Genomic DNA, 120,877 nt, shown 5'->3' on the forward strand with positions numbered 1-120,877 from the left:
AAAATTCGACCTGAACCCCCGGCACCTAAAAAATCTATGGGCTAGCACACATGAAAAACTGGCAAAAACGCCTAATTCCTATTGCGTCGCCAATAAAATGCTCCTAAACCCTTCTAAAGCGCTGCCGGGGCTACTGGAGTTGTTACCTAGGTCGTTATGGATGCTACTATGGAAGATTTCAAGAAAATTCGACCCAGACCCCCGGCAGCTAAAAAATCCGTGGGTTATCACACATGAAAAACTGGCAAAATCGCCTAATTCCTATTGCGTCGCCAATAAAATGCTCCTAAACCCTTCTAAAGCGCCGTCGGGGCTACTGAGGTCGTTCCCTAGGTCGTTACGGATGCTACTATGGGAGAATCCAAGAAAATTCGACTTGGACCCCCGACACCTAAAAAATCAGTGGGTTAACACAGACGAAAAATTGGCGAAATTGCCTAATTCCTATTGCGTCGACAATAAAATGCTTCTAAACCCCTCTAAAGTGCCGTCGGGGCTACTGGAGTCATTCCCTAGGTCGTTTTGGATGCTGATGTGGAAAAATCCAAGAAAATTTGACACAGACCCCCGGCACCTAAAAAATCTGTGGGCTAACACACACGAAAAGCTTGCACAATTGCCTAATTCCTATTTAATTGCCAATAAAATGATCCTAAACCCATCTAAAGCACCACCGGGGCTATCAGAGTCGTTCCCTAGGTCGTTACGGACGCTACTGTGAAAGAATCTAAGAAAATCCGACCTAGACCCCCGGCACCTAAAAAAGCCGTAGGCTAACACAGACGAAAAACTGGCAAAATCACATAATTCCTATTTCATTGAAAATAAAATACTCCTAAACCCCTCTAAAGCGCCTCTGGGGCTACTGAAGTCATTCCCCAGATCATTACGGATGCTACTATGGAAAAATCCAAGAAAATTCGACCCAGACCCCGAGCACCTAAAAAATCTGTGGGCTAACACACACGAAAATCTGGCAAAATCGCATAATTCATATTGTGTCGCCAATAAAATGCTCTTAGACCCTGTAAATCCCGTCGGGGCTACTAGAGTCATTCCCTAGGTCGTTACAGACGTTACTATGGAAGAATCCAAGAAAATTCTACCTAGACCCCCGATACCTATAAAATCCGTGGGTTAACACACATGAAAAACTGGCAAAATCGCCTAATTGCTATTGCGTCGCCAATAAAATTCTCCAAACCCCTCTAAAGCACCATAGGGGCTACTAGATTTATTTCCTAGGTCGTTACGGATGCTACTATGGATTAATCCAAGAAAATTCGACCCGAACCCCTGACACCTAAAAATTCTGTTGGCTAACACATACGAAAAACTGGCAAAATGGCCTAATTCCTATTGCATTGCCAATAAGATGCTCCTAAACCCCTCTAAAGCACCAATGCAGCTACTGGAGTCATTTTCTAGGTCGTTATGGACGCTACTATAGAGGAATTCAAGAAAATTTGACCCGGACCCCTGGCACCTAAAAACTCTGTGGGCTAACACACATGAAAAACTGGCAAAATCGCCTAATACATATTTCATCGCCAATAAAATGCTCCTAGTCCCTTCTAAAGCGTCTTCGGGGTTACTGGAGTCGTTCCCCAGGTTGATACGGATGCTACTATGGAAGGATCCAAGAAAATTCGACCCGGACCCCCGGTACCTAAAAAATCAGTGGGTTAACACACACGAAAAACTGGTAAAATTGCCTAATTTCTATTGCGTCGCCAATAAAATGCTCCTACACCCCTCTAAAGCACCGCCGAGCCTACTGGAGTCGGTCCCTAAGTCGTTATAGAGACTACTATGGAAGGATCTAAGAAAATTTGACACAGACCCCCGGCACCTAAAAAAACTTTGGGCCAACACATACAAAAAACTCGCAAAATTGCCTAATTCTTATTGCGTCGCCAATAAAATGCTCTTAAACACTTCTAAAGCGCCATTAGGGCTACTAGAGTCATTCACTAGGTCATTACGGACGCTCTAAGGAATAATCTAAAAAAATTCGACCCGCACCCCCGGTACCTAAAAAATCTGTGGGCTAACACACACAAAAAAATGGCAAAATCGCCTAATTCCTATTAAGTCGCTAATAAAATGCTTCTAGAACCCTCTAAAGCGCTGTCGGGGCTACTGCGGAAGAATCCCAGAAAATTCGACCCGGACCCCCGGCACCTAAAATATCCGTGGGCTAACACACATGAAAAACTGGCAAAATCGCCTAATTCCTATTGCGTCGCCAATAAAATGCTCCTAAACCCTTCTAAAGCACCGCCGGGGCTACTGAGTTCGTTCCCTAGGTTGTTACGGATGCTACTATGAAAGAATCTAAGAAACTTTGACCCGGACCCCCGACACCTAAAAAATTTGTGGGTTAACACAGATAAAAAACTAGCAAAATTGCCTAATTCCTATTGCGTCGATAATAAAATGCTTCTAAACCCCTCTAAAGTGCCGCCGGTGCTACTAGAGTTGTTCCTTAGGTCGTTATGGATGCTAAAATGGAAGAATCCAAGAAAATTCAAACCATACCCCCGACACCTAAAAATTCATGGGTTAACACACATGACAAACTGGCTAAATCGCCTAATTCCTATTGCGATGCCAATAAAATGCTCCTAAACCCCTTTAAAGCATCGTCGTGGCTACTCAAGTCGTTCCCTAGGTCATTTCGGACGCTACTGTAGAAGAATCCAAGAAAATTTGACCCGTCGCCAATAAAATGCTCCTAAACCCTTCTAAAGCGCCGCCGGGGCTACCGGAGTCATTTCCTAGGTCGTTACGGACGCTACTGTGAAAGAATCCAAGAAAATTCAACCCGGACCCTCGGCACCTAAAAAATCTGTGGGCTAACACACGAAAAACTGGCAAAATCACATAATTCCTATTTCATTGCCAATAAAATGCTCCTAAACCCCTCTAAAGCGCCTCCGGGGCTACTGAAGTCGTTCCCCAGGTTGTTACAGATGCTACTATGGAAGAATCAAAGAAAATTTGACCTGGACTCCGGGTACCTAAAAAATCTGTGGGCTAAAACACGAAAAACTGGCAAAATCGCATATTTCCTATTGTGTCGCTAATAAATTGCTCCTAGACACCTTTAAACGCCGTCGGGGCTACTGGAGTCATTCCCTAGGTCGTTATGGACATTACTATGGATGAATCCAAGAAAATTCGACCCATACCCCGGTACCTAAAAAATCCATGGGTTATCACACACGAAAAACTGGCAAAATTGCATAATTCCTATTATGTCGCTAATAAATTGCTCCTAGACCTCTCTAAACGCCGTCAGGGCTACTGGAGTCGTTCCCTAAGTAGTTACGGACGTTACTATGGATGAATCCAAGAAAATTCGACCCAGACCCCGGTACCTAAAAAATCTGTGGGTTATCACACACGAAAAACTGGCAAAATTGCCTAATTCCTATTGTGTTGCCAATAAAATGCTCCAAGACCCCTCTAAAGCGCCGCCGGGGCTACTAAAGTCGTTTCCTAGATCGTTAAGGATGCTACTATGGAAGAATCCAAGGAAATTTCGACCCGGACCCCCGGCACATAAAACATCCATGGGTTATTACACACAAAAACTGGCAAAATTGCCTAATTTCTATTGCATCGCATATAAAATGCTCTTAAGCCCCTGTAAAGCGCCGTCGGAGCTACTGGAGTCATTCCCTAGGTTTTTATGGATGCTAATATAGAAGAATCTAAGAAAATTTCGACCCGGACACTTGACACATAAAAAATCTGTGGGTTAACACACACAAAAAACTGGCAAAATTGCCTAATTTCTATTGAGTCGCCAATAAAATGCTACTAAGTCCCTCTAAAGCGTCGTCGGGGCTACATGAGTCGTTCCCTAGGTCATTACGGATGCTACTATGGAAGATTCCAAGAAAATTCTACCCGGGCCCCCAGCACCTAAAAATTCTGTGGGCTAACACACACGAAAAATTGGCAAAATCGGCTAATTTCTATTGCGTCGCCAATAAAATGCTCCTAGACCCCTCTAAAGCATCACCGGGGCTACTAGAGTCATTCCTCTGGTCGTCACGGATGCTACTATGGAAGAATCCAAGAAAACTCGACCCGGACCCCCGACACCTAAAATATCTGTGGGCTAACACACACGAAAAACTGGCAAAATCGCCTAATTCCTATTGCGTCGCCAATAAAATACTCCTAAACCCTTCTAAAGTGCCGCCGAGGCTACTGAGGTCGTTCCCTAGGTTATTAGGGATGCTACTATTGAAGAATCCACGAAAAACTGGTAAAATCGGCTAATTTCTATTACGTCGCCAATAAGATGCTCCTTGACACCTCTAAAGCACCGTCAGGGCTACTGAAGTCATTCCCTAGGTCATTACAGATGTTACTATGGAAGAATCCAAGAAAATCCAATCCGGACCACCAGCACCAAAAAAATCCGTGGGTTAGCACACACGAAAAACTTGCAAAATCGCCTAATTCCTATTGCGTTGCCAATAAAATGCTCATACACCCCTCTAAAGTGCCGTCGGGGCTACTAGAGTCATTCCTTAGGTCATTACAGACGCTACTATGGAAGAATCTAAGAAAATTCAACCCGGACCCTCGGCACCTAAAAATTTTGTGGGCTAACACACAGGAAAAATTGGCAAAATCGCCTAATTCCTATTGCGTCATTAATAAAATTCTCCTAAACCCTTCTAAAGTGCCGCTGGGGCTACTAGAGTCATTTGCTAGATCGTTACGAATGCTACTATGGAAGAATCCAAGAAAATTCGACTAGGACCCCCCGTCACCTAAACAATCTGTGGGCTAACATACACGAAAAACTGCCAAAATTGCCTAATTCCTATTTTATTACAAATAAAATGCTCCTAAACCTCTCTAAAGCGCATCCGGGGCTACTAGATTCGTTCTCCAAGTCGTTACGGACGCTACTATGGAAATATCCAAGAATATTCGGCCCAGACCCCCGGCACCTAAAAACTCTGTAGGCTAATACACACAAAAAACCAGCAAAATCGCCTAATTCCTATTGCGTCGCCAATAAAATGTTCCTAAACCCTTCTAAAGCGTTGCCGGGACTACTGGAGTTGTTCCCTAGGTCATTACGGATGCTACTATGGAAGAATCCAAGAAAATTCGACCCGGACCCCCGATATCTAAAAAATCAATGGGCTAACACAAACGAAAAACTAGCAAAATTGTCTAATTCTTATTGCATCGCCAATAAAATGCTCCTAAACCCCTCTAAAGTGCTTTCGGGGCTACTAGATTCGTTCTCCAGTTCGTTACGGACGCTACTATGAAAAAATCCAAGAATATTCGGCCCAAAACCCTGGCACCTAAAAAATTTGTAGGCTAACATACACGAAAAACTGGTAAAATCGCCTAATTCTTATTGCATCACCAATAATATGCTCCTAAACCCTTCTAAAGCGCCGCTGGGGCTACTAAAGTCATTTCCTAGGTGTTACGGATGCTACTATGGAAGAATACTAGAAAATTCAACTCGTACCCCCGATACCTAAAATATCTGTGGGCTAACACACAAAAAACTGGTAAAATCGCCTAATTCTTATTGTGTCGCCAATAAAATGCTCCTACACCCTTCTAAAGCGCCGTCAGGGCTACTGGAGTCATTCCCTAGGTTGATACGGACGCTTCTATAGAATAATCCATGAAAATTCAACCCGGACCCCCGGCACCTAAAAAATCTATGAGCTAACACACTCGAAAAATGGCAAAATCACCTAAATCCTATTGCGTCGCTGATAAAATGCTCCTAAGCCCTTCTAAATGCCGCTGGGAATTGTGAGGTCGTTCCCTAAGTCGTTACAGATTCTACTATGGAAGAATCTAATAAAATTCTACCCGAACCCCCGGCACCTAAAAAATCTGTGGGCTAACACACACGAAAAACTGACAAAAGTGTCTAATTCCTATTGCATCGCCAATAAAATGATCCTAAACCCCTCTAAAGCGTCGTCATGGCTACTGAAGTCATTCCCTAGGTCGTTAGGGATGCTACTATGGAAGAATCTAAGAAAATTCGACCTGGACACCCGGCACCTAAAAAATCTGTGGGCTAACAGACACAAAACACTCGTAAAATTGTCTAATTCCTATTACGTCGCCAATAATATGCTCCTAAACACCTTTAAAGTTCCTCTGGGGTATAAGAATCATTTCCCAGGTCGTTACTGACGCTACTATAGAAAAATCAAAGAAAATTCAACCCGGACAACTCGCACCTAAAAAATCTATTGTCTAACACACACGAAAAACTGACAAAATCGCCTAATTCCTATTGCGTCGCCAATAAAATGCTCCTAATCCCTTCTAAAGCGCCATCGGAGCTACTGAAGTTGTTCCCTAGGTCGTTACGGATGCTACTATAGAAGAATCCAAGAAATTTCGACTCGGACCCCCGGCACCTAAAATATCTGTGGGCTAACATACACAAAAAACTGGCAAAATTGCCTAATTCCTATTGCATCGCCAATAAAATGCTCCTAAACCCCTCTAAAGCGCCTCTAGGGCTACTGAAGTCGTTCCCTAGGTCATTATGGATGTTACTAAGGAAGAATCCAAGAAAATTTGACCCGGACCCCTGGCACCTAAAAAATTCGTGGGTTAACACACACGAAAAACTGGTAAAATCGCCTAATTCCTATTGCATTACCAATAAAATGCTCCTAAACACCTCAAAAGCGCCGTCGGGGATACTAGAGTCGTTCCCTAGGTCGTTACGGATGCTACTATCGAAAAATCCAAGAAAATTCAATCTGGACCCCCGGCACCTAAAAAATCTGTGTGCTAACATACACGAAAGAACTGGCAAAATTGCCTAATTCCTATTGCATTGCTAATAAATACTACTAAACCCTTCTAAAGCGCCGCCGATGCTACTGGAGTGGTTTCCTAGGTCGTTATGAATGCTGCTATGGAAGAATCCAACAAACTTCGACCTGAACCCCCGGCATCTAAAAAATCTATGGGCTAACACAAATGAAAAACTGGCAAAATTGCCTAATTCCTATTGCGTCGCCAATAAAATGCTCCTTAACCCCTCTAAAGCGCCGTCGGGGCTACTAGAATCGTTTCCTAGGTCGTTACGGATGATACTATGGAAGAATGCAAGAAATTTCGACCCGGAACTCCGGCACCTAAAATATCTGTGGGCTAACACACACGAAAAACTGGCAAAATTCCCTAATTTCTATTGCATCGCCAATAAAATGCTCCTAAACCCCTCTAAAGTGCCGCCGGGGCTACTAGAGTCGTTCCCTAGATCGTTACGGATGCTATATGGAAGAATACAAGAAAATTCAACCCGGACCCCCAACACTTAAAAAATCTGTGGGCTAACACACAAAAAACTGGCAAAATCGCCTAATTCTTATTGTGTCGCCAACAAAATGCTCCTAAACCCTTCTAAAGCGCCGTCAGGGCTACTGGAGTCATTCCCTAGGTCGATACGGACGCTTCTATAGAATAATCCACGAAAATTCGACCCGGACCCCCGGCACCTAAAAAATCCGCTAACACACACAAAAAATGGCAAAATCACCTAAATCCTATTGCGTCTCTGATAAAATGCTCATAAAACCCTCTAAAGCGCCATCGGGGCTACTGGAGTCGGTCCTTAGGTCCTTACGGATTTTACAATGGAAGAATCCAAGAAAATTCAACCCGTACCCCCGACATCTAAAAACCCTGTGGGATAACACACACGAAAAACTGGCAAAATCGCCTAATTCCTATTGTGTCGTGAATAAAATGCTCGTAAACCCTTCTCAAGCGCCGCTTGGGCAACTAGAGTCGTTTTCTAGGTCGTTACGGACGCTACTATGGAAGAATCAAAGAACATTCGACTCGGACCCCCGGCACCTAAAAAATCTGTGGGCTAACACAAATGAAAAACTGGCAAAATCGCTTAATTCCTATTTCGTTGCACATAAAATGCTCCTAGATCCTTCTAAAGCACTGCCAGGGTTACTGAAGTCATTCACTAGGTCGTTACGGACGTTACTATGGAACAATCCAAGAAAATTCGACCCGGACCCCTGACACCTAAAAAATCAGTGGGTTAATACACACAAAATTGACAAAATTGCTTAATTCCTATTGCGTTGCCAGCAAAATGCTCCTAAACACCTCTAAAGCGTTGTCGGGGCTACTGGAGTCGTTTCCTAGGTCGTTACGGATGCTACAATGTAGTAATTCAAGAAAATTCAACCCAGACCCCCGACACCTAAAATATCTGTGGGCTAACACACACGAAAAACTGGCAAAATTGCCTAATTCCTATTGCGTCACCAATAAAATGCTCCTAAACCCCTCTAAAGCGCTGCTGGGGCTACTGAAGTCGTTCCCTAAGTCGTTACAGATGTTACTATGGAAGAATCCAAGAAAATTCGACCTGGACCCCTAGCACCTAAAAAATTCGTGTGTTAACACACACGAAAAACTGGTAAAATTGCCTAATTCCTATTGCGTTGCCAATAAAATGCTCCTAAACCCCTCTAAAGCACCGTCAGGGCTACTGGAGTCGTTCCCTAGGTCGTTACGGATGCTAATATCGAAAAGTCCAAGAAAATTCAATCCGGACCTCCGGCACCTAAAAACTCTGTTGGCTAACACACACGAAAAACTGACAAAATCGCCTAATTCCTATTGCATCACCAATAAAATATTCCTAAACGCTTCTAAAGTGCTTTCGGGGCTAGTAGAGTCGTTCCTTAGGTCGTTACGGATGCTACTATGGAAGATTCCCAAAAAATTCAACTTGGACCCCCGGCACCTAAAATATCTGTGGGCTAACACATACGAAAAACTGGAAAAATTGCCCAATTTCTATTGTGTCGCTAATAAATTGCTCCTAAACCGCTCTAAAGCACTTCTGGGGCTACTGGAGTCATTTCCTAGGTTGTTACGGATGCTACTATCAAACAATCCAAGAAACTTCAACTCGGACACCGGCACCTAAAAAATCTGTGGGCTAACACATGCGAAAAATTGGCAAAATTACCTAATTCTTATTGCGTCGCTAATAAAATGCTCCTAAACCCTTCTAAAGCACCGTCGGGGCTTCTAGAGTCATTTCCTAGGTCGTTATGGACGCTACTATGGAAGAATCTAAGAAACTTCAACCCGGACCCCCGGCAACTAAAAAATCTGTAGGCACACACGAAAAACTAGCAAAAATTGCCTAATTCCTATTTCATTGCCAAGAAAATGCTCCTTGCCACATCTAAAGCACCGTCAGGGCTACTGAAGTCGTTCCCTAGGTCGTTACGGACGTTATTATGGAAGAATCCAAAAAAATCCGACCCGTACCATCAGCACCAAAAAAATCCGTGGGTTAGCACAAACAAAAAACTGGTAAAATTGCATAATTCGTATTGTGTTGCCAATAAAATGCTCATAAACCCCTCTAAAGTGCCATCGGGGCTACTGGAGTCATTCCCTAGGTCGTTACGGACGCTACTACGGAAGAATCCAAGAACATTCAACCCGGACCCTCGGCACCTAAAAATTCTGTGGGTTAACACACACGAAAAATTGGCAAACTCGCCTAATTCCTATTGCGTCATTAATAAAATTCTCCTAAACCCTTCTAAAGCACCGTTGGGGCTACTAGAGTCATTTTCTAGGTCATTACGAATGCTACTATGGAAGAATCCAAGAAAATTCGACACAGACCCCCAGCACCTAAAAAATCTATGGGCTAACATACACGAAAAACTGGCAAAATTGCCTAATTCCTATTTTATTACAAATAAAATGCTCCTAAACCCCTCTAAAGTGCCTTCGGGGCTACTAGATTCTTTCTCTAGGTCGTTACGGACGCTACTATGGAAAAATCAAAGAATATTCAGCTCGAAACCCCAGCACCTAAAAATCTATGGGCTAATACACATAAAAAACTGGCAAAATCGCCTAATTCCTATTGCATCGCCAATAAAATGTTCCTAAATCCTTCTAAAGCGCTACCGGGGCTACTAGAGTTGTTACCTAGGTCATTATGGATGCTACTATGGAAGATTCCAAGAAAATTCAACCCGGACCCCCGACACCTAAAAAATCCATAGGCTAACACACAAAAAAAACTGACAAAATTGTCTAATTCTTATTGCATCGCCAATAAAATGCTCCTAAACCCCTCTAAAGCGCCGCCGGGGCTACTAGAGTCGTTCCCTAGGTCGTTACGGATGATACTATGGAAGAATCCAAGAAAATTTGACCCGGAACCCCGGCACCTAAAATATCTGTGGGCTAACACACACGAAAAACTATATTTTTCAGCGTCTTAAGTTATACATGAGTATTCATAGAACTCCTTTCCTCGCTCGCTTCCTCGACTAGTTCTTTAGTTAGCTAGAAAGTAAACGGAAATCGGGCAGCACCTCCCCTATAACATGCCCTATCCGTATTTCAAATTACATACCTAAGCAATACAACCAACCAACCAACAACAACATATATACAAGAAATTCACTTCAACATTACATAATACAAACTCCAAGCGACTCGCTCAAAGATACGATATTCAACCAGCAGCTTCCCCACCTATTTTAGAACACTTTTAGGCCCTGCAACACATCACCACGCACCTGCGGCCACACACCACAAGCACAACACCTTATTTTGACTACAATTTAACTATAACAACTCCAATTTGGTTTGTTTCGAACGTCAAGTATATCTATGGAATTTACCTATTTCCAGCCACTTACACAATATCTAATACACTTCATAACCACACCATAAACTCCAAATTGGAAGGAAAACCCTTACCTTAACCTAAACTCATCAAAATTATCAAAACGTGAATTCTGGACAGCCTACTGACTTGTATTGTCGGTTAGTTTCGAAGGGGTAATTGAGGGAAACGGGATTTGTGTCCTCAATCAAAGTTATATACATGTGTCTTAGGGTCGCATAAAATTTCTAATTAACCCTACATCAATTTTTTACAAAACGATATGCCCAAAATACCAACAGCAGTCCTTGTAGAATTTCTAAAACAAAATCTGGGCAGCAGCTCCCCCATGATTCACCACCCTTTTTCGAGCAGATAAAAGAAAAACTGGGTTTTAGAGTCTAAATGAAAGTTATAGCCCTATGAAATATATTTCCAAAACATCTTGAACCACTTGAAACAAAGCCTTACACAAGGAGTTATACTCATTTTACTAACAGCAGTATCATTCAAAAACAGATCTATTAACAAGAACAAAAACCTCCTCTTTTCCCTAACGATAATTTTTATGTTGTTAAACACCTTCATATCACCGTAGGATACCTTAAACAATTAATTCACGGAAAGAAATTGGGGAACTTACCTTTATTTTTCTTGGCAAACCCGTAGGTCTCTCTCTTGTTCTCTCAAGCTTTCCTTCAATTTTTCCAAGTGAAGGATGTTGAAAATGTGATGAATTAGTCATCACTTAACATATATATATCCCTTTTTGGAAGGTGACATGTGTCATCCTCTAAAGGTGACATGTGTCACAACCTTAGGCAGCCGTGTCACCTCATGCAACCAATCACATGCTGCCACGTGGCGATGTGGGACCTACCTTAACTAGGTGTGTCACCTACTTGGTCCAAGTAGGTGCATCACCTACTTAGTCAAAGTAGGTGCATCACCTACTTAGTCAAAGTAGGTGCATCACCTGCTTGCTTCCGAGTAGGTTCTATGCCTCCTTTCGCCTCTCCCATGAGTTCATAATCTCATCTTACTTTAGGAGCCTATGTAATTCGTGCTATGTAAGCTCAACATGTACTCCAGTGGCTTTGTTATGTAAGTCATCCAATTTGGTAGCTTACGTAGGTAAGTCGAGTCCTACGACTTGTTATTTTGGCCTCCAACTCATTTCAAATCCTTATAGACCTATTTCCAACCTTCACTCTTACGGGGCATCACTTCCTCCCTTCCTTAGAGTTATTTAATCATGTTATAGATAATCTGGGTCACGGGACAACTTTTAAGAATCTTAAGAAGATGTTCTGAAGCATAAAGGTATGGGGTATAACAATTCAACCCAGACCCCTGGTACCTAAAAAATCTGTGGGCTAACACACACAAACAATTGGCAAACTCGCTTAATTTCTATTGCGTCGCCAATAAAATGCTCCTAAACCCCTCTAAAGCATTGTCGGGGCTATTGGAGTCATTCCCTAGGTCGTTACGGACGCTACTATGGAAGAATCCAAGAAAATTCGACCCAGACCTCCGGCACCTAAAAAATCCGAGGGCTAACACACACGAAAAACTAGCAAAATCGCCTAATTCCTATTGCATCGCCAATAAAATATTCCTAGACCCTTCTAAAGCGCTGTCGGGGCTACTAGACTCGTTTCCCAGGTCGTTACGAACGCTACTATGAAGAAATCTAAGAATATTCGACCTATACCCCCGGCACCTAAAAAATCTATTGGCTAACACACACGAAAAAATAGCAAAATTGCCTAATTCCTATTGCGTCGCCAATACAATGCTCCTAAACCCTTCTAAAGCGCCACCGGGGCTACTGAAGTCTTTTGCTAGGTCGTTACGGAGCTACTATGGAATAATCCAAGAAAATTCAACCCGGACACCCGGCACCTAAAAAATCCGTGGGTTAACACACACGAAAAACTAGCAAAATCGCCTAATTCCTATTTTATTGCTAATAAAATGCTCCTAAACCCCTCTAAAGCGCCTCCAGGGCTACTAAATTCTTTCTCCAGGTCGTTACGGATGCTATAATAGAAGAATCCAAGAAAATTCAACTCGAACCCCCGGCACCTAAAACATTCGTGGGCTAACACACACGAAAAACTAGCAAAATTGCCTAATTCCTATTGCATCGCTAATAAAATACTCCTAGACCTCTCTAAAGCGCCGTCGGGGCTACTAGAGTCGTTCCCTAGGTCGTTACGGACTCTACTATGGAAGAATCCAATAAAATTTGACCTGGACCCCCGGCACCTAAAAAATCTATGGGATAACACACGAAACACTGGCAAAATCGCCTAATTCCTATTGAGTCGCTAATAAAATGTTCTTAAATCCTTCTAAAGCACCGTCGGGGCTACTGGGGTCGTTTCCTAGGTCATTATGGATGCTACTATGGAAGAATCTAAGAAAATTTGACCCGGACCCCTGACACCTAAAAAATTTGTGTGCTAACACACATGAAAAACTGGCAAAATCGCCTAATTCCTATTGTGTCGCCAATAAAATGCTCCTAAACCCTTCTAAACCACCGTCGGGGTAACTGGAGTCGTTCCCTAGGTCATTATGGATGATTCTATAGAAGAATCCAAGAAAATTTGACCCGGACCCCCGGCACCTAAAAAATCATGGGCTAACACACACGAAAAACAGGCAAAATCGCCTAATTCCTATTGCATCGCTAATAAAATGCTCCTAAACTCCTCTAAGGCATCGCCGGGGCTACTGAAGTTGTTCCCTAGGTCTTTACGGATGTTACTATAGAAGAATCCAAGAAAATTTAACCTGGACCCCCAGCACCTATAAAATTTGTGGGTTAACACATATGAAAAACTAGCAAAATCGCTTAATTCTTATTCTGTCGCCAAGAAAATGCTCCTTGTCCCTTCTAAAGCCCCGTCGGGGATATTGGAGTCGTTACCTAACACCTTACGATTTCTACTATAGAAGAATCCAAGAAAATTTGACTCGGACTCCCGACACCTAAAAAATCTGTGTGCCAACACACACGAAATACTGACAAAATTGCCTAATTCCTATTGCATCGCCAATAAAATGCTTCTGAACCCCTCTAAAGCGTCGCCGGGGTTACTGAAGTCATTCCTAGGTCTTTACGGACGTTACTATGGAAGAATTCAAGAAAATTCAACCCGGAACCCAACACCTATAAAATCCGTGGGTTAACACACACGAAAAATTGTCAGAATTGCCTAATTCCTATTGCATTGCCAATAAAATACTTCTAAACCCCTCAAAAATGCCTCTGCACTACTAGATTCATTCCCTAGGTCTTTACGGACGTTACAATGGAAGAATCTAAGAAATTTCAACCCGTACACCTAGCACCTAAAAAATCTGTGGGTTAACACACAAGAAAAACTAAAAAATTGCCTAATTCCTATTGCGTCGCCAATAAAATGCTCCTAAACCCCTCTAAAGCACCGTCGGGGCTACTAAAGTCATTCCCTAGGTCTTTATGAATGTTACTATGGAAAAATCCAAGAAAATTCAACTCGGACCCCAGCACCTAAAAAATCCGTGGGTTAACACACATGAAAAACTGGCAAAATTGCCTAATTCGTATTACATTGCCAATAAAATACTTCTAAACCCCTCAAAATTGTCTCCGGGGCTACTAGATTCGTTCCCTAGGTCTTTAAGGACGTTACTTTGGAAGAATCTAAGAAATTTCAACCCGTACCCCTGGCACCTAAAAAATCTATGGGTTAACAGACACGAAAAACTGGAAAAATTGCCTAATTCCTATTGCGTCGCCAATAAAATGCTCTTAAACCCCTCTAAAACGTCGCTGGGGCTATTGAAGTCGTTCCCTAGGTCTTTACGAACGTTACTATGGAAGAATCCAAGAAAATTCAACCCGGTCCCCCGACACCTAAAATATCTGTGGGCTTACACACACGAAAAACTGGAAAAATCGCCTAATTCCTATTGCATTTCCAATAAAATACTTCTAAACCCCTCAAAAGCTCCTCTGGGGTGACTAGATTCGTTCCCTAGGTCAATACGGATGCTACTATGGAAGAGTCTGAGAAATTTAGACCCGGACCCCTCGCACCTAAAAAATCTATGGGCTAACACACAAAAAAACTAGCAAAATCCCCTAATTCCTATTGCGTCGCCAATAAAATATTCCTAAACCCTTCTAAAGTACTGTCGGGGCTACTGGAGTCATTCCCTAGGTCTTTATGGATGCTACTATGGAATATTCCAAGAAAATCAAACCCGAAACCCCGACACCTAAAAAATCCATGGGTTAAAACACAGGAAAAATCGACAAAATTGCCTGATTCATATTGCGTCGCCAATAAAATGCTCCTTAACCCCTCTAAAGCACCTCCAGAGCTACTAGAGTCATTCCCCAGGTCGTGACGGATGCTAATATGGAAGAATCCAAGAAAATTCAACCCGTACCCATGACACCTAAAAAATCCATGGGTTAACACACACAAAAAACTGGCAAATCGCCTAATTCCTATTGCGTCGCCAATAAAATGCTCCTAATCACTTCTAAAGAACTGTCGGGGCTACTGGAGTCATTCCCTAGGTCGTTACAGATAATACTATAGAAGAATCCAAGAAAATTTGACCCGAACCCCCGGTACCTAAAATATTTGTGGGCTAACACACACGAAAAACTGGCAAAATTGCCTAATTCCTATTGCGTCACCAATTAAATGCTCCAAAACCCCGCTAAACGCCACCGGGGATACTAAAGTCGTTCCCTAGGTCTTTGCGGATGTTACTATGGAAAAATCTAAGAAAATTCAACTTGGACCCCCAGCACCTATAAAATTTGTGGGTTACCACATAAGAAAAACTGGCAAAATCGCCTAATTCCTATTCCGTTGCCAATAAAATGTTCCTTATCCCTTCTAAAGCACCGCGGGGGATACTGGAGTCATTAACTAGCTCCTTACGGTTGCTACTATAAAAGAATCAAAGAAAATTTGACTCGGACTTCTGGCACCTAAAAAATCTATGGGCTAACACACACGAAAAACTGATAAAATTGCCTAATTCCTATTGCATTGCCAATAAAATGCTTCTAAACCTCTCTAAAGCGCCGCCGGGGTTACTGAAGTCATTCCTAGGTCTTTCCGGATGTTACTATGGAAGAATTCAAGAAAATTCAACCTGGACCCCAGAACTTAAAAAATCTGTGGGTTAACACACACGAAAAACTGGCAAAATTGCCTAATTCCTATTGCATTGCCAATAAAATACTTCTAAACCCCTCAAAAGCACCTCTAGGCTACTAGATTCATTTCCTAGGTCTTTACGGACGTTACTATGAAAGGATCTAAGAAATTTCAACCCGGACCCCTGACACCTAAAAAATCTGTGGGTTAACACACACGAAAAACTGGCAAAATTGCCTAATTCCTATTGCGTCGCCAATAAAATGCTCCTAAACCTCTCCAAAGCGCCACCGGAGCTACTGAAGTCGTTCCCTAGGTCTTTACGAATGTTACTATGGAAGAATTCAAGAAAATTCAACCCGGACTCCAGCACCTAAAAAATCTGTGGGTTAACACACACGAAAAACTGGCAAAATTGCCTAATTCCTATTGCGTCGCCAATAAAATGCTCCTAAACCTCTCCAAAGCGCCACCGGAGCTAATGAAGTCGTTCCCTAGGTCTTTACGAATGTTACTATGGAAGAATTCAAGAAAATTCAACCCGGACTCCAGCACCTAAAAAATCTGTGGGTTAACACACACGAAAAACTGGCAAAATTGCCTAATTCCTATTGCATTGCCAATAAAATACTTCTAAACCCCTCAAAATTACATCAGGGGCTACAAGATTCGTTCCCTAGGTCTTTACAGACGTTACTTTAGAAGAATCTAAGAAATTTCAACCCGGACCGTTGACACCTAAAAAATCCATGGGTTAACACACACGAAAAACTGGCAAAATTGCCTAATTTCTATTGCGTCGCCAATAAAATGCTCTTAAACCCCTCTAAAGTGTCGTCAAGGCTACTGAAGTCGTTCCCTAGGTCTTTACGAACGTTACAATGGAAGAATCCAAGAAAATTCAACCTGAACCCCCAGCACCTAAAAAATCGGTAGGATAACACACACAAAAAACTGGCAAAATCGCCTAATTCCTATTGCATTGCCAATAAAATACTTCTTAACTCCTCAAAAGCGCCTCTGGGGCGACTAGATTCATTCTCTCAGTCGTTACGGATGCTACTATGGAAGAATCTAAGAAATTTGGGCCGGACCCCCGACACCTTAAAATTGGTGGGCTAACACACACAAAAAACTGGCAAAATCCCCTAATTCCTATTACATCGCCAATAAAATATTCCTAAACCCTTCTAAAGTGTTGTCGGGGCTACTGGAGTCATTCCCTAGGTCTTTATGGATGCTACTATGGAAGATTCCAAGAAAATCAAACTCGGAACCCCGACACCTAAAAAATCCATGGGTTAACACACAGGAAAAATCGACAAAATCGCCTAATTCCTATTGTGTCGCCAATAAAATGCTCATTAACCCCTCTAAAGCACTTCCGAAGCTACTAGAGTCATTCCCCAGGTCGTGACGGACGCTAATATTGAAAAATCCAAGAAAATTCAACCCGTACCCCTGACACCTAAAAAATCCATGGGTTAACACACACAAAAAACTGGCAAATCGCCTAATTCCTATTGCGTCGCCAATAAAATGCTCCTAAGCCCCTCTAAAGCACCTCCAAAGCTACTAGAGTTGTTCCCCAAATCGTTATGGACGCTATTATGGAAGAATCCAAGAAAATTAGGCCCTAACCCCTGGCACCTAAAAAATCTTTGGGCAAACACACACAAAAAACTGGCAAAATCACCTAATTCCTATTACGTCGCTAATAAAATATTCCTAAACCCTTCCAAAGCACCGCTGGAGCTACTGAAGTCATTTCATATGTCGTTACGGATTATACTATGGAAGAATCTAAGAAAATTTGACTCGGACCCCCAGCACCTAAAATATTTGTGGGCTAACAAACACAAAAAACTGGCAAAATCAACTAATTCCTATTGCGTCGCCAATAAAATACTTCTAAACCCTTCTAAAGCGCCGTCGGGGCTACTAGAGTTGTTTCCTAGGTCATTACGGATGCTACTATGGAAGAATCCAAGAAAATTCAACCCGAACCACCAGCACCTAAAAAATCTGTGGGCTTACACACACGAAAAACTGGAAAAATTGCCTAATTCCTATTTCATTGCCAATAAAATGCTTCTAAACCCCTCTAAAGTGCCTCCGGGGCAACTAGAGTTGTTCCCCAAGTTGTTGCGGACACTACTATGGAACAATCTAAGAAAATTCGACACGGACCCTTGGCACCTAAAAAATCTGTGGGCTAACACATATGAAAAACTGGCAAAATCGCATAATTCCTATTTTATTGCTAATAAAATGCTCCTAAACCCCTCTAAAGCTCCTCCAGGGCTACTAGATTCGTTCTCCATGTCGTTACGGACGCTACTATGAAAGAATCCAAGAAACTTTGGCCCAGACCCCTGACACCTTAAAAATCTGTGGGCTAACAAACATAAAAAAACTGGCAAAATTGCCTAATCCCTATTGCGTCGCCAATAAAATGCTCCTAAACTCCTCTAAAGTGCTGCTGGGGCTACTAAAGTCGTTCCCTAGGTCATTACGGACGTTACTATGGAAGAATCCAAAAAAATTCAACCCGAACCTCCAGCACCTAAAAAATCTGTGGGTTAACACACACGAAAAACTGGCAAAATCGCCTAATTCCTATTGCGTTGCCAATAAAATCTTCCTAAACCCCTCTAAAGCGTCACTGGGGCTACTGGAGTCGTTCCCTAGGTCGTTATGGATGCTACTACGGAAGAATCTAAGAAAATTCAACCCGGACCCCCAGCACCTAAAAATTCTGTGGGCTAACACATGTGAAAAATTGGCAAAATCGGCTAATTTCTATTGCGTCGCCAATAAAATGCTCCTAAACCCTTCTAAAGCAACGTCGGGGCTACTAGAGTCGTTTCCTAGGTCGTTATGGATGCTACTATGGTGGATTCCAAGAAAATTCGACCCAGACCCCCAGCATCTAAAAAATCCGTGAGCTAACACACACGAAAAACTAGAAAATTGCCTAATTTCTATTGCATTGCTAATAAAATGCTCCTAAACTCCTCTAAAGCACCACCGGGGCTACTAAAGTCGTTCCCTAGGGTTACGGATGCTACTATGGAAGAATACAAGAAATTCGACCCAGACCCCCAACAGCCAAAAAATTTGTGGGCTACATACACGAAAAACTGACAAAATCGCCTAATTTTTATTGCGTCGCCAATAAAATGCTCCTAAACCCTTCTAAAGCACCGTATGGGTTACTGGAGTAATTCCTTAGGTCGTTACGGATGCTACTATGGAAGAATCCAAGAAAATTTAACTCGGACCCCCGGCACCTAAAAAATCTGTGGGCTAACACACATGAAAAACTGACAAAATTGCCTAATTCCTATTGCGTCGCCAATAAAATGCTCCTAAATACCTCTAAAGCCCCGCTGGGGCTACTGAAGTCGTTACCTAGGTCGTTACAGACGTTACTATGGAAAAATCTAAGAAAATTCAACCCGGACCTCTGGCACCTAAAACATTTGTGGGTTAACACACACGAAAAACTGGCAAAATCGCCTAATTCCTATTGCGTTGCCAATAAAATGCTCCTAAACCCCTCTAAGGCGCCGCCGGGGCTACTGGAGTCATTCCCTAGGTCGTTACAGATGCTAATATTGAAGAATCTAAGAAAATTTGACCCGTGACCCCAGCACCTAAAAATACTTGTGCTAATATAAACGAAAAACTGGCAAAACCGCCTAATTTCTATTGCGTCACTAATAAAATGCTCCTAAATCCCTCTAAAGCACTGCCGGGGCTACTGGAGTCATTCCATAGGTCATTACGGATGCTACTATGGAAGAAATCAAGAAAATTCATCCAAAACCCCGGCACCTAAAAAATATGTGGGCTAACACACATGAAAAACTGGCAAAATCGTCTAATTCCTATTGTGTCGCAAATAAAATGCTTCTAAACCCCTCTAGCTCCTCCAGGGCTACTAGATTCGTTCTCGAGGTCTTTACGGACTCTACTATGGAAGAATCCAAGAAACATTGACCTAGACCTCAAGCACCTAAAAAATCTGTGGGCTAATAGACACAATAAAATAGCAAAATCGCCTAATTCCTATTGCGTCGCCAATAAAATGTTTGTAAACCCTTTTAAAGCGCTGTCAGGGCTACTGGAGTCATTATCTAGGTCATTACGGATGCTACTATGGAATAATCCAAGAAAATTCGACCCGAAACCCCGGTACCTAAAAAATCTGTGGGTTAAAACACACAAAAAACTGGGAAAATTACCTAATTCCTATTGCGTCACCAATAAAATGCTTCTAAACCCATCTAAAGAGCCACCGGGGCTACTAAAGTCATTCCCTAGATCGTTACGGATGCTACTATGGAAGAATCTAAGAAAATTCAACCCGGACCTCCGGCCCCTAAAAAATATGTGGGCTAACACACAAAATACTGGCAAAATTGCCTAATTCCTATTGCATCGCCAATAAAATGCTCCTAAACCCCTCTAAAGCGCTGCCGGGGCTACTGAAGTTGTTCACTAGGTCGTTACAGACGTTACTATCGAAGAATCCAAAAAAATTCGACCTGGACCCCCGGCACCTAAAAAATTCGTAGGCTAACAGACACAAAAAACTGGAAAAATTATGTAATTCCTATTGCATCGCTAATAAAATGCTCTTAAACCCCTCTAAAGCGCCGTCGGGGATACTAAAGTCGTTTTCTAGATCGTTACGAATGCTACTATGGAAGAATCCAAGAAAATTTTGACCTGGACCCCCGATACCTAAAAAATCCATGGGTTACCACACATGAAAAACTGGCAAAATCGCCTAATTTCTATTCCGTCGCTAATAAAATGCTCTTAAACCCCTCTTAAGCACTGTCGGGACTACTGGAGTTGTTCCCTAGGTCGTTACGGATGCTACTATGGAATAATCTAAGAAAAATCAACCCAGACCCCTGGCACCTAAAAACTCTATGGGCTAACATACACGAAAAATAGACAAAATCGCTTAATTCTTATTTCGTCGCCAATAAAATGCTCCTAAAAAATCCGTGGGCTAATACACGAAAAACTGGCAAAATCGCCTAATTCATATTTCATTGCCAATAAAATGCCCATAAACCCCTCTAAAGTGCCTCCGGGGCAACTAGAGTCGTTCCCTAGGTCGTTACAGATACTACTATACAAAAATCCAAGAAAATTCAACCCGGACCTCCGATACCTAAAAAATCTGTTGGTTAACACACACGAAAAATTGGCAAAATTACCTAATTTCTATTGCGTCGCCAATAAAATGCTCCTAAACCCCTCTAAAGCACCGTCGGTCCAACTAGAGTCATTTCCTAGGTCGTTACGGATGCTACTATGGAAGAAAACAAGAAAATTCAACCTGAACCCCCGGCACCTAAAAAATCCGTGGGCTAACACACACGAAAAACTGGCAAAATCGCCTAATTCTTAATGCGTCGCTAATAAAATACTCATAAACCCTTCTAAAGCACCATAGGGGCTACTGTAGTCATTCCCTAGGTCATTAAGGACGTTACAATGGAAGAATCCAAGAAAATTCAACCCAGACCCCCGGCACCTAAAATATCTGTGGGCTAACACACACGAAAAATTGGCAAAATCACGTAATTTCTATTGCGTCGCAAATAAAATGCTCCTAAACTCCTCTAAAGCATCATCGGGGCTACTGTAGTCGTGCCCTAGGTCGTTACGGATTCTACAATGGAAGAATCCAAGAAAATTCAACCCGGACCCCCGGCACCTAAAAAATTCGTGGGCTAACACACATATAAAACTGGCAAAATTGTCTAATTCCTATTGCATCGCCAATAAATTACTCCTAAACCCTCTAAAGCACCATCGGGGCTACTGAAGTCTTTCCCTAAGTCGTTACGGATGCTACTATGGAAGAATTTAGGAAAATTCGACCCGAACCCCCGGCACCTAAAAAGTCTGTGGGCTAACACAAACAAAAAACTGGCAAAATTGCCTAATACATATTGCGTCGTCAATAAAATGCTCCTAAATCCTTCTAAAGCGCCGCCGGGGCTACTGGATTTGTTCTCTAGGTCGTTACGGATGCTACTTTGGAAGAATCCAAGAAAATTCAACTGAGACCTCCGGCACCTAAAAACTCCATGGGCTGACTCACATGAAAAACTGGCAAGATTGCCTAATTTCTATTGCGTCGCCAATAAAATGCTCCTAAACCATTCTAAAGCATCGCTGGGGCTACTAGAGTCGTTCCCTAGGTCGCTACGGACGCTACTATGGAAGAATCCAATAATATTCCACCCGAACCCCCGACACCTAAAAAATCTGTGGGCTAACACATACAAAAAACTTGCAAAATTGACTAATTCCTATTGCGTCGCCAATAAAATGCTCTTAAACCCCTCTAAAGCATAGCCGGGCTACTAGAGTCGTTCCCAAGGTCGTTACAGATGCTACTATAGAAGAATACAAGAAAATTCAACCCGGACCCTCGACACCTAAAAAATCTATGTGCTAACACATACAAAAAACTAGCAAAATCGCCTAATTCCTATTGCATCGCCAATGAAATATTCCTAAACCCTTCTAAAGCGCTACCAGGGCTACTGAAGTCGTTCCCTAGGTTGTTACGGATGCTACTATGGAAGAATCCAAGAAAATTTTGACCTGAACCCCCGGCACCTAACAAATCCGTTGACTAACACACACGAAAAACTGGCAAAATTGCCTAATTCATATTCCATCGCCAATAAAATGCTCATAAACACATCTAAAGCGTCGCCGGGCTACTGAAGTCATTCCCTAGGTCGTTATGGATGTTACTATAGAAGAATCCAAGAAAATTCGACCCGGACCCCAGCACCTAAGAAATCCGTGGGTTAACACACACTAAAAACTGGCAAAATCGCCTAATTTCTATTGCGTCGCTAATAAAATGCTCCTAAATCCTTCTAAAGCACCACCGGGTCTACTGGAGTTGTTCCCTACGTAGTTACGGATGCTACTATGGAAGAATCCAAGAAAATACGACCCGGACCCACAGTACCTATAAAATCTATGGGCTAACTCACACGAAAAACTGGCAAAATTGCCTAATACGTACTTCATTGCCAATAAAATGCTCCTAAACCCCTCTAAAGCACCTTCGGGGCAACTAGAGTAGCTCCCCAGGTCGTTACGGATGCTACTATAGAAGAATACAAGAAAATTCTACTCGTACCCCAGCACCTAAAAAAAATCTGTGGGCTAACACACACAAAAAACTAGCAAAATCGCTTAATTTATATTGCGTCGCCAATAAAATGCTCCTAAACCCTTCTAAAGCACCGCCGGGGCTACTAAAGTCATTCAATAGGTCGTTACGGATGCTACTATGGAAGAATCCAAGAAAATTTGACCCGTACCCCCGTCACCTAAAAAATCCGTGGGCTAACACACACAAAAAACTGGCCAAATTACCTAATTCGTATTTCATTGCCAATAAAATGCTCTTAAACCCTTTCTAAAGCACCGCCGAGGCTACTGGAGTCGTTCCGTAGGTCGTTACAATTGCTACTATTGAAGATTCTAAGAAAATTCGCCCCGGACCCACGGCACCTAAAAATTCCGTGGGCTAAAACACACGAAAAACTGGCAAAATTGCGTAATTACTATTGCGTCGCCAATAAAATGCTCCTAAACCCCTCTAAAGCGCTGCTAGAGCTACTGAAGTCATTCCCTAGGTCGTTACGGATGATACTATGGAATATTCCAAGAAAATTTGACCCGGACCCCCGGCACCTAAAAAATCCATGGGCTAACACAGACAAAAAAGTGGAAAAATTGCCTAATTCCTAATGCGTCGCAATAAAATGCTCATAAACCCCTCTAAAGTGCCACCGAGGCTACTAAAGTCATTTCCTAGGTTGTTATGGATGCTATTATAAAATAATCTAAGAAAACTCAACCCGGACCCTCGGCACCTAAAAAATCTGTGGGCTAACACACATGAAAAACTGGCAAAATTGCCTAATTTCTATTGCGTCGCCAATAAAATGCTCTTAATCCCTTCTAAAGCGCCGCCGGGGCTACTAGAGTCTTTACCTAGGTCGTTACGGATGCTACTATGAAAGAATCCAAGAAATTTCGACCCGGACCCCCGGCACCTAAAATATCAGTGGGCTAACACACATTAAAAATTGGCAAAATTGTCTAATTCCTATTGCGTCGCTAATAAAATGCTCCTAAACCCTTCTAAAGCGCTTTCGGGGCTACTGAGGTAGTTCCCTAGGTCTTTATGGACGTTACTATAGAAGAATCCAAGAAAATTCAACCTGGAACCCCAGCACCTAAAAAATCTGTGGGTTAACACAGACGAAAACCTTTCAAAATCGCCTAATTCCGATTGTGTTGTCAAGAAAATTTTACTAAACCCCTCTAAAGCGCCTCTGGGCTATTGGAGTCGTTCCCTAGGTTGTTACTGATGCTACTATGGAAGAATCCAAAAAACTTCAACCTGGACCCCCGGTACCTAAAATATTTGTGGGCTAACACACAAAAAACTGGCAAAATTGCCTAATTCTTATTTTATTGCCAATAAAATGCTCCTAAACCCCTCCAAAGAGCCTCCGAGGCTACTAGATTCGTTCTCCTAGTCTTTATGGATGCTACAATGGAAGAATCCAAGAAAATTCGGCCCGGACCTCCGGCACCTAAAAAGTCTGTGGGCTAACACACACGAAACACTGGCAAACTTGCCTAATTCCTAATGCGTCGCCAATAAAATGCTCCTAAACCCTTCTAAAGCTCCACCGGGGCTACTGACGTCGTTTACTAGGTCGTTATGGAAGCTACTATGGAAGAATCTAAGAAAATTTGACCCGGACCCTCGGCACCTAAAAGATTTGTGGGCTAACACACATGAAAAACTGGCAAAATTGCCTAATTTCTATTGCGTCGCCAATAAAATGCTCCTAATCCCTTCCAAAGCACTATCGGGGCTACGAGAGTCGTTACCTAGGCTGTTACGGATGCCACTATGGAAGAATCCACGAAAATTTGACCCGGACCTCCGGCACCTAAAAAATCCATTGGGCTAACACACATGAAAAAACTAGCAAAATTGCCTAATTTCTATTGCGTCGCCAATAAAATGCTCCTAAACCCTCTAAAGCGCTGCCGGGGCTACTGAAGTAGTTCCCTAGGTCTTTACGGACGTTAGTATGGAAGAATCCAAAAAAATTCAACCCGGACCCCCGGCACCTAAAATATCTGTGGGTTAACACACACACGAAAACCTTTCAAAATTGCCTAATTCCTATTGCGTTGCCAATAAAATATTACTAAACCCCTCTAAAATGCCTCCGGGGCTATTGAAGTCATTCCCTAGGTAGTTATGGATCCTACTATGTTAGAATCCAAGAAACTTCAACCCGGACCCCCGTTACCTAAAAAAATTGTGGGCTAACACACACGAAAAACTAGCAAAATCACCTAATTCCTATTTTATTGCCAATAAAATGCTCCTAAACCCCTTTAAAGAGCCTCCCGGGCTACTAGATTCGTTCTCCTGGTCGTTACGGATGCTACAATGGAAGAATCCAAGAAAATTCGGCCTGGACCTCCGACACCTAAAAAATCTTTGTGTTAACACACACGAAAAACTGGTAAAATAGCTTAATTCCTATTGTGTTGCTAATAAAATGCTTCTAAGCCCCTTTAAAGTGTTGTCAGGGCTATAAGAGTTATTTCCTAGGTCGTTACGGATGCTACTATGGAAAAATCCAAGAAAAATCAACTCATACCCCCGACACCTAAAAAATCTGTGGGCTAACACACACGAAAAACTTGCAAAATTGCCTAATTCCTATTGCGTCGTTATAAAATTCTTCTAAACCCTTCTAAAGCGTCGTCGGGGCTACTAATGTCGTTCCCTAATTCGTTACGGATGATACTATGGAAGAATCCAAGAAATTTCGGCCCGAACCTCCAGCACCTAAAAAATCTATGGGCTAATATACATGAAAAACTGGCAAAATTGCCTAATTTCTATTGCATCGCCAATAAAATATTCCTAAACCCTTCTAAAGCGTTGTCAGGGCTACTAGAGTCGTTACCTACGTCGTTACGGATGTTACTATGGAAGAATCCAAGAGATTCGACCCAAACCACCGAAACCTAAAAAATCTGTGGGCTAACACACATGAAAAACTGGCAAAATTGCCTAATCCTATTGCGTCGCCAATAAAATGCTCCTAAACCCCTCTAAAGCGCCGTCGGGGCTACTGAAGTAGTTCCCTAGGTCGTTACGGACGTTACTATGAAAGAATCCAAGAATATTCGACCCGGACCCCCGGCACTTAAAATATCTATGGGATAACACACGCGAAAACCTTTCAAAATTGCCTAATTCCTATTGCGTTGCCAATAAAATGCTACTAAACCCCTTTAAAGCGCCTCTGGGGCTACAGGAGTTGTTCCCTAGGTCGTTACGGATGCTACTATGGAAGAATCCAAGAAAATTCAACCCGGACCCCCGGTACCTAAAATATCTGTGGGCTAATACACACGAAAAACTCACAAAATCATCTAATTTCTATTGCGTCGCCAATAAAATATTCCTAAACCCTTCTAAAGCGTTGTTGGGGCTACTGAAGTAGTTCTCTAGGTCGTTACGGACGTTACTATGAAAGAATCCAAGAAAATTCGACCCAGACCCCCGGCATCTAAAAAATCCATGGGATAACACACGAAAACCTTTCAAAATCGCCTAATTCCTATTGTGTTGCCAATAAAATGCTACTAAACCACTCTAAAGCACCTCCGGGGCTACAGGAGTCGTTCCCTAGGTTTTTACGGATGCTACTATGGAAGAATCCAAGAAAATTCAACCCGGACCCCCGGCACCTAAAAAATCTGTAGGCTAACATACACGAAAAACTAGCAAAATCTCCTATTTTCTATTGTGTCGCCAATAAAATGCTCCTAAACCTTTCTAAAGCGCCGTCGGGGCTACTTGAGTCATTCCCTAGGTCGTTATGGATACTATAATGGAAGAATCCAAGAAAATTCAACCTGGACCCCCGGCACCTAAAAAATTTGTGGGCTAACACACACGAAAAACTGGCAAAATCGCCTAATTCCTATTTTATTACATATAAAATATTCTTAAACTCCTCTAAAGCGCCTCCGGGGCTATTAGATTCATTCTACTAGTCCTTACGGACGCTACAATGGAAGAATCCAAGAAAATTCAGCCCGGACCTCCGGCACCTAAAATATCTGTGGGCTAACACACACGAAAAACTGGCAAAATCGCTTAATTCATATTTCATTGCACATAAAATGCTCCTAGACCTCTCTAAAGCACCGTCGGGGCTACTAAAGTCGTTCCCTAGGTCGTTACGGACATTACTATGGAAGAATCGAAGAAAATTCGACCCAGACCCCCGACACTTAAAAAATCTGTGGGTTAACACACAAAAAAAACTGGCAAAATTGCCTGATTCCTATTGCATTACTACTAAAATGCCTCTAAGCTCTTCTAAAGTACCGTTAAGGCTACTGGAGTCGTTCCCTAGGTTGTTACGGATACTACTATCGAAAAATCCAAGAAAATTCAATCCGGACCCCCGGCACCTAGAAAATCAGTGGGCTAACACACACGAAAAACTGGCAAAATGGCCTAATTCCTATTGTGTCGCTAATAAAATGCTCTTAAACCCTTCTAAAGAGCCGCCGGGACTACTAGAATCATTTCCTAGGTCGTTATGGATGCTACTATGGAAGAATCCAAGAAACTTTGACCCGGACCCCCGACACCTAAATAATCTGTGGGCTAACACACACGAAAAACTGGCAAAATCGCCTAATTCTTATTTTATTGCTAATAAAATGCTCCTTGACCCCTCTAAAGCACCATCGAGGCTACTAAAGTCGTTCCTTAGGTCGTTACGGACGTTACTATGGAAGAATCCAAGAAAATTCAACCCAGACCCCAACACCTAAAAAATCTGTGGGTTAGCACACACAAAAAACTGGCAAAATCGCCTAATTCTTATTTTGTTGCCAATAAAATGCTCCTAAACCCCTCTAAAGCGTCGTCAGGGCTATTGTAGTTGTTCCTTAGGTTGTTACGGATGCTACAATGGAAGAATCCAAGAAAATTCAAGCCGGACTCCCGGCACCTAAAAAACCTGTGGGCTAACACACATGAAAAACTGACAAAATCGCTTAATTCCTATTTTATTGCCTATAAAATATTCTTAAACCCCTCTAAAGCGCCTCCGGGGCTACTAGATTCATTCTCCTGGTATTTACGGACACTACAATGGAAGAATCCAAGAAAATTCGGCCTGGACCTCTGGCATCTAAAATATCCATGGGCTAACACACACGAAAAATTGGCAAAATCGCTTAATTCATATTTCATTGCACATAAAATGCTCCTAGACCTCTCTAAAGCACCGTCGGGATACTAAAGTCATTCCCTAGGTCATTACGGACATTACTATGGAAGAATCGAAGAAAATTCGACCCGGACCACCGACACCTAAAAAATCTGTGGGTTAACACACACGAAAAACTGGCAAAATCGCCTGATTCCTATTGCGTTGCTACTAAAATACTTCTGAGCCCCTCTTAAGTACCGCCAGGGCTACTGGAGTCGTTCCCTAGGTTGTTATGGATACTACTATTGAAAAATCAAAGAAAATTCAATCCAGACCCCAGCACCTAGAAAATCAGTGGGCTAACACACACGAAAAAATGGCAAAATGGCCTAATTCCTATTGTGTCGCTAATAAAATGTTCTTAAACCCTTCTAAAGCGCCGTCGGGACTAATAGAATCATTTCCTAGGTCGTTACGGATGCTACTATGGAAGAATCTAAGAAAATTCGACCCAGACCCCCGGCAGCTTAAAAAATCTGTGGGCTAACACACACGAAAAACTGGCAAAATTGCCTAATTCCTATTGTGTCGCCAATAAAATGCTCCTAAACCCCTCTAAAGCGCCACCGGGGCTACTGAAGTCGTTCCCTAGATTGCTACAGATGCTACTATAGAAGAATCAAAGAAAATTCGACGCGGACCCCCAGCACCTAAAAAATCCGTGGGTTAGCACACACGAAAAACTGACAAAATTGTCTAATTCCTATTGTGTTGCCAATAAAATGCTCCTAAACCCCTCTAAAGCGTCGTCGGGGCTACCGGAGTCATTCCCTAGGTCGTTACGGACGTTACTATGGAAGAATCCAAGAAAATTCGACCTGGACCCCCGGTACCTAAAAAATCTGTGGGTTAACACACACGAAAAAATGGCAAAATCGTCTAATTCCTATTTTATTGCAAATAAAATGCTCATAAACCCCTCTAAAGCGCCTCCGGGGCTACTAGATTCATTCTCCAGGTCATTACGGATGCTTCTATTGAAGAATACAAGAATATTCGACCCGGACCCCCAGCACCTAAAAAATCCATGGGTTAGCACACACGAAAAAATGACAAAATCGTCTAATTCCTATTGCGTTGCCAATAAAATATTCCTAAACCCTTCTAAAGCGCCATCGGGGCTTCTAGAGTCATTCCCTAGGTCGTTACGGACGTTACAATGGAATAATCCAAGAAATTTTGACCCGGACCCCTGGCACCTAAAAATCCATGGGTTAACACACACGAAAAACTGGCAAAATCGCCTAATTCCTATTGTGTTGCCAATAAAATGCTTCTAAACCCCTCTAAAGCGCCATTGGGTCTACTGGAGTGGTTCTATAAGTCGTTACAGATGCTACTATGGAAGAATCCAAGAAAATTCAACCCGTACCCCCGACACTTAAAAAATCCATGGGATAACAAACATGAAAAATTGGCAAAATAGCCTAATTCCTATTTTATTGCAAATAAAATGCTTCTAAACCCCTCTAAAGCGCCTCCGGGGCTATAGATTCATTCTTCAGGTCATTACGGACGCTTTTATGGAAGAATCCAAGAATATTCGGTCCGAACCCCCGGCACCTAATTCTTATTGCGCCGCCAATAAAATGCTCCTAAACCCCTTTAAAGCGCCACTGGACAACTGAAGTTGTTCCCTAGGTCGTTACAGATGCTACAATGGAAGAATCCAAGAAAATTCAACCCGAACCCCAAGCACCTATAAAATCTGTGGGTTAGCACTCACGAAAAACTGGCAAAATTGCCTAATTCTTATTGTGTTGCCAATAAAATGCTCCTAAACCCCTCTAAAGCACCGTTGGGGCTACTGGAGTCATTTCCTAGGTCGTTACGGACGCTACTATGGAGAAATCCAAGAAAATTCGACCCGTACCCCTGGCACCTAAAAAATCCGTGGGCTAACACACACGAAAAACGGGCAAAATCGCCTAATTCATATTTCATTGCCAATAAAATGCTCTTAGACCCCTCTAAAATGCCTCCGGGGCTACTGGAGTAGTTCCCTAGGTCGTTATGGATATTACTATGTAAGAATACAAGAAACTTCAACCCGGACCACCGGCCCCTAAAAAATCTATGGGCTAACACATACGAAAAACTGACAAAATTGCCTAATTCCTATTTTATTGCTAATAAAATGCATCTTAACCCTACAAAGAGCCTCCGGGGCTACTAGATTCGTTGTCCTGGTCATTTCGGATGCTACAATGGAAGAATCCAAGAAAATTTGGCCCGGACCTCCGGCACCTAAAAAATCTGTGGGCTAACACACACGAAAAACTGGCAAAATCGCCTAATTCCTATTGCGTCGCCAATAAAATATTCCTAAACCCTACTAAAGCGCCTATCAGGGCTACTGGAGTCATTCCCTAGGTGGTTATGGATGCTACTATGGAGAATTCCAAGAAAATTTGATTCTTACCCCGGCAGCTAAAAAATCTGTGGGCTAACACATACGAAAAACTGGCAAAATTGCCTAATTCCTTTTGTGTCGCCAATAAAATGCTCCTAAACCTCTCTAAAGCACCACCAGGGTTACTGAAGTCGTTCACTAGGTCGTTACGGATGCTACTATGGATGAATCAAAGAAAATTCGACCCGGACCCCCGACAGCTAAAAAATCTGTGGGCTAACACACTCGAAAAACTGGCAAAATTGCCTAATTCTTCTTGCATTGCCAATAAAACGCTCCTAAACCCCTATAAAGCGCCGTCGGGGCTACTGGAGTCATTCCCTAGGTCGTTACGGACGCTACTACAAAGGAATCCAAGAAAATTCGACCCGGACCCCTGGCACCTAAAAAATCCGTGGGCTAACACACACGAAAAACTAGCAAAATCGCCTAATTCATATTTCATTGCCAATAAAATATTCCTAGACCCCTCTAAAGCGCCTCCGAGGCTACTGAAGTCATTCCCTAGGTCGTTATGGATGATACTATGTTAGAATCCAAGAAACTTCAACCCGGACCCCCGGCACCTACAAAGTCTGTGGGCTAACACACACGAAAAACTAACAAAATCGCCTAATTCCCATTTTATTGCCAATAAAATGCTCCTTAACCCTACAAAGAGCCTCCGGGGCTACTAGATTCATTCTCCTGGTCGTTACGGACGTTAAAATGGAATAATCCATGAAATTTTGGCCCGGACCTCCGGCAACTAATATGTTGGCTAACACACACGAAAAACTAGCAAAATCGCCTAATTCCTATTGCGTCGCCAATAAAATATTCATAAATCCTTCTAAAGCGCATGTCGGGCCAACTGGAGTCGTTCCCTAGGTGGTTATGAATGCTACTATGGAGGATTCCAACAAAATTCAATTCGGACCCCCAGCACCTAAAAAATCTGTGGGCTAACACACACGAAAAACTGGCAAAATTGCCTAATTCCTTTTGTGTCTCCAATAAAATGCTCCTAAACCTCTCTAAAGCGCCACCGGGGCTACTGAAGTCATTCACTAGGTCGTTACGGATGCTACTATAGATGAATCAAAGAAAATTCAACCTGGACCCCCGACACCTAAAAAATTTGTGGGCTAACACACACGAAAAACTGGCAAAATTGCCTAATTCTTATTGCGTTGCTAATAAAATGCTCCTAAACCCCTCTAAAGCGTCATCGGGGCTACTAGAGTCATTCCCTAGGTCGTTACGGACGCTACTATTAAGGAATCAAGAAAATTTGACCCGGATCCGTGGCACCTAAAAAATCTGTGGGTTAACACACACGAAAAACTGGAAAAAATTGCCTAATTCATATTTCATTGCCAATAAAATGCTCCTAGACCCCTCTAAAGTACCTCCGGGGCTACTAGAGTCTTTCCCCAGGTCATTACGGATGCTACTATGGAAGAATCTAAGAAATTATGACCCATACCCCCGGCACCTAAAAAATCTGTGGGCTAACGCACACGAAAAACTAGCAAAATTGCCTAATTCCTATTGCGTCGCCAATAAAATGCTCCTAAACCCCTCTAAAGCACCGCTGAGCTACTGAAGTTATTCCCTAGGTTGTTACGGATATTACTATGGAAGAATCCAAGAAAATTTGACCCAGACCCCGTCACCTAAAAAATCCGTAAGCTAACACACACGGAAAACAGGGAAAAATTGCTTAATTTTTATTGCGTTTCCAAAAAAAATGCTCCTAGACCCCTCTAAAGCACCTCCGGGGCTACTAGAGTCATTCTCCAGGTCGTTATTAACGCTACTATGGAAGAATATACGAAAATTCGACCTGAACCCCCGGCACCTAAAAAATCTGTAGGCTAACACACACGAAAAATTGGCAAAATCGCCTAATTCTTATTGCGTCGCCAATAAAATACTCATAAACCCTTCTAAAGCACTGTGGGGAATACTGTAGTCATTCCCTAGGTCGTTACGGTCGCTACTATGGAAGAATCCAAGAAAATTCGACTCAGACCCCCGGCACCTAAAACATCTGTGGGCTAAAACACACGAAAAATTAGCAAAATTGCCTAATTCCTATAGCGTCGCCAATAAAATACACTTAAACTCCTCTAAAGCGCCGCCGGGTCTACTGAAGTCATTTCCTAGGTCATTACGGATTCTAATATGAAAGAATCCAAGAAAATTCGACCCGGACCCCCGGCACCTAAAAAAAATCCATGAGCTAACACACATGAAAAACTGGCAAAATCGCCTAATTCTAATTTTATTGCCCATAAAATGCTCCTAGACCCCTGTAAAGCACCTCCGGGGCAACTGAAGTCATTCCCTAGGTCGTTACAAATTCTACTATGAAAAAATCCAAAAAAATTCGACCCGGACCCCCGGCACCTATAAAATCTGTGGTCTAACACACATGAAAAACTGGCAAAATTGCCTAATTTCTATTGCGTCGATAATAAAATGCTCTTAAACCCTTCTAAAGCGCCGTCGGAGCTACTGAGGTCATTCCCTAGGTCATTACTGATGCTACTATGGAAGAATCCAAGAAAATTCAACTAAAACCCCCGGCACCTAAAAAATCCGTGGGCTAACACACACGAAAAACTGGCAAAATTGCCGAATTCCTATTGTGTTGCCAATAAAATGCTCTTAAACCCCTCTAAAGCGCTGCCGGGGCTATTAGATTCGTTCCCTAGGTCATTACGGATGTTACTATGGAATAATCCAAGAAAATTCGACCTGAACCCCCGCCACCTAAAAAATCTGTGGGATAAGACACACGAAAAGCTGGAAAAATTACCTAATTCGTATAGTGTCACCAATAAAATGCTCTCAAACCAATCTAAAGCACCGCCGGGGCTACTGAAGTCGTTTCCTAGGTCATTACGGACGCTACTATGGAAGAATCTAAGAAATTTTTGACCCGAACCTCCGACACCTAAAATATTCGTAGGTTAACACACATGAAAAATTGGCAAAAGTGCCTAATTTCTATCGCGTCGCCAATAAAATACACTTAAATCCCACTAAAGCACCGCCGAGGCTACTGGAGTAGTTTCCAATGGATCCTACTATGGAAAAATCTAAGAAATTTCAACCCGGACCCCCGGCACCTAAAATTTCTATGGGTTAACACACACGAAAAACTGGCAAAATCACTTAATTCCTATTGCGTCGCCAATAAAATGCTCATAAACCCTTCTAAAGCGTCGTCGCGGCTACTGAAGTCATTCCCTAGGTCGTTGCGGATAGTAATATGGAAGAATCCAAGAAAATTCAACTCGAACCTCCATCACCTAAAACATCTGTGGCTAACACACATGAAAAACTGGCAAAATCGCCTAATTCCTATTTCATTGCCAATATAATGCTCCTAGACCCCTCTAAAGCACCTCTGGACTACTAGAGTCATTCCCCTAGTCGTTACGGATGCTACTATTAAAGAATCCAAGAAAATTTGACCCGGACCCCCGCCACCTAAAAATTATGTAGGCTTACACAAACAAAAAACTAGAAAAATTGCTTAATTTCTATTGCGTCGCCAATAAAAGGCTCTTAAACATCTCTAAAGCACTGCCGGGGCTACTGAAGTCGTTCCCTAGGTCGTTACGGATGCTACTATTGATTAATCCAACAAAATTTGAAACCGGACCCCCGACACCTAAAATATCTGTGGGTTAACAAACACGAAAAATTGGAAAAATCGCCTAATTTCTATGGCGTCGCCAATAAAATGCTCCTAAACCCCTCTAAAGTGCCGCTGGGGCTACTGGAGTCGTTCCCTAGGTCGTTACGGATGCTACTATGGAAGAATCCAAGAAAATTCAACCCGTACCCCCGACACCTAAAAATATCTGTGGGCTATAACACACATGAAAAACTGGAAAAATTGCCTAATTCCTATTGCGTCGCCAATAAAATGTTCTTAAACCTCTCTAAAGCGTCGTCGGGGCTACTGAAGTCGTTTCCTAGGTCGTTACGGATGCTACTATGGAAGAATCTAAGAAAATTTTGACTCAGACCCCCAGCACCTAAAATATCCATGGGTTAACACACATGAAAAACTGATAAAATCGCCTAATTCCTATTGCATCGCCAATAAAATGCTCCTAAACCCCTCTAAAGCGCCGCTGGGGCTACTAAAGTCGTTCCCTAGGTCGTTACAGATGCTAATACGAAAGAATCTAATAAAATTCATTTCCTAGGGCGTTATGGATGTTACTATGGAATAATCTAAGAAACTTTTGACCCAGACCCCCAGCACCTAAAAAATTTGTGGGCTAACACACATGAAAAACTGGCAAAATCGCGTAATTCCTATTTTATTGTCAATAAAATACTCCTAGACCCCTCTAAAGTGCCTCCGGGGCTACTAGAGTCGTTCCCCAGGTCGTTACGGATGCTACTTTGGAAGAATTAAAAAAATTTGACCAGGACCCCCGGCACCTAAAAAATTCGTGGGCTAACACACACAAAAAACTGGCAAAATTGCCTAATCCTATTGTATTGCCAATAAAATACTTCTAAACCCTCTAAAGTACCGCCGAGGCTGCTGGAGTCGTTCCCTAGGACGTTACGGATGATACTATAGAGGAATCCAAGAAAATTCGAACCAGCCCCCGGCACCTAAAAAATCTGTGGGCTAACACATATGAAAAACTGGCAAAATTGCCTAATTCTTATTACATCGCCAATAAAATACTCCTAAACCCCTCTAAAGTGCTACCAGGTCTAATGAAATCATTCCCTATCTCGTTACGGATGCTACTATGGAAGAATCTAAGAAAATTTTGACACGGACCCCTGACACCTAAAAAATCCGTAGGTTAACACACACAAAAAACTGGCAAAATCGCCTAATTTCTATTGTGTCGCTAATAAAATACTCCTAAACCCTTCTAAAGCACTGTCGGTGTTATTGGAATCATTCCCTAGGTTGTTACGGATGCTACTATGGAAGAATCAAAGAAACTTCGACCCGGACCCCCGTCACCTAAAAAATCTGTGGGCTAACACACATGAAAAACTGGCAAAATTGCTTAATTCCTATTTCATTGCCAATAAAATGCTCCTAGACCCATCTATAGCGCCTTCGGGGCTACTAGAGTCATTCCCCAGGTCGTTACGGATGCTACTATTGAAGAATCCAAGAAAATTTGACCCAAACCCCCGGCACCAAAAAATTCTATGGGCTAACACACACGAAAAATTGGCAAAATCGCCTAATTCCTATTGCGTTGCCAATAAAATGATCTTAAACCCTTCTAAAGCGCCACTGGGGCTACTGAGGTCGTTCCCTAGGTCATTACGGATGCTACTATGGAAGAATCTAAGAAAATTCGACCCGTACCCCCGGCACCTAGAAAATCTGTGGGCTAACACAAACGAAAAACTGGCAAAATCGCCTAATTCCTATTTTACTGCCAATAAAATGCTACTAAACCCATCTAAAGCGCCTCCAGGACTACTAGAGTCGTTCCCCAGGTCGTTACGGACGCTACTATTGAAGAATCAAAGAAAATTCGACCCGGACCCCGGCACCTAAAAAATCTATGGGCTAACACACACGAAAAATTGGCAAAATCGCCTAGTTCCTATTGCGTTGCCAATAAAATGCTCCTAAACCCCTCTAAAGCATCGCCGGGGTAACTAAAGTCATTCTCTAGGTCATTATAGACGCTACTATGGAAGAATCCATGAAAATTCAACCAGTACCCCCGGCACCTAAAAACTCTGTGGGCTAACACACACGAAAACTAGCAAAATTGCCCAATTCCTATTACGTCGCCAATAAAATAATCCTAAATCCCTCTAAAGCACCGCCAGAGCTACTGGAGTCGTTTTCTAGGTCGTTACAGACTCTACGATAGAAGAATCCAAAAAAATTCAACTCGTACCCCCGGCACCTAAAAACTCTATGGGTTAACACACAAGAAAATCTGGCAAAATCGCCTAATTACTATTGCATCGCCAATAAAATACTACGAAACCCCTATAAAGTGTCGTCGGGGCTACTTGAGTCATTCCCTAGGTCGTTACAGACGCTACTATAGAAGAATCCAAGAAAATTTGACCCGTACCCCCGGCACCTAAAAAATCCATGGGTTAACACACAAGAAAATATGGCAAAATAGCCTAATTACTATTGCGTCGCCAATAAAATACTACGAGACCCCTATAAAGTGCCACCGGAGCTACTAGAGTCTTCCCTAGGTCATTACGGATGCTAAAATAAAAGATTCCAAATAAATTCAACCCGTACCCCCGGCACCTAAAAAATATATGGACTAACACACACAAAAAACTAGCAAAATCGCATAATTTCTATTGTATCGCCAATAAAATACTCCTAAACCCTTCTAAAGCGTCGCCGGGTCTACTAGAGTCATTCCCTAGATCGTTACGGACGCTACTATGGAAGAATCAAAGAAACTTTGACCCGGACCCCGGCACCTAAAAAATCAGTGGGCTAACATATACGAAAAACTGGCAAAATCGCCTAATTCCTATTGTGTCGCCAATAAAATGCTCCTAAACCCTTCTAAAGCACCGCCGGAGCAACTGAAGTCGTTCCCTAAGTCTTTATGAATGCTACTATGGAAGAATCCAAGAAAATTCGACCCGGACCCCCGACATCTAAAAAATCCGCGGGCTAACACACACGAAAAACTGGCAAAATTGCCTATTTCTTATTGCGTCGCCTATAAAATGCTCTTAAACCCCTCTAAAGCACCGTCGGAGCTACTGAAGTCATTCCTTAGGTCTTTACGGATGTTTCTATGGAAGAATCCAAGAAACTTCAACCCGGACCCTCGGCACCTATAAAATCTGTGGGCTAACACACGAAAAACTGGCAAAATTGCCTAATTCCTATTGCATTGCCAATAAAATGCTCTTAAACCCTTCTAAAGCATCGATGGGGCTACTGAAGTCATTTCCTAGGTCGTTACGGATGCTACTATGGAAGATCTAAGAACATTCAACTCGTACCCCCGGCACCTAAAAAATCTATGGGCTAACACACACGAAAATCTGGAAAGAAATTGCCTAATTCCTATTTTATTGCCAATAAAATGCTCCCAAACCCCTCAAAGCATTGTCGGAATGACTAGAGTCATTCCTCAGGTCGTTACGGACGCTAATATGGAAGAATCTAAGAAAATTTAATCCGGACCCCCGGCACCTACAAAATATATAGGCTAATACACACGAAAAACTGGCAAAATCGCCTAATTCATATTGCGTCGCTAATAAAATGCTCTTAAACCCCTCTAAAGCATCGTAGGAGCTACTAGAGTCATTCCCTAGGTTATTACGGATGCTACTATGGAAGAATCCAAGAAAATTCAACCCGAACCCCCGACACCTAAAAACTCTATGGGCTACACACACGAAAACTGGCAAAATCGCCCCATTCCTATTGCGTCGCCAATAAAATGCTCCTAAACCCCTCTAAAGGGCCGCCGAAGCTACTAGAGTCATTCCCTAGGTCGTTACAGATGCTACTATGGAAGAATCCAAGAAAATTCGACCCAAACCCCCGGCACCTAAAAAATCAATGGGTTAACACACAAGAAAAATTGGCAAAATCGCTTAATTACTATTGCGTCGCCAATAAAATGCTCCTAAACCCCTCTAAAGTGTCGTCGGAGCTACTGAAGTCATTCCCTAGGTTGTTACGGATGCTACTATGGAAGAATCAAAGAAAATTCGACCCGTACCCCCGGCACCTAAAAAATCTGTGGGCTAACACACACGAAAAACAGGCAAAATCGCCTAATTCCTATTTCATTGCCAATAAAATGCTCCTAGACCCATCTAAACCGCCTTCGGGGCTACTAGAGTGGTTCCCCAGGTAGTTTGTGATGCTATTATAGAAGAATCTAAGAAAATTTGATCTGAACACCAAGCACCTAAAAAATCTATGGGCTAAAACACACGAAAAATTGGCAAAATTGCCTAATTCCTATTGCATTGCCAATAAAATGCTCTTAAACCCTTCTAAAGCGTCGATGGGGCTACTGAGATCGTTCCCTAGGTCGTTACGGATGCTACTATGGAAGAATCTAAGAACATTCAACTCGTACCCCCGTCACCTAAAAAATCTATGGGCTAACACACACGAAAAACTGGCAAAATTGCCTAATTCCTATTTTATTGCCAATAAAATGCTCCTAAACCACTCTAAAGCATTGTCGGAGTGACTAGAGTCATTCCTCAGGTCGTTACGGACGCTAATATGGAAGAATCTAAGAAAATTTAATCCGGACCCCCGGCACCTACAAAATATATAGGCTAATACACACGAAAAACTGGCAAAATCGCCTAATTCCTATTGCGTCGCTAATAAAATGTTCTTAAACCCCTCTAAAGCGTCGTAGGAGCTACTAGAGTCATTCCCTATGTCATTACGGATGCTACTATGGAAGAATCCAAGAAAATTCAATCTGGACCCCCGACACCTAAAAACTCTATGGGCTACACACACAAAAACTGGCAAAATCGCCCAATTCCTATTGCGTCACCAATAAAATGCTCCTAAACCCCTCTAAAGGGCCATCGGAGCTACTAGAGTCATTCCCTAGGTCGTTACAGATTCTACTATGGAAGAATCCAAGAAAATTTGACCCAAACTCCCGGCACCTAAAAAATCAATGGGTTAACACACAAGAAAAACTGGCAAAATCGCTTAATTACTATTGCGTCGCCAATAAAATGCTCCTAAATTTTCTATTTTATTGCTAATAAAATGCTTCTAGACCCCTCTAAAGCGCCTCCGGGGCTACTAGAATTGTTCTCCAGGTCGTTACGGACGCTATTATAGAAGAATCAGAGAAAATTCAACCCGTACCCCCAGCACCTAAAAAATCTATGAGCTAAGACACACGAAAAGCTGGCAAAATCAACTAAAATCCTATTGCGTCACCAATAAAATGCTCCTAAATCCTTCAAAAGTGCCGTCGGAGCTACTGAGGTCGTTTCCTAGGTCGTAACGGATTCTACTATGGAATATTCGATGAAAATTCGACCCAAACCCCCGACACCTAAAAAATCCATAGGCTAACACACACGAAAAACTGGCAAAATCGCCTAATTTCTAATGCATCGCCAATAAAATGATCCTAAACCCATCTAAAGCGCCGCTGGGGCTGCTAGAGTCGTTTCCTAGGTCATTAAGGATGCTACAATAGAAAAAGGCAAGAAAAAACAACCTGGACCCCCGGTACCTAAAATATCTGTGGGCTAACACATATGAAAAACTGGCAAAATTACATAATTCCTATTTTATTGCCAATAAAATGCTCCAAAACCCCTCTAAAGCGCCTCCGGGGCTACTAGAGTCGTTCCACTGGTTGTTACAGATGCTACTATGGAAGAATACAAGAAAATTCGACCTGAACCCCCGGCACATAAAAAATCTGTGGGCTAACACACACGAAAAACTTGCAAAATCGCCTAATTCCTATTGTGTCACCAATAAAATATTCATAAACCCTTCTAAATCGCTGCAGGGGCTACTGAAGCCGTTACCTAGGTCGTTACGGATACTACTATGGAAGAATCTAGGAAAATTCAACCCAGACCCCCAACACCTAAAAAATCAGTGGGCTAACACACGAAAAACTGGTAAAATTACCTAATTCATATTGCGTCGCTAATAAAATGTTTCTAAACCCCTCTAAAGCACCGCCGGGGCTACTGAAGTCTTTGACTAGGTCATTACGGATGCTATTATGGAAGAATACAAGAAAATTTGACCCAGATCCCCGGCACCTAAAAAATCTATGGGCTTACACACACAAAAAACTGGCAAAATTGCCTAATTCCTATTCCATCGCCAATAAAATGCTCCTAAACCCCTTTAAAGCGCTGCTAGGGCTACTGAAGTTGTTCCCGAGGTCATTACGGACGTTACTATGGAAGAATCCAAGAAAATTCGACCCGAACCCTCGGCACCTAAAAAATCTGTGGGCTAACAAACACGAAAAACTAGAAAAATTGCCTAATTCCTATTATGTCGCCAAAACAATATTGTTAAACCCCTCTAAAGCGTCGCCGGGTCTACTAGAGTCATTCCCTAGATCGTTACGGACGCTACTATGGAAGAATCAAAGAAACTTTGACCCGGACCCCGGCACCTAAAAAATCAGTGGGCTAACATATACGAAAAACTAGCAAAATCGCCTAATTCCTATTGTGTCGCCAATAAAATGCTCCTAAACCCTTCTAAAGCACCGCCGGAGCAACTGAAGTCGTTCCCTAAGTCTTTATGAATGCTACTATGGAAGAATCCAAGAAAATTCGACCCGGACCCCCGACATCTAAAAAATCCGCGGGCTAACACACACGAAAAACTGGCAAAATCGCCTAATTTCTATTGAGTAGCCAATAAAATGCTATTAAGCCCTTATAAAGCACCGCCGAGGCTACTGGAGTGGTTCCCTAAGTTGTTACGGATGCTACTATGGAAGATCTAACAAATTCAACCCGGACCTCCGGCACCTAAAAAATCTGTGGGCTAACACACATGAAAAACTAGCAAAATTGCCTAATTCCTATTGGGTCGCCAATAAAATACTCTTAAACCCCTCTAAAGTGCCTTTGGGGCTACTGGAGTCATTCCCTAGGTCGTTACAGACGCTACTATAAAAAAAGCCCAAGAAAATTCGACACGGACCCCCGGCACCTAAAAAATCCGTGGGATAACACACACGAAAACTAGAAAAATTGCCTAATTCCTATTGCGTCGCCAATAAATTGCTCCTAAACCCCTCTAAAGCGCCGCCGGGGCTACTAAAGTTGTTCACTAGGTTATTATGGACGTTACTATAGAAAAATCCAAGAAAATTCAACCCAGACCCCGGCACCTAAAAAATTTGTGCGCTAACACACACGAAAAACAGGAAAAATTGCCTAATTCCTATTTCGTCGCCATAAAAATACTCTTAAACCCCTCTAAAGAACTATTGGGGCTACTAGAGTCGTTCCCCAGGTCATTACGGACGCTACTACGGAAGATATCAAGAAATTTGTGGACTAACACACATGAAAAACTGGCAAAATTGCCTAATTCCTATTGCGTCGCCAATAAAATGCTCCTAAACCCCTCTAAATCTCCACTGGGGATACTGAAGTCGTTCCCTAGATCTGTACGGATGCTACTATGGAAGAATCCAAGAAAATTCGACCTGAACCCCCGACACCTAAAAAATCTGTGGGTTACCACACACGAAAAACTGGCAAAATCGCCTAATTTCTATTGCGTCGCCAATAAAATGCTATTAAGCTCCTCTATAGCACCGCCGAGGCTACTGAAGTCATTCCCTAGGTCATTATAGATTCTACTATGAAAGAATTCAAGAAAATTCAACCCGGACCCCCGGCACCTAAAATATTTGTGGGCTAACACACACGAAAAACTGGCAAAATTGCCTAATTCCCATTGGGTCGCCAATGATATGTTTCTAAACCCCTCTAAAGTACCGTCGGGGCTACTGGAGTAATTCCTTAGGTCGTTACGGACGCTACTATGGAAGAATCCAAGAAAATTCAAAACGGACCCCCGGCACCTAAAAAATCTTTGGGCTAACACACACGAAAAACTGACAAAATCACCTAATTTCTATTTCATTGCCATTAAAATTCTCCTAGACCCATCTAAAGCACCTTCGGGGCAACTAGAGTCGTTACTCAAGTTGTTACGGATGCTACTATGGAAGAATACAAGAAAATTCGACCCGAACCCCCTCCACCTAAAAAATCCGTGGGCTAACATACACAAAAAACTGGCAAAATCACCTAATTCCTATTGCATCGCCAATAAAATGCTCCTAAACCCCTCTAAAGTGTCGTTGGGGCTACTGGATTCATTCCCTAGGTCATTACGGATGCTACTAGGGAAGAATCCAAGAAACTTCGACCCAGACCCCTGACACCTAAAATATTTGTAGGTTAACACACAAAAAAAACTAGAAAAATTGCCTAATTTCTATTGTATCGCCAATAAAATGCTCCTAAACCCCTCTAAAGCGCCGCCGGAGCTACTGAAATCGCTCCCTAGGTCGTTACAGATGCTACAATGGAAGAATCCAAGAAAATTCAACCCGGACCCCCGGCACCTAAAAAATCTGTGGGCTAACATACACGAAAAAGTGGCAAAATCGCCTAATTCCTATTGCGTCGCCAATAAAATGCTCCTAAACCCCTCTAAAGCGCCGCTGGGGCTACTGGATTCGTTCCCTAGGTCATTACGGATGCTACTATTGAAGAATCCAAGAAAATTCGACCCAAACCCCCGAGACCTAAAAAATCTGTGGCTAACACACACAAAAAACTAGCAAAATTGCCTAATTCCTATTTCATTTCCAATAAAAAGCTCCTAAACCCCTCTAAAGCGCCTCCGGGGATACTAGAGTCGTTCCCTAGGTCGTTTCGGATGCTAATATGGAAGAATCCAAAAATAATTCAACCCGGACCCCCGACACCTAAAAAATCTGTTGGCTAACACATATAAAAAACTGGCAAAATTGCGTAATTCCTATTTGTCGCCAATAAAATGCTCTTAAACCCTTCTAAAGCGCCGTCGAGGCTTCTGGAGCTGTTCCCTAGGTTGTTATGGATGCTACAATGGAGGAATCCAAGAAAATTCGACCCGTACCCCCAGCACCTAAAAAATCTGTGGGCTAACACAAAAAAAACTAGCAAAATTGCATAATTCATATTTCATTGCCAATAAAATGCCCTTAGACCCCTCTAAAGTGCCTCTGGCTACTAGAGTCATTCCCCAGGTCGTTACGGACGCAACTATTGAAGAATCCAAGAAAATTCGACCCGGACCCCTGGCACCTAAAAAATCCGTGGGTTAACACACATGAAAAACTGGGAAAAATTGCCTAATTTCTATTGCGTTACCAATAAAATATTTCTAAACCCCTCTAAAGCGCCGCCGGGGCTATTGGTGTCAATCCCTAGGTCGTTACGGACGTTACTATGGAAGAATCCAAGAAAATTCTTCCTGGACCCTCGGTACCTAAAAATTCTGTGGGCTAACACACACAAAAAACTGGCAAAATCGCCTAATTTCTATTGTGTCCCAAATAAAATATTCCTAAACCCTTCTAAAGCACCGCTAGGTCTAATGGAGTTATTCCCTAGGTCGTTTGGATGCTACTATAGAAGAATCCAAGAAAATTTGACCCGGACCCCCTCCACCTAAAAAATCCGTGGGCTAACATACACGAAAAACTGGCAAAATCACCTAATTCCTATTGCATCGCTAATAAAATGCTCCTAAACCCTTCTAAAGCGTCGTCGGGGCTACTGGTGTCGTTCCCAAGGTCGTTACGGACGCTACTATGGAAGAATCCAAGAAAATTCGATACGTACCCCTGACACCTAAAATATCAGTGGGCTAACACACACGAAAAACTGGCAAAATTGGCTAATTACTATTGCGTCGCCAATAAAATGCTCTTAAACCCCTCTAAAGCGCCGCCGGCGCTACTGAAGTCATTTCCTAGGTCGTTACGGACGCTACTGTGGAAGAAACCAAGAATATTTGACCCGGACCCCCGGCACCTAAAAAATCCGTTGGTTAACACACACGAAAAACTGGCAAAATCGCCTAATTACTATTGCATCACCAATAAAATGCTCATAAACCCCTCTAAAGCGCTACTCAAGCAAGGAGACCCCTTGTCACCTGCCTTATTCATTATAGGAGCAGAAATACTATCCAGGATGCTGAATAATCTTAACCAACACTACCTATATACTGGATTCCACATGGAAAGAAGGGGCCCCCAAGTGAACCACTTGAGCTTTGCAGATGATGTGATCATCTTCACTGCTACCAACAACTTGTCCATGACACTTATTACCAAGACTTTGAAGGTTTATGAAACAACTTCAGGCCAGCTAATCAACAAGGACAAGAACCAGTTCATGCTTCCTCTTAATACCAATCCAGATGTTATTGATAGGATAAGCAGTATCACAGGCTTCAAGTGGACACATGGTCCCATTACTTACCTGGGCTGTCCACTCTACATTGGAAGGCAGAGAATCATTTACTATAAAAGTATGGTGTCCAAAGTTCTAAGCAAAATCAGAGGATGGCAGACTAAAGTGTTGGGCTATGGAGGCAGAGCAACATTGGTGAAATCAGTGCTGCAATCACTACCAATCCACTTGTTGTCTGCAATCAGACCTACTGCTACCACTATGAATCAGATCAGGGGCCTCATAGCTGACTTTTTCTGGAGGTGGGACAAGGAGAAGAAGAAATATCACTGGGCATCATGGGAGACCCTCAGCTATCCTGTGGAAGAAGGGGGTATTGGTATGAAGAAAATACAAGATGTGTGCTTAGCTTTGCAATACAAACAATGGTGGACCTTCAGGTCTAAGAAGACTTTATGGGGAGAATTTCTGAAGGCTAAGTACTGCCAGAGGGCTCATCCTGTGATAAAAAAATGGCACACAGGTCAGTCTATTATGTGGAAGCACATGATGGCTAATAAAATTGATATTGAGCCACATATACACTGGCACATCAACTCAGGTACAAGTAGTTTCTGGTGGTATGATTGGTTGGGTATTGTCCCCCTAGCTTATCATAACAACCATCTACCTAGACTCAACAATACTAGAGTATCTGAATATATTGAGAATGGAGAGTGGAATGTGCAGAAAATCAAAAAATATGCCCCACCTGAGCTGGTGAAGCAGATACTAGACACTGAGATAGACTATCACCCTAACACAGCTGATCAAGCCTGCTGGAAGTTGACTTCACATGGCAACTTTACTTCTAAATCAGCATGGGAACTAGTTAGAAAGAAAAGAGCCAAGACCCTGACTGATGGGTGCACTTGGCACACTAACATTCCCTTCAAAGTGTCTTTTCTACTATGGAGAGCTCTGAGACAGAAACTCCCTACTAATGATAAACTTGTCCAATTTGGAGTAGTACCAGCAGCATGTTCTTGTTGTTACAGGCCAGGATTGGACAATGTAGATCACATATTTGCTTCAGGAAATTTTGCCAAGCATATTTGGCAACACTTCTCTAGCTCATGGGGGATAATGCAAGGGACCTGCTCACTGAGAAGCATACTAATGAAGTGGTGGACTGCCAAGTCCAGTAATGAGTCTCAGAAGCTCATGTTGCAGGCCACTCCTATCTTTGTATGTTGGCATATATGGAAGAATAGATGTGCAAGTAAGTATGGAGGAAAGAAATCTAGTACTACTAGAGTTAAATTCTCCATAGTCAAGGACCTTTACATGCTGATACACACTGCTTTCCCCTACATTAAGTGGCCACAGAGCTGGAAGGAACTGGTTCCTATGATAGAACAGTGTCAACAAGACATGAGAGTGACCAAAGTTATGTGGATCAGACCTCCATCTTCCATTGTGAAATTGAATACTGATGGGAGTGCATTAGACAACCCTGGGAAAATTGGAGCAGGGGGAATATTAAGAGACCACAATGGTAACTTAATATATGCCTTTGCAACTCCATTGGGAATGGGTACTAATAACCAAGCAGAGGTGCAGGCAGCAATTATTGGCCTCACTTGGTGCATTCAACATGGACATAATAGAGTGATATTGGAAGCTGACTCTGAATTATTGACTAAGTGGCTGAAACAAGACCTTAAGCCACCTTGGAGCATTCACAGATATGTTACAAAGTTACAATCCCTGGTCCAACAATTGGAATTCTTTCAGTGCAAACATATATTCAGAAAAGCAAACCATCCTGCAGATACCTTATCAAAATGCAGCCACAGGTTCAATGATACACAACACTTCTACAACATCCAGCAGCTACCACACGAAATAAAAGGTTACATCAAGATGGACAAGCTAGGAATGGCAAGTTTCAGAAAGAAAACTCTGAAAAGAATCAAACTACACTCTTGACTGATCTCATTCCCAATGTGTAATAGACTATTTACCTGTAATTTGTTTTACTTCTTCTTATTCCACCTAGTTATTTCCTATTGTAAGGGGAGAGTCTCCCTTGTTTATTGCTTCAGTAGAAATAATAACACAATGCTAGAAGTAAAGCAGGGAATGCAGCAGCTACAAACATCATCCACAAGAGGAGTTGCAATCACTTACAGCATCTTGGAGTTCAGAAGATACATCAATAACACTACAACTACAACATCTATATCTAAGCTTCAATAGGGCAGTATGTGCAGGGTGAGTTGCACCATGTGGACCTGTCCAAAGGCCTCCAAACTTTGCAGGATTGCAGAAAATACTATAGGTATAAGGCCCAAGAAGTTTCATCACAAACGGACAATTGGAGACGTTAGGCGAGCGACCTTGAAAAAGTCAGCTGCCTTAAGCCTAAAGAGGGTGCCTTTTTTCCAACTTGTCCAAAAAGCCTCCAAATCTTGCAGAACTAAAGAAAGGGCTGTTTGGGGATATCTCAAGAAGTTTCAACTCAATCGGATAATTGGAGACGTTAGTCGAGCGACGTTGAAAATCCTAACAGACCCCAAAGCACTCTTGGAGATCCTTTCCTTTTTGCTAGCTGGTGCAAGTTCTCTCTTGCCTTTGGTAGTTTGTTGCATTGTTGCAGGTTGCTGGATTGATTCATCAACATGCACTGACAACAACTACATGGAAGACATCACAGATACAACCATCAAATTAAATAGAATCTCCAAGACCCCTGCACAAGACCTAGCCTGGTTTTTCTGTCTGGTTGGCTATTTGTTTTTCTGTGATGTTTTTTGTGCAGGTACAATAACTGATGAGGAACCTTGGCAAATGAAAGGAATCAACATAGAGAATACAGCCTTCCAAGATAGGACTTCAACAATACAGCAGCCCTACAACAAGGACAATTTCTCTTCTGAAATACCTGCAGCAACAAACATGCACCACATGACCCCTGCAGCTCTTTGCTCTTTTATTTGTTATGTGCAGGCACATATTTACTCAAAGGAGCTGATCAATTCTTCTTTGGAAGCAACAAGGAGATGCATACATCAACATCTCCACCATCCTGCAGCACACAAGGAACAGCTACAAGTTACTAGTACTAGTTACAGTAGCTTGCAAATGTGTTTGGTTGTGTGGTTTGTTGGTTTTGTTTGTCTGAGCAGGTATCCCAAGAATTTGACCACCATCCAAATGAGGAATCCCCTACTGCTGTACCTAACAAGCAACAACAAGCAAAGTACCTCTTCATCTGATGGGGCATCCTGGCAAATAAAAGGCATTAACGTAGAGACAGCAATCTTCCAAGCTAGGACTTCATCAAAACATAAACTCTCCACTCAAGCCAATCCATTCACTGCAACACCTGCACCAAATCCATTGAATCTCACAGCTCCTGGAGCTCCTTGCACTTGTTATGTGCAGGCACATAAGGCAACTTCAAAGGAGCTGATCAAGTCTCCTTTGGAGGCACCAAGAGGCTGCTTACAGAGGTGCAGCTCAACACCTGCACCAGTTACTGCAGCAGCAATGCTGCACCCAAGCTGCAACTCCAATAGTACTAGGTACAGTAGCTGGCAAGTTTGTTTTGTATGTTGTTCTGGTTTGGTGTGTCTGTGCAGGTGTCCCAAGGAGACAACTCTCACCACAAAGAGGGCTCTACTCCGGAGTATAGCATACAACCAAAAACAGCTTGTCCATAGATGCAAATGAAGAGGAACTAAAGCATGGCAGGCTAGGACCACATCAGCACCATCCAACACTCCTCACATACTGCAGCAGCCATACTTCAGACAAACTCTTTGGAGACCCTTGTTGGTTTATTTGCTTGAATATAGGCACAAAAGAAGCTCCTCTACTGGATGGGCTGAACAACCACAGCATCAAAGGATCCCTCCTATGTGCAAGGCAGCACCAGTTCAACTCCATAACAGTTGCCACACTCAAAACTGCTGCACTTTCAAGTTGCAGCATGCAACAAATCTCTTCAAGGCCTTCCTCAACAACAACAACAACTCCAAGGCTGCTGGTTGCTACAACTCAATATACTTCATCTCATTTCATCCTCCTTAGCTGATATATACTCGATCCTGAAGTGGATGCACCCTCCATTGGGACTTACTTGGTATGACAAGACTAAAAAGGGCAAAGATGAAAAGAATTTTCCCATCCCATGCGAGATAGAAGTTTCATATACTTGTTCTTCTTCAATATAGCTATGTCTGGTACATAGCATAGTTGAATAGGACTAGTGTAGGCTACTTTTAATTTTTCTCATGGAAGGGGAGATTTTCCCTCATTTATGCTTTCTTAGTCGATTTGTACCGGGAGGAGTCCTCTCATAGGTTTATTGATTTCTAGTTATAGTTAGTCTCTTTTTTGTATCGGGGACGAGTTAGCCGACCTTAATAGGTTAGCCGACTTATGAACCACCATAGGATCGGAGGTAAGGTTTTATGTCCCCCTCCATGTATTTTTACTTTGTTTATTTATGTTAAGGCTTGGGGGTGATGCTCAACCCCTGACTGTGCATGAGAGGTGGGAGCCTCGTGTAGGGTCTGTTCCCTTAAAAAAAAAAAAGGCTACTAGAGTCATTCCCTAGGTCATTACAGATGTTAAAATGGAAGAATCCAAGAAAATTTGACCGGTAGGTCCTGGGTTGCTCAGTTGGTTAAGCACCTCCACCCACGACCGGTAGGTCCTGGGTTCGAGTCACATTGGAGGGGAAGTGTGGAAACACTATAAATCCTCCAAAATGGGGGGTAAATAAAAAAAATAAAAAATAAAAAATTGACCCGGACCCCCGGCATCTTAAAAATTTGTGGGCTAACACACACGAAAAACTAGCAAAATTGCCTAATTTCTATTGTGTCGCTAATAAAATGCTCCTAAACCCTCTAAAGCACCGCCGGCGCTATTGGAGTCGCTCCCTAGGTCATTACGAACGCTATTATGGAAGAATTCAAGAAAATTCGACCTGGACCTCCGGCACCTAAAAAATTTGTGGGCTAACACATACGCAAAATTGGTAAAATTGCCTAATTCCTATTTTATTGCCAATAAAATGCTCCTAAACCCCTCTAAAGCGCCTCCCGGGCTACTAGAGTCTTTCCAAGGTTGTTACGGATGCTACTATTGAAGAATCTAAGAAAATTCGACCCGGAACCCCACACCTAAAATATCTGTGGGCTAACACATACGAAAAACTGGCAAAATCGCCTAATTTCTATTGCGTCGCCAATAAAATGCTCCTAACCCCTGTAAAATGCCGTCGGGGCTACTGGAGTCGTTCCCTAGGTCGTTACGGATGCTACTACGAAAGAATCCAAGAAAATTCAACCCTGACTCCCGATACCTAAAAACTCTGTGGGCAAACACACACGAAAAAGTGGCAAAATTACCTAATTCCTACTGTGTCGCCAATAAAATGCTCCTAAACCCCTCTAAAGCACCGCCGGGGCTACTGGAGTCGTTCCCTAGGTCATTATAGATGCTACAATGGAAGAATCTAGGAAAATTCAACCCGTACCCCCATCCCTTAAAAAATCTGTGGGCTAACACACATGAAAACTGGCAAAATTGCCTAATTCCTATTATGTCACCAATAAAATGCTCCTAAACCCTTCTAAAGCACCGCTGGGGCTACTGGATTCGTTCCCTAGGTCGTTACGGATGTTACTATTAAAGAATCCAAGAAAATTCGACCCGGACCCCTCGCCACCTAAAAATTCTGTAGGCTAACACACACGAAAAACTGGAAAAATTACTTATTCCTATTGCGTCGCCAATAAAATGCTCTTAAACCCCTCTAAAGCATCGTCGGGGCTATTGAAGTCGTTCGCTAGGTCGTTACGGACGCTGCTATGAAAGAATCCAAGCAAATTTTGACCCCGACACCTAAAAAATCCGTGGATTAACACACAAAAAAAACTGGCAAAATTGCCTAATTTCTATTGCGTCGCCAATAAAATGCTTCTAAACCACTCTAAAGTGCCACCGGGGCTACTAAAGTCGTTTCCTAGGTCGTTACGGATGCTAATGTGGAAGAAACCAAGAATATTTGACCCGGACCCCTGGCATCTAAAAAATTCATTGGTTAACACACACGAAAAACTAGCAAAATCGCAAAATTACTATTGTGTCACCAATAAAATGCTCCTAAACCCCTCTAAAGCGCTGCTGGGGCTACTGGAGTCATTTCCTAGGTCGTTACAGATGTTTAAATGGAAGAATCCAAGAAAATTCAACCCGAACGCTCGGCACCTAAAAAATATGTGGGCTAACACACAAAAAACTGACAAAATTGCTTAATTCCTATTGCATCGCCAATAAAATGCTCTTAAACCCCTCTAAAGCGCCGCCGGGGCTACTGAAGTCGTTCCCTAGGTCGTTATGGACACTACTATGGATGAATCCAAGAAAATTCGACCCATACCCCCGGCACCTAAAAAATTCGTGGGTAAACACACACGAAAAACTGGCAAAATCGCCTAATTACTATTGTGTCGCCAATAAAATGGTCCTAAACCCCTCTAAAGCGTTGTCGGGGCTACTGGAGTCATTCCCTAGGTCGTTACGGATGCTAAAATGGAAGAATCCAAGAAAATTCAACCCGGTCCATCCGCACCTAAAAAATCCGTGCGCTAACACATACGAAAAACTAGCAAAATCGCCTAATTTCTATTGCGTCGCAATAAAATGCTTCTAAACCCTTCTAAAGCGTCGTCGGGGCTACTGGAGTCATTCCCTAGGTCGTTACGGACGCTACTATAGGAGAATCCAAGAAAATTTAACTCGGACCCCCGGCCCCTAAAAAATCTGTGGGTTATCACACACGAAAAACTGACAAAATCGCCTAATTCATATTGCGTCGCCAATAAAATGCTCTGAAACCCTTTTAATGCACCGTCGGCGCTACTGGAGTCCTTCCCTAGGTCGTTATGGATGCTACTATGGAAGAATTCAAGAAAATTCAACCCGAACCCCCAACACCAAAAAAATCTGTGGGCTAATACACATAAAAAACAGGCAAAATCATCTAATTCCTATTACGTCGCCAATAAAATACTCTTAAACCCCTCTAAATCACCACCGGGGCTACTGGAGTCGTTCCTAAGGTCATTACGGACGCTACTATGGAAGAATCCAAGAAATGTCGACCCGGACCACCGTCACCTAAAAAATCTGTGGGCTAATATACACGAAAAAATGGCAAAATAGCCTAATTCCTATTGCGTCGCCAATAAAATGCACCTAAAACAGTCTAAAACACCATCGGAGCTACTGGAGTCATTCCCCAGGTCGTTACGGATGCTATTATGGAAGAATCCAAGAAAATTCGACCCGAACCCCCGATACCAAAAAAATCCCTGGGCTAACACAGACGAAAAATTGGCGAAATTGCCTAATTCCTATTGCGTCGCCAATAAAATGCTCCTAAACCCCTCTAATGTGTTATCGGGGCTACTGGAGTCGTTCCCTAGTTTGTTGTGAACGCTACTATGGAAGAATCCAAAACAAATCGACCCGGACCCCCGGCACCAAAAAAATCTGTGGGCTAAAACACACAAAAACTAGTAAAATCGCCTAATTCCAATTGTATCGCCAATAAAATGCTCCTAAACCCCTCTAAAGAGAAGCCGAGGCTACTGGAGTCGTTACCTAGATCGTTACGGATGCTACAATGAAAGAATCCAATAAAATTCGACCCAAACCCCCGGTACCAAAAAATTCGTGGGCTAACACACCCGAAAAACTGGCGAAATTGTCTAATTCCTATTGCGTCGCCAATAAAATGCTCCTAAACTCTTTTATTGTGCCGCTGGGGCTACTGGAGTCATTCTCTAGGTCATTACGAATGCTACTATGGAAGAATCCAAAACAAATCGACCCAGACCTCCGGCACCAAAAAAATCTGTGGGCTAAAACACACAAAAACTGGTAAAATCGCCTAATTCCAATTGTATCGCCAATAAAATGCTCCTAAACCCCTCTAAAGAGAAGCCGAGGCTACTGGAGTCGTTATCTAGATCGTTACGGATGCTACAATGAAAGAATCCAAGAAAATTCGACCCAAACCCCCGGTACCAAAAAATTCGTGGGCTAACACACCCGAAAAACTGGCGAAATTGTCTAATTCCTATTGCGTCGCCAATAAAATGCTCCTAAACTCTTCTATTGTGCCGCTGGGGCTACTGGAGTCATTCTCTAGGTCATTACGAATGCTACTATGGAAGAATCCAAAACAAATCGACCCAGACCTCCGGCACCAAAAAAATCTGTGGGCTAACATACACAAAAACTGGTAAAATCGCCTAATTCCAATTACATCACCAATAAAATGCTCTTAAATCCCTCTAAAGCGTCGCCGGGGCTACTAGAGTCTTTACCTAGGTCTTTATGGACGCTACTATTGAAGAATCCAAGAAAATTCGATCTGTACCCCCGGTACCTAAAAAATTCATGGCTAACACATACGAAAAACTGGCAAAATTACCTAATTATTATTGCGTCGCCAATAAAATGCTCTTAAACCCCTCTAATGTGTTGCCGGGGTACTGGAGTCGTTCTCTAGGTCGTTACGAATGATACTATGGAATAATAAAAAAAATTCAACTCGGACCCCCGACACCAAAACAATCCGTGGCTAACACACAAGAAAAACTAGCAAAATCGCCTAATTCCAATTGTGTCGCCAATAAAATGCTTCTAAACCCCTCTAAAGCGCAGCTGAGGCTACTGAATTCATTCTCCAGGTCGTTACGGACGCTACTATGGAAGAATCTAAGAAAATCTAACCCGTACCCCCGCCACCTAAAAAATCTGTGGGCTAACACATACGAAAAACTAGTAAAATCGCCTAATTTCTGTTGCGTCGCCAATAAAAATGCTCCTAACCCCTTCTAAAGTGCCGTCGAGGCTACTAGAGTCGTTCCCTAGGTCGTTACGGACTCTACTATTGAAGAATCCAAGAAAGTTTGACCCGGACTCCCGGCACCTAAAAATTCGTGGGCTATCACACACGAAAGACGACAAAATCGTCTAATTCTTGTTGCGTCGCCAATAAAATGCTTATAAACCACTCTAATGCGCCACCGGGGCTAATGTAGTTGTTCCCTAGGTTGTTACGGACCCTACTATAGAAGAATCAAAGAAAATTCAACCCGAACCCTCGGCACCTAAAAAATCTGTGGGCTAACACACACGAAAAATTGGCAAAATCGCCTAATTCATGTTGCGTCGCCAATAAAATGCTCATAAACCCCTCTAATGCACCGTCGGGGCTACTGTAGTCGTTTCCTAGGTCGTTATGCACAATACTATGGAGGAATCCAAGAAATTTCGATCCGAACCCCAAGCACCAAAAATATCTATGGGCTAACACACACGAAAAATTGGCAAAATCGCCTAATTCCTATTAGTTCGCCAATAAAAATGCTCCTAACCCCTTCTAAAGCGCCGCCAAGGCTACTAGAGTCGTTCTCTAGGTCGTTACGGACTCTACAATGAAAGAATCCAAGAAAGTTTGATCTGAACCCCCGGCACCTAAAATTCCGTGGGCTATCACACACGAAAAACTGACAAAATCACCTAATTCCTGTTGCATTGCCAATAAAATGCTCCTTAACCCCTCTAATGCGTCGTCGAGGCTACTAGAGTCGTTCCCTAGGTCGTTACGGATGCTTGCCAATATACAAACATGACAAGTGTATACTAATTTTGTATTTACACATTTAGGAATTTTTCAGAACTATGTTTGTATATTTCGCTTGCCAATATACAAACAAGATAAGTATGTAGAAAATATATATTTATACATTTAAGAATTTTTCAGAACTTATACAAATTCAAATGTATCAACAAATGATATACAAACAGAATAATTATACACAAATTCGAAATTCATATCGTTATGAATTTTTCATAACCTATACAAATCAAATCTATCAACAAATCATATACATATAGTTAGGATAAGCATGTACAAATTATGAGTTTATAAAATTGAAAATCGAATTATACAAATAAAAAAATAATTAAACTGTAGCCGCATTTAATAATTAACTGAAGCTATAACTTAAGTATATAATAATCATTAAATGTTTGTCATTTTGCACAACTTTTCCTAAATAGTTTAGATTCACCTGTGGGATTTTGGAATAAGGGAAAATAAGTTGGGTCATTATTCAGTATATGTGTTGTTCAAGCCTAATATTCAGCCCATACACTATAGGCCTCTTTGAGGCCCTGAATAGCCAACTATCTTTTGTACTGAATGATGGCCCAATCTTTAAAACAAAGTGCAGTCTAGAAAAGATGAGTTAACACACACAAATTTTTGGGCAAATTACCTTTTTACACAACTTCCCCTAATATATTTACTTTTACTCCCATATACACCAAAAAATTTCCAAATTCCCTCCTTGTCCTTTCTCTCTCTAAAATCACTGATACATCCGCCCTATCCCTCTTTTCTTGCCTTAATTTGCTCCTTCAAGTGTTAATCAGGTTCCAAATAAGGTAATGTATCAATCTTTCCTTATATGAAACTTTAATTCATCCTCATTCAATATGATTTCTCCTAAAATTTGTATATTTTGATTTCTTCTGAAAATCTTTTGATAAATCTTCTAATTTTTTATCATTTGCTTTCTTCTTTAAATCTATCTATTTGTGTTTCTCATACTTTAGCTTATACATATGGATTCCGTTCATGGTCTCAAACAGTCCACTAAAAATCAACGAATTCTTGTTTCTCCCGGGTCTGATTCGTCTTGGGAAGGTTACGACGAAGTTAGATCAAAACATCGTAACGATCCAGCAGTGATGAATAAGCTACGAGAGAATTTGAAGTCAAAAGCTACAGTTAAACATGCACCCAATGAAGTAGTCAAAAAAATTGAAGGGGTTACAACACGCCCTAATCTCCCAAAGGTATGTGTTCAATTAAGTTTTTTTGTTTTAGAATGCATTTTTTGTGAAGGTTTTAATGTTTCTGATACATATCATTTATGTATCAGATACATAATATCTTTTTAAAAGGAAATCTTTTGGAGGTTTTTTATTTCCGATACATCATGTTTAGGTGTCTGTTGTTTTAATTTTTAATGATTCTGATACATATACATTTATGTATCAGATACATATTATCTTTTTCAAATTTATTTTTTATGGAGATTTTATATTTCTGATACATCATTATTAAGTTTTAGTTTCTGTTGTTTTAATTTTTAATGACTCTGATACATATATATTTATGTATCAGATACATAATGTATTTTTCAAATGTAAATATTTGAGATTTACTATTTCTGATACATCATGTTTTAGTCTCAGTTTATGTTATTTCAAGTTTAATGAATCTGATACATCTACATTTATGTAGATGATACATAATGTATGTTTCATATGAAATTTTTTGAGAATTACTAATTCTGATTCATCATCTTTAAGCCTCAGTATTTGTTATTTCAAGTTTTAATGATTCTGATACATATATATTTATGTATCAGATACATAATGTATTTTTCAAATGCAATTTTTTTTGGGATTTACTATTTCTGATATACCATGTGTAAGTGTCATTTTTTGATGTTTCAAATTTTAATGATTCTGATACATATACATGTATGTATCAGAATATAATATATAATTGTTTCTGATACATCTTCTGTATGTATCAGAATCTCATCTTATGCATCAGATATCTTAATGCATATGATACATCGTATCCATGTATAGAGTTCAAGTTGTATTTAACTATTTTTATGTCAATGCAGGGAATGAAATACGTCATCAAGAAGATCCCGTCACACCCATTGAGATTCGGAACGGCATATAGGGCTAATTTTCTTGATGATTTTGAATCATCAATAGGTGAAGAAGGTATAAAGTTATTTAGACAATCTATATTTGGTCACTACTTAGATATGCCAAACTGCAACTTTCAAGGGCAAATCATCAAATGCCTCTTACTTCTTGAGGTAGACCAAAAAAACAAAGAAGAACTGCACATTCGTCATGTGCAGGGTAATATACTGCGATTTACAATAAATGATTTTGCTATCATTACTGGTTTGCGATGCACCGGTAATATGAATGACTTCAAGTATTCTGATGATCAAGCAAGTAGATTATTGTCTTTATATTTTCCTGGTGCCAAAAATGGGGTCAACAAAGCTCGTTTCGTTGAGCGTTTTCTGGTTGGAGGATGGAAAACAAACGAAGATGCCGTTCAGATGGCCATTCTCTATTTCATCCATACTTTTGTTTTTTCTCAACTAGGTGATGCACCTATATCAGTTGATGATTTCAAGATGGTAGAAGATGGTAGTTATGAGCAATATCCATGGGGGAAATTAGCATATTCAAAATTGATAAAAGGAATGCGTCAGGAGTTTTCAAATGCCAAACAAATGTATCGTCTAGGCGGCATGCCATACGCTCTGAATGTTTGGATATATGAATGTGCATCTCAAGTTCCCTCTGAAATTGCTGTAAGAGTGGGTAATAAAATTCCCAGAATTCTTAACTGGCGTGTTGTCGCCGTGAAGCCAAAATTTGAGACATTCATGTCTACCATCTTCAGTGAGGTACATGCTTTGAATATTATTCGTTTATGCACTGATTCATTATACATAAAATCTAAGATACATTATATATCCATGACCTTGATACAGTATAATTTGATTCATAAAGTGGATGTATCAGCTCATATATTTATGTATCAGGATATAAATGTATCAAGATATAATGTATCTTATACATATACTTTATATAACCTTTCTGATACATATAATGGTATGTATCAGAAAGGTATTTACAGCTCATGAAAACTCATTTATCAGTATTTACAACTCATGAAAACTCTATCTTATGTATCAAATTATAATGTATCTAGAATTACATCTCATGATACATCTGCATGTATGTATCAGATAATGTTGTTTTTCTATCAATTTAGCATGTATGAAGGAGTAATGTTTCTGATACATCATGTCTATGTATCAGAATTAACATGTATCAATTATTCAATTTTTTTGCAGTATCCATGCTCCAACATTGTCCAATCTCAACATGAAATGGAATCTATTGTCGTTCATGACAGCCAACAGAAACCTGAAGATTCAACATCGGCTGCCAAGGTCAATTTCAGAAAACCTCATGAAGTCACTGGATTTGAGGACTTCTCAACAACACCACCCACTGAATTTTTAAAGAGATCCAGGGATGTCGCTGAGACATCTTCTCCACCTTCTTCCAAGAGAATGAAGACTTCCCCTGATAAAAAGCCAATTCAAGTAGAAACAGCCAACATGCACAAGGATTTCATACCACCAAATGAATCAGAAAATCTTGTTTCTCCTGACAATGAACCGGGGGCAAAGTCACCAAAGGAATCAGAAAAGCCTGTTTCTCCTGACAATGTACCAGGGGCAAAGTCAGCTTTAGGAGGTGAATCTTCCGGTCATTCGGATCGAATTATTCATATGCAATTCAAAGCATTGAAGAAGTCCATAAAGAAGTCTCTAAAGAGATACGTAAGTTATTACTTTAAGATGTATCACGTACAATATACTTTTAATTAGGTGATACATTCTGATTTTTCATATACATGTATCAAGGTTGACCGGAAGTTCAAGCGTTTGGAGAACAAAATGGATTCAAATCACATTGATCTTTTGAAAGCCATCGACAGTATGGCGAACCGAATGACTGGCACATCATCTCAAGTTAAAAAAGATGATTTTGATCAATCATTCCATGTGGTTGAACAACAAGAAGCACCTACTGGATTGGAGGTGCACAATTTTGCAAATAAATCTGACCCACCCCAAAAAAATGACAAATCTAATGTCCAGGAAGATATTAAGGTACATACATCATGTAATATTTGATATTTATGCTTTTAAATTTCTGAATAATTTTCATTGTCATGTATCAATTGTAAATGTTATTATGTTTTCAGGGACCTGAACCATCCACCATGATAAATCAGGTGGACAACATATCGGAACAAAGCATTTTAGCAGATGTTCCTGAATTATTTGATCAGCAAGTTTATTCTGATACATTAAAGGTAATGTATCAGAAACAAATTGATGAATAATTTGATTCTGTATATATATTTTGTATAAGCTCTACCTCTTTAAATATATATATATCTAGACATTTAGTACATATATATCATAAGTAAATGTTATTATGTTTCCAGGAAGATGAACCATCCGTCAAGGATGTATCAGCACACCAAATGGAACCACAAAGAGCAGATACTGATCAGCTTATTGCTGATTCTGATACATTACAGGTAATGTATCAGATTCTTTATTGAGATAAAATCAACATTATTAATTTTTTTAATGACTTTATACATTACGTGTAGAACACTGTAAAGAAAGATGGAAGAGTAGCTGATGATAAATCTGCCAAAGTAGAAGAGCAAGTCGAGGAGATTGAAAAAGAAAAAATCAAACCAAGCACATCAGAATCCAATACTTCAGCACCATTTTCGTCAGAAACTCTGGATGTGATAGATGCTCTAATATACGGACTTCCATTACCAGCCATGCCATTGACAGCTGTTAGTCATGAGCAAGTTCAGGATGAATGTCTATTACGCGATAGCCAGCTACCAACCACTCTTCCATCAAAAGCTAATGTATTGTCTGACGATGCGAAGACACCATCTCGAAGAAGCAGGATTCCTTCGAAGATCTTACAATCGCCGTATCTTTCAAACTTTGGGTCGAGTGAAAAGGGAAAGGAAAATTTGTCAGATGTTACGCATCAGACACACCCTTTTGAAGGTTTTGGTATATGCTATCAACCCCCTTCCGAGCTTGTCACAGAATACTCTGAATGGATAGATAAAGGACTTCTAAAATCACATGGCAACAAGTAAGTATGACATATTCAACTTATACCCATACAAGTCGTGTATTATATTTGTTATGTTATTAAACTACAAGTTTCCATTCAGGAATTCGAAGGAGGATCATTACAGATCTAAGTGCTCTTCATTCGGATTTGAAAGAATGGACTTTGTTGTGGCATTTCCTAAAGATAAGAACTGGTTCTACCTAATGTCACAGCCGGACAGATGCTGGAACGATGAGGTAAAAATTTCATCATAAATAATATGATACAACTCATACTAACTACCTGATACATACATATTAATGTATCTGATACATAGATAGATAAATGTATCTGATACATACATAATCTGATATGTGATGCTAGTTGTTATATAACTAATACTTTCTTAAAATGTGCAGCACATCGATGTAATATTTTACTACCTTCGGAAGAAATCGAAGATGCAGTTGAGCAATCAGTATCGATACACAACGACAAATTGCATTTTCAAAAATTACATCGAATATGCACACACACGCTACTATCACCTTCCACCTAACATTTCTACACAAGAAGATATGGCAAGGGCCACTGTTACAGCTCATCAAGAGAGATCCGTGAAGAACATAATAAGAGGTTTCTCAATACCAGCCGGTTTGCCCTGGCATTTGGTAGATGAGGTATACATTCCAGTAAACTGCGACATGGATTTTCATTGGGTTCTTGCGGTAGTTGTGTTGAAAGAGAGGTTGATACGTGTGTATGATTCATCGCCTAGACGAAGAAGTAGCAACCCTTTCCAAGAGATCCAAAAGATAGCAGCAATGCTACCAACATACCTGCAAGACAGTGGTTTCTTTGACAACAACGAACGTACTGATTGGTCGTCTCTTGATTCATACAAGGACAAATCAACCGGTAATATGCTTGAACCACATCACCCATTAGCAGTTGAGTATGTTGAAGGAATTGCGCAACAGGGAAGTGGCAGCTTGTGAGTTTTAACATCGGCTATGTATACCTAAATCATTCATATGTCAATTTTACTTTTTTTAAATTCCTGTATTCCTTTATTTGCAGGGATTGTGGAGTTTTCCTGGCCATGTTTGCTGAATATCTTAGTGATGGAATTTCTATTCCAAGTACCGGACTAAACGCTGAATTCTTCCGTTCAAGATATGCCGCACTCTTATGGAGATATGGTTGTCAGAAGGCCATGGATGGTTATGTTAGCGATAACGACGATCCAAAAAAACCAAGGAGAGACATATCTCCAAACCAAGGAGAACTGATTGATGTTCAATAAATTTTTTTTGATAGTACACATTTTAGGTGATTCTGATTCTTCCAATGTATCTGATACATAAACTGTAATGTATCAGATTTAGTATATTTTAATATTTCCATACCTCAGATTTACTATGTTTTTCTCTGGTATCAAAATGGAATATAAATTCAAAGTTTATGTTTTATACTCTATTGTATCAAACTTGTATCGAGTATAATATTCATAAGTGTCACATTTTGTGAATTCTGATACATGAATCAAGTTTTTTTTATTATGATACATCATGCACATGTATCAGATTCTCATTTCTCAATATTTAATGATTCTGATACATTAATTTTTTTGCATAAGAATTCTGTCTCAAGATTTAAAGTATATGATACATCTTGCTTATGTATCAGATTTGCATTTATCAAGATTTACTGCATATGATAATCTACAACCTATATCAAATAGGATCTTATGTATCACCAACAACTTTTGTGTAATTATGGTTGTCGAAAAGACAAGAATGTTTATGTTTGGGAAAATAACGATCCAAAAAATAAACCATGTGAGATTTGTCATTAATCCAAGTCATGGCGAACCGATGGAAGTCCTGTATTTTATTTTAAAAAAATTGTAGCAATAAAATGTTCTAATCTTGATACATAAATAAATTGTCACTAAAAGATTTTTATATTTATGTCACGTGTCAAATTCAAATATAAAATATAATAATAGATGTTATTTTATGATTCAATTAGAATGTACACCGAGATACCACAAACATCATATCTATTTAGGAATGAAATTACAAGTCTTTCTGTTGTGGCCTTCGTGGCCACAACGTCCACAAGAATTTGTGCTACTTGTTATTTTCTCATTAGCAAACTTTTTTCTCCCTTTCTTTGGTCTTCCTGGCATCCTTTTGTATATTGGCGGCAAGACAATTTCTTCCAAAATTTCCTTCGGAGCAGTCCAGTCTTTCTTATCTGGCATTGGAACCATTGGTAATTCATAAGTATTTGCCAACGCCTCTGGTTTGTAGTAATCAGAACAATATGGGTGCAGGTCAGTAATGTTCTTGCTCTTCAACACTGCAATTGCATGTGGACATGGTATCTCGTCTAGTTGAAATCTACCACAAGTGCATGTTTTTCTCTCTAGACACACAATGTATCTTATACCTAATTCGTAAACAGAATAAAGATACTCTGATGAAGCAACAACCTGCAGGAATTATATTTCAAATTTATGTATCAGTATTGCTTCCTCACATACACAACTATGTATCAGAACTGATGTTAAAGGGTAATAATTATCACAGGATATACATATCAGGTGAATCAACAATCAGCAAGAAATAAATTTCACATATATGTATCAGAAAGTACGTATCAATTACAGAAATGATGTATCAGAACTGATGTATCAGTATGTATTTTAAACATGTTATGTTTATATGTGTCAGTACTTATGTATCAACTACACATTTTGATGTATCTGAATTGATATATCAGTGTATAATGAACACAGGCTTTACTGGAATGACGAAGCAACAAACTGATATAAATAAACTTCACATATATCTAATAGTACTTATGTATCATCTACACTAATAATGTATCTACACTGATGTATCAGTATATATTTAGAACAATTTATGCATAACTGATTAATCATCAGCCTGAAGGAAAATAATCTTTACATATATGTATCAGAACTTATGTATCAAATATAGAACTTATGTATCATAATTGAAGTTTCATTATTTAATTAGCACATGTTATACATAACTGATGAATCATCAGCCACCAAGAAATAAATAACACATATATGTATCATAAAGTATGATTCAATTACAGAAATGATGTATTAGAACGGATGTATCAATATATATGTATCAGAAAGTATGTATCAGAAAGTATCTATCATGTATCTACACTGATGTATCAGTATATATGCGTCAGAAAGTATGTATCGTGTACCTTCATTCTCGAACACTTGATCGTGTTTGAAACTAGGATATCTTCGAATTTTCTACCCAAAGTATGTTTTGTATAAGATGCTATTTCTCTATTTTTGCAGTTCCAAGAACCAAATAACATTCTCGTTTGCTCCAAAAAGTCAATTATAGGCAGCTCTCGTGCTTCAACAAGACATCCATTGATACATTCTGCGATGTTAGAAGTCATCATTCTACCCCTGTTGACAGTGGCATGAACCCTTGACCACTTTTCGTATCCTGCATTTTTTAAATATTGTGCCACCCGTTGATCGATTCTTTCAACTTTGGCCATTAATTTATCGACTTCATCTTTTCGGTATGCCTTGGCCATTGAATAGAAGATGTCACTTAGTACAGCTTTGCTCCTTCTGTATTTAGTACACACATTTTTCCATATATGCCATATGCATGCAAAATGAGGAACATTGGGAAATACCATGCTTACACTCTTGATTATGCTTTCGTTCCTATCTGATACAACACACATATTGTCCCTCTCTCCAAATGCATTCTTGAAATTCTGAAAAAACCACGTCCATGATGAATCATTTTCCGTATCAACAATACCATACGCCAACGGCAATATGCAACCTAATAAATCAATAATAGCGATACAATAGTTATTAGAATTCATCAGAATCACAACAAACGTGAAAAATGAGATGACACACTATTATTCAATAAGACACAGTATAAGAAAGTAATACCTGCCCCATCAAGTGTGCTAGCTGATACAAACGTCCCTTTATAAGGTCCATCAAGATGTGCACCGTCAACAACAACTACTGGTCGACAAAACTGAAACCCCCTCATCAAGGGCCTTAACGCTATGAACAAATACATGAATTCATCAGTTGATGACTTGTGCATACTTATGTACGAATTTGGATATACGGTTTTTAGAATATGTATATATACAGGCAGCTGTCTATATCCATCAGCAGGTTTTCCCCTTAACATCTGCAAAGCATGCTCTTTTGAACGCCATGCCTGTTGATAGGTAATATCAATTCCATACGCTGATTTAATATCCTCTCGTATATCATTAGGGGTGACAATTCTCTTATGATTAACCAATTTAGGGGCTGTGAATGCACTAACAAAAGCCTTTGTAGCATGAACTTTGTTGAAAATCCTATCTCTTAGTGCACATGAATGTTCACTATTGAAATATCTAACTTTGAATATATCCGTTTTTTTCCAACATGAAGCTTTCATTCTCCAACAACATCCTTCTGAAAGGCATACTATCACATAACTGCATTTGTATTAAAAAAATGACATGTATCATATCAATATTTTTTCATTTATAATATGAACAAATACAGTGACATACTGATAGGAAGTGTGTCAACCCATGTACTTTATACATGCTTCTTTGTATGTATTGTTAAAAAAACATCTGATACATAGAGTATTATGAACCTGATACATACTGACAGCATTATTATCATTTTTTAACTGAGTTACAGGAATGTAGTTTTGATGTATCATGACATGAAAAATTATTTTATTTTAAGAATGTATCAGATACATACAGTAATATGTATCTGATACATACTGTTGGATACTATCCAACATCAAAATTTCCAAATGCAGAAATGGAGTTTTGATGTATCATGACATGAAAAATTATTTTACTTTAAGAATGTATCAGATACACACAGTAATATGTATCTGATACATACTGTTGGATACTATCCAACATCAAAATTTCCAGATGCAGAAATGGAGTTTTGATGTATCATGACATGAAAAATTATTTTACTTTAAGAATGTATCAGATACACACAGTAATATGTATCTGATACATACTGTTGGATACTATCCAACATCAAAATTTCCAGATGCAGAAATGTAGTTTTGATGTATCATGACATGAAAAATCATTTTACTTTAAGAATGTATCAGATACACACAGTAATATGTACCTGATACATACTGTTGGATACTATCCAACATCAAAATTTCCAGATGCAGAAATGTAGTTTTGATGTATCATGACATGAAAAATCATTTTACTTTAAGAATGTATCAGGTACACACAGTAATATGTATCTGATACATACTGTTGGATACTATCCAACATCAAAATTTCCAGATGCAGAAATGTAGTTTTGATGTATCATGACATGAAAAATCATTTTACTTTAAGAATGTATCAGATACACACAGTAATATGTATCTGATACATAATGTTGGATACTAAACAACATCAAAATTTTCAAATGCAGAATATGCGCATACCTTTTACTGTCGGATCTTTTAACCTTGAAATTAAATTCATTATTGATTTTGTATTTGGCCATTACATCAACTAGAGTTGCTTTATCCTTATAGAATTGATTCTCCTTCACTTCCGCACCATTTGTATCATCTATGTAGTTCGTCAACTCCGATTCTGCTATATAACAACTTGCAACTTTACCAGATTCTTCTAAACCAAAATTATGGAACTCATTCGCATTTGATTCGGCACAAACGATTGCTCCAGATGTACTGTCGAATGATTTTATCTCACATCTTTTTATATCAAAGCTTGATATGCAAAGGGGATAATTCACGAAACCAGGCTCTTTCTTCTTCAACTCTACGTAAAGATTAACACCCATATCATTACGAATATATATTGGCGACGAGTTACCTTCAACTATGTATCGGATTTCAATTTCTTTCTCTGATTCATCCACACTCAATTCAGCAGCGATTGCTGCTTTTAAATTTGAGTAAGATACATTGTCACCGACAACGATTCCATCACTTTTGTATTGTTCATAAGTAATATCGGATTGCCAAACTCCAGAATGTCTCAGTAGTATCGGGATATTCATATCGATTAATTGATGAAACGCGAAGTTTGCTTTGAATTGATGCTCTGTTGTTTTTCTTGTACTCGATGCTCTGACTTTTGACTTCAAAATTCATCTACATAACTGTCGCCTTCTTTAATAGATCAGTAATTGATATAAAGAGCCAATCTTTTATCCATAAATAGCTGATGTGCATTAACTATTATATAGCTAAAGTTATGTATCAGATACATAACCTATGTATCAGCAAAAGTTGAAAAATAAATGAAATCAACTTCGGTATGAATTGATGCTCTGTTTTTTCCATTCGAGACGACGCTGTGTTTTTTGGCTTGAATCTTCATGGACATAACAATTGTTTTTTTTAACAATTGATGTATCATATACATAACTGATCTATCAGATACATAACCCAAACTGGAAAAAAAATGGAAACGAAATTGGTTTGTTTTTATGCTCTTTTTTTTTTGGCTTAAATCTTCAACTGCACAACCGTTCTTTTTTGGGCCAAATTAATCCCATTAATTAGATCACTAATTGATTTGATACCAATCATCCCTTATATTAAGATAATATCCATAAATAGATGATCTTCATTAATTACTGATTGGATAATTGATGTATCAGATACAAATCTAATGTATCAGAAAAGTTGAAAAAAAGGGGATATCGGGTAATTTTGATACAATGTGGGATGTATAGTAATTAAACTTTTCCATTATGGGATTTAGGTAAAGTTTACCAAATTTTTTCTATTGTATCAGTAAAATTACAAAAAAAAAAATTGTGAGCATATATTCATAAACTATATATCAGTTTTCCATTTGTATGAGTTTGTTTACATTATCGGTTCCAAATCGAATAAATGAGGAAGGATGTTGAGGATCAATCGAAACCACCTCTCTACCCCATAAAGGTAAAGATAAGATTATGTATATTTTACCCTTTTCAGACTCCGCTTATAAGATTATACTGAAATTTATTGTTGTAGTATATTATATTAATCTCTCAAAAAATACAATCATATTTTGCCTAGTAAGCAATATAGACACAATTTCAAATTATACGCAAACAGGTAGAGAGAATTTCATATGCACACATAATTAAATGCTACGTAACATCACGAGTGGAGTCTAGAGTCTGGGGAGGTTTGTGTGTACGCAGATCTTACAACTATCTTGTGAAGGTAAAGATATGTTTTCTAATAAGACCCTCAGATCAAGAAGATCATTTTAAAGCAAATATGAAAAGAGAATACAGTGAACAAGTAACCACACAAATAATATGATAACCGCAACAAATTAGAAAACAACAATTAAGCTAATATAGTATATATAATTGATACATAGTAATATTTTCCTTTTGGATTGTTTCTATCAACTATGGTTTATTAGTGTTTTTGTTGTTATTTTTGTTGATAATCCCTTCTTCAGTCTGAGTTGAAGGCTTGTAATATCCAGTGACAGGGTCTGGTACCCATGATGACTCTGAAGAAACAGAATTTACCCTCTGATCTTTCATTATTTTTTGTTGATGAACCCTATTTATTGACCCTTCTTCTGCTTGTTTTGCACAATACCCTCTCCTACAATATTTTCTTATTTGTCAACAACAATAATAACAACATATTCAGTATAATTCAACAATTGAGGTCTGAAAGGATGGGGTATATTATGTATGCAGACTTTGCCCCTACCTTTGTGGGGTGTAGATTTTTTTTTTTACAAGAGGCATGCTTTGTCTTAAATTCAAAACAAAATTAATGAATAGGTACAAAAAGACTAACTCACCTGGTAACAAGATTCAAAGGAATGATACAATCAACAAGACTATAAGAAGACTTGAATTTGGAGATGATTCTTGTCATATTGCCAGCCATTTTGAGTCTAAAAGAGAACTCCAAAGAGTTGAAAAATAATATTACAAAGTCTTTGGTAAATGACTTTACCAAGTTTAGAGACACAAACCAAAGTTGCATTTATGTTTTATAAGAAATGGATAGTCAAAAAGTGGAACAATTTGGTAGGCCACCTGTATAATTGAAGCTACTTGGTCATTATGACTTAGTACCTGGAAACTTCCCTTCAATAAGAAGAACCACCTACGTAGCATCATCCTATAATATAAAAAGAAGTTTCCAAAGAGGAAGACGTTATATGTACGGACAATATAAAGTATATTCGAATAATCAAGTCAAACATGAATAATTACATATAAGTTCCTATGACAAGCATTAGTTAATTATCTAAATAAAATGATAATTTGACATGTTATTACAAATTAAATTCACAGAGTACGAAAAAATATATATTGCTAGTGTATGTAACTTAGACTTTGTGTGAATAGTGGGTGGCCTCTAGGCACGAGAAAGGCTACCTCTTTTGGCCTTTCATGTAATCACGACCTACTTGTGTAAAAAAAGAACATAAATTATAGAAAAATTCTAAATGCAAATTTCACCATATGAATCAAATCCCACATGAAAAGACAATAATAGTATGTATCTCTAATAATTTAAACTTTTAGATGAAGACAGATATTATCAGAACAGATAAAAATTCTAAATGCAAATCTCACCATATGAATCGAGTCCCACATGAAAAGACAATAAAAGTATGTCATCTTTGATAGTTTAAGCTTTTAGATGAACATGTGCCGCAACCTCAATGTTTTTGATGAACTCATAGGAATAATATCCACCCTTAACAACTAATGAATTACAAGGTACAACCACTAGACAAGCAGGAAACTAAGAGAAAACAAAAAGGGAAAAGAAGTCGTTAATAAGAAAAAGGAAACATTGCAAATTACAGAGTATTCGAAATTTCAGCTACTCTTTTATAGTTCCTAACAATTGTCTGCCTTTCCACATCTAAATGTCAAAATCGGGTTTGTGTAGTTCGCTCAGATTGGGCAAGGTGGAACCTCAAGGGTGATACCAGCTTGGATTTGGCCCCAGCCGATGAGACGCCAATGCTTCTCAATTCTCCGGCTAAGAGCGATTTTCTCACCTTTGCTGGTACACACAGGTGATGTCAATTGCAGTTTTGCAAAGACATTCTTAACAGCGACAACACGAGCCCCAGTTGACATAGATCCTATGTTTAACATGAGAATCTCTCCCTTGGCTAACTTTGAGACTTTACCCTGCTTTTCCGAATCCTTTGTTCTCACTCCCAGAAGACGGCGGAGCAAGAAGAAATTTACCTGCATTACAAAGTGATGTGATTTGGAAGAAGAAGAATAGTGATATTCATTTTGTTCTAAAAGTGTCGGAAAGTGATGTCTAAGTGATCTACCTCAAGTTCGACAAACACTTCAGGAAGTGACCCAACCTCTCCAAGAACCTGTCCCACCAGTCGATCAGCACGAGTCAATGTTGGATCCATTGTTGTTCCAACTCCAATTAGGCCTCCAGGCACAGCAAATTGTAGCTCATTTTGTTCAGCAAACAATGACACTATTCTTGAATATATTGGGGTACACTTAATGTTGCCACTCTCATCCTTGACAGTAATACCAGGACGAACCTCGATGAGTTGATTTACCTTAAGGACACCCTGCAGAAAACCATTTACTTGCTCATTTGACTTGGTCCATTTTCCAATCAGATTTTCATTCACTATGTGACGGTTAGCATAAGCATCAGGTATAACGAAAGGACGTCTGTCGCATTAGAAATTTGTGCCCTTGGTCAATCAAGGAAATCATGAAGGAAAAGAAGGTATGAGTTGTAGCATTTGTTTGCTTTACAGAATATAAGAACATACCTTCAGTATACTGCCACCAGCGACACCGCCTCTGATATCATCAATTTCAAAACCAGGTTTATTAACATCAAATGATCGGATGACTATCATGTTTGGTGGTGAAATGAAATTCCTCTCAGGAATGGGAATTTTCTTCACAATATATTCAGCAACAACATCGATGTTGTACTTCAATTGCGCCGAGATTGGTACAACTGGGGCACCATCAGCAACAGTTCCCTGAACAAGGTATTGAAATAAGGTTACAGCCTTAAGATCAAGCACAGACACAGTAAAGAGGTAAACCAATTACACTAACCTGAATAAATCTCTGAATTGCCTCATGCTGGTTAATGGCAACATTTTCCTGAACTAGATCAACCTTATTTTGGAGAATTATTATGTGTTGGAGCCGCATTATTTCCACAGCAGCTAAATGTTCAGAAGTCTGAGGTTGGGGACAGCTCTCATTAGCAGCAATTAGAAGTAATGCTCCATCCATAATTGCAGCTCCATTAAGCATTGTAGCCATGAGAATATCATGACCCTGCAGTAAATTTTACAATACAAAAGCATTCTATATCAGGAAATTAAATGTCTTACTGACAGCGAAAAATCAGACAATGAACCTAGGTGCTTCGCAAAAGACTAGATGTAGGGGGAAGTGTTTACAGATTGACACATTGCAAAAGAATAATGCAGAGACCAGCAATGAACAAGAGTGGATAACGTATGTGCTATCTTCTTGAGTTTTAACAAAGGTAAAGGATCAAAAAGAATCCTACAGATTAGACCAATAGACAAAAGTTTCTATAAATGACAGGATGGCATGTCAGACCATCAGTTTGCCGAGATCATTTTGACTACTGTCGATATGTGACCATATGTGCTCAACTTTGTTATGATAACTTTAAAAGTATTCTTCCCCCTTGCGGTCTAAAAAGGGGTATAATATCAGGTGTTTGTAGCATATGTCGTAAGGGTTCCAAACCTGTTAAAAGGGAGCTGTAATGCAGCCAATAACAGTTCTAAAACAAAGAGCTCTGTCCCATTATAGACTCTAGAAAGGGGCAATCTGGGTTTTGGCGCCTATGCTGTATTGTGTAAGGGTTCTGTACCTTCCAAAAGTGAGCTGCAATGCAGACAATGGAAGTTTACAAGACAAAAAAGTTCCACTTAGCATTGAAAAGTATCTAACAATTCAAAAACCATACGAAAAGAATCCATCTACATAAATGAATGAGGTTAAAAGAATCTCGCCACATAAAGTAACCTACTGCATGCTCACGGGCTTAAATATCCAAAACCTGAGATCATAAAAACAACATCTACAGATTCTCACAGCAGCAACAGATGCAGATATGAGATTCACCAACTGTGAAGATGCCTGATGAATGGAGATGGAATACTATGGTTCCATTGTACAAGAACAAGGGTGATATCCAAAATTGTAATAATTACAGGGGTATCAAACTACTAAGCCACACTATGAAGATTTGGGAGAGAGTGGTGGAGATGAGGGTGAGGAGAGGAGTATCAATCTCAGAAAACCAGTTCGGATTCATGTCGGAGCAGTCGACTACTGAAGCAATCCATCTTATACGGAGACTGGTGGAGAAATTCAGAGAAAGAAAAAGGGATCTCCATATGGTCTTCATTGACCTTGAAAAGGCTTATGACAGTTCCGAGGGATGTTCTCTGAAGGTGTCGCTCGATGGTGTATATTAGGGCGATAAATGACATGTAAGTTGGAGCCCAGAATCGGGTTAGGGCGATGGGAGGTGACTCAGAGCACTTTCCTGTTGAGGTGGGAATACATCAGGGATCCGTGTTGAGCCCTTTTCTTTTTGCCTTGGTGATGGATGAGCTGACACGGTCTATTCAGGAGCAAGTTTCATGGTGTATGCTATTTGCGGACGACATAGTTTTGATTGATGAGACTCGGGACGGAGTTAATGATAAGTTGGAGGTTTGGAAACAAACGCTGGAGTCCAAAGGATTCAGATTGAACAGGAACAAAACAGAATACTTGGAGTGCAAATTTAGTGTTGCGATGGATGAAGAGGGCAGGGAAATAAGGCTTGCCACCCAACCTATCCCCAAGACAGAAAGCTTTAAATATCTTAGATCCATCATCCAGAGTAGTGGGGACATCAATGATGATGTCACGCACCACATTGGGGCAGCATGGTTGAAATGGAGGCTAACCTCTAGAGTCCTGCGTGATAAGAATGTACATCTAAACTTAAAGGTAAGTTCTACAGAATGGTGATTAGACCAGCATTGTTATATGGAGTGGAGTGCTAGCCAGTAAAGAACTCTCATGTTCAGAAGTTGCATGTTGCGGAGATGAGAATGCTGAGATGGATGTGTGGACACACTAGAAGTGATAAGATCAGGAATGAGGTTATTCGGGAGAAGGTGGGAGTGGCATCTGTGGTTGACAAGATGAGAGAAGCGAGACTGAGATGGTTTGGGCATGTGCACAGGAGGGGTGTCGACGCCTCAATTAGGAGGTGTGAGCGGTTGGATTTGGGGGTTATGCGGAGGGGTAGGGGTAGACCAAAAGAGTATTGGAAAGAGGTGATTAGACAAGATATGGTACTACTCCATATCACTGAGGACATGACCTTAGATAAAAAAGAATAGAGGTCGCAGATTAGGGTAGAAGGCTAGTAGGGATAGAATGGTGTCTTGTCGTGTGTCAATAGAATGATGTCTTGCCGTGTGTCAGCTTAAGGTGGTCATAGGTCTAGGCATGCCTTTATAGTTGTGTTGCTATGGCCTTTGATTATCACAGTACTTTGCTATAGTTATTGTTCTTGTCTTGTAAATTTTGCATTGCATTTTATTTTATTTTATTTTATCTATTTATTTAGTTATTTAATTTATTTTATTTTTTTCTTTATGCTATATAAATTGTTTTTCTCTCGTACTTGGAACTGGGACTTTTTGAGCCGAGGGTCTTTCGGAAACAGCTTCTCTTCCTCCATGAGGTAGTGGTAAGGTCTTCTTACATCCTACCCTCCCCAGACCCCATTTGTGGGATTTCACTGGGTATGTTGTTGTGTTGTTCTTTAGATAGAGACCAACATAACTGAACTTGCTTCTTCCTAGAGAAGGCATGATGCTTCTGAAGACGGCAAAAACAGGAGGCAGAAACTTTTTCCTTTTTTTATATAACCGAGAAAACATCGAGGACCAGTATGCATAGTTTACAACTCGGTGGATAATAGGCCAACCCCTCTACCCTTCTCCAATTAGATACTAGTGATGTGTGCCTAGCCCACACGTCGTGCAATGCGCTCTTACCAATAGACTAGAGTCCTAGGGGAAACTAGGAGCCAAAAACTAAAGGGGAAACTGGGAGCCAAAAACTAAGGAAAACAAAAATTCCTAGTCTTTTATCAAATCCAAGACAGCTAATTGGAACCACGAGTAGCATGAACATTAAAGATGTTAACAGAACATAGAGAACTTTATCAAAAGAAAAAGAAGAGAAATGATCCATTCAAAGATTATCTTGATACCTTCATGTTGATGTATTTCCTGAATTATGACAGCTTAAGATTTTCATTAGAGTATCCATATTTGCACGAGATCAGACAACAAAGAATTATAATCTTTCTGTCGCGTCCCAATACTCAAGTAAAATGGCAGTAACATATACTGTAAATGGTAGGTGAGAAGCTTACGGGGCAATCTACGAAAGATACATGTCTCAGCAATTTCATCCTACAGGTCTCAAAACCAGGGACATCACACATGGGACTGTCTTCTTTTCCACTTCCATATGCCCTGAAAAGGTTATTGTTACAGCATAAAAGTGACCCACATGAGCAAAGAACACTTCCATTCAAATTCAAGTACTTACTTGTAGCACATGGGTCTAGGGCAGCGGTCTTCTTCACATTTATATATCTTAGCATTAGCATATCCAAGCTTAATTGTGATGTTTCTTTCTAGCTCATTTTTAAAACGAACAGTCTGCATAAATAAGGCAAGGCAGATAATTAGTTTCCTTCTAGAGGACAATAGAATCTGAGGTTGCCCCAATCAGCATGTGCTTAGCTTTTAAAATTTTTGTAGCATGAGTTCAACATGACAAATGCAGTATGATCAAAGTAGGTAGACATAACCAGACAAACTATCTTGGTGGTCAACTTATCAAGGCAATCAATTCATAATGAGCTAAAAACACATGCAAATCATTAATGATCTCAAAGGCTGATAACTCCAGCTAACTTTCCCATAATAATGAGGTTACATCTCACGCCATAATATATGCTGCGCAGAACTCTTCGGCACCATAGAGTAACTATATTCCATCATAACTCAAAAAAAGAGGAAAAACCTTGAAATACTTAGTCATTTCTTATAACCAACCTCAAAATACTTTTAGTAAGAATGTGCAAACACACAAATAGTAGTAAACTGGGCCTAGACATTTAATACATGCTCAAATGGTTTATCCATGAATTCAAAAGTAATATAAGGCATGTATTTACAGTTACAATGATCAATGTATTGGTATTATTTTTTATAAGAAAAGATCATGTATTATTTGTTTTATAACTAAAAAGAAACAGATAAAAATGAAGACATACATAAGTGAAGGTTCAGATTCCAAAACAAAGGCGTACCTGCACTCCAGATATAGCTTTTACAACTGTTGACTTTCCATGAGCCACATGGCCAATGGTACCTGGATAATGAACCTAAATTCAGTCTGATGCCAGTAATGTATAAAAGAGTTTCTCAAAGAATACCAAGAAACCAAATTGCAGTGCATATATAAAATAATAGAAATACATGTTCACTAGTGATCAGTTTACCAATATTAATCGTAGCCTGACGAGAAATAACCTCTGGTGAAAGTGGATGCAGCTTTGTTACATCCAACTTACTCAGGTCCTGCTCCATCAATCCTTTCCGAGACATTTTTTAGCTGCTCTTTGATACTTCTTCAGATGTCGATAATTTTTTTAAAGTCTGAAACTGGAAAGAAATCAAGAAATCATGCTCAAAACAGTGACTTTAGACAGACAGTTGAGCAATGTCTCACGGCATAGGTATTTACAGACAGTAGTTCAATCACTAAACTTTTTTAACTTATTTTTTATCAAGTAAACAATTTCATTAATCACAAGGCCATAATCGGCCTTATCAAGAAGTATACCAAAAAGTAAGAACCTACAAAAAGATATATTTCTCTACAAAAGATACTGAATCCTCTATGCAGCCCGGAACTACATGGGTACACCAAAAATAAATAAGGGATCGGAGATTACTCCTCAACTGCCCAAAACTCAATTCTACCCCTTAGAAAGCCCTCCTGTTTCTCGCTAAAAGTTTAATTTAGATTGAACTATTAGACACCTCGTTATTATTTTGTCCTTTTCTCTTGAGATCTTATTTTTGCTTAAAGAATTGCTTCTTTATTTATTATTAAAGGTGGAATAGAAAAGATGCTCGTAAGTACAATTTGCAAAGTCTAACTAAAACATTTCAAAGTAAGACGGAACAGAAAGTATTTGAAGTTACAATAATGTGCACTTATTTTGTTTCGAAATACAATGTAACTATAATAACCTTCTCCTCCTCTTCCGCGAAGTCTAACTAAAACATTTCAAAAGAAGCATTAAAGGATGAAAGTAGAAGAAGGAGGAGGAGCACCTCCTCCCCTCCTCTTAAGTATGGATGATGATGCATCCTTTTGTGCTTCTTCCTCCTCCTCCTCCCCCTCTTCCCCAATTACTAGTCCATTGTTTGTTCGTGTAAGGATAAGTACGAGATTAAGAGACCTCTAACTTCAGAGAACCGTAATTTGCCTCATAAGATAAATTATTTAGTAAGAACTTCAGAGAACCCGTGATTTTCCTTATAAGGTAAACTATTTAGTATGAGAATGAAATGGGCCCGAATAAAATGGAACGAATACATAGGATTCATATAGCCAATAAACAAAATTCCATTATATCAACAAATAAAATACTTCATTCATCTCTATTTATGTGACATAGTTGAAATTTGAGGTCAACCAAGTTTTTCTTTGACCCCATTTCTTTATATTTAAATTTTATTTCAAAAAAACTTAAAGCTTCTATGTCCAAAGTCATGATCAAAGTTTAAAGGTTCGAATCTCGGAATTCCAACTATGCCACATATATTGGGACACATGTAGTACTATAACTAAAACACAATAGGATCTAAGGCCTAATCAATTGATAAACCATCCACTAGAGCTTCTTCACTTTCCAAATATCCTTACACAATCTCATAGATGCTTCAATTACTTACCAAATTGCAAGCCAAAAACAAAGAGACTCACAAATAATATTTCTACATATTAGTCCTAAAACCCTAATTCCTAAAACTGAAATCACCAGATATGTTAGCTCCGACAGAGTCAAACTTATCACGATTCATAACATAAATAAGAAAAAACTAAATGTAGATTAAAAAAATATATCAGATAGAATTTAACAAATTCACAACTAAAAAAATCATAAAACATTGAAGATTTTATACTATGAGCGAAATATGAGAAAGAGGTATAGATGTAAATCGTAATGGAGGTGGTCTCCGGCGGCGGAGGGGAAGATGACTCACCGGAGGGGAGTGAAACGGCGGCGTCGCAGCTGCACTCGAGAGAGAAAGTAAAACGAGAAATATGAGTGATTTTGGCTTAGTGGAGTAGAAGATGATATATTTACGTTCGAGACCCACAATTATATTTAACTATATAAAGACCCCTCAGTTTTTGTTTTTGTTGTTTTAACACCTTTGGCTTAGCACTAGGGGTAGGATTGTACAGGGCAAACCGATAAACCGCACCAAATCGAACCAAACCGGAAAAAAACCCGACTAGTGATTTGGTTTGACTTGGTTTGGTGTTTGGAAAAAAAACCCGATCATTATAGGGTTGGTTTGATTTTAACTAAAAAAAATCAAACTGAACCCAAACCGATCCGATTATAGATATACTACTTTTAAATTATGTTATACATAAAAATATTTATTAAAATGTAATTTATAAATTTTTCATATTTTTTTTTTCTTTCTTACATTTAGATTTGGACTTGAGAAGCACATCTAAATAATATACAAATAAAGTTCATCTTATAAAGTTATATTATAAAGTTAAAACTTCAAATAGTGTTCTGCCTTCATCTTATATGTTGATATTTTATACTAGAACTCTTTTTAAGAAGCACTGCTTTGTTCTTTTTATTAGATATTATGAAAAACCCGAGAAACCCGAAAAAACTCGAAAAACCCAAAAAAACCCCGAAAAACTCGAAAAATCCGAGAAAAATTGATATTGAAAAACCCGAATTTTATTGGTTTGGTTTGGTTTATAGATTTAATAATCCGACACAAATGGTTTGGTTTGGTTTGTAAAAAATCTAAACCAATCCGGTCCATGTACACCCCTAATAGGGGTGAAACAAAAAAAATTGAAAAATCAAATCGAACCGAAAACCAAACTAAATCGATTACAAATATCGACAAGTATTTTGAGTTGGTTTGGTTCGATCTTCAATTCAAAATTTGACAGTTGGTTTTATATTAGAAAGAAGGGTCAAATCAAATCGACTATATATATATATATATATATATATATATATACACATTATTGGTACTCATATAATAGATTTTTAACACATATAAAAAATCTGAGATTAAGTTTTATGAATTCAGACGAATGAACTAGTTATCTATTACGCTATATCCTCTTTTGTCAACTATATAAATTCTATCTAACTATGTGCATTTAATTAAGCCCATCTCAAGTACTTTCAATCCCAAGTCTCCAACACCACTTGTCGACTAAACTAATTATCACCGATCATATTTCTCTATTCAAACACCATTTGAAAAGAAAAAAAAGTAGCAAAAAGAGGAAATGCTAATAGTATTTTTATAGATTCGCATCACATAAAACTCATTAAAGAACAAGTGTTTTCTAATTAATATTTTTCATTTTTATAACTTGAATTCAAGACCTCAAATCAAATATTAATAAATCTTATTCATCGCACCATACCGCCCTAATCCATATATCACTATTTACTAATATAAGCTCGAAAATTTTCAAATATTTTATTTTCTAGCTATAGAAAAGAAGGTATAGAAGATATTACTAGAATATTAGAAATTTGGAGGCAAAATAATTACACTTGGAATAGCTTAAATTGCTAAAATGCAAAGTGAAGAAAGCCACTAGTCTTCAAAATTCATGCAAATCCCTCCACTTTTTTTTCTTCTTATGACCTCAAATTCTAAATTAGATCTCACCCCAAAAAAATAAAAATATAGAACAAGAAAAAAAATTAACATAATTTTTTCTAATTTTCATCATGAGATCTGATGATAATCATGAGGTGATTCATAAAAATTACATTAAAAAACACAGCATGATGAAGAGATTTTCATTTAGAAATTCAATTCAATATGTGCTTGAAAAACAAAGATTTGTGTGTCTTTTAATTGGAATTGCTATGTCCATTGCCATTTTCTCAGTGTTTTCTATTTCTTCTCCAATATTAAATTCCGATTTCGAGACAATTAATATTCAAGATACGTTCATATCAAGTAATCCGATTCCTCGAAGAATTGCGTACGAGTTGGTTGATGAAACCGATCATGTTAATGCAGGTATTTTTAGTGTGATTTTACATTGCATTTTGAAATTGTGAATTTAGAATTTAATTTGTTTAAGTTTTAGCAAATTATATATATACTTGTCATCGGAATAGAAATGTGTTGACGTAGGTTCACCTCCTTCAATGTCGTAAGATTTAGCACGATAATAAGGGAAAATGAATTGGCGTTGCGTCTATTCTAATTAATTTTTAGCCTTTTCCTATCTCATTTGAAAATTAATGAGTTCAATTGAACTTATATTCTATCTGACTCTACTAGTAGGAACAAATATATGAGATTCAAGAGAATTTCTAGTTTAAAGAGTCTTTAGAAGGACAAGTTCTCAAGTAATATTAAAATAAAATCAACTCAAATAACATGGAAATGTACACATGCATATAAGAAAAATGTAAATTGTCGATCTTTAAATATTTTAATTTGGAATTAAAACGTAGTTGATTGACCAATATATAAGAAACAATACTCGTCGAAAATCGATATTTTCGACATATTTTTCGTCCAAAATTTCAAATTTTGGATGACATTTCGATTGAAATACCCTAAAGAAATTGTGTACATTCTGACAAGACTTGAATATACAATGTCGTTTAATAGATGTAGTCGTCTTTTATAACAATATTTCACTATAATAGTCAGAGTTTTCTTTGAAATTGATTTTTTAAGTTACATTAATAATCAAAAAATATTCTGATAAACAACGTTGTTACAAAAAGATCTAACTGATATTTGTTGTTGTTGTAGGTGGAAAGGTTCCATTGGGATTGAAGGGGAAGAGTAAGAGAATATTAGTGACAGGAGGAGCAGGATTTGTTGGGAGCCATTTGGTGGATAGATTAATGGCAAGAGGAGATAGTGTTATTGTTGTTGATAATTTTTTTACAGGTAATAAAGAGAATTTGTTGCACCATTTCAAGAACCCAAGATTTGAACTCATTCGACACGACGTCGTTGAGCCAATTTTGTTAGAAGTTGATCAGATTTATCATCTAGCTTGCCCTGCTTCTCCTGTTCATTACAAGTTTAATCCAATCAAAACCATCATATCCTTAATTTCACATTCTTTAAATCAAGTACATAATATCATTGCACTACTATCCTCTTGACAATAGCTGTGAACTACATAAATATATATATAGTTCAAGTCGAAAATAGTAATGATACACAATGATTTTTCATGTGATCATGTTTGTTTTTTGGAGTTTTTTCTTTTCCCTTGACTTTAAAATGGAAAGATATCACAAAACAAATGTGATGGGAACAATGAACATGTTGGGATTAGCAAAAAGAGTGGGAGCTAGATTTCTTATTACTAGCACAAGTGAAGTTTATGGTGATCCATTGCAACATCCTCAGGCTGAGACTTATTGGGGCAATGTTAATCCCATTGGTAAGTCAATTCATTTTACTCGTTAACTTTGATTGTGAAGGTACATCGTCACTCTAAATAATTTTATATTTATCGATATCATATTTTAACATGTGATGGTAGATTCGTTGTTATTTGTATCATATACGAACCCTCAAACGACCTAGGACCCTTCCACTCTTCTACAAGCTGATACAATTATGAAAATTTATATGTAATTACCTAATAAGCAATGACGGAGCCACATATGGCAAATGGGGTTTACTGAAAATTTGTACTATGTAAAGTAGCTTTAATCAAAATCATGTATTTATCTTCAGAATTTCGTTGAAGATATACAAAATACTAATTTAGAACACAATAACTTAAAAGACTACTAGATTTTTGAACCCATTAGTTACAAATCACTGTTCCACCTTTGACTATTTATATATGTGATTTTTTTGTGTGTGTATGTCAATTGTTAGTTGAATCCCCTAGACACAAAAGAACATTGTTTCTTGATCCCCTTGATGAAATTTCTCCCTCGATCCATTACTAATACGTAACCTGATTATGTACATAATTTTTATATTGCCAGTGCATAGAACTTAAACTCGACTTTTTTTTTTGAGAAAACTTGTGAGCAGGTGTCAGGAGTTGTTATGATGAAGGAAAACGTACAGCTGAAACATTGACCATGGACTACCATAGAGGACTTAACATTGAGGTTCATTTTCTACTTGAAAATCTAATTTTAACACAAAAAAATTGAGAAATGTGAACATATTGACCTCTTGAAGAAATCGAACACGTTGAGTTGACTTATTTTACGATAGAGTTTTGTTACCTAACAAAGGCAAATACGAGACGATTTGCTAAGAAAAACTTTTTTTTTGGTAGGTTAGGATTGCTAGGATTTTCAACACATATGGACCACGTATGTGTATAGATGATGGTCGTGTTGTTAGCAATTTTGTTGCACAGGTTTGTGTTAAATTGATAAAATTATTTAAAAATTGATTAAATATATACTTTTTAAATTATATTTGAATATTATAAATTTATAGGCTTTAAGAAAGGAGCCAATGACAGTTTATGGAGATGGAAAACAAACCAGGAGCTTCCAATTTGTCTCTGATTTGGTAAATTTTTATTTCCACTTCACTTATTTAAAAATAGAGTATTTATATGTCGAGACAGGTCTATTGGAAATTGCTGTTATAAATAAATAACTAAGAAATCTTTAATTTTATTTATTAGATTTTTTTGTGTGTGTGATTGTTGTAATTAATTAATAGGTTGAAGGTTTGATGAGGTTGATGGAAGGAGATCATGTAGGTCCTTTCAATCTTGGGAATCCTGGTGAATTCACCATGCTTGAACTAGCTAAGGTATGCATGTCTTTTTTTCATCTGATATTCGATATATGTTATGTGATTCGATCAATTCGAATTTATGTCGAGAAGTCTTAATATGAAGCTAAGCTCTTCCTATTAAAGACGATTCTATACAGAGGATATATCTTGAGTTATAGTTGAAGATTTAAAAGTAAACATAAAAAGGGTACTAAGGAGTTATTGAATCCTTTAGCATGTATATATGATCATCAAACCAAAGGATGTATGATTAAGCGGTAAATGTTCCTCCATTAAAACGAGGTTTAAAGTTTGAGTTTTGAGAATCAAAGTTATCTTAGATAAGGAACGCTAAAACTTTCATTATGAGCTTTATATATCGCAAATTCAAACTAGTCAAACTAATTATAGACAGTAGTGAAGCAATATATGATGAAAGGGGTCAATTAAATTGTCGTACGGCATATATAGGTAAAAGATCTATATATACAACTTGTTGAATACAATTTATATAAAGGACACTTTTACTATAGTGTTACATTTTTTATTCCCGTCTCTTATTAGAATTTTTGGCTCAGCTACTATCGGTAAGTTTTGAATTCCCCGAACACCGACGGAATGCAAAACAAAAAGTTCAAGGAATAGGCATCCCATGTAGGACTTAGTATTCTTATTTTATATAAAATTCACTGATTCGACTAATTCTAATAATGTATCACTCATTTAAGAGAGATCAAAAAAACTACATACAAAGTATTTCATCATTTCTTAAACTCAAGACGATCCTCAGATCAGAGATGAAGTTGAGAGTCAACTGTGAATGGTGCTAGAGGAGAGTATGTTAAGACGCGTCCAAGCCAAACTATTACTTTCTCCAGTCGATGGTACTATTGAATATCCTTGTACGAGTCCACAATGACTACACGAGATGAACCTTGGTTTGGTGAATTGAAGTTGGCCACGTATGATTAATGCTGAATAAATCACATCCATATCACCATAACCCTCAATAATATTTGCAGGTGGTGCAAGAAACAATAGATCCAAATGCAAAAATAGAATTTAGGCCAAACACAGAAGATGATCCACACAAGAGAAAGCCAGACATTACAAAAGCAAAACAACTTCTAGGATGGGAGCCAGCAGTTTCCCTCCGGCAAGGACTTCCGATGATGGTTGACGACTTCCGGCAACGTATTTTCGGCGACGACAAGCAAGATTCCGGCAACCTATTAACCATATAATAGTTATATATAGAATTTTAAAAAAAAATCTCCATGAAAATGGTTAAATGGAGAAAATGAAAATGAATAATAAGAAGGGTAGGAGGTTGTTTAATTACAGTTTTTATTACTTATATTAAACTTCTTCCAAAATAAGATCCTTTATTGAAAGAGGATTAAATAGAATGCAAAGGTGTATTAAATTTTCTTTAATTTTACTTGGATATAATGAAAAGTTCGAAAAGATCGTAATCGAAATCTGATCTCGTGCCTTTGATAAAAGGAATGATTAATTTCACATATGATAAATAAACTTTACATATTATTATAATAACGTAGTAAAAATAATGTATTTTTATCGGATTAAAACAATTAAACTTTACATGTTATAATAATAAACTCACAAAATTATTTCTTGTCATATTTGAATAATTGAACAATTTATGAATCGCTTGAAAATTACAAGTATCTGAAAGGTCAAATTTTCGTGTCAAAAAATACAAATGACAGAAAATAGATAAACCTCATAAGAATTTTAACTATCCATATACAAAAAGACAATTAAGGATTGTTCAAATTTCCACTTAGGCTCACAAGTTTTACTTTTAATCAGAGGCGGATCCAGAATTTTGAATTTTTAGGTGTCACATTACTTTAAATAGTAATTTATGGCAAAAACTCTAGTGTAGAGTAAGATAATACTTAATATTTATTAGCAAATTTGCATACAAAATTTAAACTTATTCTGTTGGTTTAATTAAGATTTTTCTTATAAGAAGTCTAAAGTTCTAATCTCCTTATTCACAATTTTTTTTACAATAAATTTAAGTTTAACCAATGACACCACAAGACTCATTATTTCTAAAGGTGCCACATTTAATATTTATACTTTCTTTATAAATATATATACACACACATACATATATATATATATATATATATATATATATATATATATATATATGCATAGATTTTCAATCGAAACTAGCCCCTCCGAGCTATGTAAATTCGCCCCTTCTTATAACATAGTTAATAGTGAAAATGTTGAACCAACTCTTTTTCTTTTTTTTTTTGTGGTTTTTCACTTGGTATCTGATATTCATACTAGAGCCCCAATTCAAAATATGAACACCAAAGCAGACATATATAGCTCCACAAGTCCATGTAAAAGATTATAGTAGTCAGTGATAGTCATGTTCTAAAGGGAACAATCGATAGTTAAAGTGTATTTTGATAAATAGTTAGTGATAGTTCATTTAAGAAACTCGCATACGTGATAATTTAAATATGAAACTCAAAAAACTAAATACTTTAATGTGTTTTTAACCCCTCACTCTACATATAAGGAACCAATGCTAAGATAATAAGTATTGTTCTCATGAATATATAGTTAACAACCATTAATCATCATAAAAGAATTCATAAACTTAAAATATATTAAGTCATATGGCAACAATAACATATTCAGTGATCTAAATCATTTAATAACCAAAAAATTAAAATATAAGAATTATGAGATATAGTTAGTCTGTTATTAAACAAGACGATGTTATTCTCCATTCTTGTAAGAAATGCAGTTAGCCTGTTATTATTGACTTAGTTGATCGTTCGACTCATACAATTAAAACAAGAAATAATTGTCACGAAAAATAGAACTTTGAAATACAAGAATATGAGACGCAATTAAATCAAGGGCTACCCCTCCGTTTATTTCTCAGAATCGAGAAGCATCCAGAATTAGAATCGACCTATACAACACTTTCGTAGTTGCGCGAACCCATATAAGTAAAAAAACAAAACAAGAAAATGAGGGGTCTTGAATGTAATTAAATATAGTAGTGGGTCTCAAAAGTAAATATCATCTTCTTCATTCCTTGGTAAAAATCACTTTTTTTTTATTTGTTTTACTTTCTCTCTTGCTGCTTTTGGAAGCTCCGGCGCCGCCGTATTTTCTTTCCTCCGGTGAGTCCTCCGCCCTCCATCGTCGGCGGCATAATCTCCACCATGATTTTCATCTGTATCTCTTTCTTATATTTTGTTTATAAGAAAAAAACTTCAAAAAGTTTACATTGTATAATGTTTTTTTTTGTGAATTCCTAATTCCATCTGATTATATTTGGTTTATCGAATTTAGTTTTGGGTTTTTTTCGTTGTGGATCGTGACAAAACTAATTCTATCGGAGCTGAAATATTTGGTGAAGTGAGATTTAGGAATTAGGTTTTTTTTGTTCCGTATGTGATGGAAATTATCTGAATTTTAAGCTCTTGAAACCTGTTAATTAGCATATTGAAGCATGTGGTTATAGTTTATCTGTGTGTGAGTAATTGCAGCATCCTTGAACTGGGTATGTTGTTGTTGCAAAGGATTCGTTATAAGAAGAAGCACTAATGAATTACTATGAATTAATCATATTCTGTTTTACTCGTAGCATTTTCGGTTAATATTTATCATGAAATCTGTGTATCAATTCCATTTTATTTGGGTTTGTTTTTTCATTCTCATACTATATGATTTATCTATTAAGGCAAAAGTTCACGATTCTATAAAGTTAGAGGTTTTCTGAATCTCGCACTTATCCTTACACGAACCAATGGATGACCGATCAAAAAAAGAAGGAAGAAGAAGAAAGAAGCACAAAAGGATGAAGCATCATCCATTTTTCTTGCTTTGTTAATTGTAATTACATTTGTATTTCTGAAGAATAAAAGTAACTGCAGTTTCTTTTTCTTCTGAAAAAAGTTTAGTTAAGACTTTGTGAATATGTAAACTGGCATCTATGTAACCACCCAGGGCTTTGGACTAGTGGTAAGAGCACAATGCGTGATCTGTACGTTTGGTATACATCATCGTTTTGAAGCTTGCCACAGATAAAAACATCATGTGTCACTGAGCCATATTTGGTCATAAAAGAAAAAGATAGACGCTTTGGACTAGTGGTAAGACCACAATGTGTGATGTATGGGCTTGGTATACATATGGTTTTGAAGCTTGCCGCAGATAAAAGTATGGTATTTAAGTGGAGAAGGATAGAGGGGTAGGCACATTACCCACCGAGTTTTGAATCATGTGTCACTGAGCCTCGGGAATTATTCAGTCACTAAAAACAGATAAGACGCTTAGTATGTATTATTTGTGACTTACTGCTGTACCACAAACAGAGTCTCAGTTTGAAAATATGACATATGGTCTGCGCATTAAGCTTATCAATTCCCAGAAGTGTGCTTCCTCACAGTTCTTGTTATTCTGGCCAAAGCTCAATGTTTTTTGACTTCCTGACAGAAATGTCTGCCTATGATAATGTGGTTGGCGGGAAGTTGAAACTAAAGGGAAAGGCATTGGATGTAAAAGCTGCTGGAATGAAGAAAAAGAAAAAGAAAGAAAAGAAGGATTATGATCAAATCTCCCAGGTTACAGAAAACGAGCTTTCAACTGGTGAGTAGTGATATCTTGAAGTGCATAAATTTTGTACTTTTATTATTACTATGCCTATTTATTGATTCCTCTCACCCTCCCTCTGCATTCAAGTTGTAGTACAATGAAACCAATAGATGAAACGATGATAGCTAGTCCATAATGGATTGAACAGTTTATTGTTGTGATTCAAACTGATGGTCTTAAAATCCCAATTTTCATTCATCTAATGGAAATAAGATCATACATGGTAGTTTTTAGGGATATGATCAGTAGGGCTAAAAGTTATGATTTAACAACTGTTCACCAGATTAAGCCTTCTCGGACATTGGGTAACTGAAGCTTTTGACACATTCTATCAGCTTGATTTTCATTTAATGGCTTATATGTCGCTCATAATTTCCAAACAGTATTGGATGAGTAACCGAGGTGTATTCCACTTTCAGCCTAAAGATAAAAGAGAAAAAACATTTCAATCTTTTGTGCTTCTGAGAGATGATATACGTTTTTTCTTGTTTACCTGCTTCACTAACATGTTTCTGACTGAATGTAGATGGTGGTAGTGGATCCATAGATGATTCTACCAAGGAAGAGACCACAGATGCAACTAAATCTGTTGGTGAAGAAAATGCCGGTCGCTGGGATGATAATCTAACCCCTGCAGAGAGGCGCTACATAGAACAAAGAGAGAGGATCGACATGCATAAGATGGCCAAGACTGCTAATAAATCACATCGCGACCGAATCGAAGATTTCAATCAGTACTTGGCAAACATGAGTGAGCACTATGACATTCCTAAAGTTGGCCCAGGCTGATTAAGAATAAGAAATTTTCTGTTGCATCTCGAGATACACGGTTGTTTCTCTTTAGTATCTTTAGTAGCTACTATTTTGCATTTCGTATTCTGTAATTTAGCAGTTTCCTTGGATCGAGGGTCTCTGCATGTTCATCTTCCTTCTGAGGTTAAACCTCACAATGATGTTGTTCTAATGGATGTAAATTTACAGATTGTAATGTACTTAAAATGGAAGGTTTCTACCAATTTCGTTTAAGTGAAACATTTTAGAAGTTGGAGAATTTTCCTCAAATGCCTGGTCTTTGTTTCCGAGGGTCTACTGGAAAACACCTCTCTACCCCACCAAGGTAGGGGTAAGGTATGAGTACTGTGGGGTTACACTGGGTATGTTGTTGTTACCTGTCTTTGTTTTTGCTAGTTATGCTTGTGGATTAAATGACTATTTTTCAGTGTTCCTGTCCTATTTATGAAGATTGTGAAACAATATTCATGAAGGGTGCTAGATTTTTTATTTTTCTTGAGAGTTATGTTCTTTGCATTTGATAGTGTAATTTGTTGTATACTATCAAAGTTAAAGTTGATTCACAGCAAGTCTAATATGATAATGTGAAATATAGAGTGATAACCTACTATAACCAGTTAAATTGTAGTAATAGTGAAATAATTTATTCATCATGAATTCGAGCTGTGAAATGAGCCACTAATGTTTATGTCATGTAGATTATATCTACCTCTTAGGGCGTTGCCTTTCTTCTGATCCTATGTGAATGTGCAATGCTTTGTGCATCAATTATCGCCCCTATTACTTTAATTTTTAATTAAATAAATCTCGACAATACCTCCCCCAACCCAATACCCACTCCACAATATCTCTCTCTCACACGCAAATGAAGACTGATTTTCCCATATTTGTAATAGATGAGTCATTCTTAAATGTGAACATGTCCTCTCTAAGAAAGAAAATAGAGTTTCTTAAGAGAAAACAAAAGTGGATTAGTAAGGGAAGCAATTTCTATATATATATTCAAGGGTTAGAAAGTTCTTTTGTATGCATATTATTCAAACAAACGCGTAAGTGGTCCATTTTCTTTTGTTTCCGTCTGATGTCCGGTTTATACTGATTAATTCGAATTAGCATACTCATTAAAAGAGAAATCGTTTTTTATCAAGAATTTTTTCATATCTAAAATTAAAATCCGAGATCTCTGATTAGGAAGAGAGAAATCCTATCCATCCCAACATAGCTCTCGAAATGCACATACAAAAACATCTCTCTCAAAATGCACTAGTTGATATTATAAGACCAAATTAAAAGGTCCCATATAGTGTACTCATATTCCTCAAACAAAAAGAAAATACAAGGCAGCCAGAAAAAGGCAAGAAAGCTCATCTCCAACTTCCTAGAAATCACAAGATGAGAAACAAATAAAGAATAAGTTTTAATGAATTTTATTATATCACTCGTACTATATATATTGTACATCTTACTTTCGATAAAAAGTAAAATCGGTAACATAGGAAATTAAGCAAGTTATATGTATGCTCCCATTAGGGATTCAGTCGAATTTAATAATTTTGATTCATATTTTTATTCCTATTGAAAAATTTATTGAATATATACAAATCATTAATTTAAAACTCAGTAATTTTATATAACTTGAATCTCAGACTTATAAAGTTCAAAATCATGACTTCATTACATATATACTACAATATGTTAAATACACCGAATTTTTTAAAAAAAAATAATTACATCATCAAAATATATAACTTAAATTCGAACTCCGTCTATATTCGACCAGTTGATCTAATAGCCAGGTAGGTTTATACCATTATGCTCACGAGCAGAATCTTAGTTTAAGCCCTCAATTACGGTCTTTATTTGATCAATCCATCTCACAGTCAGACATGCTTGTATAATTATACTCACAAGCAGAATCTTAACATGAACCCCAACCCAACCCCACCCCAACCCAACCCCTGTCGTTGTTTAACCAGTCTCATCGTCAGGCTAATTTATATTATTACACTCATAAGCAGAATCTTAGCTTGAGCCCCCTCCCCCACCCCGTCTCTACTTGATCATTCGGTCTCACAGCCAAGCAGACTTATACCATTACACTCACGGCCAACCCCCAGCCCACCCGACCCCAAACCAACCCACCCACCACCTACACCCACACCCCACATACACTAAAACGCGTGACTCAATAATGTTTTAAGACCAAAAAGTCCCACACATCTACTCATTTCCCTCTTTACCAAACCCAAAAAAAGAAAAAGAAAAACAGAGCACCAACAAACTCTCTTCAAATTCACTCACATTTCTGTCAATATGAACATGATCGACGATCAACACCGTGGACCACCACACGCGGCCTTATTAGCGGTGGTGGTGATAGCAGTGATGATCGTTCCGTCATTAATCGGTGAAAATGGCGAAGCGATAACTGAATTCATCTCAGAACTTCTTACCCCAATTGGATTGCTCCTTTTGCCTATAATTTTACTTCTCACAATTCAATTTCTCTCATCTGACAGTGGCTCATTCGTTTCTAGTATTTTTTCGAGTGGTGAGCCAAATTCTATTCATCGTGCTAGTGGTTCCCCTGTTGGTGTTGCTCTTGTTCTTCTCCTTGTTCTGTTTCTTCTGTATAATCCATTTTCGATCTTTGGTGGTGGTGGTGATGATGAAGATTGAAGTTACCGAAATGACTGAGACGGATTTAGAATTTAAACTCTCAATCACGAGACATTTGATTTATACGATTTGAGATCTATTATTTTATGTTGTTTTTTTTAAAATACATATTTAAGGTTCAGGAAATTTGAACTAATAGGTTTAATATTTTAAGATTTTTAGTATTGAACTCATTGTATATCTGAAATTATTAGATGAAATTTTACGTATTTATTGAAATTTTAGTTATTTTTTGCATTTAGTATTGCATTAAGTAATTGTTGCTACGTCCAAGTTGTGATAGGTTGTATGGATATTTCATGGCAATTGAATCTCAATGTTTTGTTTATAGATCTACAAGATCTTTCACTAAGGTTTGTTAAAAAAATTGTTTTGAAGGTTTTTTATGTTTTTTTGGTTAAGCGTATACGTAATTAGGCCTCTTACTTGCTTAATTGTAATTATTATTATCATAAGAAAGTCATTTCTACCTTTAAAAGGATTTTATGCATTCCACAATTTTCTTATATTATACGATTTTGAAGATTGAATTTAACTGTCAACTGTAATCAGTAATTGGTAAGCTCACTCTAAATCAGGCTCAAAGCAAACGGTAGAATGTAGTATCTCTTGTTATTTCAATTTATCACTTTTGTTATAAAAGAATTCAGCAAAAACAACAAAAAAATCATTTTAAGATAATTTCACTTCTAAGTTCGTAATTAAATTTTCAAATTTAATCGATTCATCCTAAACCAAAGAGCGAGGCTAAGTGAAGGACATAAATTGGATCACTTAAAATTAACTATAGGTAAATATCATTTTCAACCAATTAAAGAAAACGGAATAACAACAATTAGTCCTTTTCAACACTTTCAACTAATTTGTAAAAAATAAACACAAATGACATCAGATGCACTCTACATTTCAAAATGCTTGTACATTTGTCCCACTCTATGTGATAAAGTCAAATAAAACAATTTAAACATTGATAGGTTATTATTTAAAAATAAAATAAAATAACATACTAGCCCAACATAGAGACTCCACTCTGGGAAATATTGTCTTGCTTGCACACTTGGTGAGACTTTTTTATTTTAAGTTGCTTAAAAAGATACCTAGTCTCTTTTTCGAGCCATTGATTTATCAGAAACAACCTTTTTATTTTATAATAGTAAGGATAAAATTTGCATATATCCTATCTTTTCGATCTCACTTATAAAACTATACTAGATATATTATTGTTATACTTAAAGACCTTCATTTTCTTTTTTCGTTCAAGAATTGATTTTTCAGATGATTATTCAACTAAAAGTTACCATTTCACAAATGTGACTTTTTTCTTAGTTTCAACAAAAATAAGTGACTTTTTAATATTGTGACTATTAATTCAGTCACCATGTCGTATAACAAGAATCATATGATATCAAGAGTGTCATAAACAAGGGGCTTGGAAAAAATCACATGGTCATTATTCCAATAGAATATACTACTATCTCTAAATAATAATAAGACTTGGTGTCAAACACAAAGACTCCAAAGATATCAATCTTTTTTTATAATTATGATGTTTGCATTAATTTGCGCATACCTCAATTAATTCTACGAAGTATCAAAAAATACCTTTTGGGGGCTAAAAAATAAAATTGCAATGAAACAAAATAAATATGCATGTAGTCTAGTTATATTAGAGTCGTCTTTCATAAGGAGCATTTACGTGAAACGATAAAAGAAAGGGTTTTTATTACAAATTCGAATTAATCAAGACCAATAATGAATATCGATCACCAAATAAAAAAACAAAAAGGGGCCTTATTTGTGTTAATATGCATAGCAAATAGGAAACAATAACATACTTATTAATCTAACAAGTAGGGTCAAAAAACGTACTTTTATCCTTACCTTATAAAGGTAGAGAAAATGTTTGTCTAGTACATTAAACTCCCACTCAAAGTAAAGTTCCAAAAAAATTCAAACCATATGAATTTACCGTATGTTAAGGAGCTGTAGCATAGTCAAAAACAGTGGACAGTCATTAATAATTGTTAAGGAGACAATTAGTGTGAAATTTTCAATTTTTCTGACAGGTCTCAAGATTCTAATTTCTAAAGTTAATTCATCAGATCCATAGACGACACACCATGTGATCAGATCCCAATTGCATCAACCAATATATTACTTAGAATAAGAGATCACATACAATAATTAACCCCGTATTTCTCTTATTTAATCAAGGTCATGATTCATCTGACCTTTATTTACCGTGACAATAATAATATGAGTTGAACTTAAATAAAAAACTGAATTCATTGGTGGCTCCCAAAATAAAACAATAAGAATTCATATAATAAATTTCAACTTTATTGGTACACATGGTGATGGTGACGCTAGGACCTCATCATAGTAATTACATCTTTTTTCAAAAAATATATGATTTGATTTGAATGGAACACAAAATTTCAAAAAGAAATGATTGGACTTCAAAAGGCTGTCTTAAATATATTATAGCCTTCGTATGACTATACAACTTGAACAACACAGTAGAATGTACACAACCTTATCCCTATCTCAACTTCATAAGACCCTCAGCTCAAGACTCAAATTCAACAGCAAATCAGAGCATTTGTTTGGCTATAAAACATTTGAAACTCACGTTCTTAAATATGGATATAAAAACTTCTCATTTAGAGCAAAATGAAAGTATAACGTTAAAATGTTGTCAAAAAATTATAAATGTTTTTATTAACAAACGTATAAGGAAATAGTGTCCTATAAATCAAAATGGAGGGAGTAGTATCTAATATACTGCACAGTTCATCGGGTAATAAAGTGCATGTTGGGCATACAAACTTGGAGAGGCATTGGTTAGCTTCTGAGACAAATAAGTAAATCAGAAAGTTCTGCGTATTTCACTCACCATACAGTTTAACAGTCTGAAATATGCATAACTATAGTATACAAGATTACAAGGTTTCTAATCTCAGAAGCAAGGTGGTATTATAAAGCACTGGAAAAATATGTTACGCTTATTTCATCATATTTGCATTCCTTTCAGTTTCCTGCAAATACTAACCAGCTGCATTAGCAGGTTGGGGAAGCGAATAATAGATGGGAGTACCGAGCACTGCAAAAAGAAATAAAACTGCGAAAAGAAAAGTGTAAATAAGGTGTCAGCAGCCTCGATTCTTTCTTGGTCATTAAGCTGGGTGTTGTCAAGTGAACAGACATCCACAACAATACGAGAACAATGGTTGGTCAAAACTTGTGGAAATGAAGCTTCATTACTTGCCTTATCGGCCAAACCAAGCCTCTTCGCAGCATAAAAAAATGTTCAACTAGCACCTGAAAGCTCCATCCCATCTATAGTCAACAGACCTGTGCGATCAATAAAGCAAAAAGTAGAAAAATTACAGGCAGTCCCATTAACATTTGAGAATTAGGTATTATTTATAAAGGACATGTTTATATGAAATTATGAATAAATATCATGCTTTGACTTTTGATTTGCACACGATAATAGTTCAGCTGCAATTCTATCTATTCAGAGCCTGCTACTATGTATTGGGGAAAACCGTAACGTAATTGCATCAATATCTTGAATAAAGATGTCACAGCATTTTAGGCTAATTTTCACACTATAAGAATAGTGGGAAGGGTCTCTATACATATTCATGTACACTTGCACATGTACATGAAATACAAGATGGTGCAGCATTTGCTCCAAAAATTGCAAATAGCAAGAAGCTAAGCCTCGCAAAAAAAAACTATGCAGGACATCAAACCCACAAAGTCATCATCATAGAAAGATTATTGCAACAAACCAATCTGCATATTTTGATAATATGCATCAAGAAGGCCAAAAATACAGAAAATATACGGAAATAATCATAGTTGGGAAAATAAGATCTTACAGCTATAAGCAATACAAAACATATTTTTTAACATTCCAGATCCAGCTTTAAAAAAGATTCTATTAAATTAGGCTTCAGTCAGTCATCTCAGGCCTTCAGGATCGAGGATAAAGAGCGACAAGTTTAAAATAGAAGCTGCACTGCCAGGCCCAGAATATAATCCAGCCCACCGACGTCAATCAATCCCTCACCATGTCTTCCACTTAGAAAACAAAAGGGTGCAAGAACTAAAGATAGACTTAAGTTTCCCCAGCCCCTCTCCACAGATGAGCTAGAACAAATCTTTAAAGGAAAAAAAGAGAGGGAAATAGAAAGCATTCATTTGAAAGAAAAAAAGGCTAGAAAATATAGGCCCCTCTTTAAGCACTACCACCACAACCAACACGAAGAGACGTATTTTCATCATTATAAATTCCTTATTACAGCTCCTTAAAATTATCATGACAGATAAAAGTAGGATATTAGAGAATGAATGTCGATATAAGCTTCAAGCAGTTCAGAAAAAATATTGGATTAGCAAGAAGTCAAACATGATATGAAGGCTCCAAAGTTTAGTATTTTTCAGTGAAACTCTAGTATTAACAAAATATTTGGGTTGCCATGGATTGTTCATCCACAAAAGGACATAACTCATACCAACTAAAAAAGCGCCCAAGATGGACCAAGGAGATAAGGTAGGTGGTTGAAACATGAACTAGCGAGTTATCTTAAAAAAAACATGAAATAGTGCAAACACAGAAAACAAAGTCAATTTATCCCTCAAATCCAAAATGAGACGAAGCAAATACAAACACCATGACTGTCAACCCAGCAAACAATCTATATCATCCTATTGTTCCAACGAGATATATGAAGCGGTTGAATGAGAGCAACCACATAAATAAAATAAGTTGATTTATCCCTAACTCACGATTGATCCTTACACTAATCCATGGTAAAGTTAGCATCCACCATACACAAAAGGTTAAGGGGGGAAATGGCATACAATCACTCTTGAAAGAAAATGATATGGCAAACAAAAAACGATAACCAAAAAATTACCTTCACATTCCCCCTTTCCCTTCACTCTCCCCACAGAATGAATTTCTAAAAATCGTGCCATGCCTTAAAATATGAATAGTCAAAATTATCACTTTCATATGGGAGTCCTGAATACATGAAGGTTAGCTCATGCTGTAAGACCTCAATAACCCCTCAACATTTTGAAGAGTACCAAGATTTGCTTAAAAATTAACAATGCTAGACGAAAAGTACTTTAGTGGTAGGTCTGAGCTAGGGCCAGTGACTGAGACAAGAGCTTCGGGTGGGTGAGGACAGATGACAGCTATGTTGCATCAACCTATTATATTTTATAGTTGAGGAAAGTTTATTTCTCTCTTTATATTGGATACATGAGAGAACTTTATTTCTCTCCGACATCCATTTCTGAACCTCAATGCAAAATATATCTTCCTGTGGTGATGCATACTTCTATACACCTGTGAAGCTGGGGATGAACTAAAAAAAAAGTGTACAATAATTTTGGGTGCCATAGATACAAATTAATCCCTGATAAGACACTAATTGCATAATATGTTGAATGAATATTGACTAGTCTATGTCCTAATGATTACATAAAACTTACAGAATTTTATACTGATTTTGATGAAGTCAATAGGTTCAGTATAGCAGCAAAGCTTCTTCAACAAAAAAACATAGGAGTGAAATGAAACTTAGCTAACCTCATGCTACTCCAAAAGTTTGAAGCCTGTCACAGTGAGGAGTTGGGTACTTCCTGTTCCATTGTTGCCGCTGGAGTTCTATATGACAGTAACGACCAAGCATGTTTTTGTAATCCCTAATGACATGGTCTTCAATGTTATCTCGATCAGAACTACCAAGAGGATACTTCTGATCAAATTCATGTGATTTAACAAAATATTCTACTCCATGTTCTTCAGTCATCCTCCTAAACTGATATTGGTAGTTCTTCTGCAAAGAATAATCAGGCTCCGAGAAAGGAAGATAAGCAAGTAAGATGATAATCAAAAATGGTAATAACTGAAGGAGGAGAAGTAAGTTGGGCCCAGTGGAACCTAAATCCTCTCTCTGGGGAGCAGCATTTGTTCTTGTCCTGTAAACATGAGCTGTCCTAAACATATCGGAACGACCAAAAAATGCCCTGAAAATCTCATCAGGATCAAAATCATCATCATAATAGCTGTGCCCAGTTCTCCTCCTGCGCCTAACATTATGCTGCTGATTATACTCGAAATCCTCAGCCAAACCTGTCTGGTCGTACTGCCTCCTCGAATCATCATCACTCAAACACTTAAATGCCTTGGATACTTTCTTAAACGCCTCTTCAGAGCCTGGAGCCTTATTTTTGTCGGGATGAACTTTCAATGACAATTTCCTGTATGACTTCCTAATCTCCTCAACTGAACAACCCTTCTCTAGACCAAGAATCGCATAATAGTCCTTCTTAGTCTTAATTTGCCTAATCAACTGCACATGTTCTTCTGTATAGTTCCTCTCCCCATCGGATACCTCATCAGACTTGACACGACTCGTGCCATTTTTCATATTTTCAACGTTTCGAACCTCACTTGAGGACTCGGAAGGCGATGACTCCAGATTTTCACAAGAAGCCAAAAGATCTTCCACAGATAGATCACTGTTAAGGCGCCGTGCAATTCTGATAAACTTAAGTGCTCTCTGCTTATTGCCAGATGCAATTGCCTCCTTGGCAATACCAATGCATCTTAAAGCCTCATCCTTGTTACCTTCCATTCTAGCTTTCAACGCAACAACTTCAACTCAACTTGACAAGAAACTCTAAAACTGAGACTTACAGCTCTGAAACAAAAACACAATCTTCTAGAGATCAGAATACTCAGAGAGATGCAAGCACTTGCAATTTCAATTCACCTGATTACCAAACAAATTACTCAAAATAATCACACATAAACATGCATGAGCACTTTACAGTATTGGTCAATATCAGATCAATCAAGACAAGAAAAAAAAATACGTTGTGATAAACATACAAAAGCTGTGATGAAAAATTGATTTGACTAACAAAATACATAATAAATTGCTCAAAATTATCACACACGCATGTAATGAAGCATACTAGTGTTTATCGATATCACAAATCTGAAAATAGGACGAATAATGAAGCAAAAAACAAGATGTTGAATGTTATGGCTTGAATTGTTTACAATTGAATTAATAATAAACTAAATCCACTCAAAAATACACATACTACTAGGATCACAATACACACGAAAAAATAGTGCCTGCAAATCAACTCGCCATATCACAAAAAATATCCAGTCAACACTCAAAGTAACCCAAAACTCTTATGAAGCAACAATTAGACAAGATATTAAAAATTAGGGCTTAAATCATCTACTAGAAACCACAATACTCTGGTAACCAATGATCGCCATTCAATTTTTTTATACCATAGTACATAAGAAAATTATAAAATTAACACACAAAAACGTGTAATGAATCAGAATATCGATGAGATACGAAATTGGGAATCAGTCTATTTAGGATTGTATAACAAATAAAGACACATCCAACCAAAAACACATCTTACTAGGAACAAGATATAGGGAGAAGGAACTATTGAAAATTCGACTCACCTAATCACCAAAATACCAAACAAGTTACTTAATATTAACACATACAAACGGAAACTGAAAATTAGGCTTCATTGGTTGAGAAATAAATGAACATCTGATAACAGATACAAATTCTACTACAGATCATGATACACAGAGAAGCCGTGACTGCAACTCAATTCACCTCACTACCAAAATACCTAACAAATCACTCAAACTTATTACAGGAACACGTTGAACTGTCTATTATGTATTACACACAAGCTAAATCCACTGAGAAAGAGAAATTCTAATAGGGAGAAGCTGACCAGTTCAATTGCCCTAATTACAAAACTACCAACCAATTACTTCTAATCACACACAAACATGTAATGAAGCAAAAACTGATGAGATACTGAAAACTAGTGCTTGAACTGCTAATAACTGTATTACAAATGAATTAAATCTAGTGAAAAATATTTGTTCTACTAGGAATCCCGATACACGGAACTGTGATCGCGATTCAATTTTCCTAATTACGAAAAATACCCAACCAATTGCTCAGCTTCACATATAAACATGTAATGAAGCGAAAATCAATTAAATATTAAAAGTAACTATATTAAACTAGAGATCACAATACACACGGAGGAGCCGTGATCACAATTCAATTTCCTTATTAGGAAAACAATTGCTTTACTGAAAAATACTTGTTCTACTAGGAATCATGGTACACAAAGGAGCAAGATCACAATTCCATATTCCTAATTACGAAAAATACCCAACCAATTGCTCAACTTCACATATAAACATGAAATGAAGCAAAAATCAATGAAATATTTTATTTTTTTTAAAAAAAGGCTTGAACTGTCAATAACTGTATTAGACTAGAGATCACGACACACACGAAGAAGACTTGATTGCAATTCAATTTCCTTAGTTAGGAAAACATCCAAACAATTGCTCTACTGAAAAATACTTGTTCTACTAGGAATCATGATACACACAAGAGGAGGACCGCAATTCAACATTCCTAATTACGAAAACTACCCAATCAATTGCTCAACTTCACATATAAACATGTAATGAAGCAAAAATCAATGAAATATGTAATTAAAAAAGGCTTAGAACTGTCAATAACTGTACTTACACTAGAGATCAAGATACACACACGAAGAAGCCTTGATCGCAATTCAATTTACTTATTAGGAAAACAATTGCTTTACTGAAAATACTTGTTCTACTAGGAATCATGGTACACAAAGGAGCAAGATCACAATTCCATATTCCTAATTACGAAAAATACCCAACCAATTGCTCAACTTCACATATAAACATGAAATGAAGCAAAAATCAATGAAATATTTTATTTTTTAAAAAAAAAAGGCTTGAACTGTCAATAACTGTATTAGACTAGAGATCACGACACACACGAAGAAGACTTGATTGCAATTCAATTTCCTTAGTTAGGAAAACATCCAAACAATTGCTCTACTGAAAAATACTTGTTCTACTAGGAATCATGATACACACAAGAGGAGGACCGCAATTCAACACTCCTAATTACGAAAACTACCCAATCAATTGCTCAACTTCACATATAAACATGTAATGAAGCAAAAATCAATGAAATATGTAATTAAAAAAGGCTTAGAACTGTCAATAACTGTACTTACACTAGAGATCAAGATACACACACGAAGAAGCCTTGATCGCAATTCAATTTACTTAATCAGGAAACATCCAACCAATTGCTCTACTGAAAAGTACTTGTCCTACTACATACACACGGGAGCAGGATCTCAATTCAACATTCGTAATTATGAAAATACCCAACCAATTGTTCAACTTCACATATAAACATGTAATGAAGCAAAAATCAATGAAATACTTATAAGAAAAAGGGCATGAACTGTCAATAACTGTATTAAACTAGAGATCCAAGATACACACACACACGGAGAAACCGTGATCGCAATTCCATTTCCTTAATTAGGAAAAATATCCAACCAATTGCTCAAATTCATATATAAACACATAATCAAGCAAAAAACATAATCGATGAAGTATTGAAAATTAGGGCTTAAGAACTTGTATCACAAATGAATCAAATCTGAAAAGCTCTACCATAAAAATGATAGGAAAAAAACTGTAAGAGCTTCACGGAAACTACTCACCGGCTACCGGAAGTGAAATCTGAAGAGACGACCGACCGACCGGACGGTGAGCAGAGGAAGAGAATTTTGAGAGTCGCAAAAAAATGAGAGACGCAAGCAGATTTGCGGTCTTTATAGTCGAACCAATTCACACGCGCCACATCAGTGAAAGAGTCATATATTTGACGACGAAATTGATTATTTTTTTAAAATAAATATATAAATCATATAGATGTTTGTATATTAATTTTTTAAAAAAAATCATTAAATAAGAAGAAAAAAAGGGTTAATACCTGTCTTTATTACACTGTACAATTGTTAATGTATTTTACATTCCGAGATATACAATTCTCAATTACTTGAGGGTCGTTTGGTTTTAAGCACTAGGGATTATCTCGATCTAAAATTTGTTGAAAATGAAACTATAGTTCTAAGATTATAATTGGGATGACTTTGTTTTGAGCCAAACTTCTCCAAATAATAATCTTATGCTAATATAGCATGTAAGCCTCAAATCTTTATAATGCCAAGTTTTATCATTAACTTCTAACCTTGTTATTTGTCCAAAAGCCTATTAATAGTACCTGCACCTATCATGACAAATATTAAGATTTGTATTATTGTATATATTATATCTTGAATTAAGGATCTTTCGAAAATATCTCTACCTCTACAACATGAGGTAATCCACTTGTAATATTACACTAATATGTTGTTGCTGTATATATATAAAACATACTCGGTGGAATCTAAAGAGGGTAGAGTGTAACCCGACCTTACTCCTACCTCACAATCAAGAGGTTGTTTCCGATACACATGAAGAATATTACATGAAGAAAAGAAATACCATAGCCATGGAGGATTTTCTTCCCCCTTCTTTTTGTTCACAAGGAATGGTTCAGCATCACACACTGAGAATGAGCTACAACAGAATTTACAATGCTCTCTTCCTCTTCAAAAAGAAAGGCAAAAGACAGCTATAGTTATATTGCAAAAGGATGAAACTAACTTCTGTACAGTCCTGAATTCTAATCCTACTGATCTCCATTAATGTATAATGGGAGCAATCAGTTATCGTCATCAGAATCGAAGTTTTGCCTTCTCCTTAGAGACTCAATCACTTCAGGAGGCTTGTCTCCTCTGCTTAATGCTCCACCTGAATGAGACTTGAGCCTAGGTGCCTTCATTGCACTAAGTGGTGGAGTTGATGTTCCTCTATTGACTTCCCTGAGCACCGACCGAGCTGTGACAGCTGCCACTGCATCTGCCATGGCTGAAGCTATTTTTGTATTGCCCTCATCAGATTTCTTGTTCGTGAAGCTTGAAGTTGTAGGATTACTTGGTGACCGATAAAGATCTGGTCTTTGCATGGTTGCAATTGCCTCAGCAGCAGCTGACTTTGCCTTCATAGATTCGTATTTTTGCATGTCATAGATGAGCTCTTTCTGGAGTTGCTTATCAGCAATCAACATGTCATCAATCTCATTCTTGTAATCCTTAAGGAGGTTCCTAAGGCATTCCATGAGAGAACCAGTGAGAGGACTGTTTTTACTCTCTAGTAGGCGTTTTAACTCTATAAAAATAGGGATTGTATTCTGGATTAAGCTTTTCTTGACTGCTTGTGTTATTGCTCTTCCCTTTGCTGCTGAGGATGGTCCTCCATCTGCCCCTTCTTCTTCCACATCTGCTGATTCTGTGGTCAACCCACGGCTAGTGGAAATTCGGATCTCCTTACTAGAAAGAACTTGGAATGCATCCTGATCATAATTCAATTCAATATGAGTGCCAAAACAAGTTGATTAACAAACAAAATTTCTCCAATCGGTGAAGGAATTCTTATAATTCTCACACAAACTACATGAGGTTTAAGCTCACTGCCAGTGAACACAAGACAAAATCTTCTATTGTAGTCCAACATTAAGGAAAGCCACGGACTATGGTTTTAGGTGACAAGCACTACTACCATTGATTTTCACTTCACCTTATGAAGGTTGGTTTAAGCATTTTAAGCAATATTCTGTTCTGGAACATCAGAAACATGCTTTTCGGAACTACCCTTTAGCCATAAATACTGATAATAATCAGTAATAAACCTTATGTAAAGTCCTATTCACTTTTCCATTTTTGGAGGCTGAGGTGATTGGTTAGGAATCGGTACCTGCAGAACAGACTGTCCAGTTGTATCCTCGATATTAAGCAAACTATCAGATGCAGCAGCAAGGATCTCCGCACATATTTTGGCAAATGTGGCTAGTAGGTGTTCTGGAGCCATTTGTTTTAGCAATGTCACATATATGTGCATTCTTGAAGACCTCGACTTCTCATCATTTCCTCTGTACAATGGCTAAAGTTAGAAGAGTTTCTTGTTACCGACCAGATAATGACAATAGACAAAAACATTATTACCGTATAGAAAAAATCCGGGTCTCATTACGTGAATTCTGAGGATTACTGGATCCAGTATGAGCATTGCAGTCATTCAGCACAAACATGGCTTCTACAAAACTGTTATAGGCCAAAAGTGGTGCTTTGGCTGCAGAAAAATTGCAAAAAGGGAGTAATATTTAGCATGCAAAATATACTATTAATTGCTAAATTTATGGATATACAACCTTTTAATATATTTCCAAATAGAAAATCAGCCAATTGTCTTATCTTCTCTGATTCATCAACAAGAGATAACAGGAACCGAAGGAAAAGCACTCCTCTCCACTTGACGTAGTCTCTCTGAGTACAAGAAAGGACAGATGACAGTTAACAAAACATAATCAATACAACAACAACAACAACAACAACCACCCAGTGAAATCCCACAACAAAACATAATCAATAGCTTGCCTAAAATTTAGAAAGAGAATGACTTCAAAAGTGTACCTGCAATAGTCTGGATAGTAGTATAAATGTCTGCCTTCTAACAAGTTCACATGGATCACGTAGGCACTTGGTGATTTTTGATAAGTAACTTTTTTTCATTAAGAATTGAACAAAAGAATTATGTCAGGGAAAACCATCTGTGCAAGCTGCTATAGACATGCTTATGAATACAAATAGACTCACCAGTCGACTAGAGCAGTATACCGTACACAGAAATCTGCCATCACTACAATTATGTTGTTGCGGAGAGAAGCACAATCACCCTTCTCAAGCTCCTGGGAAACATAATCATAGAGAACATTGTCAACAGCAGAAATTATATTGTCGAGTAACTCTTTTGGCTGAGCAGAATCTTAATCCATAGGAACAAGCCATACCTGGACAAACAGAGGAATATAGCGCTTTGCGAGTTTCCCATCAGTGAGGCAGATCTTGCCCATGGTTAGCCAAGCTTGAATGTACAAGGAAGGAGCAGTCTGCTTTATGGAAATGGAAGTGACTGCTGGTTTTTTAGCTCTAGTGTTACTGGTACCGGAAGTGATCATCGTGTGTAAAATGGGAACAATGGTTGATACATTAGCTGAAGGACAAATAATAACTAGAGATCCAATAGTATGAACTGCAGTTATTGTTTCCGGTAACAATTTAGAGTGTGATGCCACTGTTCTTTTTCCCTTTCCAGTCGTACACCCAAGTGGTGTGACAAAAATAGCGTTTCCATTTTCTTCCACATTCTTTGACATGTATGCATCTAGCAATCTGGATGCTTTGGATATTAGCTGATTTACCCACTTTGCAACAAGGGAATCACCCTCTTGAGGGTTCAGAGCCTTCCGCTTGCACAAAGTTCTGAGTGCTTTCACATGAGCATTAACCTGCCACAGCCAAGCCATCAACAGATAACAGTTATACACATGCACTACCTTTTTCACCAAGGCGATAGTGATGCAAGGTATTACTATAAAATTTCAAAGATATGATCAGAGGCATAATCTTATTGATGCCAAACCACCTGCCTTTGCATTTGTAATTTGATTGCTCTCTATCCATCAAAACTACAAATTTGTGTTCTTAAACTGCAACAATTATTGTTGGAAGTTTGATATAAATATGTTTGCACTAGGCTTACATATTACAAAAGCTCAATTTTACTCCTTTAGAGTTTCAGAATGTAATAAACAACGCATCTTAATTTTGCAAAGTTGCTACAGTCTAGAACTAATTCATACGCACCTCATTATCCTCTGTAAATCAATAGTTTCCAGGCATTTTCCCTTAAATTAGTCAAATGAAAGTTCTCATTATGAGAGATCATAAGCTTAAGGAATATTGTCTATCAATTATTAGAGCATAGACATATGTAATATACCATAGTAGCTGGTGGAATTTCCGAAATACTGAATAATATATCCATTGCTAGAGCCTAGAGGTTAGGCATTTTGAAGTTGTTCAGGAAAGCAGAAACAAATACGTATTCTAGCACTTTCATATCAATGCTTGCTTTCAAGAAATTTGAAATCAAACCGCAGGCAATCAGTTAAGTGAAGCACCTAGATGATAAAGAGATCTGTCAACCTTGTTTGAAGTCGCCTCAAGCAACTCACATGCAAATTACATATAATCTCTACCAATGCAAGAAGGGAAGGACACATGAAACTATAATTTGAAATGTTACTGATGGCAGATACCTCAGTCGAATGCATGTTGAACTCCTCTAAACGTTGAAGAAGGTTATGAGCTAGATCTGCCGCAGGTTCAGGCGGTAGATCCATAGAAACATTAGAGATTGTTTGCAAAAGATAGACACGATCTGCGGCCCATGAAAAAGTGTTTGATGTAGTATTTAGCCCTTCCTCCGGACAACCTGGATCCCATGAGCTATCATGATCTCCAGTGGCTTTATACTTGTCAAGGAGCTGCCAATGATGATGGAGGAATTCCCAATCCGTAGCTCGGGAAAGGAATGCTGACACCTCTGAGAGTAGAAACCAAGCACCTGGAGGAGCTGTCCACTTATCTATTGGCATGGAATTGCTTAACCACAGAGATTCGGACGACTTTATGATATTTTGAAGTGTAGTTACAATCTTAGGCTTGAGTTTTTTCTTCTTTCCTAAATTTGTACAGATCTTCTTCACCCAGGGTGTCACCTCTCCATCATATATCTCTCTCAATATACCTAAAACTCCCTGAGGATATAACAATTCCATTTTCATCTCTAAGGCTGCTGCCTTATCCTTTGAATTACTCTCAGAAGTTGCATGATTCAGGAGATTGCTGGATCCAGATCTAGAAATACGGTCGAGAACCAACTCTAGAAACAGACTCTCACACTCTTCCTGTATGCTAGATTCATTATCAGTTATTAGACGAGGAATGGAATGTAGCCACTCCTTAACTACACTGCCTTCTGTGAATATCCTAAATGCCTGTAAAGCAAATGTAGACATCTAATGAGATCAAACTAAGTAATTAATGCTATACCAAAAAATGAATGGAGTGCAAAGTGAATACTCTGATAAATACAGAAGTGTGTGTATTAATTTGACATTAGAAAGCTAGAATTAAAGGAAAAGCAGAAGGCACAGAGTGGGTGATATTGGTGCAAGTGCACCCATTTTCCTAAAAAATGATCAAAAGGTGACAGAAACCTAGAAAGACAAAGATAAAGATGCGGGCTTGATTCATGTAGTTCTCAAGTCAAGTAAGCATAATACGTACAAGTGGAAAAGATAAAAATGAAAAAATGTTTGGAGACGCTGGCAAAAAAGACACCACAAGTGGTGATGCTAGAAGTAGCTGAAAATGAGGCATTGGTATTCTTTCGTCAAATAAAGGGAGAAAAAGTTCATATAACTAAGCAGTTTGCTCCATGACTGTGTAGAGATAATGTTAGTGTAATGATTTTTTTCCTTTTTTGGATCAATGGCATCTTTAATGCCAATTAAAGAAGAAAAAAAATTAGAACTACGTATGTGTGGAAAGTGTGAGCAGAATTTATCACAAGCTCCATAATAATACGTCCCCAATTTGTCTTTTATTTTGTACATGATTACCTTAAAATATCTAACCGATGATCTAGGAAACTAAATTGAGGTTTTTAACTGTTATCAACATCAATACCAATCAATCAATTAAGACTGAAACCTGAACCAATTGTTATTAATAAGACTGATTTTTTTAACATGTTTATCTTGCTACCAACCATTCCGCCTCACAAAATTAGAGCAGTTATTAAAACAAGTAACGAAAGTGATGCAAGATAGTTAGTATATGTTAGTGAATCTGTTAGAAAGTAGTTAGTACAGTGTAAAGGTCCAGCCAACTGTAGTTAGTTATGCACAGCTAGCAAGTTAGTTACAAAACACATGTATTGAAGGTGTGACTGTGTGTAAAATGTGAACTCTATAAATAGAGTCATACATGTATATTCTGTGACTATCAATAAAAATTCTCTCTTCTCCCTCTTCTATACTCTCCATCTTCTTCCTCATGTAGAAGCTTTTGTATTCGGGTGTTAATGGAGTTCAGCTCCACTAATTCTTAGAAATCTAATATGGTATCAGTGCATTCAAGACTAGGACAAGCTTTCCGCAAAGTTGTAATGTTCCTCTTCTCAATTGAATTTTAGCCATGGTAGACTCAACTGTGATAGAGCCAACAGTAGCAACACTTGAGCACAATCATCCGCTGTACTTGCAACCTTCAGATACAGCTGGTGTAGCACTGATCACAACCAAACTCACTGAACCTGAAAACTATGGGCTTTGGAGTAGATCTATGAGGCTAGCGCTATTGGTGAAAAACAAAGTAGGTTTTGTAGATGGAACTTGCTTGAAGAGCTCGTACAAAGGTGAATTGGCAGCTCAATGGGAGAGGTGTAATGCAGTGGTTCTCTCATGGATAAGTAGCACAGTAGCAAGCAATTTGATAACTACAATAGTATATGCATCCAATGCCAAGCGAGTATGGGATGACTTCAACGAGAGATTTGATAAATCAAATCTTACCAGGATTTATCAACTTTGGACAGAGGTAGCTACTCTGAAACAAGGTACAGATTCTGTAACAAACTACTACTCTAAATTGAGGGATTTAAGGGATGAGATTGATGTATTGGTGCCCTCTCCTTCATGTGAGTGTACTGAAGCTAGGCCTTATATTGAACGTCTGCATCAACAAAGGTTGATGATGTTCCTAATGGGATTAAATGAGTCCTACAGTCATGTAAGAAGTGATATACTGCTTAAGGCTGAGGTGCCAAATGTGAACCAAGCCTATGCAACTGTGATTCAGGAAGAAAGCCAAAGAGTATGAGGTGTAGTAGACACAAATAAGGAACCACTCACTATGATGGCAGGAAGAGGACAAGGATTTAAAGGGAAAAAATCAATCCCAGGCAATATAGCATGTGAGATATGTGGTTATAGGAATCATGTAACAGAGAAGTGTTACAGGCTAGTTGGATATCCTCCTGATTTTAAGAGTAAGAGAAAGCAGCAGGGATCAGCAAGTGGATCTGGATCTTATCAGAACAACAATGAAGGTTTCAGATCAGGATCTTACAACCAGACTGGAAATTTCAGATCTCAAGTCAACAATGTTTCAGCTGAAAAACACAAGCAGGAATATGAACTCACAGAATAGGAGCATAATCAAGTAAGAAACCTATTACACAACAAGGAATTAGCTGATTGCAAGGCAAACTTGGCATGTAATGTTTCCTTGATGACTGAATCTTCTGCATATGACTGGATAATAGACTCAGGAGCAACTCATCATGTAACTTCTTATGAAGAGTTATTAAATGAGCTGAAGTATGTAAGGAGTGAACAATCTAATTCAGTCCAACTACCTACAGGAAGTAAGACATCTGTAAAAGGCACAGGAAACTCAGTTATTCTTAGGGACTTAGTCAAAAATGTCCTCCATGTAACTGATTTCAAGTTTAATCTACTATCAGTAGCCAAACTCGCCAAAGATTTATCCTGCAGTGTGAGTTTCTTTCCTCATTTCTGTGTGTTACAGGCACTCTACAGTGGCAAGTTGATTGGGATTGGTAGACTGAGTGATGGACTATACATACTGAAGAATGAGATTACTGCTTTAGCTTGTTCAGCTTCACAAAAAGACACATGTCTGACTGAGTTGTGGCATCTCAGACTTGGTCATCCATCTAGCAAAGCAATGGAACACATTTCTTTTCTCAGGGAACACCTAGGTACCAAAGCACATCATGATTGTCAAATATGTCCACTAGCTAAGCAGAGTAGACTGGCCTTTCCTGATAGTGTAACTAAGTCCAGTCATATTTTTCAGCTCATACATGTTGATGTTTGGGGACCATACAAGGTACCTATGATAGGAAACAATATTTTGTGACAATTGTTGATGATTACAGTAGGTTTACCTGGTTATGTTTGATTCAGAATAAGACTGATGTGCACATTGTATTGAAAGATTTCTTACTCCATGTTAATACACAGTTTGGTATTACAGTACAAGTTATGAGAACAGATAATGGCACAGAGTTTTTTAACTCTAAATGCAGCACATTATTTACTTCCCTTGGAATCATTCAGCAAAGTTCTTGTGCATACACCCCTAAACAGAATGGCACTGTTGAAAGAAAACACAGACATATACTGCATACAGCAAGAGCCTTAAGATTTCAAAGTGGGATGCCTATTAAATTTTGGGGGAATTGTGTTAAAACAGCAACTTATTTGATTAATAGGATCCCTACTGTAGTTCTACAAGGCAAAACACCTTATGAGATGCTCCATGGGAAGGAACCAACTATAGAACACATGAGAGTCTTTGGATGTTTGTGTTTTGCATCAGAACTGATAAATTTGCTCCTAGGGCCAAGAGGTCTGTGTTCATGGGATACTCAGAAACTCAAAAAGGATACAGAATCATGGATTTGGAGACTCATTGCTTCTCTGTAAGTAGGGATGTCACTTTTATGGAGCACATATTTCCCTTCAAGGAGGTAGCAGTTAGCTCTATGGATCTGTCAGCACAAAGTTGTGATCCCACTATGCAACTGGACATGTTTACTCCACAACCTTATAGGCTTCATGATGATCAGGTGGAACTTACTACTCCTAATCAAGAACAGTTGCCAGATGACAAGGATCATGCTGTTGCTCCTGAAGATCATGGAGATCTTATACAGCCACAAGTTGATCCTCCTACTCTTGATGAAGATGCTGAAGTTGTACCATCAGAGAATGTCATTCCTGCTGAAGTTGCTGCAGTTCCTATTCCATCTAGAAGAACTGATAGAGTCTCTAAAACCCCACTTTGGCATAAGGACTACTTAGTCCCAAACAAGACCAATATGTCCTGCTTATATCCTATTGCCCACTGTTTATCATATGATCATCTAGCTACTCCTTGTCAGACTTACATTAAAGCTTTCTCAGTTGTTGTGGAACCTTCAAGCTTTAAGGAAGCATCTAAGCATAAACAAGGGATAGATGCCATGCAATCCGAAGTGGATGCTTTAGAACAGAATAATACATGGACTATAGTTGACTTACCTCCTGGTAAGAAACCTATTGGTTCTAAGTGGGTATATAAGGTAAAACACAAAGCTAATGGGGAAATAGAAAGGTACAAGGCTAGGTTGGTAGCCAAGGGTTACAATCAACAAGAAGGACTTGATTACCATGAAACTTTTTCTCCTGTAGCTAAAATGGTTACTGTGAGGACTGTGATTGGTGTAGCAGCTTCTCATCATTGGCCTTTGTACCAGATGGATGTCCAGAATGCCTTCCTTCAAGGTGATCTTTCTGAAGAAGTCTACATGGAATTGCCTCAAGGTTTTCAGAGGCAGGGGGAGAATAAGGTCTGTAGACTTTTGAAGTCACTATATGGCCTGAAGCAGGACTCTAGACAATGGAACCTCAAATTGACTGATGCTTTGACTGCAGCTGGATACTCTCAAAGTCCATATGATCACTCACTCTTTACCAAGAAGGTTGGTAGTGATATTGCTATTGTGTTGATTTATGTAGATGATCTACTCATAACAAGCAGTAGCAACACACTAATTCAAGCTTTAAAAGACACATTACACAGCAACTTCAAAATGAAAGATCTTGGTGATTTAAAATATTTCCTTGGAATTGAGGTATTGAGATCCAAAAGTGGTATTGTTCTCAACCAAAGAAAATATGCACTAGAATTGATCTCTGATTGTGGTTTTGGAGGTTCAAAGCCAGCAAGTACACCTCTAGAAGCAAATATCAAACTGACTACTGTTGACTATGATGAAGCTACAGGAAAGACAGGTGATCCTTTATTCATAGATGTCACTGCATATCAAAGGCTTATTGGTAGGCTACTATATTTGACAACTACTAGACCAGACATAAGCTTTGCAATGCAAGTATTATCTCAATTCATGCAGAGACCTAAGGTATCTCATTGGGAAGCAGCATTAAGGTTGGTACGATACATTAAAGGGTGTCCAGGTCAAGGACTGTTGTTAAGCAGTGAACCTAGCACTTAATTGGAAGCATATTGTGATTCAAATTGGGCATCCTGTCCAAATACTAGAAGGTCAGTGACTGGTTATGTGGTGAAGCTAGGAAGTTCACTGATATCTTGGAAGTCCAAAAAGCAACACACAGTAAGTAGAAGCTCAGCTGAAGCTGAGTATAGAAGTATGGCTGCAGCAGTATCAGAAATCATTTGGATTCTTGGAGTATTGAAAGAGTTGAAGGTGAATGTAACTGTTCCTATAATGCTACATTGTGACAGCAAAGCTGCCATTCAAATTGGTGCTAATCCAATCTTTCATGAGAGGACTAAGCACATTGAAATCGATTGCCACTTTGTGAGGGAAAGGATCAAGAGTGGACTGATACAAACAGAATATGTCAATACAAAGGAGCAACTAGCAGACCTTCTTACAAAAGGGCTGGGGACTTCCCAAAACCATTTGTTACTGAACAACCTTGGAGTTTTTAATGTTTACACAACCTCCAGCTTGAGGGGGAGTATTAATTATTAAAACAAGTAACGGAAGTGATGCAAGATAGTTAGTATATGTTAGTGAATATGTTAGAATGAATCTGTTAGAAAGTAGTTAGTACAGTATAAAGGTCCAGCCAGCTGTAGTTAGTTATGCACAGCTGGCAAGTTAGTTACAAAGCACGTGTATTGAAGGTGTGTAAAATGTGAACTCTATAAATAGAGTCATACATGTATATTCTGTGACTATCAATAAAAATTCTCTCTTCTCCCTCTTCTATACTCTCCATCTTCTTCCTCATGCAGAAGCTCTTGTATTCGAGTGTTAATGGAGTTCAGCTCCACTAGTTCTTAGAAATCTAATAAGTTACAACTTCTCTAAGCAGTAGATGCTAGACTTAAAGTCAAATCTCGTCAATATAGAAACTTTGTCTAACATCTATTTAGCTAGAATCAACAACATACCCAATGTAAGCCCACAAGTGGGATACGGAGAGTTAGAGTGTACAAAGACCTTACCTCTACCTTGGGAGGTAGAGAGATTGTTTCTGATAAGACCATCGGCTTAACTGAAATAAATTAGTGTAATAACAATATAAATTACACATGAATCACTTCACCTCTGAAAGAGCTGAAATTGCTGCTTTCCTTATGCTAACAAGTGGATCAGAACATGCCATGCTCAATGTCTTGAGAAAATCTTCATCTGGAGCACTGTCTGAAAGAGATGCCAGCTTGGATATTACAAGAAGAGCAGCCTTCCTGACTGCAGCCTTCTCATCCATACACCGTTTCTTCAAAATGTTATTCATTACACTTCCGGGCTTATCAGAAACTTCATTTCCAACTGAATCAAACCCCATAAACTTCTTCAGCACTGATTTGCTCTTATCATTCCCAGAGAAAAATCCCACCAATTGAGCCAAATTTATCAAAGCCCGAGCCCTTATTCCAGCAGTTGCATCAGAACAACGCTGAATCAGCACCTCCAAACAACTCAAGCCCCAAGAACTTACGACCTCAAGATCCGAACCAAATGGATCCTTTAGCGACATCATTAATGCTGGAATAAGATCCACAGCTAATAACCTCAGCTGTGCTTTCCCTTGACTCATCGTCACCACATAATTAGCAAAACCATTTTGATCTTCAAAATCCATAACCTTGACAATTTCCACAATGGCTTCAACAGCTGCAGCCCTTGGCTCAGTCTTTTCAGGTGCCTTTTGCACTATGTACTTTGGCAAATTCAAAACTGCCTTCTTTATATCATTCGATTCTTTCGCCAACCCCATCATTCTATTCACTACAAATTCCAAACTTAAAGTCCTTGCTGGTGATTTAACCAATAGAATCAAAGGCGTCAATGACTTCAATATCTCAACAGCTGAAATTCCTTGATCCCCATGTTCAACCTTTAGTACTTCACTCAAAATCTGATTACACAGCTCACAAAATCTCCCATAAACCCCAGAATTCCCACATAAATCAACTGCTTTAACTGCAATTTCAGCCACAGTTTGTACCAAACTCTTCAAACAATCCGGAAACCTACCCAAATGGACTAAACCCAGTACCAATTTCAACCTCTCAAGCACAATAAACAAAACCCTAACATCAAATTCACTCTCATTTCCATTATCCCCAACATGTCTCCCTCCTTTTCGAGTCCTCCCCTTCTTCTTCTTCCCCTGACTATTTGACCCAGACCCATCTGGGGAAACCGAAAAGGGTGTCTTAAAACCCTGACGAATTGAACGAAGAAGAGACAAAAAACCCATGGGAGTGAATAGCGTAAATACAGGAGAATTTGGTGTTAGAAGTAGAGACAAGTAAACTTTCGAAGCCAAAAGCGAAACACTCGAAGGTGAAGAATCCATCGTTGAAGCAATTGAGTTGATTAGAGAAGTGGGTGAGAGATTTCTTGAAGATAATTCATCGTAAAAATCTCCAATATCTATAGGATCGTTGGTTTTGAGTGTGTGATCCAAAAGGGTTTGTAGATCCTTTAAGCCTGATTCTGAAATGGGTGTTTTAGTTTCGAGGTCGTTTACTATTCTTTGTATAGCGTCTTCCATGGAAAATCTACCAGAGAATTTGGAAGCCATTGTTGAGGCTCTACGAAGCTTGAGTTTTTGGGTCAAATGTGTAAGCTTACCTTCTTCGAATTTTTGGATTTTCCCGCTCAATGGAATTTTTTTTATTGAGAAAAAGGTTCAAAATGGTCCAGTAAGTTTGGGTTTTCACTCATAATAGTCCTTCGGGCCGACTCGAATGCCTATAGTCGGAAGCCCTTAAAGCAAGTGCTAGCTCTATTTATCTTTATCGGGATTGTAGCAAAGAGTGAAATGAAAGAAAGAAAATTGTTTTTATCTGCTCCTCTTTTGGATATGAAGGAATTCTCGAGAATCATTCATGGTTGATTTGTCCTTTTAGTTCTGGTCTGGAGCACATTGATCGAAGAAAGCATTTCTATGCTACATAATGTTGATTCAACAATTTGTGACTTTGCGTAATTTACTTACGACAAACAAAGAATATTGTCATTATCTTTTCCTCTTCTCGACATGAAGGAATGTTTGATAATCCTTCGAGGGCTGATATGTTTTTTCAGTTTTGATATGAAGAACACCAATCAGAGAAAGCATTCATATACTGCTTGGTGTTGATTCTGCAGTTTGCGTAATTTGCTATCGATAAACACAAAATTTCTTTTATCTTGTTCTTTTTTATTTTTCGAATTAGTATGCTCTGTGATTAGGAAAAAAAAATATGACTATTATGCACTAATAACATTGTGCGCCCTAGCATGCTTCATATTAAAGAGCTCTTCTCGACATCGAGGTTATGGATTGTCACCCTACTAATCCTTTAGCCAGTATCTATATCCTCGGTAGGGAGACAAAAAATTATTTCCTATTGTATATCCTCCATCGCATAGATAGTAATTGCATAAAAATGTAAATAATGATATAATTACTTTAATATATTATTCTATTTTTGAAAAGTTCTGGAAATAGACAAATGTTTGTTTTTAGCATACCCTGGGTTACTTTCAACCCATTTCTTCATACAATAGCATCTCGCAATACACGATCATCAACGGTTGATCCCTCCCAAACAGGTAATACATAAATGAAGTTGAGATTTCTATCAAAAAAACCCAAGACATTAGTTGCTATATCTCCTCTTCGTTCTATGTACCTTGGCTTATATATTGCTTCAACTCTAATGGGAATGTAAGTACCATCCAATGCACCAAGACAACCCTATAAGATAAATTCAACTCTAAATACTAAAGGACAATCAAAAATAAAAATACTTTCATCATAATATTTCAAGTCTTTTTTGTAGTAAATTAAGTGTTAGATGGAAATTTACCTACCTTAAATCATTTTCATCGATCATTAGTATCATCTTCGAGCACCGGATTAGGTTTAACAAGTAGTATTGGAGTTAGTTTAAGAATAGCTCTTAGACATTCATTAAAGGCTCGACTTACACTCCACTCCGATCTAATATAATCAACTTTGACAGACATATTCTTCTCGTGATGAGCCAAAATATTTAAGAACATTGCTAACTTTTCAATACTCGATATATTTTTACTATCAATCAACCCTCCAATATTCTTGGCTAAGGAAGCTAAAATATCAAAGACATTTCTGTCCATCCTAAGCTTGTGAATACATACAATATCATTATCACGAATGAGAACATTCAGATGAAACAAGATTTTAGGAATCTAGCACTCATACAATATCGAATGACCCATCTATTTCTAGATTGTTTTCTTAATAACATGTTGTAAATAGCCATTAAAAAGCAAATAAGGACAATATACGAATGCACCACAATCTCCTCAAGCATGATAAAGCATTTAACATCGCACAATTACTAAGGATCCATAGACACCTATTTTACATTTAAAAATTACAACATCGTTATTAAATTGTATTCCAAAAAAATAAGCATCAATCATGTTAACTATTTATATTAAGTATGTGTAGTAGGAAGGTAGTAGGAAGGTAGTAGATGATTTCAAACAAGAATGTTCAATTTTATAAAAAAGAAAAAGTAATATTGAAAAACAGGGTAAAGTGTACTATTGTTGTTTGGTTTCAATAACTAGAATACTAAAGCTATTTTGTCATAATTCAAATACATGTTCATTTCTTGCAGTTTTAGAAGCTAAAGAAACTAAAATTAATGAACCCCTTTTCAAAGAGAATGATTTTTGAACAAACAAAATCCACATCAAATTTGGGTGTACTCAAACTTCAACTTAACTACAAAATATTGAGAAGATCTAGAATTTTATTCGTATCTCAACAAATTAATAAGAAGAAAAAACAAGAGGAGGAGAAGAAGAAGAAGAAGAAGAATAAAATAAAAAAAGATAAGCCAAGTTTAAAGTTTCAGAACTTCTAACCTCAAAGAAAAAACACAAGATTGAAAGTTTTTTCAATTTATTTGCGTCTGGGAGAAAGACGATTACTGCTATGGATGTTGTTTATGCGCCAGAGGCAAGGAAAAACTCAATGAATTTGGGGCTTTTAGGATTTCTGGTATTAGGATTGTTTTTTTAGCTTGATGGTGTAATTCTTTGTTATATATTCAAGATATAGAAATTTGCTCTAAAAATGTGTAAATATTTTCTAAAAAGAAGTGGACTATATTTGATTACATTTGATTGAGAGTGAAGGGTAAAATTATCCATTTATATTTTTATGCAGGTATTAGTAATTCATGTATAACTTATTCCATCTCCTAACCCGCATAAAATAATACATAAATTGACTCATAACTTATACATGTATTAGTTATGTGATTTTCTAATTTTCTAACCAAACATAGTATTATGCGTGTTAAATTTTATACCTTACACAAAAATGCTACCAAACATAGTAAAACTTATGCAATATTTTATACATGAATAACCCAACCCTTATCCAGTAACCAAACGGCCCCTAAAGGTTTGATATGGAATATAAAGAAAGGGTGAATTAACATTCCAACATGCATTTGCTGGATTGATCTACAACAATAATAACACACCCAATGAAATTCCATAAGTGGGGTTTGAAGAAGATAAAGTGTATGCAGATCTCACCACTACCTCGTGGAGGTAGAGAGACTGTTTTCCGAAAGATTTGATGAACTATATGAAAGTAAATTATTTGAAATGCTTATTGAGTTCATACGGAATCTGTAAAGCTTATAACATTCTTTTTGTGGATGCTTATTACCCAATGTGGGTTGTAATTACCACTTCATCATTTTTTGAATGATGAATGGTTTTGTATGAATATAAAGTTATCTTTCTCAACAACAACAACATATTCAGTGTAATCCCACTAAGCAAGGTCTGGGAAAGGTAGAGTAAACACAGACCTTTACCATTACCTCGAGGAGACATAATTATTTATGAAATACTCTCGGCTCAAGTGCATCAAACCCATATAAATGAAGAAAAAAACAATGAAAATCAAGTCAATAATAAGGAAAGCAGTGTAAAATCTACAAGAAGGAAACAATAATGACAGCAAAATAATGAGATAATCTAAACACAATATACAACACATAGCAAAAACTACAAGGGTATGACTAATACTATGATAGACGCTAATGAGCCAACCTATGCACTACAAGACAATACTCTACTCCTACTAGCCTTCTACTCTAATGTGTGATCTCCACTCCTTCCTATTTAGAGTCATATCCTTGGCAATATGAAATTGCACCATGTCCTGTCTAATCACTTCTCTCCAATACTTCTTCAACCTACCTCTACCCCTCCGGGTGCCCTCTAAAACCAGTCTCTCACATCTCCTCACTGGCGCATCAGCACACCTTCTTTGAACATGCCCAAACTATCTGAGTCTCTCTTCCCTCATCTTGTTTGCCACAAGGTCCGCTCCTACCTTCTCCCGGATAACCTCATTTCTAATCTTGTCGCTCCTAGTATGAAACACATCCATCTCAACATCCACATCTTTGCAACATGCATTTTTTGAACATGAGATTTCATGATAGGCCAGCACTCCACCCCATACAACAAGGTCGGTCTAACTACCACTCTGTAAAACTAACCTTTAAGTTATCTTTCTAAAAAAATAAAATAAAGAAAGGATCACTAAGACAATAAACTGTTAAAAGTGGCGCGTTTACTAATTTATTAGGGATGATCTCAAAAAATAGAGACAAAAAGAATCTAATCAGTCATATTTCAAAAAAATTATGGATTAATACACACAAAAAATTAAGAAAATTTTGAATTTCTCTTTCGCGATCCCTAAATGCTAAAACAAGTGGTGTGAATTATGTTGAGGATCCGAAATAGTTCACGAGGTCATTACAGATGGTCCCACAAAAATTTGAGACAAAAAAATCCGATTAGTCATGTTTCTAGAATTTATAGACTAATACGAAAAATTGAGAAAATTCTAAATTCATGTTTCATGACCCCCTAAACGCTAAAAGAATGGTGTAAATCTTGTACAAGTTATGGGTATCGTTCATGAGGTTATTATGGATGATCGTAAAAAAATTAGTGGAAAAATAGTTAGATTAGTCATATTCCAAAAAATTATGCACTAAGACATACGAAAAAATAAAAAGAATTTGAATTCATATTTCATAACCCTAAACGTTAAAAAAAGAGTGTGAATCATGTAGAAGCTATGTGTATAATTCACTAGGTCATTCACAATAGAAGTTTAATGAATATATTTTAATTAAAATTTTGGATATCAATAACCTATAATTTAACATTAATATTCACATATTCGAAACAAAATTTACAAGTCCTAGCACAAGTCTTGCCATGGAAATTTCAAATGAAAGTATATGTAAACATTGGAAGTTATAAACTAATTTAACAAACACTTACCGAATATATTATAATAAATATTTGTTTATGTATAAAAATAATAAAATTATATATGTATTATGTTGGTTTTGTTTGAATTTGGTTTGACTTTTTTTTTATTAATACCAAACTAAACCAACAATGATTGACATCAAACTAACCAAACCAAGCAACAAGTCATTTTTTAATCGATCAGTTTGACTTTGGTTCCTCTATTCGATTTGACTTAGCTTGTACACCCTAAACTAATGTAAACAAAGATGTGGCACATATTACTTCAGAGTTACTCGTTTGTTTCAATATAAGTGTGGAAAAATTAAAAAAGAAGAAGAAGGCTGATATGACCTTTTTTTAACTCTTTCACGCGCTTAAATAAATTATAAGCACTTGTTATGCCTTGTGGCATGGAAGGGGTGTGTTTAAACTTAGTTGTCAAGTTGATGGTGTTTTTAAGCCTCTCAATAATTCAGAAATGAAATTAATAACCCGCATTATATTTTGAGTGTTTTTTGATACTTCTCTCTTAAATAAATGATATTTTTATAAACTTTTAAACGAAAAAAAGAGGGGAGGAGGGGGCAAAAATATTATTATTAAGTGATTTTTAGAGTATTCCAAGAGACATTGAGATTTTGAGTATTACAAGATATAAAATTTGAGCACTTTAAAGTATCTTTTAGGATCTTCCTTGGAAGTTGTAATAAAGGAAATAGAAGTAATAAAGGACCACATTAAACAAAGAAAACATTCTACTTTTTTATTTCAAATTACTTCTGTCGTCCAACAATAATTGTTCAGTATTTTAAAAATAAATATCTAATAATACTTATTCAGTTAAGAAAATTAATGAATTATTTATTCATTTAAGTCTATTGTACCCTTGCTATTCAATATCTAATACAACTTCCAAAATATTAAATTTAATATATTCAATGGATAATATAGTAATATTACCCTATTATTTATTATTTTTTAAAGTGTGTGTTAAGTCAATAGTGGACAACTATTGTTGGACGAATGAAGTAATTTAGTACTCCTGTCTAAATAAAAAGTATATTTTCTTAAAATTACTTAATTATAGCTGAAATAACATGTAATATTCAATATCTGAATTATAAATAACATCTAATATTCAAGATACTTCCAAAATCTGTTTCTTATTATTATTAGACAAAATATTTTCAAACATGGAAAAGTTGAATTCCCTGCATACCAAAGGACAGTCACTAAGTAAGATAGTTTAGATTCCTTTATTTTTAACAAGATGTTTTGAGTTCGAGTTCTGAAAATAAAAAATAATCTTTTAGTGAATGTTTTACCTCATTTAATAGTTTTATTGAGGGCAAATCTAAATTAGATCAATCAGTGAGTTTCAGCTACTGAATGTTTAAGTTCCATATTGATGAACTAGCTATATCTTTATGCAGGACTACCTAGTAGACTAGATACAAAATCTAATTGAGACTTCAGTATAGTTAATGAACTTATTATTGCAAAATGATTATCATTTTTATCTAACTTAATAATTAAAGGTATTATAAAAAAAAATCACATGTAATATAATTTCTAATTAAGAAAAGGGGGTTAATTTCTAATTAAGCAAAAAAAAGTAGGCTGCAGGGCATGCATGGTGAGTTGGGCCACAACAAATTAAATAAAGTACATACATTAGGTAGCTACTCTTCATCTTGTGGAACATATTTATTAATTTACAATTACTAAAATCTAGTAATAAAGTATATTACAATCATCAAGGATTGTGATACAATAATGGTATATCATTTTCATCATGTTGTTGAGTTTAGATTTAAGATTAAACATCGTAAAGGAATGAGTTAATTTATTGTAATTGTATATATTTTTTCATTAAAAACCACAATTTTAGAATTGAATTCTGAAAATGAAGTTACCTTTTATACGAATCGCTTTAACACATAAAAAGAAATTCAACCTATATTTGAATTAATTGAGAGTTGCTTTGTATTGGTAGAAAGATTTCTATCCTAAAATAAATAAATTTCAATACAAATCTAATCATTAAGAGATTATTGATCAAATGTCAATACCAAATCCTTGTCACTCAATATGATTTTACTCATAAAGGTGAAATCGAGTAAATATAATATATTGAGCAATAAAAATTCTAATTTTCGAGATAAATTATGCATGAAAATTTTTCATTCTTAATTAGTTAGATTTTTTTGAGTTTAAAAGGCTAAAAAGATTCCACATATGATTTTTTTTAAGACAAGTCTTACGAATGAATTCAAATTAATTTGCGTAGTAAATATCAGTTATTAGAAAGTTAAACAAAAGAGAATTATTTTATATAACATAATTACAGATTAAAACAACCTAAATAAATATTTTTATTATTTAATGAAAAAAGATGTATTGTCATTTTACATGACGACTTTATGTTGAGATATCAAACTCATAATAAAATTAACAAAACCTAATTAACCAACTACTTCCAAAATTAAGCAATTTGATTATAGGTTATAGCCACCAACTAAATTTGTAATTTACTTCCCACTTTCCTTTTAATTGTCTCAAAAGATTCAAAATGAATAAATAAATAAAATATCTCCGCTTGTTAAGTTAACTTCATCTTTAAGCCTATTTGTTACTTATGTTAACTTAAAACACATATAAATCACATGTCACATATACATTACGGTCAAAATTGTACATTTTGAAATTCATTTTATATAATGCAATTTAATTTGACATATAATTTTAAAAAGAAAGAAAGATTTTTGAGATTATGGTTCAAAATAAATTATAAATATTTATGTAACTATAAATCTAAGAATACAACGAAAAGTTTGAAATTAAATTATTTCTATATCATTCTTTTTAGATCAGTCACATTAAAGAATGGAGTTAGAAGTCGAGTTCGACCAAACACCATAATTTTCCCTCAAATAGTGTATATGTGTTAAACATTCATTAAATAATTACAGACATTAAATTTAAAATGTAAATATTAACATTTTATTTTATCCATTTTAAAATCAAAAATTGTAAAGTTGAAATATTTGCTCCTTCTTTGGTCGTATTAAAAATTAAATTACGTCATGTAAATTGAAAGAATAAAGTATTTATTGGCCCATGTGTTTATTAATCTTACGACAACAAGTTATCACTGTCATACCCAGTGAAGTATCCCGATCGAAGTCTGAAGAGAATGATGTAAGACTACTCTTTCTTTTTTGGGGATATATGAATCAAATATGTCGAATCACTCATGTTATGAAATTCTACATCTTGGGTCTTCTCGCTCCACCATTTGGCTTATGTTTTTCATGTTGCATTCATGAACGACTCTGTGAAATTACATTGATACTTTCACATATCACAGATAGCGTAGAATGCATCTCCATTGTTTTTTTTTCTCCAATTTTTTTTTAAAAAAATCAATACTTAATCTTCAATTCCCCTTTGACCATCAAATGAAATATGAATGACATGTTGTCCTCTCTTTAAAAAAAATGAGCTCTTCAGATTCTATCGATGCTTGAAACAAGGTAGATAGATTATTTTTAATATACCTCAGTTCAAAAGAACTGACATTAAATAAAATCGAAAGGAGGGTAACAAAATAGACAAAGCAATTGAAGCAACATATATACTAGTAAAAATAAAGAAGAAGATACTATGTGAACATAAATAAGGGGAAGATGAGACTAGCCTATTGTCTTTCCCACTTAAAAGTACGACATTAGTCGGCTATCTACTATCCTTTTATCCAAATTTTCGATCTCAATTTCTTTTCAATAAAAATCATATTTTCACTAAATTAAAAATATATCATGACATATTTAATCACCTCCCAAGTTCTTCTTTGACTCTACCTACTTGCTAATTTATTTATTTTGTTAGGAAAAAATATTTTCTCTTACATTTGGAGTAAATTCAGGCAAACTGACAGAATAAATGGGGCTTTGTTCCCTCATAAAACAAACTCCAGTTATGGTTGGGTCAATTTCCTACAGTATTAATTATTTTTCTTTTCAAATAATTGAGTACAAAAACAAAATTTCTACTGTTAGTGGAATCATAGGTCACATTGTTATAACTTTATATTTGCAATAATTATTTTTGGTTAGCAAATTATTTCATATTTATTCTTAGTTTTGACGATGCTCATTGGTGGATTTCACATGTCAAGTTATAACGACGATCATTGGTGGATTTCACATGTCAAATATTAGAGAAACTATTCAAATTTACACTTCATCTACTTTTGATGAGGATTTAAAATTACTTTTATTATACTTCACGTTGAAATTTCAATAAGATCAAGACAAACACAAAATGAAGGGTAAAATTAAGCTATTTCATATGATAGAGGGATATTTTTTTTTTACTATTTTCTCAAATGAAATAAAATAAATATTTAAAAATCAACCCTGCAACTTTATTTTGGAATAAGAAACTTCAAATTACATGTACAAAATTACAATATAATTTAATTGTAATTAAAGCATTAAATATATTTATTTTTACAATATTAGTAAATTGATTTCTAAATACTAGTACTAGTTAAGTTAAATTTGATATATATATATATACCTTTTATATTAGAGTAGATACATTGAACATTGGATGCCAACTGAAAAG

General features: G+C 37.7%; 9 protein-coding genes across 11 annotated transcripts; 4 read left to right on the plus strand and 5 right to left on the minus strand.

Annotated features, from left to right (window-relative positions):
• Positions 1-56,471: 56,471 nt before the first annotated feature.
• LOC129895517 (uncharacterized) lies at positions 56,472-60,844 on the plus strand (the record flags this gene model as incomplete). The annotated part of the gene is made up of 9 exons (XM_055971243.1): positions 56,472-57,269; positions 57,723-58,178; positions 58,302-58,478; positions 58,646-58,756; positions 58,892-58,987; positions 59,063-59,577; positions 59,660-59,795; positions 59,958-60,532; positions 60,619-60,844. Coding segments are annotated over 9 exons (3,090 nt in total), but the record flags the coding sequence as incomplete, so codon positions are not given.
• Positions 60,845-61,587: 743 nt separating this feature from the next.
• Positions 61,588-64,010, minus strand: LOC129890865 (uncharacterized). Its single transcript, XM_055966315.1, has 3 exons — positions 63,524-64,010; positions 62,797-63,407; positions 61,588-62,038 (listed from the first exon to the last, which is right to left on the minus strand). The coding sequence occupies exons 1-3, from the start codon at positions 63,774-63,776 to the stop codon at positions 61,604-61,606; spliced, it is 1,299 nt and encodes a 432-aa protein (XP_055822290.1). The 5' UTR covers positions 63,777-64,010; the 3' UTR covers positions 61,588-61,603.
• Positions 64,011-66,886: 2,876 nt separating this feature from the next.
• Positions 66,887-67,598, minus strand: LOC129890881 (late embryogenis abundant protein 2-like). The gene is made up of 2 exons (XM_055966316.1): positions 67,417-67,598; positions 66,887-67,211 (listed from the first exon to the last, which is right to left on the minus strand). The coding sequence occupies exons 1-2, from the start codon at positions 67,503-67,505 to the stop codon at positions 67,007-67,009; spliced, it is 294 nt and encodes a 97-aa protein (XP_055822291.1). The 5' UTR covers positions 67,506-67,598; the 3' UTR covers positions 66,887-67,006.
• Positions 67,599-68,232: 634 nt separating this feature from the next.
• LOC129883726 (uncharacterized) lies at positions 68,233-76,066 on the minus strand. Its single transcript, XM_055958338.1, has 9 exons — positions 75,988-76,066; positions 74,211-74,373; positions 74,019-74,080; positions 73,250-73,362; positions 73,071-73,173; positions 69,695-69,922; positions 69,397-69,615; positions 68,926-69,186; positions 68,233-68,833 (listed from the first exon to the last, which is right to left on the minus strand). The coding sequence occupies exons 2-9, from the start codon at positions 74,314-74,316 to the stop codon at positions 68,531-68,533; spliced, it is 1,395 nt and encodes a 464-aa protein (XP_055814313.1). The 5' UTR covers positions 74,317-74,373; positions 75,988-76,066; the 3' UTR covers positions 68,233-68,530.
• A 1,672-nt stretch (positions 76,067-77,738) lies between these two features.
• LOC129883735 (UDP-glucuronic acid decarboxylase 4-like) lies at positions 77,739-81,992 on the plus strand. Its single transcript, XM_055958343.1, has 8 exons — positions 77,739-78,036; positions 78,787-79,085; positions 79,285-79,432; positions 80,041-80,120; positions 80,294-80,377; positions 80,461-80,535; positions 80,692-80,784; positions 81,771-81,992. The coding sequence occupies exons 1-8, from the start codon at positions 77,739-77,741 to the stop codon at positions 81,990-81,992; spliced, it is 1,299 nt and encodes a 432-aa protein (XP_055814318.1).
• A 1,825-nt stretch (positions 81,993-83,817) lies between these two features.
• LOC129883744 (uncharacterized) lies at positions 83,818-86,472 on the plus strand. The gene is made up of 3 exons (XM_055958346.1): positions 83,818-83,933; positions 85,252-85,404; positions 85,937-86,472. The coding sequence occupies exons 2-3, from the start codon at positions 85,254-85,256 to the stop codon at positions 86,197-86,199; spliced, it is 414 nt and encodes a 137-aa protein (XP_055814321.1). The 5' UTR covers positions 83,818-83,933; positions 85,252-85,253; the 3' UTR covers positions 86,200-86,472.
• Positions 86,473-88,378: 1,906 nt separating this feature from the next.
• LOC129890897 (uncharacterized) lies at positions 88,379-89,359 on the plus strand. The gene has a single exon (XM_055966317.1). The coding sequence runs from the start codon at positions 88,516-88,518 to the stop codon at positions 88,879-88,881; it is 366 nt and encodes a 121-aa protein (XP_055822292.1). The 5' UTR covers positions 88,379-88,515; the 3' UTR covers positions 88,882-89,359.
• Positions 89,360-91,725: 2,366 nt separating this feature from the next.
• Positions 91,726-98,644, minus strand: LOC129883754 (chaperone protein dnaJ 49). Of its 2 annotated transcripts, none has more exons than XM_055958354.1 (3): positions 98,542-98,644; positions 94,493-95,609; positions 91,726-92,235 (listed from the first exon to the last, which is right to left on the minus strand). In XM_055958354.1, the coding sequence occupies exon 2, from the start codon at positions 95,541-95,543 to the stop codon at positions 94,494-94,496; it is 1,050 nt and encodes a 349-aa protein (XP_055814329.1). In that variant the 5' UTR covers positions 95,544-95,609; positions 98,542-98,644; the 3' UTR covers positions 91,726-92,235; position 94,493. The 2 variants fall into 2 exon arrangements, with proteins under 2 accessions (XP_055814329.1, XP_055814330.1); XM_055958355.1 differs by having other exon boundaries at positions 94,493-95,681; positions 98,542-98,629.
• Positions 98,645-99,346: 702 nt separating this feature from the next.
• On the minus strand, positions 99,347-111,600 carry LOC129883780 (uncharacterized). Of its 2 annotated transcripts, XM_055958356.1 has the most exons (9): positions 110,001-111,600; positions 103,083-103,823; positions 101,772-102,269; positions 101,578-101,669; positions 101,395-101,482; positions 101,133-101,247; positions 100,927-101,053; positions 100,679-100,853; positions 99,347-100,277 (listed from the first exon to the last, which is right to left on the minus strand). In XM_055958356.1, the coding sequence occupies exons 1-9, from the start codon at positions 111,486-111,488 to the stop codon at positions 99,588-99,590; spliced, it is 4,014 nt and encodes a 1,337-aa protein (XP_055814331.1). In that variant the 5' UTR covers positions 111,489-111,600; the 3' UTR covers positions 99,347-99,587. The 2 variants fall into 2 exon arrangements, with proteins under 2 accessions (XP_055814331.1, XP_055814332.1); XM_055958357.1 differs by lacking the exon at positions 103,083-103,823 and having other exon boundaries at positions 110,001-111,597.
• Positions 111,601-120,877: the final 9,277 nt, after the last annotated feature.

Source organism: Solanum dulcamara, chromosome 1, assembly GCF_947179165.1.
Source record: "Solanum dulcamara chromosome 1, daSolDulc1.2, whole genome shotgun sequence".
Taxonomy (NCBI): domain Eukaryota; kingdom Viridiplantae; phylum Streptophyta; class Magnoliopsida; order Solanales; family Solanaceae; genus Solanum; species Solanum dulcamara.

Coding starts and splice junctions, on each gene's coding strand:
- LOC129890865 (XM_055966315.1), bottom strand. CDS start 63,776: ATGTTAAGGGGAAAACCTGCTGATGGATATAGACAGCTGCCTGTATAT. Junction 63,408..63,523: donor TAGCACACTTGATGGGGCAG/GTATTACTTTCT, acceptor TTGATTTATTAG/GTTGCATATTGCCGTTGGCG. Junction 62,039..62,796: donor TCAAGTGTTCGAGAATGAAG/GTACACGATACA, acceptor TAATTCCTGCAG/GTTGTTGCTTCATCAGAGTA.
- LOC129890881 (XM_055966316.1), bottom strand. CDS start 67,505: ATGGCTGGCAATATGACAAGAATCATCTCCAAATTCAAGTCTTCTTAT. Junction 67,212..67,416: donor CCTTTGAATCTTGTTACCAG/GTGAGTTAGTCT, acceptor AAAATATTGTAG/GAGAGGGTATTGTGCAAAAC.
- LOC129883726 (XM_055958338.1), bottom strand. CDS start 74,316: ATGTCTCGGAAAGGATTGATGGAGCAGGACCTGAGTAAGTTGGATGTA. Junction 69,616..69,694: donor CAATTCAGAGATTTATTCAG/GTTAGTGTAATT, acceptor TACCTTGTTCAG/GGAACTGTTGCTGATGGTGC. Junction 68,834..68,925: donor AAGTGTTTGTCGAACTTGAG/GTAGATCACTTA, acceptor TTTGTAATGCAG/GTAAATTTCTTCTTGCTCCG.
- LOC129883735 (XM_055958343.1), top strand. CDS start 77,739: ATGAGATCTGATGATAATCATGAGGTGATTCATAAAAATTACATTAAA. Junction 78,037..78,786: donor AACCGATCATGTTAATGCAG/GTATTTTTAGTG, acceptor TTGTTGTTGTAG/GTGGAAAGGTTCCATTGGGA. Junction 80,378..80,460: donor TTAGCAATTTTGTTGCACAG/GTTTGTGTTAAA, acceptor ATAAATTTATAG/GCTTTAAGAAAGGAGCCAAT.
- LOC129883744 (XM_055958346.1), top strand. CDS start 85,254: ATGTCTGCCTATGATAATGTGGTTGGCGGGAAGTTGAAACTAAAGGGA. Junction 85,405..85,936: donor AGAAAACGAGCTTTCAACTG/GTGAGTAGTGAT, acceptor GACTGAATGTAG/ATGGTGGTAGTGGATCCATA.
- LOC129890897 (XM_055966317.1), top strand. CDS start 88,516: ATGAACATGATCGACGATCAACACCGTGGACCACCACACGCGGCCTTA.
- LOC129883754 (XM_055958354.1), bottom strand. CDS start 95,543: ATGGAAGGTAACAAGGATGAGGCTTTAAGATGCATTGGTATTGCCAAG.
- LOC129883780 (XM_055958356.1), bottom strand. CDS start 111,488: ATGGCTTCCAAATTCTCTGGTAGATTTTCCATGGAAGACGCTATACAA. Junction 103,824..110,000: donor CAATTTCAGCTCTTTCAGAG/GTGAAGTGATTC, acceptor TTTGCTTTACAG/GCATTTAGGATATTCACAGA. Junction 100,278..100,678: donor CTGGACAGTCTGTTCTGCAG/GTACCGATTCCT, acceptor AATTATGATCAG/GATGCATTCCAAGTTCTTTC.